Source organism: Lepus europaeus, chromosome 10 (assembly GCF_033115175.1).
Source record: "Lepus europaeus isolate LE1 chromosome 10, mLepTim1.pri, whole genome shotgun sequence".
Taxonomy (NCBI): domain Eukaryota; kingdom Metazoa; phylum Chordata; class Mammalia; order Lagomorpha; family Leporidae; genus Lepus; species Lepus europaeus.
Window position 1 is genome coordinate 114,710,282 of NC_084836.1, and position 141,890 is coordinate 114,852,171.

At 55.9% G+C, this 141,890-nt stretch overlaps 1 protein-coding gene across 1 annotated transcript; it reads right to left on the reverse strand.

Annotated features, from left to right (window-relative positions):
* Positions 1 to 24,986: 24,986 nt before the first annotated feature.
* B4GALT5 (beta-1,4-galactosyltransferase 5) lies at positions 24,987 to 103,172 on the reverse strand. Its single transcript, XM_062204342.1, has 9 exons — positions 103,057 to 103,172; positions 50,230 to 50,364; positions 39,400 to 39,513; positions 37,393 to 37,517; positions 36,395 to 36,511; positions 33,963 to 34,150; positions 33,300 to 33,422; positions 28,460 to 28,561; positions 24,987 to 27,768 (listed from the first exon to the last, which is right to left on the reverse strand). Exons 1-9 carry the CDS (start codon positions 103,169 to 103,171, stop codon positions 27,621 to 27,623), a joined length of 1,167 nt encoding a protein of 388 aa, XP_062060326.1. The 5' UTR covers position 103,172; the 3' UTR covers positions 24,987 to 27,620.
* Between the last annotated feature and the right edge of the window lie 38,718 nt (positions 103,173 to 141,890).

Sequence of the window (141,890 nt, forward strand, 5' to 3'; positions counted from 1 at the left end):
GGCGTCGATCTTAACTCAATGACGCACAGACAGCTATGTTACCCTGCACCTGAGATGGCTTTGGCTGAGTTTCCTGGCGGCTAAGGTGAAAAAGGAAATGTGTTGAACTGCACCAACCTCTGTGCTTGATACTAAAGGATTAAAAAAAGGAACAGGAGGTGGCCGGTGCTGTGGCGTAGTGGGATAAGCTGCTCTCTGCAGCGCCAGTCTCCCATGTGGGCATCGGTTCAAGTCCCGGCTGTTCCACTTCCCATCCAGCTCCCTGCTAATGCGCCCAAGTGCTTGGGCCCCTGCACCCACGTGGGAGACCCAGAAGAAGATGCCGGCTCCAGCACTGGCCTTTGTAGCCATCTGGGTAGTGAACCAGCAGATGGAAAATCTCTCTCCCTCTCTCTCTCTCTCCCTCTCTCCCTCTCTCCCTCTCTCTCTCTTCCTGTAACTCTTTCAAAAGTAATAAAATAAATCTTAAAAAAAAGAAAGAGAGAGATGGGTTGCTGAGACGGGCTCCTCCACTCACTCCCCATGAACACTGAAGGCAGCCTACGGCCCCACAGGCGTTTCGGGAGGCGCTCAGATGATGAGGGCTGCTGCTTTTCCTTTCTTTGCTCCTCTGCCTGCTCTTCTCCTTTTTAAAGGACACGGAAGTTCACTGCAATCTAGAGACACCCGGTCCCGGGCTGGCGCGATGGTCAGTCATCCCAAACACGCAGCCTCAGTCTCGGGGCACAAGACAGCTGCTGCAGCTCCTGCCTCCAGATCTGCCTCCCAGAAAGGAAAAAAACAAATGAGAAAGAGCAAAAGTTTGCATTCAAGGGATCCTGCCTCATTCCTGAAGGACGAGGGCTGACAGAGGCCACGGAACAGAGTGCATCACGATGGTGAGGCTGACAATGGGAAGGCGGCCGGGACCCAAACCTTGGCACGGCCGATTTCTCGCTGTGTTACTTCCTGTGCTGCTGTCACAACTTGCCACACGCTGAGTGGCTTCAAACAACGGAAAGCCACTCTCCCGCGATTCTGCAGGGCAGCGTCAGTGTCACTGGGCTCACTCCCCACCTCCTGGGGGCGGGGAGGGGGTGCTGCCAGCATTCCTTAGCTTGCAGCCGCATCCCGGTAGTCTCCGCAGGGTCCCCACCTGGGGTCCCCACCTGGCCTTGCCTCTGGGCGTCCCTCTGCCTGCCCTCCCTCTCCCAGGATAACAATACATTGTTGCCGCTCCTGCTTTCAAAGCTCTGGGTCTGACGGCATCCATGGAGACTTTCCCCATAGGCGACTCCCAGGCTGCAGGGTCAGGAGCGGATGTCTCGGAGGCCACCAGGCGGCCACGCCACCAGCCGTGCTGCCCTGGGCAAGTACCTTAACCCCACGTCCTTCCTTCTCTGTATGGCGGTAATAACCTCAAGGAGTTGTTGTGAAGATTACACACATGAATTGCAGGAAGCACCCAGAATAGAGGGCCTGGGGAGTGGGGGCCTTTCATAGGATCCAGAGCCGAGACTGTGCCTCGTCGGGGCTGTTTGTCCCTGTCTTCCCGGCACTGGCACGGGGACTTGCACACAGTAGGTGCTCAGCCGTGACTGAACGCACACCATGGCGCGGCTGTGTGGCTCCAGGCAAGCTGCTGCTCCTCTCTGGTCCTCCACGTCCCGCTCCCTTCCTGGGGAGCTGTAGGAGGGAGCGTCCATCCCTCCCTCCGCACGGGTGCGTCCCTGGCGAGGTCGAGAGCTCCGGGGTCAGGAGCAAGGCGGCTGCTTGGCCTCTGAGTCACAGATTTCCCGACTTCAGGCCAAGCTCCAAATGGCATGAGCGAGCCAGCTGGAGATAAGGTGGGGACGCTGATTTGGCCAAAGCAACCGTAGCCGAGGCTCGGGGTGGACTCCTGGGACGTCTCAGCAGCGTGAGTTGGCGCTCAGCACCTGCCAGGAACACAGGCTGCTGACCCGAGTCCAGATGGCGCCGTCCGCACCGCCCGGCCTGGACAGCTGCAGCCTGCTCCGGCCGACCCTGTCCACCGAGCCAGCCCCTACTCAAATCCTCCTGGTTCAGGTGGAGAAGCTGAGCCCAGGGTAGAGCGTATGTCCAAGGTCACATGGGAGACCACTGTCCAGTGAGGCTGACCCCCGAGGCCAGGTTCCAGGCCAGCACCTGTGGGTGCCAGCCAGGCCAGAGAAAGGGAAGACATGTTGGGTGCCATAGGCGGGGGGTACGGCACGTGCAAATGCCCGGGGGTGAGAGAGACTGCGCATGCTCAATACCTAGAGTGTGTGAGAGAATGGGGCTCCGAGCCAGGACTTCAGAGTCGAATCCAAGGGGAACAGGGACCCTCGGGTGGTTTTAGGAGAGGAACAAAGGCTCTGACGCTGTTCCTGGACCATCAGAGTGGCCACAGTGGGGGCCACCATTCCAACAGCCCCACTCCGAGGGCTTCTGAGCCACACCTGCTGTTTTAGGGACCCCAGAGAGGCTGCTAACATTCCACTTACAGAGCCCGGGCTCCGCCACAACCTGCTTGCAATCCCCGGTGTGCCACTTTCTTGCCAGTCGGTACCCGTGCCTCTCTCATTCCCCCTCCCAAGAACTTGGACCATCTTGGTGTTCTAGGGATTATGCAAAAGGACACACAGGTCACATCCACAAAGCCCCAGGCCCTGCTCATGCGGGGGAGGAGCAAGAACAGAGGCAGGGAGACCCCCAGGGCCCACTGGCGGTGGGGGCGGGATGATGGGCATGCGCAGGGGGCCGCTGCAACAAGACCACACGTCCTGGCCTGGGCAGGAGAGGAGTGGGCAGGGTCCGTGGGAAGGGGCGCTGGGTCTGTGTCTGCTTGGCTGAGCGACTCCGCCCACCCGGCCCTGGGCCTTGGACCGGCTCCTTGGCCGGCCTCGTGCCCGCAGCAGCCCGTGGTGAGGGTGTTGCTCTGTCCCCAGGTGTCTCACCTTCCACACGACGGCGACTTGTGCTGGAGATTTCCTCCCTGTGCGCGTGCCCTGCAGCATCCCCGGCCTGTCCCTCTGTGTGCAGGGACAGTGTCCCCTTCAGGCCGTGACAGCTTCCGGGCCATTCTACAGGGGAGGGGTGGCGGCCGAGAGAGCTGGAGCGCCTTGCCCACCATTACCAGCTGAGGAGCGGCAGGACTGGGGCTCAGGTCCGACCCAGAGCCCTGGATGCGAACCTACGCGGCACGGGCAAACGTATCCACCGCCAGCTCCAAGCCTCCTCCAGGGCCACCGCCCACCGCCCTGGATGGTGGAGCCAAGCAGGGACACGGGCTTCTTAACAGTGTTGTAAATGTGTTTATTTTCAAGGCAGAGAGACAGTGTGGGAGAGACAGGGACCTTCCACCTGCTGGTTCACCCCCCAAATGTCTGAAACAACCAAGGCTTGGCCAGGCCGAAGTCAGGGGCCCAGAACTCAATCGAGGTCTCCCGTTTGCGTGGAAGGAACCCAGGTGTGGATCCATCAGTGTCGCCTCACGGGGAGCGTATTGGCAGGAGCTGGAGTCGGAGGCAGAGCTGGGACTTGAACCCGGGCACGCAGATACGCGACACTGGAGTCCGAGTCATAGCCCAACCCCTGGACCAGATGGCCCCAGGCACAGGGACTCCTGTGGGTAGGGCGGGATGACCAAGATGGCGCCATGGGAGAAGCCGCATGAGGTCAGCCAGGCCCGGATCCCGCGCCAGGAGCTTCTGCAGAACACTCCACGAGCCCGCAGGCTAAATATTTATGCTGTGAGCGCTCTTCCTCCTGCGAGGCCAGATGGAGGCTCAGAGAGGGATCCAAGAATCCGGGAGATTAAATGCAAGGACAGGGAGGGGGCGAGGCCAGGGCTCAGAGGCCAGGGGACAGTCCTTGGGGGCCAGAAACAAACCTCCATGCTCTCCGCTCGCCGGCGAGGCCTTCCAGGGTGGGGCTTAAGGCCCTCAGCCCCTTCAGGGAGGCGTGGAGTCCGAAGTGTGTCTTGTTTTCCTAAGAGACAGGCCAAATAAAATGATATGTTTCTGTTGTCCAGTCTTGATCACTTTAAGCAAGGGAGCTGGAGGTGAGTGGGCAATTAAGTCAAAAAGCTTTGCCCAGAGACGGAACCAGTATTCTGGACCCCCAAATACTCTGTTTATACAAATGGTTGCTGTGAAAGGCCTGACTCTGACCTGAGGACGATGGAGGGTTGATGAGGGAGGGGTCAAAATGGAGGTCCTCCAGGCTGCATGGCAGTGGTGTGCACCGCCCTGCAGGGGGCGCCCCTCCCAGCCGGCCAGAAGTGAGAGGGGCCTCACTAAGCTCTCGGCCAGGACGATGTCCCCCGCGCTTGCCAGTCCCGGTGGGGGGACCACAGGGAATGCTGGGCTTGTCTGGGGAGGGAGTGACGCTGGTGAGAACAGGACGTGCCTGGGAGCCGGCCCGCGGATCGCCGGCGACATCACCCTGCTGTGCGTGCCTGGGCACCTGCTCACCTACTAACGCTGTGTCCCCGTCTCCTTCCCGTCCCTGGCCGGACGGCGCCCAGAGGTGGAATCAGCAGACACCAGCAGCTGGGTTCACTCCTCGCCTGTGGGCTGAACACGCACCTCTGGGTGATTCCACACTGAAACTGCTGCTTCTTAGTCCTCCAACACCTGAGGCTCTCGCTGAGAGCAGGCTCCACGCAGCAGGTCTGGGGCCGGCTTCTCTGTACACTCCCAGGCACTGCTGGCCCGGGGACCACACGTGGAGAGGCGAGACCACGGAGCGTCTTGTCCCAGGACACAGGGCCTCTTCTCCCCCTGCACCCCGCCCACCTCTCCTCCTGCTCTGAGCATACCCTGGGAGCCAGAACAGAGGGGAAGTGGCATTCATCGGCCTGGACGACTCTAAGATCAGTATCCTAAGGGCCCAGTAAGAGTCCTCCAAACTCAGCATTCTCAGGATTAAACTCTAACCATTAATCTAGCATCCACCAATCCATCCATCCATCCATCCATCCATCCACTCTCCCATTCATCACTCCTCCATTCACCCAGCCATCCATCTGGTGTGGGCCTGTTGTGCACCTGCTCCCGGGGCGGGGGGAGGGCCAGAGTGGGGACTAGACAGGCCTCTCCTAGCCGCCGCCCTCTCTCCTTCCTGCCTCATCCTTCTCCTGACCCAGGAGCTCCATGGCGAGGGGCAGTGGCAGGCTGCGGTGAGGGATGGAAGAGTCGGGGCCTCCGTGACTGCTCTCTGCTGTGGCCGTGGCTCCTCCCACGTGGAAAAAGTGAAAAGCTGTGGTTTCCCTTCCAGGACTGCGGCCAGGGTGCCTGCGGCTGGGGCTGGGTTCCTGGAGCCTTAAGAAGCAGTTGCTGGGAAAAACATTGCCTCTGAGCGCTCGTGCCAGGGAGGCGTGGGGCTGGCAGGCGTGGGGGCAGCAGGCATGGGGGGCGGCAGGGCGTGGGGGTCTCTGTCAGGCACACAGAGAATTCCAGCCATTTGTCAGAGACCAAGGATGCTTGCTCAGAACCGGCCAGGAACCGCCGCTCCTCCTGGGCTCCAGGCCCTGCTGTCTCTGCCTCCCTTCCCATCGTCCTGGAACACTCGCCCTGGGACCCTCGGCCCGTTGGGTTCAGCCAGGGGCCAGAGGGCCCACACTGGTCCCAGCCTCCTCGTTCCAAGAGTTCGCCTGGGCTCCTCTGCGGAGGTGGAAAATCCCCGCAGGCAGAGTCAGTCATGAGTTCAAAACCCACACCGGGTGGGTCCCGTGTCTCCCCTCTGCTGGTCTTCTGATCCGGCCCCCGGGAACGGACGCTCCGCGGGCCACGCCGCCACGCTGCTCCTCCCCGTCGGTAGAGCTCCCCTCTGATCCCAGCCTGCAGGCGCTCCCGCGTGTCTCGGCAGACTCACTCTGCCTCCTGATTCTCTTCCGCCCACCACCAGGGCCCCCGTGTGCTGGACTCGCATGTGGAAACTGACTCACGGCTGTCCAAGGTCACGCATGGGTGGCTCCCTGCATGTCACCGCCTCCTTCATGGAGAATCAGCCACAAGAATTGGGTCCCCCTCCCCGCCCCTGCTGGCCCTGCTGTGGCCTCCGCCCTGCAGTGGGGGCCCTGACTTGGCCTGGGCTCCAGGACCGCACCAGCCCCCCGAGCAGGACCTTGTCAGTGTGGTTAGAGGCCACAGCCAGCCCTGGGCACAGGGGATTCAGTTACTTGGTTTCTTTTTCAAAAACTTATTTGAGAGGCAGAGAGAGAGAGAGGAAGAGAGAGAGGGAGAGAGAGAGAGGCAGAGAGAGAGAGAGCGAGAGAGAGAGAGAGAGCACACTCCCATCTCTTCCTCTCCCTTCCTCCTGCTGAGCCGAGGCTGGGCAGGAGGCAGGGCCAGGAGCCAGGAACTCAGTCCAGGGCTCCCATGTGGATGGCAGGACCGCAACCACTTCAGCCGTCACCACTGCCTCCCAGGATCTGTTTTGGTAGAAAGATGGGGTCAGAGCAGGCGCTGGAAACTGAACCCAGGCACTCCCATGTGCGACACCGGCCTCTTAAGCAGCATCTGACATATGAGGCCAAGTGCTTGCCCCAGTACATTTTCATCCAGGAACTTTTGCATGGATTGTCAGTCATTGCAGCTCAGGTGCAACCCCCACCACTGACGTTGTGCCCCTGGCCCGGCCCGGCCCGGCCCTGAGCCCTCCTTCCAACATCCGTGCAATGGGCATCGTCCGCTTATCTCCCAGGTCCTACGTGTGTCACACACACGAGGGATTTCTGCCACGGACAGGCGTGACCACATGACATCAGCTGGAAGCTTGCGAGCTCACGCAGCCCAGAGCCAGGCGGGCGTTGGGAGCGACCCCGTGGGCTGGGTGGGGTCTGCGGCGGCCGCCCACTCTCAGCTTGGTCACCAGCATGGCCCTATCTCCCAGTTTCCCAACAAGAGCTGGAAGTCTGGCGTCCTACCAGAACTTTCTCCATTTCCAGGCTTTGGCAGCGAATTTAAAACATTCCATCGCGCCTGTGGGCAGGATGTGGCTGTAGGCCGTCTGACACCCTGCTTGTTCTAACCGCTTTGGACACAGGTGGGGAGGCTGAGCCACCAGCCCTGGGTGACAGGGCACAGGAAGTGGAAAGGAGACCTCCAGCTCTGGGCAGATCTGGGTCTGCTTGATGCTCCCAGCCCGGCAGCTCTGGGGTGAGAGAGCGGGCACAGGGCAGCCTCTCGCTGCCTGGACCAGGCCGTATCAGGCACTGAGATCACCAGGCTGATGCCAAGCCCCGGGCGGGCCTCAGACGTGGGGCACAGCACCTCCTCCCCGGGCAGAGCTGGGAAAGAGCCTGTTCCAGGCCTGCTCCCCCGAGGCTGGGACCACCGCCCCAGCAGGCCCACCTCATTGGAGCTCATCCAAGGAGCTTGGTGACCAAGCGGAAGAGTGGGCAGACACTGCAGACCCCACCCAGCCCACAGGGGGATGTCATAGCCCGAACCCCATCTCCCTCCAGGCGCCCTCCCTCCAGGCGTCACACCAGCCCTGCTCCCACCTCGGGCCCTTTGTCCGGCTCTTCCTTCTGCCAGGTTTTACTCCCCCTGGTGATGCACAAGCCTCGTACCCTCCCTCGCTGGGGCCTGTGCTCACATGTCACCTCCTCCCTGAGGTCCGCCCTGCTTGCTCACCCTGTTACAAATCCCAGGCACCCCCACCCCGCACCACTCCTGTCCCCCGCAGCACGCACCACGCAGGGTGTCACGCTGGCCGAGCAGCTTCCTGTGGGGGCTGCAGCACGCAGTGTGGACGGATCGGCTTTCGTTTCTGGAGGGCAGAAGTCCCAAGTGGGTCTCCCGGCACTCATGCCTGGGAGGGCGGGGCTGTGCTCCTTCCTGCAGCCTGCGAGGGAGAAGCTGCTTTCTTGCCTGTGTAGGTTCTAGAAGCTTCCAGCTTGCTCTCTGGCGCGTGGCTCCTGTCCCGTCGGCAGAGGCAGCCGTGGCGAGTGGAGTCTCTCACTCCTGGCTCTGACTTCCTGTTCCCTGCCCGTGCTCCTGAGGACCCAGGCCGTGACCTTGGGTCCCCCCAGGGTGGTCCAGGGGCTCAGCAACCTGAATTCCACCTGCAGCCTCGGAGGCGGCCCGCCGGCTTCACGGTGTCACGGATTGGGGGACCCTGAGTGGGGGCGCTAGTCTGCCCCGCCCTGGGTCCAGACTGTCCCAGGAGGGCACTGCTTTCTGCTTGGGGCCTGGCGCCTGGTGCGCTGGGGGCTCGGTGTGCGGTGGCTGCCGGGGCCGTACTGCCTGACGGGAGGCAGGGTCCGTGGCTCGCACTCCCACCAGGCCTCCCCTCCCCCGTCATCTTGACGGTGAGACAGGGCCTCGGAGAGACCACCCCCCTCCCCGCCACTGTGCCACTGCCGCCCACTTCCTGCCGGTCACCCTGCGCCCGCACGCAGACAGTGGCCAGGGCACACCACTCAGCGCATCCCTGCAAGGCACCAAGCTTCTCACGTCTCCCACAGGCCCTGGGCTGTGTCATAGAGACCCAGAGAGCAGGCCCGCGGTCAGGGTCTTCAAAGGGGGTCGTCCTGGTCCCCCCTCTCTCTGAGTACCCCCAGGCCACAGACAGCCGCCCAGGCCAGGCCCACCTTGGCAGGGGCTGCACAGGCAGGCAGGCGCGCCAGCAGGGCGGGCATTCGTCATGGAGCAGCTGTGCTGTCTCCCTCCAGCCCTCGCGGCTCCCGCTCCAAGGCAGACAGGCTCAGCGGCCAGGTTTTCTCACGGCTGAACAATGTCCTCCCCCAAAATATCGGAGCCAGTGGCGGCCGCCAAGGAGCTGAAAACGAACGCCCTCCGGTGTGGGAAGGAGGCCCGGCCGAGCCCAGCAGCTCACAGAGGTCTTGGGAGCGGGCGATCAGGGGAACAGAGCGAGCGCTGGCTGTCAGTGAGAACAGCCGTGCAGCCCCGTGTTTGCGGGGACACGTGCGCCCCCAGGGACCCACGGCAGAGGAGAAAATAAAACAAAATGTGCGGGTGGGGGGTTAGCACACTGCTCAGGACGCCTGCACCCCAGGTCAGAAGCCTACATTCAAGCCCCACCTCGGCTCGGACCCCATCTTCCTGCTGATGCACACCCTGGCCGGCAGCCGTGGTGATCAAGCACTCGGGTCCCTGCCAGCCACAGGGGAGACCCTGACGGAGCTCCTGGCTCCTGGCTCAGCCTGGCCCAACTCAGCTCTCGTGGGCATCTGAGGAGTGAGCCAGCGGACGCAGGATCTCTCTATCTTTGTCTTTCAAGAATTAGATTTTTTAAAAAGGTTTTATTTATTTATTTATTTGAGAGGTAGAGTTACAGACAGTGAGAGGCAGGAGACGGGTTTCTTTTTTTGTTTGTTTGTTTATTTATTTGAAAGAGTTACACGGAGAGGCAGAGAAAGAGCGAGAGACAGAGAGAGGTCTCCCATCCGCCAGCCCACCCCCTAATCGGCCACAATGGCCGGAGCTGCACCAGTCCGAAGCCAGGAGCCAGGAGCTTCTTCCAGGTCTCCCAGCGGGTGCAGGGGCCCGAGGTCGTGGCCCATCTTCCACTGCTGTCCCAGGCCATAGCAGAGAGCTGGATCGGAAGAGGAGCAGCCAGGACTAGAACTGGTGCCCATACGGGATGCTGGCACTGCAGGTGGCGACCTTACCTGCTACACCACAGTGCCAGCCCTTTGACTTCTTCTAAAACATTATGTCTAACTTTAAAAACTGCTGCTATGTATTTGAAGGGTGGCGCAACAGAGATAGACGGGGGCTTGGCCAGATCAAAACTGAGACCTGGGAGCTCAGACCGGGTCTCCCAGGTGGGTGGCCGGGACCCAAGGACCTGTGCCCTCATCCTCGGCCTCTTAGGGTGCGCATCAACAGGAAGCTGACTCAGGAGCGGAGCCAGGACCCGAACCCGGGCCCTCCCACAGCGAAGTGAGCGTCCCCAACAGCATCTCAACAGCTGCACCGAACGCTCGTCCCGCAACAACTTTTGCACGGAAATAACGGTGTCGTTTGATTCCATTTCTCATGAGCTTCTTGAAGTTCTCCCGAACAAGGCTGCCTGCACGGCGTCCTGGCCGGGGGCGGGGTGGGGAGGGCTGGGGGTCCCGGGCCTCGCGGCTGCCCCGACTGCTATGTGCCCAGCCCCTGCCCAGACTCGGGGCTGGGCAACACTTGCCCAATGCCCAAACAGCTGCGGGTTAAAGGCCGGGTTCCGATCCCGCTCTCCACTCACCCCCACGGAAGAATCACTTCCACCCTCCAGGCCCCGCCTCCTTCCTCCACGTGCAGATATTCCTTCTTGTTTTTTTTTTTAAAAAAACAACCTTTTATTATTATATTAACAAATAAAACAGATACAGAAATAAACGCACAAATAAATGTCTTAATGACTTTATTCTAAGGCAACTAACCAGCCTGTGACACCCCCAAGTCAGCAACCCCACTTTGCCCCCCGCTCCCCGCTAGCCCCACGGGAGTCCTCTCCTCTCACAGCCCCTCCCTCCTTCCAGAACGTACCGCGACTTCGCTCCTGTGAGCTTCATCCCTGCTCCTCGTCGCTCCGTCCCCGCTGTATTTTGTCTTGCCCACTTTTCAAAAACGTGATATCTTTAGAGCCACCTTTTACATTTCTATTTGTCCTCCATTTCTTTCTACTTTTAAGAGTTTTAAAAATTTATTTATTTGAGAGGGAGAGGGAGAGAGAGAGAGGCGAGAGGAAGAGAGAGAGAGAGAGAGAGAATGCGCGTCCATCTGCTGTTCATTTGCCAGAGAGCTGCGATGGCCATGGCTGGGTCTGGGCTGGGCCAGGCCAAATCCAGGAGCCAAGAGCGCAGGGTTTCCCACCTGGGAGGCAGGGGCGCAGTCACTTGAGCCATCAGTGCTGCCTCCCAGGCTCTGCACCTGCGGGAAGCTGGAGTTAGGAGCTCTGCAGAGCAGGAAACTGAGACCCTGGCCTCTAAACCTAACCCTAACCCTAACCCTAACCCTAACCCCAACCCCAACCCTAACCCTAACCCTAACCCCAACCCTAACCCTAACCCCAACCCTAACCCTAACCCTAGCATGTGCAGACTCTCCCGTGGCCTGGGTGTGCTGAGTGGAGCGAGACGTGGCATTGGCCCACCCGCTCTGTCCTTGGGATTGGATCCAGCAGGGGGGCAGCTGGATCCAGAGGCCCCGTCGGGCTGCTCTGAGCGCCCAGCCTCACGGCTACAGCGAGACAGGCTGGGCGAGGAGTGTTCGACCCCGGCGTGGGGCAGCCCCTGCCCAACAGCCCAGCCTGTGGGTTGCTGCTGCCCACGTGGCCCAGCCATGCCGGCTCAGGGAGGCCTACAGGGACACCGATCCATCCCTCCCGTCTCCTCTCCACCACTCAGACCCCACACCCAGGCTCCGAAAAGTGCGCGGGCCGCAGCGGCTTGTCCCGGGGGGAGCTGGCAGCAGGATGGCCTGTAATTTTAGCTGCGCCTCTGCCCTAAAATGATTCCCGTCTGGAAACGGTTTCCAAGCCCTGCCCAGGAAAGAGTTGGTGGCGCAGGGAACATTCTGCTACTAAAAACAAAACTAAACAGAACTCCAAAAAATAGAAGCAACCACCAAACGCCCAATTTCTGCGCCCCAGCCTCTGGAGCTCTGAATGAGCGCCGACTGTATACCCTGCCTGGGACGAGCAGAGGGTGACATGGACCAGTCGGGGCTCTGTTCCTGGCATCCTCTATGCCACACTGTACGTGGCCGAGGGGTCTGGATGCAGGCCCTGGGAGGGGCTGGCCAGGCGGGGAGCAGTGGACGGCCTGGCACGCAGGCACCTGCTCAGCCACTGGCGCGTGGGGACCGGGGTGGTGGAGGTGGCGCACATGTCGCATTGCAGAGGGAGGGCCTTCCTCCAGGGGCCCTGTTGCAGCTGCTCTGAGCGTCAGGGACAGACGCTCCCTCGCTGCCTGCACCTCTCGGCCACCTGCCGGCTGTCACTCATCTCCCCTGGGGCGAGCCTCTGCCTTGGCAGGCGTTCAGTGTGTTTATTTCCCTAATTGTCTGTGATAACTGGTATCGATTTTCCATGCTGGCTTATGATGGAACATTTCCCCAAGTCGGAAACAGATTTAGTTTAAGGAAGAAAAAAAAAGATGGACGAGACGAGTCCGCCTACAAAATCCACCTGCTTGGGGAAGCTCAGAGCTGTGCAGCCCCAGGTGCCAGGCCCGAGGGCCCAACTTGAACTCTGAATCTGCCGCGCGTGGGCTGTGTGGTTTGGGCGAGTAGCTTGCCCTCTCTGAGCGTTCCCTCTCGCTCTGTAAAACAACAGCAAGTGAATCACACAGCGCCCTCCTGGCCTATCTCAGGGGTCACTCCGACACCCCGGGAAAACACGCAGCCCAGCACGCCCCCTTCACAGAGGCCTCCCCGGCCTCACGCACCCGGCCAGGGGCCCGGACGTCTTCCCCACAGGCAGACAACAGAGTGGGTGCCCAGGGTGCGCGTCAAGCCCAGCCCAGCGTCACTGGCTGTCGCTCAAGTCCTCGGCGTCTCCACCAGTGAAGGGGGACGCTGACCGCCCGCGGAAGTCCCCACACAGGGGGCATCTCCTGGGACCCCACGGCACCCGTGTGGCCTGGTCATCCCCCTGCCGTCTCGCTGGCCCGTCCTGCCTTCCCCACCCCCTGCCCGTCACTTTAGCCACACTCAGCTACTGGGGTTCCTCCCCCAGGGAACGCCCTCCTGCTCCCCTGGGCCAGCTGGGGGCAGGCCTTGTGCAGTGGGGAGACGCCCACCTCCCTCAGCAGCGCGCAGGGCCGGGGAGGGGGGGACTCCAGCTCTGCTTCCCACCCCAGATTCCTGCTAACGCACTTGGAGGTGGCAGGTGACGGCTCAAGTCCTGGGGTCCCTGCCCCGGAGCCTCTGGTGCCCGACCTCCACCTGGCCCAGCCCTGGCTGTTGGGAGCACTTGGGGAGTGAACCAGCGATGGAAGATCTCTCTCTTTCTCTCTCTCTTTCTCTCTCTCTCTCTCCCTCTCTCTCTCTCTCTCTGCCTTTCAAATACCTTTTTTAGAAAAGGAAAACAGGGTGGGTTCCCCGCTCCCCGCTCCTGCAGGCGAGCTCAAGGTTGAGCACGGGTGTCCTCTCCAGCACCCCCGGCTCCCTGATTCTTGGACATTCTCTGGATGTCACACTCGGGGAGCTGTGAGGGTTGTGACGTAAACAGGACCAGATGGCCACGGACTTCCGTTTCCCTGTCTTCGGCCCGCAGCTGCACCCAGTGTCCTGGGATGATGAGACACACACACTCCCCACCCCCTGGCCCCGTGCCTGGCGCCCTCCCAGCACACAACCCCGAAGGGGTGAGCTCCACCTGCAGACGCCCAGCCCCCAAAGGTGGGCAGCGCTGCCTCTGGCTCGTGATTGCACCTGTCCAACCTCAGTTATCACTTCTGAGTAATGGGGGCAACCGCGGGCCTGCCCGGTTCTCACGGTGGAGAAACCACGTGAGCTAACACAAGCAGGAAGCCGGGGCTGTCGTAAGTACTCGAGGTAAGGCAGAAGCAAGGTGCTGTGTGTCCGACGGGCCCTCCACACCAGGCCTGGACTCCGGCGAGACAAGCCAGATGCTGAAGGTGCAAATTCTGAGAGCCAGAGAGACCCAGGCTCCGCTCGCCCCCTGCTGGTCACCCTGCAGGATGACAGCGAGCGGGCCGGGGCTCTGAGGACGCCTCTGCCCGTCTGGGCTCCTGGGTTTTCGTGCCTGTGAGCCGGCCCGGAGTGAACGCCTTTCGGTCTGCAGAGCACAAGGGAGGCGCCCTCAGCGGCCGCCCCTCAATGCCACCACTTACTGAGCACCTACGACGTGCAAAGGACTGAAGATGTCAGAGGGGCAGACAGTGGAGGGGGAGGCTGGGATGGTGATGGGGTTAGATATTCACTTTCAGGTGCTCGCTGTTTGTCCCCAGAGCAGTCAGAACAACTGCCTGTGCTCCATCGCATTCACTTGCTGAGTTCCCACAGTGCGGGGGCCTGGGCTGAGCTTCGGGTCACGTGGGTGATGCGACCCACCTGTCAGAACACGAGGAGAGCACTGTTTCTGCTCCTGTTAGGACACTGAGGCCCAGAGAGGTTGACCAGCTTGTAGGTGGGCAGGTGGGCCTGGGACCCACAGAGCTCTAGTGTGAGGCTGGGTTTGTCCTCTCGAAGCATTGTGCTGTTGCTGTGCCTGCCATCCTTCCACACGTCCATCCGTCCATCGGTCCGTTCATCTGTCCATCCATCCACACATCCATCCATTCATTACCAGTCTCTCTGTCCACCCATCTGTCCGTCCATCCAACCGTCCATCCATCCATCTGTGCATGCATGCATCCATCTAACAAACATTTGTTGGGCACCTACTGTGTGCCGGGTGCAGGGCTGGGTGGGAAGCTATCAGTGCCTGGCAGGCTCTGCCCCACCCCCACACACTCCAGGAGCTGTTCACACGGAGGAGATGGGCGCTAAGCTGGGAGGGTAAAGCATCGGTCCTGGGTTCTTGCTGCGTATAAAACCAGAGCCCAGACGGGGGCTGGAGTGTGTTTCAGTGTTGAGCAGTGGGCCATTTGGGGACCTCCCCTGCGGATGAGATAGGAGCCATGAGGGTTCTGAGCTGAGCAGGGACAAGCCTGACTCGGATTCTCTTGGATGCCGTGGGCGCCATGAGGAAGGCAGCCTGTTAGGGACAGGTGGGGGCTGGGAGCCCAGGGAGGAGGTGGCCAAGGCGGTGGAGATGGTGGGGCCTGGTGGGGCGATGGGGCCTGATCCTCGATGTATCCTGAAGGTGGAGCTGATGGGTTCACTGGAGGGGGACACGGGGTGACAGGGCAGGGAGGTAGGGGCGACTCCTGGGGCATGGGGTGGGTGGAGCTGCCGGGAGCCGGGGAAGCAGGTTTCTGGAAAAACACACTGTGACTGTGACTACAAGGGTGTCACCGCTACACCACCCACTGACTGTGACTGCAGGTGTCACCACTACAACACCCTGTGACTGTGAACACACAGGAGTCACCACTACAACACCCTGTGACTGTGAACACACAGGAGTCACCTCTACAACACCCTGTGACTGTGAACACACAGGTGTCACTGCTACAACACCCTGTGACTGTGAACACGCAGGTGTCACCTCTACAACACCCTGTGACTGTGAACACACAGGAGTCACCACGACAACACCCTGTGACTGTGAACACACAGGTGTCACCTCTACAACACCCTGTGACTGTGAACACACAGGTGTCACCGCTACACCACCCACTGACTGTGACTGCAGGTGTCACCACTACAACACCCTGTGACTGTGAACACACAGGAGTCACCACTACAACACCCTGTGACTGTGAACACGCTGGTGTCACCTCTACAACACCCTGTGACTGTGAACACACAGGTGTCACCTCTACAACACCCTGTGACTGTGAACACACAGGAGTCACCACTACAACACCCTGTGACTGTGAACACACAGGAGTCACCACTACAACACCCTGTGACTGTGAACACGCAGGTGTCACCTCTACAACACCCTGTGACTGTGAACACACAGGAGTCACCACGACAACACCCTGTGACTGTGAACACACAGGTGTCACCTCTACAACACCCTGTGACTGTGAACACACAGGTGTCACCGCTACACCACCCACTGACTGTGACTGCAGGTGTCACCACTACAACACCCTGTGACTGTGAACACACAGGAGTCACCACTACAACACCCTGTGACTGTGAACACGCTGGTGTCACCTCTACAACACCCTGTGACTGTGAACACACAGGTGTCACCTCTACAACACCCTGTGACTGTGAACACACAGGTGTCACCACTACAACACCCTGTGACTGTGAACACACAGGAGTCACCACTACAACACCCTGTGACTGTGAACACGCAAGAGTCACCACTACAACACCCTGTGACTGTGAACACACAGGTGTCACTGCTATAACACCCTGTGACTGTGAACACACAGGAGTCACCACTACAACACCCTGTGACTGTGAACACACAGGTGTCACCACTACAACACCCTGTGACTGTGAACACACAGTGTCACCACTACAACACCCTGTGACTGTGAACACGCAGGTGTCACCACTACAACACCCTGACTGTGAACACACAGGAGTCACCACTACAACACCCTGTGACTGTGAACACGCAGGTGTCACCACTACAACACCCTGTGATTATGAACACAGGTGTCACCACTACAACACCCTGTGATGGTGAACACACAGGAGTCACTGCTACAACACCCTGTGACTGTGAGCACACAGGTGTCACCGCTACAACACCCTGTGGTTATGAACACACAGGAGTCACCACTACAACACCCTGGGGTTATGAACACACAGGAGTCACCACTACAACACCCTGTGATGGTGAACACACAGGAGTCACCACTACAGCACCCTGTGATGGTGAACACACAGGAGTCACCACTACAACACCCTGGGGTTATGAACACACAGGAGTCACAACTACAACACCTGGCGACTGTGACCATCACTGCTAGTACATGCTGGAGGGATCATCTAACTCCCTGCTCCCCTGGGGGCTGCTGCCATGTCCTGTGCAGCCACCAGGTGGCGCCAGCTCACACCAGCAGCCCTCCGCTCCGGCTCTCAGGACAGGGTCCTTCCTGGTGGCTGGACCGCGCCGGGCAGACACCTGGTACTGGCAGCAGCCCTGGCCACCCCTCTCCTTATGTCAGTAGCAGCTTTCTTCAACCTTGCCGAGTATCCCCATGGGAGCCACGTTCGTTTCCTGAGCACCCACGTATGGGGCCGTGGTGCCCCGGGGGACTCCCCTCCACAAGAGCCACAGGGACCACTCGCCAGGCAAGGCTGGCTCCAGGTGGCCGCCAGCAGCCCTCGGAGCAGCAGGGCACCAAGGGTCCAGCCCATCTGCCCAAGGGGGCACAGTGCTCGTGGGCAGGTGGCCGTGGCTCCCGGGTCCTGGGGTCTCCCACGTTAGAGTGAGGAAGGGGTCTGGGACCTGTGACCACGAGGCCACTGTCCCCCTCCAGCCACTCACAGGCCTGCACTAGTGACTGGGTTCCCAGCTGCCCACTGGGTGCTGCTGGCCCAGAGTCCTTGGGCTGTCAGGAAGCCTTGTGGTCTGGCGGGGCTGGGCGAGACAAAGGCCCATTGATGGCCACATGGGAAGGGCCCGAGGCAGCCAGAGCACGGGACTCCCTCCTGTCTGTTCCCAGGAAGCGCTGGGTGGGAACCACAGGAGGGCTGGAGCCTCCCAGGGGACTCAGGTTTCCTGGGTGGGGGAGAGACGCGAAGGGCAGCCGGGAGAGGCCTCTGAGGCCCCACTGCCCAGTTCTAAATGCAGCCCCTCACACCCCCTCTCCGACCCTTGGGCCCCTCTTCTCCAACAGGGGGCAGAAACAAAACCAACCTCGCAGGGGTGCTGGGAGACTGCATGGACAGCGCCACCAGCAGGTGTGCAGTGGCTCAGCAGCCCCAGACTCAAACCCAGAGATCTTGAAAGCCCTAAAACGACGTCTGATTGTCCCAGCGATGTCACCCAGCAGCTCGGGCCCCAGAGTCCAGACCGTCCTCCATTCCTCCATCTCAACACCGCCTCCTGAGTTGGTCCGAGCCATCCACCGCCGTCCCGCCCCCAGGCTGTGCTTCCAAAGCTCCAGAGCTCTCCTCGTGGCCCCCGAGGCCACGTCCACCTCTCCAGTGGTCCCTCTGCCCTCGCTCTCCAGCTGCACGCCTTGCTCTGGTTCTCCAACAAGCAGGGTTCTTCCTTGCCCCAGGGCCTTTGCACTGGCTGTTTCTTGTATCTGTAACTCCCTGCCCCCCTTATTCCTTAGATAACTGGGTCTCTCTTCTTCATATTTATTTATTTATTTGAAAGGCAGAGTTACCAAGAGGCAGAGGCAGAGAGAGAGAGAGAGAGAGGTCTTCCATCTGCTGGCTCACTCCCTAATTGACCACCATGGCTGGAGCTGAGCTGATCTGAAGCCAGGAGCTTCTTCCGGGTCTTCCTTGTGGGTCTAGGGGCCCAAGGACTTGGGCCAACTTCTACTGCTTTCCCAGGCCATAGCAGAGAGCTGGATCAGAAGTAGAGCAGCTGGGATTTGAACCGGCACCCCTATGGGATGCTGGGGTCGCAGGATGTTTACCTGCTACACTACAGCACCAGCAGAGCTGCTGTGTGTCAGCTTGTAAGTGTCGTACAAGAACCGGAAGTTGGAGAGAGAGGTAAATGTGCCCTGTGTGGCAGAGGGATGTTCTCTTAGCGGGGTAACTGGAATTTGGGAAAGTTTCAGTATCAAGGTTAATACTAACCAACGACATAATTTATATCTGAATTAGATCCCTGTAAACAGGCCAAGACCGGTTAGTCCAGGGCTACGCCACAGCGCTGCCTCTCTCTCTGCTCTTCTAAACCCCGGCTTAATCAGCACCTCCTCAAAGACAGCTTTTCTAAGCACCAGGTGAAGGCTGCTCTCCCCTGGGCCTTCCCCACACCACTTCTTAGGAACCTCCAGTGCCGTCGGGGACTCCTCTGCCTGCTGGTTTATGTCTACTCACTGCCCCTCCCCCGAAGGCTGGGTCCATGAAGACGGGCACCTGTGTCTGATTCACAGCCGTGGAGGAGGTCAGGGGCACAGCACAGTGCCTGCCACAGAGTAAACATCGGATGGACACTTGCATGGGTGGGTGGGTGATGGATGGGTGGATGGATGGGCAGATGGACAGATGGGTGGGTGGGTGGGTGGATGGGTGATGGATGGATGGACGGACAGACGACAGATGGATTGATTGATGGGTGGATGTCCAGCCAGAGAAATGCACCTTGAACCACGCCGTCCTCCCCCTCGAGCCCTGCTTGGAGAATGGACAGTGAGTTTTCTTTGGGTCATTTCCCAGGCTTCCTAAACTGAGTGCAAACGCCACTCAGTGTCCCTGCAGAGGGGCACTGGAAGCAGGAGGAAGTGGCGCCCCCCAGCCCGGCCCTGAGCAGTCTGAGGGCGGGGCCACAGTCGCCGCTGGCCGGGAACCCCAGGTGGGGAGGGTGAAGGTGGCCCTGCTGTGACCCAGGAAGCTGGCAGCTGAGGAGCCTGGGAAGGAGGAAGCTTCGCCAGGAGAGTTGAACTTGGAGGACGAGGGTCACGGTGGGAGCTGGGAGGAGCAGATCTGAATGACTATGGTGCAATCCTGCAATTGTAAGACACTCCCACCAAAGCCACCACAGCCACCTGGGCCACCACAGCCCTGCCTGGGAGTCCCAGCCCTGCCAGCTCCCAGCTCTGTGCCCTTTCAAACTCTGTTTGCAGATGGGGCCGGAACAGAGCCTGGGGAAAAGCCCGGGTCACCTCGGCTCTGCCTGCGGCTCTGTGACCTTGGGCGGGCCCAATGCTGAGTCATCGTTTCTGGGGCAAGGACGTCCTATTTGTACAGCACCAGGGTTGGGTTCTCGGGACAGTGAGCTGTGTGTGCAGGGGAGCACTGGGTGGGGGAGGGGCGCCCAGTGTCTCTGCAGGTTAGGGCTATGCGGGGTGCGAGAGGCCTCTGTGGAGCTCATTGCCACGGGGACTTGAGGGTCCTGTGTCAAGGGGCCACCGGCTGGGGGCTACCCCTGCAGAGGGGCCCGGTCCTCGGCGGGGCGGTTCCTGGGGCAGAGGGGTGACTCCCTGGCACCACCGGGAGCCTGCGGCTCTTCCTGGGTGTGTCCGCTGCCACACCTGACCCTCTCCCAACCCAGGGGCCAGCGTCCCTCCAGCAGCCCGAGGACAGAGTGGCTCCTGCAGTCCGTGCGTTCCATCACTGCGCTCCACAGCCAAAACCCCGCACGGCCTCCCATAACAGACAGTCTCAGAAGAAGATGCCCACTCTCCACCGCGGCCCGCAGGCCCTGCGGGGGAGCCCCGCCTCCATCCATGGGGGAGCCCCGCCTCCATCCACCGCCTCTTCCTCTACCATACAGCAACCTTTTCTTTTCTCTCTCTTTTTCTTTTAAGAAAAATAGTTATTTATTTGAGGGAGGGGGAGAGTGAGAGATCTTCCAGCTGTTAGTTCACCGCGACAGTTGGGGCTGGTTTAGGTGGAAACCAGGAGCCGGGAACTCCATCCTGGTCTCCCACGTGGGTGGCAAGGACTCTAGCTCCTGGGCCGTGCTCTGCCGGACGGGAAATGGAGCAGCGGGGACTCAAACAGGCGCTCAGATATGGGACGCAGGTGTCCCAAGCTTTGGCTTCACCTCTGCACCCAGCACCCTCCAGGATTTATCTTAGCGTTCCCTTCTTCATTGTCTTTGTTATTTCTACTAAATTGTTTTCATTGCACTAATTGCAGCATTTTTTTACCCTTTTCATTTTTAAACTATGTTTTCTATTGACTTAAATACTTAATCCATTAAAATGATAAATGTTTTTAAGACTATGAATTTTCCTCTGTGGGCAGCATTAGCTGTGTCTCATGCTTTGGTGTGAACAGTATTTGCTTCCTATTACTCTCTAGATAATTTGTCACTTCAGTTTGATTTTCCTCTGAGTCAGGGACTATTTGAAGGGCAGAGTTACAGAGAGGCAGAGGCAGAGAGACAGATAGAGGAAGAGAAGTCTTCCAGCTGTTGGTTCACTCCCCAAACGGCCGCAGTGGTTGAAGCTGCGCCGACCCAAAGTCAGCAGCCAGGAGCTTCTTCCTGGTCTCCCACGCAGGTGCAGGGGCCCAAGGACTTGGGCTGTCCCAGGCCATAGCAGAGAGCTGGATGGGAAGTGGAGCAGCCGGGACTAGAACTGGCGCCCATATGGGATGCAGATGCTGCAGGTGGTGGCTTTACCTGCTACGCCACAGCGCCGGCCCCCTCTACCATGAATTTTCATTTTGCCATGTAACCGTCTCTGCTTAGACTGAGTTACTTTGCCTCTTGGGGCCTTGGCTCACCTGTAAGGTGGGCACAGTCAACAGACTGTGCTTCTGTGTAAGAGGGGTATGGCCACCTGCTCCGAGGTAGGAGCCCGGGAACCTGTCTTGATGCCACCTGTTATGTTTACTGGGAGGCTCCGGGTGTATTCAAGTTATGGAGACGTAGCCAAGGGCGCCTCCCAGAGCTGAGGAAGCACAGCTCAAAGTCCTCTGCTCATTGCCCCAAGGCGAACCTTGTTGCACCTGCCCACCTCCCTAGTTCTGCCAGACTCAGGACCGACAGACACAGCTGATGCCTAGGACGTGGTGGGCAGGGGGGCTCGGGGAAGTAGCCTATGGGAAAAAAGCCCCCCCTTGGAGGGGAGGCTGGGGGTAAGGAATATATAGGAGGAGCTCGCAAATCTGCCCTAAAGGGCAGGAAGGTGCTCTGTCGCCAGGTTCCATTTCCAAAGCTAAACCCCTGGCCTGGTGATCAAGACGCTGGTGCAGGCGCCCAGGCCCCAGGTCAGAGCACCTAGATGCAGGCTCGAGCCCTGGTTCCACTCCTGACGCCAGCTTTGCGCTGACGGCACAGCCTGGGAGGTGGCTGGGTAGCTCTGCCATCCATGTGGGAGACCTGGGCGGAGTTTCTAGCTCCTGACTCAGCCCTGATGGTTGTGGGCATTTGGAGAGCGGACCAGTGATGCAAACTGGTTTTTATGTATGAACACATCAAAACTAGGGGGGAATCCTTGGCGAGTGGTTGCGGAACCACTCGGGACGGCCACATCCCATCCTAGGGCACCTGCGTTCAAGTCTTGGTTCTGCTTCCGATTCTGGCTTCCTGCTGGTGCACACCGGGAGACGGCGGCCAGTGGCTCCAAGAGTTGAGACCCTGACACCCACGTGGGAGACCTGGACTGAACTCTGGGCTCCCGGCTTTGGCCCGGGCCGGTCCTGGCTGTTGTGGGCATTTGGGGAGTGAACCAGTGGGCGGAGATCTCGCTCCATCTGTTTCTGTCTCTGCCTTTCAAGTCAACCGGAACTCCATGGCTCGGGAAAGCCGCGCCACCTCCCCGGGGCCTCTGTGCGTCCCTGCGGTCCCGTGGGGAACACTCAGCCAAAACCAGGCTCCATCTCAGGACAAACTGAGAAGCGAAGAAACCTGGGGAGCTCGTTCCTTTCACTCAATCATTCGAGATCTTTCAGCACAGTCTACCAGCTCTGGTTCGCAGGGAGATTCCCGCGAATCTTTGTGGTTCCGAGGGAAGACAGGAGCCCTGGGCAAATGGCTGAGTGGGCAGGTGTGCCCGGCGGGGAAGGGGGGGAAGATCAGCTACGCAGGGGGGTGGCGGGGCTGGCCGGATGCTTCAGACTGGCTGTTCTGGAAGCAGCGCTCTGAGCTTCTGAAAGCAACGGTGCGTTCCCAACAGAGGGGGGGCAGGGACAGTCCCCCAAAGCCAAGGTCCCCAGTGGTGACTCCCTGCCCTACACACAAGCTAACGCCTGCGCTTGCGAGTGCGTGTGTCTGGCAAGGAGCCCGCGCACGTGGGGGCCTGGGTGTCACACGCGGTCTCTGTTACTGCTCAGCTCCCAGTCCCCGGGCACAGCCCAAGCGGTCACGGACAGCCCGGAAACCGACGGGCAGGGCTGTGTTCCGCCAACGCTGCTTCCCAGATCACAGCTCTGTGACCCCGAGTCCGGCTCAGAATCGAGAGAGGCAGGAGTGGGTTAGGACGGAGGCAGGGAGCGAGGCTCCACAGGCGCCCAACACGGAGCGGGCAGGCGTGCCAGGGCATCGTGCCGCCTGGCAGCGGCAGGCTGGCTGCGAGGCCGGGAAGGGACCCAGTGGATGGTCACACAGGAACAGGGGGCAGTGAGCTGGCCAGCGAGGGGAGGACGCACCCCGGGAGGCCCATGCTGCACGCACTGGGAGGCGGTCCCCCTCTGCTGCGGGGACAGAGGCAGCTGGAGACTCAGGGCGATGGGGGACTTCCACTTTGGTGTCTGCCACTCGGTGAACAGCTGACCCAAACCAGACCGGAAGCAGCTGAAAGGACCCTCCCTGCACACCGTGCGGCCTGCTCAGGGCCCCTCGTCCTCGCCCTGTGCTGTGTCTTCCTGCCCCGCCGCTCACCGCTCGACCCCAGCACCTCGTCCAGGCCTGGGCGCCGTGAACCCTCTCAGTCAGGCAGGTGAAGAACAGGAGATGACGGATGTAGAAAGAGGCCCAAAGCCCGCATGGCAGCCGCTGCCCTTGGCCAAGTCTCACTTTGACTATTAGGTGAGACTCCTTCCCGCATGAGGTCATGGGCATGCATAAATGCCGCGTGGTGGGAATTACAGGGCCAGGCCGGGGAGGCCCGGGGTCACAGCAGCTCACTGTATACACATCCAGGGCACTCACTACCAAAGCCACCTTCTGCCTCTCCTTTAAGATTTGTTTGAAAGGCAGAGTTACACAGAGAGAGACAGAGACAGAGAGAGAATCTTCCATCTGCTGGTTCACTCCCCCAAAGGCGGCAATGGCCCAGGCTGGGCCAGGCGGAAACCAGGAGTCTGGAACTCCATCCATGTGTCCCACACGGGTCAGGGGTCCTAGCACTAGGAGCTGCCACAGCTCAACAGGTGCTCCCAGGAGATGCTGGTATCGCAGGTGGTGGCGTGACCTGCTACCATACTGCCCACAATTCTGGGCCCCCAGAGCCTTGTCTTGAAGACCAACTCCCAAGAAAAGAAACTCAGAGCCACACGGGAGGCCTGGGTTGAGTTCTGGGTCTCTGACTTTGGCCTGGCCCAGCCCTGGTTGTTGCAGGCATCTGGCAAGTGAACCAGCAGAGGGAATCTGTCTTCCAAATAAAAAATGAAAATAAACACACATTTTAAAATGCTGAGTAGGACGCGCCCACACCAGGAACCAACTCCGCTGAACCCCAGGGCGGGAGAGTCACAGATGGGATCGCCGACCTCACAGTAACCCTGGCTCCACACCTGTCTGCCCAGGAGCAGGCACACCCAGAGCACCTGCCTCCTCCTGTTTTTCTTTTTAAATCTCATCACCTGCTGGGACTTCTGGAATATTCCCTGGTCCCTTGTGCATATTCACGATCGATCTCCCTCTGCTGGGTGCTTTCCTGCTGCTCACACACACACACAGGCTTCTCTTGCAGGAAAACCCAGAGCCTACCTGCGCCTCCCCTGCTTCCTCCGGGCCCCACCTCCCCTCACCCCTACATATAAACTTCGAGATGCCCCTCGCTGAGGCTTTTTGGGCCCATTCTGCAGTGGCTCCCGCCCCACTGGGCAGCAAAACTGCTCTTGCCCCGCGCCCAGCACCATCCCCACCCCGGGGAAACTCATCCCTGCCTGGGTCTGCACTCACCTCCCACACCTGGGGCCCCGGGAGAGGACACGGGCAACTGCTTGTCCACCACCTTCACTACGGTCAGCTCGGTCTGATTCCAGCGCCCCCAGCTCAGAGCAGCCAGCGTTGGAGGTGGAACTGCCCAGGCCTGGGGTGTGGTCCCCACAGGGCCCATCTCTCCTCCAGCCGCGCCCCGCGCTCAGCTGCCCCCCACCCTTACTTCTTTTACAAATGCTGTCTGGTCTGTACGGCAGCCCCACCTGCTCCAAGGTCTCCATCCGTTGCTCCACTCAAGACTCACACTCCTCCCCTGGGCCCTCAGGGCCCCGCCCCGCTCTGCCAGCCCCTTGGCACTCAGCCCCATCACCCACCCCGGGTACCTTCCCTCATGCCCGCTCCCGCCTGCCGCCAGTGGGCATCATGAGGCCACCAGCCTGGCTCCCTTGGCCCATCATCTTGTCCCCAGCATCTGGACACTTTGGCTGCACCAGCAAACAGTGTGCAAGGCGAAAGTTCTGGTCTTGGAGCAAATTGGGAACCTGGCCCCCCGCAGAGCCTCCCCACCCCCATGCATCTTATCAGACCTTCACGGGTGAGTGGTGAGCAGCTTGGACAGCACAGTGGGGTGGGGCAGTACTCATGTCCGGGACCCCGGGGGTCAGCTGAGCTACTAGGATCTGGACTCCCAGGAGACAGGAAAGGCCGGGGAAGCCACACTGCCCTAGACAAAGAGAGCCGACCACCGAGGCTTGGTTCTTGAGTATGTATTTTTTACTGAAAAAATCATTCATAAATTAACATACAAAAATGTACAAACACATGGGTAAATAAATGTAATGACAAAGGACTATTTTTGTGAAAAGTGTTTTTTTTAAAACATCTTTAGATTTCAGTGCAAAAATGTACCCCTGGCACCTCTTAAAACGCGAGAGCAAGCTCAGAACAACGCAGCGACAGGAGCGCTCGGCTCGCCTGCTCCCCCTGCCCGACAGAAACCGGCCTGCGAGGGGGAGCCCCTGCCCACACACAGCGACCAGACTGACCAGGGCCGCCCAGCGGTAGCCTTGAGGGGCTGCTGCTTTTTCGGGTGAGAAGTGCGGGCTCCGGGCAGCACACGGCGCCTGACTGCGTGCCCTTCCCTCCCACGATCCACGCAGCCTTCAGCGTGGGGACGCAGGACTCACGGGGCACACGGAGACACGCCACCCCGGTGAAGCCAACGGGGCCCCTCCTGCTGCCCTCACACCAGCGTGGCTTGTACGCCGTGGGGGCTGTGCTGCCACGGAGCTCCAGACAAGGTCACTCTGGAAGACCCTGCTCTACACACACACACACACACAGAGAGAGAAGTGCACACATGCATTCACACACGCCTGCGTGCATATACTTGCACATTCACACACGTGCATGGACAAATGCACACACACGTGCACATATGCACACACGTGCAAGCACACAGCCACACGCACGTGCACACACACGCACATTCACACACACAGCAGCCCAGACCAGACCGGGGCTGTGCGGGCTGATCCTTCCCAGTGACCTGGCTGCGAGCGCCTCGCGGCCATCAGCAACCCAAGCGGCGAGTGAGCAGGACAGGCAGTGCCACGGCTAGCAGAGGGTGGGGGCGGGGGCCTTTATTGCTCTATGCACCGTAAGACAGGAATACCGACTAGACTTGCGCGCGTCACGTCCCCTCGCCAGGGCTTTATAGCCTGAAGTGCTTCAGCCACTTTTCAACGTAGGCTCCGACTTACCAGCGCGCTCAAGGGCAGGCGCCTGCTCTCTCATCCGAGCCGGTAAGAGCGTGACAGAGCAGCTCATTTTCTACACGCCACTCTACTCTTCAGAACAACGAGAACGTGAGCGAAAACAAAACCAAGGCCTGGCCAATCACTCCCACAGCGTGTGGGGATCATATGTCCACGGTCCCGACACATGCAACGGAGAAAACTCCAGCGCACACGCACACACACACGCACACGCACAGGAGCCCTGCACACACACCTATGTAAACCATGAAAAGTAAGGAAGTTGAAGGCAAACAAGGCAATTAAAAAAAACAGGCAGTCCTCTTGAGAAACCGCTCCGGATCATAGAATCTACACACGCTTTATGGGGGAGGAGACTGGCATGTCCCAAAATTCTGCAGAGTTCCTTGGGGACTATGATTTTAAGGGCTTTGGCTCAGGACAAAACAGAGGCACAAATTCAAATACAATTTAGAATCTGACTTCCAGAAGCCCGCCCTAGGCAGGGGTGGGGCTGTGGGCTGTGTGTTTTGGGGCTTTGTTGGTCTAATAGCTTTGATTCAGGCTCACCTGAGTCCCACGTGACCCGCGACACACAGGCGGCACCTGCTCCCTGGACGAATCCTCCTGGGTTTACCTGCTCCGCAGTTAACAATGGGGACAAAGGGACGCCCCAGAAACCAGTGCGAGAAGAGCAGCTGGTGACCCAGGCACAGCCCTCGGGAGACCGTGGCCAAGTTCCCCACGAGGAAGGGCAGAATCGCAGTCCTGAGCCAGGGCCGTGTGCAGCGAGCCCCTGGGGGAGCGGCAGGCTGGGGGGCTGGGGTGAGAGCACGCGGGGGCAGAGCCAGCCAGGGCTGGGGCCACCCCCGCTGCCTTCTGGCCCGGAGTCTGGAAGGTGACATCCTTCAGCTGTGTCTCAGCCGAGTTCCTGCACCTGCCAACCAAAGACGTGACCTCGTGTATAAATCCTCACTTTTTCAATGGGAGCCAGCTATAAAATTAAATTTTAAAAAGGCATTTTACATGGCTTATATACAATTACACTTCTTCAAGAAGTGATTGTTATATATTTATGTCTATTTATCTTCCCCAGACCCCTCCCCTCCACCCTCAACCCCCACCCAAAGCAGGTAATTTAAAAAAACAAACAGAAAAAACTGAACCCAAAGAGAAGACCAGAGACGTGGAGGCTGCTGTGCGGGTTCCGCCAGCCCCTCCTGACCCGCGCCTGCCCTGTGCGGGGCTACCCCTTTGCTCCCAAGGCCGAGCGGCTCTGAAGGTCCCTTGTGAGACAGGCTGCAGGGCGGGCAGGACCCGGCAGCTCTCCGGTCGTGGTCGACACGGGCTCTGCAGGCCGTGGCTGAGACAGGACGCAGGGGGAGGAGACAGTGGGGGCGGGGAGCAGCAGGACACATGCCCATCGTCCATTGGGCGGGGACAGGAAGCCGGTGCTGACGAGGGGTCTCCGTCCCAGCGGGTCAGGACACGGAAGGCGTTTGTGTGCTCGGTCACGCGCTCTCCTGGACCCCGTGAGCCCGCGTGATGCACGGCTTCTGCTCTCTTCCTGGGCAGACCCCGGAATGTGCCATCAGGCGGCTACCGTGGTGGCGGTGGGGGCAAACGTGTCTCCTCCTCTCAGTACTCGTTCACCTGAGCCAGCTCGGGTGTCAAGTTGACGGTTATGTTCTTATACAAGGCGTCGTACGTGATGTTCGCAAAGTAGTTCAGGTTGTTGAGGCCGTCCAGCCCCTGCCGTTCTTTGGACTTCCTCAGCAGCGCGTACCTGGGTGGGCGGAGAACAGGGAGGCGGCTGGCAGCGAGCAGCTGGAGGGCGCCGCAGGGCAGCCCCCAGGACCGGGCACAGGCAGGTGTCGGGCCGTCCACGGCTCCAGGCCACACAGGGTTGCCACGACCAGAGACACCTGCTGCGTGCCAGGCGCTTTGTTTGCTACGCTCTTTAATGCTCACCCAGCCCCCAAGCAAATGAGGGAACCAAGGCTTGGGAATGCTGGGTGACTCTCGCCCAGCGTCAGAGTGGGGAAGTGGGAGGCGAGATGGGAAAAACCCATCAGAGGAGACGGTCACAGCCTCGGCCAGGGCCTCCGGCTTCCTAGGAAACAGAGCCCGAGCAGTGAGGACTGGCGACCCAGGCACAGTCCTCCCCATGACTCACGGGAGCCAGACATAAAGCCACTCCCGAGCACGCAGACGGCCCTCTGCCCCATGGCGGATTTACTGAGAGGCTGGGACAGCACCTGCCCAGGTCGGCAGCTGGGGCCCTCGGCCTCGCCGGGCGCAGCTTCACTAACTGCCGGGAGCTGTGGCGGAGGCCACGAACACTCAGGATTTCCTGGAAAGATGTGGCCACGGAAATCCCCAGGGCCTCACCACCGCCCCCCCACAGCTGCCGCCCAGCTCCAGGAGGGGACGCGGGGCAGGAGGCCGAGCAGCAGGACGGGCTCGACCACACGCACCTTCCCAGAAACTGGACTTCTCCGCGGTGGTGGTGTGGAATGGACTTGTACTTGCCCGTGTCCCCTTCCGGCCGGCTCACGGAGTAGCCTGCGTTCTGTACCCTGTGCAGGAGCAAGAGATGCAACCGTCACATCCTGGCGGCACCCACAGCCTCCCGGACGCGAGCCAGGCCCGCCCTGGCCACAGAGTGCAGCGAGGGCTCGCACTCACCCCCATGGGACCGACCCACTGGGTCAATTTTCAAAGCTGAGTTAGAACTCATGCCGTTTCTGAGGGTTTCAAGCCCCTACAAACCAGGCTGACAGAGACCACAGCTCTCCCAGCGGGCGTGCTAGCTATCCCCTGGGCACGTCTGCCCAAACTCCGCCAGGACAGCCAGGAGCTCGCCCAGGGCCGGCGGTGCCCAATGCCGACGCTGCACACTAGCGGCACTAACAGTGCACGCAGGCACCCTAACGAAACCATACACAAATGCACAGAGCAGCGGGAAGGGTTCTTTCCGTGAAAAATACGGTGGCTGCTTTAGAAAGACTTGGTAGAGGCCATTCGATTTCTTTAAGGAAAATTCTGGTGGGTGGGGCCAGTGTTGTGGCGAAATCACCAGCTGTAGCGCCGAAACCCCACGTGAGCACTGGTTCGAGTCTCAGCTGCTCTGCTTTCTATCCAGCTCCCTGCTAATGCTCCCGGGAAGGCAGTAGACGATGGCCCAAGTGCTTGGACCCCTGCACCTGCATGGGAGACCCGGATGGAGCTCCTGGCTCCTGGCTTCAGCCTGAGACAGTCCTGGCTGTTGTGGCCATTTGGAGAGAGAATCAGCAGATGGGATCTCTCTCCCTCTCCCTCTCCCTGTCTCCCTTCCTCTCTCACTCTTTCAAATAAATATTTCTATAAAAATGCTGGTGGATGAATTAGGTACGGGTGAAAGGCTATAAAAGGCAACAGGGAAAATCAAATGTTGAGAGGGACTTGACACTGGCTCTTCTATAGGTGTTCTCTCTCTCTGAGGAGCCCTCAGCTGGACGCTGGGTGCGGAGCTGGACGTCCACAGCAGAGACCAGCGACGCTCAGTCCCTGGGGCTGTGACCAAGGAAGGGCTGGAGCCACCGAGCACCGGGCAGAAACCTGAAGCGGAATCGACACACTGTTTCCCTGTAGTTTCTTTTCTTAATTAACTCAGTGCTGGAACCAGTGGTCCCAGTGAGGGCAGGGACGAGGCCATCTGCCTGCAGAGCCGGACATGGTCTCCTGTGTCTCATGGGCAGGACCCAGGAGCCCTGCTCAGCGCCCTGCGAGGCACAGGACCACGGCCCCACGCAGCGACCGCAAAGAGGCTCAACAAGACTGCCGCACCTGCACCTCCAAACTGCCTGCCCCTCGCCGGGGTGAGGCCAGAGTTTGAGAAAAGGGAGCCACGATACCCAGTTTTGGAGGAGGAACAAAACTCGGCAGTGAGGCTGGCCTCCGGGTCTCAGGAGGTCGGTGAGTGTGGCGGGCAGCGGCGGGCACACGCGCCCTGGGGCCGGCTCACTGATTCCCACCGCTGTGTGCACCCTTCTCTGCTGCAGCCCACGAGAGTGAGTTAGCACTGTCAGGCGGGGTCTCCCGACTGGGGCCGGACTCGTGTCTCCGCCCCGCCCCGGCCTGGGGAGGGGGGCGGGGGGGAGGGGCTGACTTACACTGCGTGCCCTGCTCTGTACACACAACCTTTACCAGGCACGAAGTCCCCGTGCAGGAAATGGAAGGGAGAGGAGGGAGAGATGGCCACTGACTCTTCAAATAGGACGGAAGTTTCAACAGGTGCTTTACGGGGCGGTGTGTGTGTGTGTGCACGCGCGGCACGACTCCAAGACACAGCTGATACAGGAGTGGAGGCGGGATATGCGTGTGAGATTCACGGTCATTTTCTTACATCTGTGGGGGGCCGTCCCCCTGATGCCACTCTCGTTTTTGACATAGGACGATGTGTTTTCTCTCAACTCGGACAAAACAGATACGGAACGCCTCCTGTGTGCCCAGAGCTGTGCAGGACGCTGGGCAGACCCAGCCACAGGCTCCGTATCTGAGCCGGAGTGCTGACCCAGAGGGCAGGACGAGAGCCAGCCTGGGCCAGTGCAACTGCACCCAAGGACCAGTCAAACCAGTTCACTGGTCATGAAAACAGGATCATTCTCACTGGGTTTCTGTGGAGCCCAAGTGAAAAGGCTGAGACGTCACTATCACGGGTTAGATTGGCCACAGTGTCCAAGGCTGTTCACCGGTCACACACGGTGTCCAAGGCTGTTCACCGGTCACACACGGTGCCCAAGGCTGTTCACCGGTCACACACGGTGTCCAAGGCTGTTCACCGGTCACACACGGTGTCCAAGGCTGTTCACCGGTCACACACGGTGTCCAAGGCTGTTCACCGGTCACACACAGCGCCCAAGGCTGTTCACCGGTCACACACAGTGTCCAAGGCTGTTCACTGGTCACACACGGTGCCCAAGGCTGTTCACCGGTCACACACGGTGCCCAAGGCTGTTCACCGGTCACACACAGCGCCCAAGGCTGTTCACCGGTCACACACGGCATCCAAGGCTGTTCACCGGTCACACACAGCGCCCAAGGCTGTTCACCGGTCACACACAGTGTCCAAGGCTGTTCACTGGTCACACACGGTGCCCAAGGCTGTTCACCGGTCACACAGGTGGGGAAAAGGGCAGTGCCGATGCACCGCTGCTCAGCTACTTTTGTGGGGGGAAATTCGTCAAAAACAATCCGAATTTTAAAAGTATACACGGTCCTTGACTTTGCCTAAAGACTTGCACATGTGAACAAAAGATGTTCGAATTATAGGGGCCAGCACTGTGGCGTAGCGGCTAAAGCCACCACCACCTGAAGCGCCAGCATCCCATATGGGCGCCGGTCGAGTCCCAGCTGCTCCATTTCCGATCCGGCTCTCTGCTGTGGCCTGGGAAAGCAGTAGAAGATGGCCCAAGTCCTTGGGCCCCTGCACCCACGTGGGAGACCCGGAAGAAGCTCCTGGCTCTGGATTGACTGTGGCCACTGGAGGAGTGAACCAGCGGATGGAAGACCTCTCTCTGCCTCTCCCTCTCTCTGTAACACTGCCTCTCAAATAAATAAATAAATAAATAAATAGTGGGAAAATCAAAAAGACTTCTAATACACAGTAGGGAATAGTTACACAATTTATAGTGCATCTATGGCATGGAATTAAATGCAGCCTTCCCATTTTCAAAAAGAGTGGCATGTTGCTGTACTAAACAAACATTTATTGAGAATTTTCACATATCAGACACTATGAAAAGAGCTTTATATACATTATCTCATTCATTCTCACAACTTTGAGATTGGTTATATTGAAATTTTATAGATTTAGGGGATGGCTCTGTAGCATAGAGGGTAAAGCCACTACCTGCAGTGCCGGCATCCCATATGGGCGCCGGTTTAAGTCCCGGCTGCTCCGCTCCCGATCCAGCTCTCTGCTGCGGCCTGGGAAAGCAGTGGAAGATGGCCCAAATCTTTGGGCCCCTGCACCCACATGGGAGACCTGGAAGAAGCTCCTGGCTTTGGATCAGTGCAGCTCCAGCTGTTGCAGCTAATTTGGGAGTGAACCAGTGGATGGAAGACCTCTCTCTCTGCCTCTCCTCTGTGGAACTCTTTCAAATACATAAATAAATCTTTATAAAAAGAAATTTTATAGATTGAAAAACTTGATTCATATTCATCACTCATTACTTTTTAAAAACAAAACAAGCTCACTAAAATGGTAATGGATATTGCTTCTGGGTGTTCAGAGAATAGGTAATTCATTTTTATATTCATTTATGTTTTTCAATGAGTATATTCTTTATTATAGGAAAAAGTATTAAATTATCACTTAAGTTTCTTTTGCATGCAAAGGAGTAAAAATGAAAAGATCTGCTCTGGTGGGCTAGAGAAGCTTGTTTTAAACATTAACCTATTTTCACCGATGGGAAAGGCAGAGAGACCGCTTCCAGCGCTGATTCACCCCCCAAGTGCCCACAGCAGCCAGGGCTGGGCCAGGCCAAAGCAGACCTGTTCCGGTCTCCCGCACAGGTGGCAGGGACCCAGTGCCTGGGCCTTTGTCTGCTGCCTCCCAGAACACACCAGCAGGAAGCTGGAGTAGAAGCAGAGCCAGCAGAACATGAACCAGAGCTCCAGCGTGGCAGAGAGAGCTGCAGCGTGGCACACGGAGCTATAGCGTAGCATTCCAGCATGGCACAGAGAGCTGCACCGTGGCACAGAGAGCTGCAGTGTGGCACACAGAGCTATAGCGTAGTACTCCAGCATGGCACACAGAGCTGCAGCACGGCACGCAGACAGCCCAAGCAGAGGCTTAAGCCCCGTGCCGTGATGCCTGCCCCTAACTACACTTCTGAAGATGACCAGACAGTCCAGTGACTCTAAACAGTCTCATTTGTGTCACAAAAGAAAACTACTCAGCTGCTCTTAAAAATCAATCAGAGAGAGAACCGTGGGGCCACAGACCACAGCCGGTGGCGAACTTGTGAAACGCGGCCACCTGATGTGACGTGGCTTTGGGTACAAATCAGACACACCTTGACTTCCAAGGTTTCAAAGGAAGAGAGGACCATGAAGCACCTCAGCAGCATCTCACAGGGATCCACTGTGTGACAAACATTATCAGAGCTACTAAAACCACCTCACCTCTTGTTTCCTTTGAACCTTTCCCAGTGTGGGTGCAGTGGCTTGCACTGTGCCCCTCGGGTCAGTGTGGGGGGCGGGGGGAATAAGCTGGGGACTCTGACGGTGGGAGAGAGGGGGTAGGGGTGGGAGTGTGGGGGGAGGGGGTACCTGTTCCAGAGGTCGTCGTCCTCTCCACCCCAGCCCCAGAACGCGTTGGGGAAGCCGTTGATTTTCCGGAACTGGTCCACTGTTAAGCCACTCACTCCGCCAAAAAACTCGGTATAAGGAAGCCTAAAACAAGACAGGGAGCGTGGATCACCGACGTGGGCACGGGCGGCTGTATCCTGGAACAGGAACTCACCGGCCGTGCTGCCGACTCGCTCCTGACCGACTCCCGACACCCAGTGCTGGGTAACTAGCCCATTTCTGATGCACAACCATCATCAACGTTAGGACGCTTCTTAGCGCCCCTAAAAGCCCGTCGCCACTCCCCCAGCCAGCGCCCCTTCCCCCCAGTCCCTGGCCCTAAGCAGCCACTGATCTACTCTTTCTGTAGACACGTCACACACACGGATCACGTGTGACCATCCATGCCAGCTTCCTGCTCAGTGCACCGTGTTTCTCAGGGTCCACGTGTGCTGTGGGATGTGCGTGTCCTTTCTAACTCCGTGGCACCATGTGGCTCCCACTATACGGACCGGCTACGTTTTGTGCGTCTCTTCCCCCCAGCCGTGGACACGGCGTGGCCACTGAACGTCACCAGCTCTGCACCCTTCATTCTTCCTCTAGATTTGACCTCTCATTAAGGAGAGGAGAGGAGAGGACACTCACAGGTACATGTACTTATCCAGTTTGGTCGCAAAGTGCCTCGGCATCTGGCCGCATCCGTAGTAGTTGCGATCGCTCTCTGGTATGTGATCCACGTCGTGAAAAATCAGACAGTCCCAGTCCATGTCCTTCATTGCTTCTTGAAACCCGACGTTGAAAAGCATGGCTCGGTTAAAGGGCTGGGTGCCAGCCTAAAAGAAATAGACGTTTATTTGTTGGAAAGGCAGAGCTACTGGGCTGGCAGAGGATGGAGTGGGGCGGGGGGGGATCTTCCATCTGCTGGTTCACAAATGGCCGCAATAGCTGGGGCTGGGCCAGGCCAAAGCCAGGAGCTTCATCCGGGTCTTGAACGTAGGAGGTAGGGGCCCAACTACTTGAGCCATCCCCTGCTGCCTTCCCAGGCACATTAACAGGAAGCTGGATCAGACGTGGAGCAGCCTGGACTTGAACTTGGGCCCATATGGGATGCCAGTGTCAGAGGCGGCCGCTTAACATGCTGCGTCAGCTCCAGAGCCTAGAACTTTATTTTTAAAAGGACTGGAAGCAAAATCTTCGGCGCCTTTGACCTGCCTAAAGAGCTTACCAGAACCTACGGAGATCCCTGGGTTTAACCACGTGACCAGGTGCAGCAGCGCTCATCAGGCACATGGTGACCCGAGCAGTCACCCGACCTCTGGCCTTGACCGCTCTAGAACTAAGCATGATCATGCCCAAGCTCCTCTCTCCCAAGGCTCTGAAAGCACAGAGTCAACCAAACAACAGACGAGAACCCAGGGGCAGGCATTCGGCCTGGTGTTAGGATGCCCACTTCCCACATCAGTGCCTGGGCTCGACTCCAGGTTCCTGACGCCACGTTCCTGCTAACGCAGATCCTGGGAGGCAGCAGAGATGGCTCATGTAGCCGGGTGCCGGGACTGAGGCATTTGGGGAGTGCGCCAGCAGACGGAAGCACTGTCCCTTTTCTCCATCCTCTCTGCTTCTCAAATAAATGAATGTTATGGGGCTGGCGTTGTAGCGCAGTGGGTTAAGCTGCCATCTGCAATGCAGGCATCCCATATGGGCACTGGTGTGAGTTCTGGCTGTCCCACTTCCCATCCAGCTCCCTGCTAATGCACCTGGGAAAGCAGTGGAAGACGGCCCAGGTCCCTGGGCCCCTGCCACGCATGTGGGAGACCCGCATGGAGTTCCAGGCTAGTGGCTTCTGTCTGCCCAGCCCTGGCTATTGTGGTCATCTGAGGAGTGAACCTGCTCTCCCCCCTGCTCTGTAACTCTGTCTTTCAGATAAATAAAACAGATCTTTAAAAAATGTAAATTTTGGAAGTAAAAGGTAAGCACACCCAGCTCCACCAGGTACAGGCGGCAGCACCACAGTCATCTGCTTGTCGCCACGCTGCAGGCGCCGCTGAGCACTCTCTCCCAGATCTCGATTCTGTTTCCAAACCAAGCAAGCAGAGAGGTTTCTGTTCCCTTTGAAGGAGCAACTAAGACACAGGAACGCGTGCCCACCGGCAGGGAATCGGGCAACCATGGGGACACCAGCTCCAATCCGTCACAGCCAAGCTAACGTGAATGCTGGCGCCGACACCCTCCCAACCTGGGTCAACCCACGCAACCGAAGGGAGCCGCTGGCTCTGCTATGTCACCAATCGGAAAGACGTGTTAGCACACATTTCAGTAAGACAGAAACAGAAGACGCTGTGTGGGATCCCAGATCCCAGATCCCAGATCCCAGATCCCTTCTGAGACAGGGGTGCTGAGCCCTTGCCCGCAGTCCTGCAGAAGGGGAACCACGCTGTGCCCACGGGGGCGGCTCAGACAGCGAGTCTCGGGGCTCACAGGCAGGGCTGTTGGCCAGAGTCCTCAAGGCTGAGAACCAAAGCACCCAGGGGACTCGGCCACAGGGCCCTGGTTCCAGGATGGGGCACTGAGAGCCAGGCCAACTGCACACTCATGTTCCATCCAAAGGCAAATGAAAAAGTTCTATGTGGAACCAAAAAAAAGCGACATTCTGAATTTGCCACGTGCGTTCCATTTCCAACCTGATACTTGCAGGATGAAAACAAAGCCCAACTCCGAGGTTTAACGGAAGCCTGCGAACACCCCAGGCCCAGGGTTAATCAATGGCAGATGAGAGCCCCTGGCGCCAAGGGCACGTCCTATGACCTGATCGTGTCTCCTTATCTCCAGGGGTATTTCCAGGGTCTGGAGCCTGAAGACACCACCGAGGCGGCCACCAGAGAAAGCCGCACGCATCGGTAAACACAGCTCCACTCTGGGCTCAGATCTGCTGGTGCTGGGCAAACTCCGGCCCCAGGTGCGCAGAGCTGGGGGATTCCAGCTCTCCTGGCTCCTCGCGCTGAGAACGGATTTGTTTGCAAGCTCCCAACTGCTGTCTCAGAGGAAAAAGAAGAGAGAAACCAGGGCGGACCACTCACTTGCTCGACCACGTAAAACGCAAACTGCAGGCGCTGGCGCTGAAGCATGGGGATGAGGTGTCGCAGCAGGACGGGGAGGTGCTCGTGGCGGTTCCGGAAGGGGATGAGGATCGCCACCTGCAGCGGCCACAGCAAAAGAAGCCATCGATGGGCTTGGTCCTAGAACTCGGGCTCGACAGCAAAACCCCCTGCCGTCAGGGCCCAACCCCCCGGGGACCTGTGGGAGCCTGCTGCCGCTTCTCAACTTCTTCTGTGTAAAGACGGTTGGCAAGTCACCGCTGGGGACCAAACGGATCCCATGCAACATGCACCATTCCTGTGCCCGGTGGGGCTGCTGCGTGGGTGCAGCCTAGACCACACCCACGGGAGGACACACACGCTACGCTGTGACCACCACTGCAGATATGCCAACACGAGTGGAACAAGCGTTCTGCTCTGTGCGCCTGCGTGTAGCATAATACCACGCAGTTACACTCACACCCATCCTCCACACGGCTAACGCTGGTCACGAAGCCGACCGTCCACGCCTGTGAGGCACAGGAAGCCCTGACGTGCCGCTCTAGTTGATCACGGCAGAGCCAGCACTTTAATAAACACCTGCCGAGAGGACGGCCGGATCGCTCTCCTCTCCTGGTTACAGCCACGAAAAAAAACACCAAACCCACCTCTGCCATCAGCCCGCCGCCTGCGCCTTTTATTGCAGCAGACTGGAGAGGAGGCGTGCACTGGCGCTCGGGCCACGGTGTCGCCAGAGAGCCCGCGCCCGCCATGCCCCGGCTTTGCTGCCACTCCTGGTAGGCAGAAACCAGGGTCTGGCTCAGTCATCAGAACGCCACGTATTTCTGTGGCTATGACACAACAGTTTTCTCCAAAATGCGTCCATCAAATGCAAACGCCTTCCGAGGGGTGGTGGGTGACTCTCTGACCGTCATGGGGAGCAGGTCCCGGGGGGCTGCCCCACAAGCGGCTGGGTGGGGTGGGGGGGCGTCAGGCCCTACCTTCCACCGAGGCATGCAGTCAGACGGCTTCCAGTGGCCCCCGAGCTTGATGGCTGGGTCCCTGGAGAAGATCTCATGGATGTCGTCCATCCCAATTTCACTCATGTTTATGTCTATCGGGCCCTCTGAACAGAGAGGGGAAGGAAATGGATTAAGAGCCAGAAAATGACCGACCAGACTTCCCCACGTCCGCTTCCGTTCTCCGGGGAGGTCCGGTGCTCTTTCAGCGGACTGTGACGGCGACGCACACCTCTTCCTCTGCTCTCCACTTCCCTGCACCTAAGTTCGTCACTATGATTTGGCTAAAGGAGCAAACCAAGGAAGGTTGATTTCAAGGTCTGTTTCAGCCAAGGCTGTAGAAGAAAATTAAAGAGTTCAAGTAAAACAGCAGGTGAATTTCTCAAAGGAGAAGGTGCCAAGCGTCTGAACTTGGAGCCGTGTCAGCTCGCTCCTGAAGCCAAGCACAGACCCCCACTGTCTCAACTCCTTCACGACTGAGTGGGGGCCCTGGCTGCTCAGAGCCAGAGTCAGAAGTCGGACTTAAGTCAAGAAGCAGATGGGGCCGGTGCTGTGGCTTAGTAGGTTAAGCCACTGCTTGCAATGCCAGCATCCCACATTGGAGCGCTGGTTCGAGTCTGGGCTGCTCCACTTCTGATCCAATTCCCTGCTAGTGGCCTGGGAAGGCAGCAGACGATAGTCCATGTGTTTGGGCCCCTGCCACCCACATGGGAGACCTGGATGGAGTTTCTGGTTCCTGGCTTCAGCCTGACCCAGCCCTGACTACTGCAGGCATTAGGGGAATGAGCCAACAGATGGCAGAGCTCTCGCTCTCTCTCTCCCTTTCTCTGATACTCTGCTTTCAAATAAAGAAACCTTTGAAAAATAAAAATAAATGACTTCATTAGCTAAGTCACCGTTTCAGTGTAAGCAGTGAAGGTGATTTTCTTTATAGATTTATTTTGAAAGAGTTACAGAACAGGACAGGACAGACAGAGAAAGCTCTTCCATCCACTGCTTCACTCCTCAGATGGCCACACAGCCAGCACTGGGCCAGGCCGAAGCCAGGTCTCCCCCGTGAGTGCAGGGGCCCAAACACTTGGGCCACTCTCCACTGCTTTCCCAGACACATTAGAAGGGAGCTGAATTGGAAAAGAAGCAGCCTGGACACGAACCGGTGCCCTTCTGGGATGCCAGTGTTGCAGGTGGCGGCTCTACCCCGCTGTACCACAACACCAGCCCCAGATAATTTTCCTAAAAATATTAAAAAAAAAAAAAATCAGCAGACCATGAGCAACCAACCAGTAAATGCTGGTCCAAGAATGACTGGACAACATTAGGGTTATGTCTGTCAAAGGCCTCGTTCTAATCTACAACCCTTGGCTTTCCCATAAGCTTGAGTGTAGACGCAGGCACACAGATTTAAAGGAATGACCCGCGTACATGTGGTGAGACACGCACACCAGAAGGCAAGGCTTCCCACACAATCTATGCAGCCATAACTAATTATTCATGTATGGGTGAAAGCAGGCTTAGACGCCGTGCCTATTTCCAACATGTCCTCTGTGTCTCAGCATAAGTTGTGTCTGCAAAGCTAAGGTTTCCTTTTGCCTAAAAAAAAAAAAAAAAAAAAAAAAAACCCACCACCCAGGAAGCCCCAAAGTACAGAAGAAGGTGTCTAAGAATCGCATCGTTATTTTAACTCACACATGAGATTCTGAAAGGTGAGCCCAGATTTTTACTTTAAGCTGGACTTTGTTAGGAAAGCAGGTTCGCCAGCATCAAGCGACAGTCGGAGGGGGATTTGTACTAACGACAAGACTGGCTGCCGACACGGCCTGGGGACATTTTAACAGACCCCAGGTTAGAAGGAGGGGCGTGCGCCAAGGGAAGGAGAGCCAAGGTAGGAGGTGACGCCGGCAGCACAGGCCGGCGGGCTGGGGACAGGGGCTCCCCTCCAGAGGCGGGGCTGTTACGACACACAGGGAGGGCGGCGGGGGCTCTACTCACTCATGGAAGGGAGCCTCTCGGGGCAGGTGTGGTTTGCAAAGTAGGTGAAGTCCTCGGGAAGAAACGTGGTGGTCTGCAGGAAGGTTTCGCTGTGGTTCAAGTCCAGAGGATAATCTGGAGGGGAAGGAAGACGGCAGCTGAGACGGGGACACACCCGCAGCCCGGGACTCGGGGTCGCTGGCCTCAGACGCCCCCTTCTGCGCTGTCGTCCGGATGGCGCCAGGGCTCCTGGACCAGCTCTGACCACAGCGAAAACCCTGAGCCCGTGGGGGGCGCACGTGGGGCTGCGGGGATGCCACTGCTGGCCGTGTCGGAGGGCCTGAATTCGAGTCCTGCCCCTGCCTCTGGTCCAGACGGAGGCTTGAGTACTTGGGCCACCGCCACCCACACGCGAGACCAAGATGGGATTCCTGGGTCCTGGCTTCAGCCTGGCCCAGTGCAGCTGCTGCAGGCATCTGGGGAGTGAACCAGTGGGTGGAAGACCCCTCTCCCCACCCCCGCCACCCCCAGCACCCCACTGCTCTGCCTTTCAAATAAAAAAAGTTTTAAAAATAACTTTTAAAAATTGAAGATTAAAAAAACCGACTCATCAATGAAACATTAACCGATGGTGCGGCTTGAACGCAGTCTCACAGTCAAGTGCAATGAACGTCAGCGAGAGCCTCATTCACTAAAGGACTCTTCAGTATCGGCCGCTGTTTCCACTTCAGGTCTGACCTCCCGCCACAGGAGCCGGGGCGGCGGCGACGGGGGTCACTGTTCCCCTTCCTCTCCCCGCCCCCGGCACAGCTGTGCAGTCACAGCACAGATTACAGCGGCTCAGGGTGCTCGCTGGTGTTTCCGTGCCGCTGCTCCGAGTGTCAGTGCTAGCTGAGACGTGGGAAGACACAGACATGGGAAGTCGCGTTTTCCTGCCGGCTCAGCCGCGCCCGCCCGCCGGGAAGGGTTGCTGAGGCAACCCCACGCCCTCCCCGCCACGCTTCCTCCCAGACACTCAGGCGCTGTCCCCACAGGGTACTGGGCCCCAGTCCTCCTGAACCCACCCTCCAGCCAGTCCAAGAAAGAGGACCGCAAGTACACGATTTCAAAACCTTAAGGTGCTATCAGCTTGAAATATTTTTTATTTACTTGCTTTCATTTTATTTGAAAGATAGAGGCAGAGCAGATAAAGCCTGCAGTGCTGGCAACCCATATGGGCGCCAGTTTGAGTCCCGGCTGCTCCACTTCTGATCCAGCTCTCTGCTGTGGCCTGGGAAAGCAGTGGAAGATGGCCCAGGTCCTTGGGCCCCTGCACCCGTGTAGGAGACCTGGAAGAAGCTCCTGGCTCCGGATCGGCACAGTTCCAGCCGTTGAGGCCAATTGGGGAGTGAACCAGCAGATGGAAGACCTCTCTCTCTCTCTGCCTCTCCTTTTCTCTCTGTGTAACTATTTCAAATAAATAAACAAATATTTAAAAAAGAGAACATTAAAAAAAATACAGAGCACTTCCATCTGCTGGCTCATTCCACAAAAGGCTGCTGTGACCGGGGCTGGGTCAGCCTGAAGCCAGGAGGACCAGGAACTCCATCTGAGTCTCCCACGTGGGGACAATGCCTCCTCCCCCTGGAGAGCAGAGTGCACGAGTGAACCTGGCCTCCCGGCCCCGTCCTCGCCTCATTTTTCTATCCCGTTTTCCAAGAGAGTTTCTCAACTTCACCCAACCCATCTTTTAATCATTTCTGCTAACATCATTTTTAATTTTGAAGCATTCCTTTTATTTTCTGAATATTCACTGCTTAGAATATTTATTTTAAAGGCAGAGTTACCAAGGTAGATAACTAGATAGATAGAGAGAGAGATTGATCTTCCAGCTGCTGGTTCACTTATCAAATGACTGTAATGGCCTGGGGTGGGCCGGGCTGAAGCCAGGAGCCAGGAGCTTCTTCTAGGTCTCCCACATGGGTGCGGGGGCCCGGGCACGTGGGCCATCTCCCACTGCTTTCCCAGGTGCATTAGCAGGGAGTTGGATCAGAAGTGGAATGGCTGGGTCTTGAACTGGTGCCCGTATGGGATGCTGGTGCTAGAGGTGGCAGCTTTACCCGCTACACCACAGCGCCGGTCCCGGATGCTAACCCTAAGAGTGGGACACCAAACAGCCCAATGGGAGGCTTTGGACTGAGGCTCTGCCCAGGGTTTGGTTTGGAGACCCCCAGTGTCACTCTCTGGGGTCTTCCCTCTTGGTCCGCTCAGACTCCTCAGAGGAATCCACGCTCCTCTCCTGCCCAAACAGCACAGGCCTGAAAAAGCACCGGAGCTGAGGAGGAGGAAGGGGCGTGCTCACAGAGGCTGTGATCCTGCTGAGGGGCCTCTGTGTTGCCGCCTCGGGGTGGTTACCAGGCCAGGGAAGGCGGGCTGAGCCCGGCGCTGTGTTTGCCACCTTCAGCCTGCTCCCTCCGAGCTGCCTGCTTTACGCCTACTTCCTACTGCACTGCGAACCCCACGCTCCTGGGGACCCAGGGACAGCCCTGGGCCGGTCACTGGCTTCCCCGTCTGTTAGGTCCCTATCACAGGCCCCTCTGCTTCCAACTTTCCAAATGGCCGGCTGTGGTCTGCTTTGCAGTTCTCGCCATCCTGAAGGGTTTACGCCCTTGCAAACACAACACCTCTGTGTACCGCTGCGTGGTCATTTCCGTGGGATTTCAACAGTGTGAATGCAGGGGCTGGCGCTGTGGGGCAGCAGGTTCAAGCCCGGCCTGCAGCACTGGCGACCCACATGAGCGCTGGTTCCAGCCCCGGCTGCTCCACTTCCGACCCAGCTCCCTGATGATGGACCTGGGAAAGCAGCAGAGGATGGCCCAGATCCTCGGGTCCCTGCAGTCACCCACACAGGAGACCCAGAAGTAGCTCCTGGCTCCTGGCTTCCGACTGGCTCAGCTCCGGCCATTGCAGCCATCTCTCTCTTTCAGATAAACACAATAAATCTTAAAAAAAAAAAAAAAAAAAAAAAAAGAGTGTGAAGGAGATGCCTATTCCCGGGGGACTGTAACGGCGAGGCAGGACAACAAAGGCCCTCTGACCTCCAGGCACTGAAGCACCAGGCACGCGATGTGGCCGGCGTGTGGCAGGGCCCACACGGAGCTCGGGCTGGGGACCGTCCGTTTTGCTGCACTGTTTTTTCATAGAGCATTAAGGTCTCTCTCACCAATTCTTTCACATGGCTGCTGATTCTATGAAAATCAAAACTGCCTGTTCAAATTCATGTTCACCCAAGAATTCTAGAATCTTCAACTCAGGCACCCCCTCCCTTTTTTAGCATCATGAGAAGGTTTCCAAGAATCAAATGACTGTAATACTCCGATCCCTCTTCTACAGCAGGCACACGGCTGCCTACTCTGTAAGCACTCAGGGGACAAAATTCAGCCAGAGGCCACTTGGAGGGGACGGGAAGTCCCTCTGACAAGGGAAGAATGGAGCAGAATAGTTTCTGAACTTCTGGTTGTGGTCTCCTGGAAACACTAAGTCCATTCACAGAGACCAGCGGGGATGGCTTTTCATTCTTTTTTTATTTGACAGGTAGAGTTACAGACAGTGAGAGAGAGAGACAGAGAGAAAGGTCTTCCTTCCATTGGTTCACCCCCCAAATGGCTGCTACGGCTGGATCTGAAGCTAGGAACCAGGTGCCTCCTCCTGGTCTCCCATGCGGGGGCAGGGCCCAAGCACTTGGGCCACCGAAGTGAGGTATTTTTTTTGTTCTTGTTTTTGTTTTTTACAGGCAGAATTAGACAGTGAGAGAGAGAGAGAGAGAGAGAAAAAGGTCTTCCTTCCATTGGTTCACTCCCCAAATGGCCGCTATGGCCAGCACTGTGCCGATCCGAAGCCAGGAGCCAGGTGCTTCTCCTGGTCTCCCATGTGCGTGCAGGGCCCAAGCACTTGGCCCATCCTCCACTGCACTCCCGGGCCACAGCAGAGAGCTGGACTGGAAGAGGAGCAACTGGGACAGAATCCGGCACCCATATGGGATGGCAGCACCGCAGGTGGAGGATTAACCAAGTGAGCCACAGCGCCGGCCCGGGGGTGGCTTTATAGAAAGACAGAAACCAAGCCGGCGAACTCAGAACCGACCATCACCCCTGCAGAAAGGAGCGCAGGGCTCTCCGCTCACGCCCGCACAGCTGACCCCGCAGCTGAAAGCATTCAACTTCGAAACTCTGTGAAGCAGCTCCAGAGCTCACTGCTACTCCGGATGAAGCCTGCACACAATACACCAAATGACTGTCTTTGCGGAGACAGAGTAAAGACCTCACCGGCACGAGCACACGTGTCTGCGCCTGCGATCTGCCCGTGTGTGGAGAGAGCAGCCGCTCAGCCACGCGCGGTGATTACACGGCCTGGGCGGTGAGCGGTCGGCACAGCGCGCGTGCTAAGCTGCAGACCAACAAAGAGGAGACGGATTCCGGCCCCGAAGGACCTGAGCCTTGGAGCTGCAACCCAAGTAGGAAACAAGAAGCTTAGAAATTAAAAAACGAAACAGAGAATTGTGGGACAGGACCTTCCCGACCTTCCTGACCGACCCTGGGGGCTTGTCTGAAGACCAGACAAACCCCTGGCTGCTTCCTGCAAGTGCGGAGATAGCAAGCCCCTGGAGGCCTGGCCAGCGGCAAACAACAGAGGCCACTTCTGTCCTCTGATTGCGGATCAGTAACAACACCCGCAAGGACCCAGCTCTGAGTCCCCTACAGCCTCACCTGCACCTCGGAGGGACAAAACCCCTGGTTTCCTCATTTCTAATTTTACATTCTTTAAATAGCGATTTAGGTTAAATGAAACCTACTTTCTCAGCAGCAGCAGAAACCTTTTAAAGAAGTGAAAGAGGCAGAGGACAGCCACCGTCCAGGCCCTGGTGGAAGCCGGCACGCTGCCTCGGAGCCCAGGTCCTGCCGCTGCTCCAGCCGCCCGGGGACGGCCGGGCCCCGCGTCGCCGTCTCCCGGTCACGTCTGCCTACTGAGGCAGGGGCTGCTGGGAGAGAACCTCACCGACGGTCTAAGGCCACATCTGTCTCAAATCAGGACCTGGTCCAGCCAGGGACACAGAAGGGCAGAGGTGGCGGCCACCTGCATCCCTGTAGGGGCAAACAGCAGACACCCTGACCTCAGGGGCTCAGGGCAGCGCCTCTGTCGGCCAGCCCCAGCTACTGCAGGCGTGCGGGGAGGGAACCGGTGGACGGGAATGTGCGCTCTCTCTCAAAAAAAAAAAAAAGGAAGAAAACCGACATTACTTAAATGTCACACTGAGCTTTTTAGGTATACTTGGCCCAGGGAAGGCATCGCTTCTGGACAGAGGTGGGCAGGCACCAGGCAGGTGTCCTGTGTAGCCGATGCTGTCCTGAGGGACCGCCAGTCCTGTCTCTGAGGGCAGTCTCGGCCTCCTGAGCCCAGGACGTCCTCTCTGACTGTGCTGGGCTCTGACGCCCAGGTGAACGGTGGGGCTTCATTGGCCACACTTCCAGTGAAATGGTATTTCCTTTTCTAAACAGTCTCCAAGAGGGGGGAGCAGGCACTGCGGGACGGGGGCTGGGCTGCCTCTTGGGACATCCCTCTCCACGTCAGAGTGCCAGTCTGGGTCCCGGCTGCTCTGTTTCTGATCCAGCTCCCTGCTAACGTGCCCGGGAAGCAACGGACAATGGCTCCAAGCGCTTGGGCTCCTGTCGCCCACGTGGAGACTCCTGTGAGGTTCCTGACTCCTGTCTCCAGCCCGGCCCAGCCCCGTGTATTTCAGCCATTTGGGGAGTGAACCAGCAGATGGAGGATCAGTCTTTCTCTCTGCCACTCTGCCTTGCAAACAAATAAATCTTAACAAGAGAGAGAGAGAGAGAGAGGGAGGGAGGGAGGGAGGGAGGGAGGGAGGGAGGGGACGACCGTGCCAGTAAAACAAAAGTCAATCGAGACAGCTTCTTCAGCAATGGAGCACAACGTAACAAAAGCGCTGCCTTTATAAATCTCATCAAATCACTCAAAACTGATTGACCAAGTGGCTCCTATGTGACAGGTGGTAGTCACGGTACTAGAGACATAACAAGGGCAAAGGTAGCAATGGCACTGCTGGGACCCAGAGGACGGCACTGGGGTTGGGCAGCAAATGCTAACCCCACCGGTGCATCAGTTCTGTGTGTGCCTCGGGGCCTCCATCTGCACAGGGGCACACGGAGCATCCGTGGGACCATGCAGGCGCCCGGGACTCAGCCACGCAGTCCCTGACGGCAGAGATCACCAATCTGCGGTGTCTGGGGGTGCACACGGGAAATGCAAAATAAGTGACGAACTCTTCCCACCAGAGGTATGTGAGGGAGAGGGACCTGGGATTATTCGATTACTCAGTGATCTGAGAATTCAATTATTCACTGGCTGGAGGATAAAAGGATGCAAAGCCCAGTGAAGATGGCACTGGGTGTGCAGCTTTCAAAGCCGGCCCCTCAGGAAGCAGTGAAAGGCCAGCAGTGGTGCGGGGATGGGGTCCTACTCTGTGCCCCCTCCAACTTCCCAGAGAACCGACCGTTTCTCCGCGTGCCCGGAGAGCCCTGCTAGCTTCCTCTGACACCTGGCACACACGCTCCCCTATTCAGCGTGACGCAGGGAAGGAGCCCTGGGATGAAGCTTGAGGGGGCCCGGCTTCATCACTTCTCAAGAAGCAGCTCTGGGGTGGGATGTGGGAGGCGTCACGTGATCAAGCCACTCTACCGTCCCCACCAAGAAGACTGGCTGACACAAAACCCTCCCCTCCCGGACAGAGCCAGATCGGCACTGAGCGAGCCCAAGTGTGCGGGTGCCTCGTGCAAAACCTCCCTGTGAGCTGAGACAGCAAAACGCGCCGGCCAGCTCCTGACTTCAGGAGCTGCCCTCGCCCCAGGTGGGGTGCAGAGCTCGGGCAATCTGTCCCGGCACGAGCACAGCACGGCCGAGGCCCTCCAGGCACTCAGGAAGAAAGGACGCCTGGAAAGCACTCCTCAGCTTGCTCGTGCCGGGCGGCAGTACGGACTGCCCAGCCAGGCCGGCGGCTGCACCGAGGGGGCGACATCCTTCAGAGGCAACGCTTTCTCTCCATCTCTCAAGCACCACGGACGAATTCTCATTTGCCACATTTTACACGTGAAACAGTTTTACAATCCACAATGCACTCTGGAAGAGGACCAGAGGCTTGAGTTGGTGGGAAGCAGCTTGTTTGCTTATAAAAATTTATTATTTGAAAGGCAGAGAAGCCGGCGCCGCGGCTCACTAGGCTAAAACTCTGCCTTGCGGCGCTGGCACACTGGGTTCTAGTCCCGGTCAGGGCACCGGATTCTGTCCCAGTTGCCCCTCTTCCAGGCCAGCTCTCTGCTGTGGCCAGGGAGGGCAGTGGAGGATGGCCCAAGTGCTTGGGCCCTGCACCCCATGGGAGACCAGGAGAAGCACCTGGCTCCTGGCTCCTGGCTTCGGATCAGCGTGGTGCGCCGGTCGCAGCGCGCCAGCCGCAGTGGCCATTGGAGGGTGAACCAATGGCAAAAGGAAGACCTTTCTCTCTGTTTCTCTCTCTCTCACTGTCCACTCTGCCTGTAAAAAAAAAAAAAAAAAAAAGGCAGAGAAGTGGAAGTGAGAGAAAGAGATGAGAAGAGGAGAGAGAGAGAGAGAATCTTCCATCCACTAATTCACTCCCCAAATGCCCACAATAGCTGGGGCTGGGCCAGGCCAAAGCCAGGAACAAAGCCCCATGGGTAGGAGGAACCCAAGACCTTGGGCAGGCATCCACTGCTCTCAGGTGCCTGAGCAGGAAGTTGGACTGGAAACAGAGCCGGAACTCAATTCCAGGCCCTCCAATAAGGGACACAGGCCTCCTCAGCAAAGGCTTCACCAGCTACGTCACAATGTAAATTTTTTTTATTATTTTATTTTATAGAGGCATAAAGACGTGCGCGCACACACACACACACACACACTGAGAGGAAGAGAAAGCAAGCTCCCATTCTCTGGTTCACTTCCCAAAAGCTGGCGATAGCTGGGACCAGGTAGGCTAGGTTGGCCGAGCTGGGTTGGGCTGAAGCCAGGGGCAGGGCCTGGGAACTCAATCCAGATCTTCCATATGGGGGCCAGGAACCCACCTCCCTGAACCATCACCACTGCCTCCCAGGGTCCACAGTAGCAGAAAGCTGGAGTTGGGAGCCATGGAGTCAGGAGACCTTGACCCCAAGCACGCTGACGTTGGACATGGCATTTTAACTGGAGTCTTAATTGCTAGGCCAAATGCACGTTCCAGTGTACGTATTTTGTAACCTGGGCTTGGAAGAAAGGAGTAAGAAGCCACAGAAAAGCCCACAATCCCCAGTTAAAGAAATCAGCAGCCAATCATGAATGCTTAGCAAAATGAAACTTCAGAATCTGCAACCAAAAATAAATCACCCATTGAGTCAAGTAGTCGGACCCCGACTCCCATGTGGAAGACCAGAGTGGAGTGCGCAGCCCTGGCTTTGCCCTGGCCCAGCCCTGGCTGCTGCAAACATTTGGGGAGTGGGTGGGAGCCGTCTCTCTCTGTCTCTGTCTCTGTCTCTGTCTCCCTGGTTGGGAAGGAAAAGCCTCACGGCTGTCCCGCTGAGCCACGTGGAAACATCTGTATTCCAGCAGGAGTGAGAAAGAGGAAAAAGCTTCACCTTGCAGGTGAACTTGTCACCCAAAGTCTTTTCTAAAAATAGCTGAGGGCAGTGTGGTGCAGGAACAAGCCCTCGGAACACAGTGTGGGGCGGGCGTCCCCCTGTGTCCCTTCTCCTCTCTGCACAGTCAGGGCAGGAGACAAGCCAAGCCACAGGTCGCAGCTGCAAAGACGGAAACCTCTGCTCTCGAGGGTGCCGTCGCTGGGCCTGGCGGGGCGGCCCGGGAAGCTCTCTCGCCACCGGGCTCAACCCCAGCGCTGGGATTGGGGCACAGGACGGATGCCCTGATGACTGAGATGGCGAAGCAGGTACTTGCTAACCTCTTCCTCCAGAAGTCTCTTCACTAGCCACGATAACTCGGGAACGCTGTTCCCAGGTGACGTGATCACGGTGACATGGAAATCTGTCAAGTTCAACAGAAGCAGGCATTGAGCCTGGAGCTGGGATGCCCATGCCCCACAGCGGAGAGGCTGGGTTAGTTCCTGGCCTCCCGCTGATACAGACCCTGGTAGGCAGCTGGGCGGCTCAATGGCGGCTCCTGCCACCCATGCGGGAGACTCGGATTGAGTTCCCAGTTTCTGGCTTTGGCCTTGGTTGTTGTGGGCATTCGGGGGAGTGAACCAGTGGACGGGAGCTTGCTGTCCGTCTGTCTGTCTCTAAAATACATTTTTAAAAATATAGGGGCCAGCACTGTGGCGTAGTGGGTAGAGCCACTGCCTGCAGTACTAGCATCCCACATGGGCACCAGTTTGAGTCCCGGATGCTCCTCTTCCGATCCAGCTCTCTGCTGTCGCCTGGGAAAGCAGAAGATGGCCCAAGTTCTTGGGCCCCTGCACCTGCGTGGGAGACCCAAAAGAAGCTCCTGGCTCCGGATGGGCACAGCTCCAGCCATTGCAGCCATTTGGGGAGTGAACCAGCAGATGGAAGCCCTCTCTCTCTGTGTCTCTACCTCTCCCTGTAACTCTTTCAAATAAATAAATAAATAAGTCTTTTTTTAAAAAAGGTAATGATATAAGCTTTGTCCAAAAAAGTTCTACTCGCCTATACACATTCAAGTGGGGCCCAACAGGAGGAAGCCCCTGGAGTAAGTCCTCTTATGTAGCAGCTGCCACCAGCTCCTGACTGGGTAAAACATCGTAACCATGACCACCACCCACTGGGCGTGACTCAGAAAGAACAAGGGGGCTGGTGCTACAGTGTAGCAGGTTAAAGAAGCCACCACCTGCAGTGCCAGCCTCTCATATGGGCGCCAATTTGAGTCCCCGCTGCTCCACTTCCAATCCAGCTCTCTGCTGTGGCCTGGGAAAGCAGCAGAAAATGGCCCAAGTGCTTGGGTCTTTGCACCCATGTGGGAGACCTGGAGGAAGCTCCTGGCTTCGGCCTGGCCAGTCTCAGCTGTTGTGGCCATCTGGGGAGTGAACCAGCAGATGAGAGATCTAACTCTGCCTTTCAAATAAATCTTTAAAAAAAGAAACCCACAATGGGAAGCCATAAAATAAGCAACGAGGAAGTGCGGCCAAGTTCTGCTTCTCCCTGCTGGCAGATGAATGTATTTCTTGAGATTAAATACCAAATTGTTTCCCAAGACGCCTCGTGGAGCTCCTGATCTGCCAGTGTCCTAAGCGTGTGCTTAATCTGCTCCTGGTGAGATCCTGGTGGCAGCTGGACCAAAGGGGGTCGTCTTGCTGGAGTACTTTCAAATACCTTCCAAATTACCTCCCCGAAAAGTATCAGGAGGGAAAGGCAGCTCCCCCGTCACCCCAAACAGGTCATGAGCAAGAGCAAACACAGGAGCGAGTGTTGTGGCACAGCGGGTGAAGCCACCGCCTGCTAAGCCGCTGGCATCCCATAGGAGTGACAGTTCAAGCCCCGTTAGCTCCACTTCCGGTCCAGCTCCCTGCTGATGCCCCTGAGAAAGCAGCAGCAGACGGCCCAAGTGCGTGAGCCCATGACATCCCCCAGGGGGACCAGGGTCGAGTTCCAGGCTCCTGGCTTTGGCCTGGCCCAGCCCCAGCCACGGCAGCCATTTGGGGAGTGGACCAGTGGACGGAAGCGCTCTCTCTCATCAGTCTCAAGTGAACGCAGAGGCACTGGCCTGAGCTTCTGCAGACCTCGACCCGTTCGCCCCTCCCCCTCTGAGAACACCCAAGCCAGACCTCCTCTTTCAGACACATACCTGAGTCATTCACGCTGCTGTTCCTCTTGGCGTAGGCGCTGCGGACCACCTGCTCGTACACCTGGGCTCCGATCGTCCTGACGTTGTCTCGCAGTAGGATGCCTTGCGCTTGCATCATGAAGAGGTAGGTGTTCACTGTGGACGACAGAGGGTGGGGCACAGAGGTGAGGCCAGAGGGCGGGGCACAGAGGTGAGGACAGCAAGGGGGGGGGGGGGCTCGCCCGTCCCTGGGGAGGTGTGTTTCCCTTTTCACCTTCACCCATTTCGGCTCTAATGCCATGAGAGCCTAGCTCTCCTCCAAGCTGCATCCCACCGTTCCGGGTTTCCTGGGCAGCTGGCAGGGCTCCAGGGAACATCTGCCAACACTGAGCAGTCTTAGAAAAACCGTCAACTTAGGGAAGGGCATTCCACCTCGGCTCTGAACGCCAGCACTGTGAAGAACGCAAAGGCTTCGACCCAAAACGTTTCTTAAAAGCTCTCTGCCCTCTTCCCGATCCCTCGTGGCCACACAGAGACACAGGAGAGGCCTGACTGCCAGGGCCACTCACGGCCGGGTCTGCTCTTGGCCACCACGCAAAGCGCCATGCAGAGGCTCCCATCACTGTCCTCAGGGAGATTTGGAGCAAAGGAGATAAGGAAGGAACGCCAACGCCGGCAGTTCTCACGACCACCCAGCCCCGGCGGCCACAGCAAGGGGGTGGCGCAGGCAGCTCAGCGCCCCTGGCTGTTAAAAGACTCTCAACAACACAAGTTTTCAGAACCACCAGGCCATGTCGGTCATCTCGGGGGAGTGGTCCCTGAAGTCCCCTCGACACAAGACTAGGGGATCATACCCTCCCCCCCCATCAGCCTCACTCATTCCTCTCCCTGCTCAAACACTATGCCACCTGTTTTCATGAACTTGGACAGCTTAACACAGTCCCAGCCAGCCAGTTACCACCCGCCGTGGTGGCGAAGACTTGACCCTTACAGGGCGGCAGATGTGCTCATCTGAGCTCCAAGCACCTGGCAGTGGGATCAGCTGAACGCCTGGCTGACCTCTGACCTGGCCCCAGGGCCTCGGGCCGGCCATTCTACAACCACAGTGCCCTGCCCAGGACGGCACCAAGTGGTGACCGCACGGATGAGGCATGGAAGTCAGTTTACTTTACACCAGGCTATCGTGTCTGGTGCTTCTTCGGATACCGGCACTGGGTGTGGCGCTGGGGACAGACAAGGTCGAAACCCCCAGGTGCTCCGCATTCAACAGGGACACAATCACCTCTGGGGCTTATATCATCACAGGCCATAAACAGATAAGCAAAAGAAATCAACGTCTGGAATGAGGCAGAGGACAGGTCAGGATGGTTGATCTTGTGGCTGGACAAAGTTGCTAAGGAAAAAAGACAGGTTCCAGTCCCCGGGGAGGTGTCGCTCTGCAAAGCCCATGGACAGGAGAGTATGTGATCTCCTACTTCCGGCACACAGCGCAGTGCCGGCTCACAGGAGGCAGGCAGGCCAGAGCACCTGCTGGACGGAGACTCAACCCTCACCTAATCTCAAGTTGCTAGGTTGGCTCCGTGGCGTCGTTATCCTTGGGGCTACACAAAACGTCCCCACTGCCCGGAAATCTTTCTTTTCTCTCCAGCATCCCACGGAACCAGCTGTCTTCCATAAACATAAGAACAAAGACGTCCTGGGCGCTGTGTGCACAGCTTCCGGTTAATTATGGCAAAGAATCCACCACCCCCTTTCTTCCGTGTTGCAAAGCACACAGCTGCCCCGTCCCTGCTTTAAATAGCTTCCTCTTCCCTTGTGGGAATCCCAGTGGAAGCCCAATCCAGAGGATTCCTGGGCCACGTGTTCTCCCCACCCCGAGGATCAGGACCGCGATGCTGCCTGCCTGAGGCAGGGCGAGGGTGTGGATCTGCGCCGTGACAAGCTCACAGGGGACCCCAAGGACCACACTGTGGAAACCACGGATCCAGCCATGCAGTGAGAGTAGTAAGCAACATTTATTGGGTACTAAACTGTGTGATTCTTTATCTCACTTAATCCTCATAATTATCTTCCGAGGCACGCACTATTACCTCATTCTCAGTGCCAGGCAGGTTTCAGTTTCCCCAGTGCCTTCACTGAGAGGTCTGTGAGCCCGGGGTCTGACCCAGGTAGGTGCACCGTGCTCTCTCCCTGGGTTGGAGACCCCTGCTCGACACCTCGTACCCACAGGACCTGCAGGATCACTCCTAAGGAGGCAGCTCTCAGATCTTTCTCTCCTGCACAGAGCTGTTCAGACGGATCGTTCCTAATTACAGATTTAGCCACCCTGCCTCTGCCTTCATCCCGGGGCAGCTACCGGCCTCCAGTGGGTCCCTGCTTCGCCACACTCTCCCCAGGGAGTAAGTACCACGCTGGTCTTCCTCCGAGCCCCGTGACTCTCGTTCCTGTTCTGTCTTGGTTTGCCAACACTGTCTGGTGTGTCAGTCCTGTCACTCAACTAACACGTTCACGCAGGCCACATACTCCGAATGCTTTTCTAATCGCCCAGAGACGAACACGATGCTGAAGACATAACAGAGGGGGGAGCAAACACTGCCCGACGCAAGGAAAGATCACAAATGGGCAGACTCAGGACCGGACGGCGTGTGAAGAGAGCGCACTCCAGCATCACCCAGTGCATCCACAGTGCCCAGAAACCTCAACTGCCGGAACACAGCCACCCACGAAGAAAACTCTACCTTGGTGGGAGGGTTCCAACATGTCCCCTAGTCACTGAGACTTGCTGGTCCTCATTCAGCCCCCTCCCCCCACTCCTGGGCGTGCCTCTCCTGTGGCACAGCCACTTGCCTCCCCGCCCTGCTCCTCTCTCTCACGGGGCTCGCTATCTACACTTGCCAGAGCCACACTGGCGCCCAGGCAGACAGAGTGGTGCAGGTGCGAGCTGGGGCGGAGGCCAGACACAAGCCATGGCAGCCCTGATCTATCTGCTAACCAAAGAGCTCTAATTCAAGGCCCAGAAAGTTCCAGAATGGAGAGGTTCCGCTATCTCACCTGCCACTTCTCAAACCAGCACTCTGTGCTGGCCCCCTCTCCCCCCCTCAATGACCACTACCATCAACTGCTTCTCTGTAGAAACTCAGTCTGGGAAATTATGTTCTGGCCCCTCCAGAAATGGACTTTCAAACTTTTATTACCTTCTTGGGTAATCAACTGATGATAATTGCTGGCAAACAGCAATAACATCATATTATTGATTGCTATCAAGCTTGCTGGAGGCAGCTCTCCTGAATCCTATTCGAGCTGCTGCCACTAAGCCCCTGGCTCTGTGCTCACACAGCTGGTTCTGCAGATCCCGCAGCAAGATCCCGAGTGCCCCGGCTGAAACTCGTCACTGACCGGAGCCCGAGGTTGGGCCTAAACCAGGAAGTGTGTATGTGCACACACTGGGTGGACTGCGTAGGGCACCCACACCCTCCCGAGGGCCTGGGTACCAGTCTCGGCCCTGCTTCCAAGTCCAGCTTCCTGCTAACGTGCATCCAGGTAGGCAACAGTGATGGCTCAAGTAGCTGGGTCCCCGTCACCCACGTGGGATGCAGACCAAGTTCCCCACTCGTGGCTTCGGCGTGGCCCACCCCCAGCTGTTGCAGGCATTCGAGTAGTAAACCAGAGGATGAAAGATTTCTGTCCTTAAAATCAACAGACACAATTTTACAGGCATACACGTGCTCCTTTGATCTGGCTCCTGTCCTGCCTACCCCGTCAAGTGGACGCCAACTCTCTACGGGACTTAAGGAGGGAATCTGCCCAGGCCAAACCTGGGAGGGAAGGAGCGGGGTGTTCGACAGTGCGCCGATGAGCCTCATCTTGAACCTCAGAGAAGCCGTACTTCCCACCCACACCATCCTGACCGACAGCGGCTGAACTGCACTTTGACAGCATCCATTCGAAAGTGGCGCACGGCTGTTTAAGAATTATTTATTCACTAAAAGGCAGAGTTACAGAGAGAAGGAGAGACAGAGACAGAGAGCGATCACCCATCCACTGGTCCACTCCCCAAACGGCCACAACAACTGGCCAGGAGCTTCCTCCAGGTCTCCCACGTGGGTGCAGGCGCCCAAGGACTTGGGCCATCTTCCACTGCTTTCCTAGGCACAGTAACAGGGAGCGGGATTGGAAGTGGAGCAGCTGGGACTGCATCCAGCGCCCACAGGGGATGCCGGTGCTGCAGGTGCAGGCCCTGGCCACTGTGTCAGCACAGGTCTGTTTAACACCCACTTCACTGTGTGCAGCACCAGGCCAGGGATGTGTAAAACAACTCAGAGCGAGGCAGACACACAACTACACAAGAGATCACGGTGTAGTGCGAGAAACGCTAAGCATCCTCTAGCACAAATCCAGGCGGGGGACTTTACTCACACTCCGTGAGACCTTGTGATGGTTATGCAGCCCAGTACCTCGGCCCAGGGATCTGGGGTGGCCATAATTCCCTTGAGGAAAATCAGCCTCGTGCAGATTCATACCTTCGGAAATTTCTACCCAGATCCAGCGTGGGTAGCCCGGGGCCGTGGCTTTCCCTGAGGGTCCCTGCTCAGCGGTTTCTTCCTCTCCATCCCTCACTCCAGCAGGGCCAGGCTGTCCTCCCTCCACGGGAATTCCATTCAGCCCCCGTGCCCCCGTCAGTAGGTGACCAGGTTCTCACATTAACAACGATCATGGCCATAAAAACTCCCCACAGGGCACCGAAGTCCGACTGGGGCCTGGGAAGCCGGTCCCCTCCAGGGTCCCCTCCCGGCCACTCCTGACTGACTGCCCATACATGCACAGATCCGCCCCACCTCACTGCTGTATTCAACAGACAGCATATTTCCAAATTTCTCTCGTTGTCCCCACCCCACCCCACCCCCCGCACTAGAACATGAGCTCTACAAGGGCAGGGACAGGGGTCTGCTTCCTTCAGTGCCCACCCCCGGCGGCTGGGACAGCGCGTCAGGGACACAGAAGATGTACAAAGCCCATCTGCAGAACCGAGCGCAAGGAGGCATGGATATGGGCTCTCAAGGCTTTCTCTGCCTCTGCATTTGCCCCCTGCTCCTTCCTCTCGGGCCCAGGGATGCTGCCGGTCACCGGCATTCACCTGTCCCCCCCGCAGCGCCCTCTCACCCAGGGACGGAGCTGCCCGGTACACGAGCCTTCTCCCAAACTGTGCGGGGTACGCTTCTTCCTCACAATGCCTGTTTTTGTTTTGCTTTGTTTTTAAGATTTATTTACTTGAAAGGCAGTTAGAGAGAGAGAGAGAGAATCTTCCATCTACTGATTCACTCCCCAGATGCCTGCCAACAGCCAGGGCCGAGTCAGGGCCAAAGCCAGGAGCCGAGAACTCCGTGCTGATCTCGCACGAGGTGCCCCCTGGTACTTGGCCATCACCTGCTGCCTCCCAGGGTGCTCTCACTCTCAGATAACGCATACTGGAGTATTGAGGGGCGAGGCATCACGATGCCGACAGCCCAGCTTTCAATTGGTCCCAAAAACGTGTGTGTGAGCACAGGCGTGTGGGCGTGTGTGTGTCAGCATGTGCGCATGCGAGGTTAAGGAAATGTGCCACAACGCCAGCAGTCAGAGCAGAGCTCAGCGCTCACGCACGCTCCTTGTTCTGTTTCCAACGTCACGCACGTGTGCAATTCCTTTCCAAAAGAAAGGAATTGTGTTGTGTTGGGGTCAGCGCTGTGGGGTAGCAGGTAAAGCCTGCAGCGCCGGCTGCTCCACTTCCAATCCAGCTCTCTGCTATGGCCTGGGAAAGCAGTAGAAGATGGCCTGAGTCCTTGGGCCCCTGCACCCATGTGGGAGACCTGGAAGAAGCTCCTGGCTCCTGGCTTCTGATCGGCTCAGTTCTGGCCATTGTGGCCATCTGGGGAGTGAACCATCAGATGGAAGACACCTCTCCTCCCTTCCGCTCCCCTCCCCTCCTTTCTTTTCTCTCTCTCTCTCTCCCCCTCCCTCCTTCTCCTTCTTTCTGTGTAACTGTGACTTTCAAATAAATAAAGAAATAAATCTTGAAAAAAGAAAAAAAGAAAAAGAGTTATGAATGAAATGTGTTGTAACGGCCAGGCTAAACGTGTCACCTGCCTGCTGGCTGCACTTTGGAAAGCAAAGATTCCCAAACTCTCCTAAGGACTTTTTTTTTTTTTTTTTTTTTTTACAGGCAGAGTGGACAGTGAGAGAGAGAGAGAGAGAGAGAGAGAGAGAGAGAGAAAGGTCTTCCTTTTGCCGTTGGTTCACCCTCCAATGGCCGCCGCGGTTGGCGCGCTGCAGCCGGCGCACCGCACTGATCCGATGGCAGGAGCCAGGTGCTTATCCTGGTTTCCCATGCGGGTGCAGGGCCCAAGCACTTTGGCCATCCTCCACTGCCTTCCCGGGCCATAGCAGAGAGCTGGCCTGGAAGAGGGGCAACCGGGACAGGATCGGTGCCCCGACCGAGACTAGAACCTGGTGTGCCGGCGCCGCTAGCTCTGCTAGGCGGAGGATTAACCTATTGAGCCGCGGCGCCGGCCTCCTAGGGACTTTTTACACTCAGTCTCTCACACGCTCGCACGCATGCATGGATACAGAACGCCAGCCACAGAGGCATGCACTCACTCACCATTCATTAAATTCGCATTCCGTGCAAAGACTGCTTTCGGCTCCGGGAACAAGAGATACAAAGAAGACACAGTTCCTGCCATCACCCAGTCACGTGTTCGGGGGGCACGGGAGAGGAGTGACACCAGGAGAACACTTGGGGGGGGGGACCCTGGAGCACAGGCCCGGGAGGAGGGAGGGCAGCTGAGGTGGGAGAGGGATCAGCAAGATCAGCACAAAGGGGCACAGAGGGGAAACACACTTGAAGAACTGACAGCGGCTGGGAAAGGCTGGAATGGGGGGTGTGGACGGCGAGACGGGCAGGGGAGGCCTGAAAGACACGGGGCGAGATCACGAAGGGCCTGATGTGTCACACACATGGGGGCCGAGCTCCACTCTGAAAGCCACGGCGCCGAGACTCCAGCCACAGCGCTGAGACTCCCAGCCACAGCACCAAGACCTCCAGCCACGATGCCGAGACTCCAGCCATGGCGCCAAGACCTCCGGCCACGGCGCCAAGACTTCCAGCCACATGCCAAGACTCCCAGCCACGGTGCCGAGACTCCAGCCACGGCACTGAGACTCCAGCCATGGCACCGACACTTCCAGCCACGCGCCGAGACCTCCAGCCATGGCACTGAGACTCCAGGCACAGCGCGGGACTTCCAGCCGTGGTGCAGCGACTCCAGCCACGGTGCCCAGACTTGCAGCCATGGCGCAGACTCCAGCCATGGTGCCCAGACTTGCAGCCATGGCGCAGACTCCAGCCACGGTGCCCAGACTTGCAGCCACGTGCCCAGACTTGCAGCCATGGCGCTAGATTTCCCAAGGTTCTGGAGGGCAGGAAGCAAAGCGAGTGAAGTCACTGCACTTAAGACCAGACTTCGGCACGTAGGTGTCCGTTCTCGGACAACTGAGAAGGTTCTGCAGGTGAAGGCCCTGTGGGGACCACACGCTGGGCGCCCACGTGTTCCCAGAGATGGTACTTTCTGCCCATGCAAAACAAGAGGAACCCATGTCTTCTGATTCCTGGGGAAGGAAGCAACTGGGGCGGAGCAGAGACCTCGGCGTACAGGTGTGGAGAGTTCTGCCCCCACCAGTGAGAACCGCGGGGGCGTGGGACTCCATGGCCGGCTAAGGCCCTGCCTGGTGGTCAGGATGGGCCTGGAGACCAGGTGTTCTCTCCTGGGGTTTGCCCACGGCATCTGTCTGTGTTCTCAACATGCCCTACAGACCACAGCGTGTGGGACTTAGGGGAGGGTCAGGTAGATCCCAGGAAAACCCTGGACCAGATCTGGGAGCAAGGGTTTTACCTCCCACCTGTGTAGGGAGAGGAGAGAAACAGGACCGAGGCAGAAGAAGAATAAATAGAAGAAAACGGGACGATGGCTCGCTCTGTCCCTCCTGTGGTATAGGACAGAATGAGAGCGAAGGGAATCAGAACAAAGGACCAGGTTTGCCACGCTATGATCTGCAGGACCTGCACCGCCTATTTTGACCAATCCTGAGACAAAAACAGAGCCTGCAAAAGGACTGAACCCCACCCCCCATCTCAGATCATCACCGGCCCGGTGTGCACGACAGGTGTTCTGTAACCAATCAACCTGCTCGTTCTGCTTAGAAAGACAGAATGCATTTAGGAGTGCGTACACCCACGGTCTTTCCAAACACTCGTGTGCAGTACTCTACTTCACCCCCGATAACTGAGAGGTAGCTCAGTCATTACCCTCGTTCCCTAGACAAGGGGACTGAGGTCCGACAGGGAGCTGACCACGTGGAGCCAAGATTTCACGAGAGGCCTTTGTCCCTACAGCCGGTGTTCTTAACAAACGTGCTCTCTCCTCCCAGGAGCTCAGTGGTCTGCATCCTCGACTGTGCCGACGGATTGCTTCTGCCTGGTTCATCACTGTCAGTATTTGTGTGTAACTGGCTTCCAAGTTGGCAGCAGCAGGTGCCAACATCTGTGACACAGCTAGGATTCTGTTTTATACAGCGTTGGCCCGGCAGTTGGGATGTCAGCACCCACACTGGAGCGCCAGGCTTTCAGTCCCAGCTCCGCTCCTGATTCCTGCAGCTTCCTGCCAATGCACACCTTGGGAGGCAGCAGGCGATGACGGCTCAGTAACTGGGTCCCTGTCCCACATGGGGAGGCCTGGACTGAGTTCTCGGCCACTGTGGGCATTTGGGGAGTGGGAGCTCTCAGTCTGTCTGCCTCTTTAATAAACTTTCTACAGTGTTGCTAAGTTTCATAATCCAGTGTGAATCAGGAACGTCTGCATTTCAAATCTACTTAAAGTAACATTGGAGACTCACATTATCCAATGTTCTTAAGTCATACGGAATGTTCTGGTTAACAAAATTTACACCCATTGCACATCTATTTTAATGTTTGGAGCACCTGTGTGACAACCTTCACACAAAAAGTGTTTAAGGGAAACTGGAGGGAAGGAACAGAAACATACCCACACTAACACAACACAGAATCCCAGAATTATTTTAGGCAAAAACCTCAATTTGGTGAATCTTTTTGCTTTTCTAGTCCTCCCTATGTGAGGCAGAAAACCACCCAGCTGACCACAGGTGATGTGTTCCACCCTCTCAGCTCTTTAAAAAAAAAAAATCTTAAGTGGTAAAAATTAACAGCTCTGAAGTATGCTGCAAACATTTGCCCTGACTTGCTAGTACGTTATCTGTTAAATTATTAAACCGTACGTGAGATTAGACATGAAAATGTTATCTTAACATATATTAACCAGCTGCGTGGACTGTGGCAATCACTTAGCTGATAAACACTCCAGCTTTCATCACCTATATAGACAACAAATAAATTCTTATTCATGATAAAAGTTTACTGTAAAACGTAAAAAAAAAAAGATTTATTTATTTGAAAGACAGAATTATAGGCAGAGAGGGAGAGACAGGGTGAAAGATCTTCCATCCACTGGTTCACTCCCCAAGTGGCTGCAATGGCCAGGGCTGGGTCAGGCAGAAGCCAGGAGCCTGGAACTCCATCCGGGTCTTCCCACATGGATGGCAGGGGCCCACACACTTGGACCATCAGCCACTTCCTTCCCAGGCACAAAAGCAGGAAGTAGGATAGGAAGTGGAGCAGCTGGGAGTCAAGCCGGCGCTCACGTGGGATGCAGGCATTGTAGGTGGTAGCTTAGCCCACTGTGCCGCAGCGCCAGCCACTATAAAACTCTTTTTTTTTTAAATTTTCTTTTTCTTTTTTTTCGACAGGCAGAGTGGACAGTGAGAGAGAGAGAGAAAGGTCTTCCTTTTGCCGTTGGTTCACCCTCCAATGGCCGCTGCGGTAGCGCGCTGCGGCCGGCGCACCGCGCTGATCCGATGGCAGGAGCCAGGTGCTTCTCCTGGTCTCTCATGGGGTGCAGGGCCCAAGCACTTGGGCCATCCTCCACTGCACTCCCTGGCCACAGCAGAGAGCTGGCCTGGAAGAGGGGCAACCGGGACAGGATCGGTGCCCCGACCGGGACTAGAACCCGGTGTGCCGGCGCAGCAAGGCGGAGGATTAGCCTAGTGAGCCGCGGCGCCGGCCTACTATAAAACTCTTAATAGCACAATCAACAGCAGACACCCAGACTAAGAGGGGCTCAGCAAGGACGGCACCCAAACTTTACACCTAGGTGGAACCCTGCTTCAGAGAAGTACCTACTCCCCACGGGGTAAGGTCAAGGTTTGAAGACGCTGAGATCAGCACAGCTCTCTGGAGCTAACACCAGGACATGGGCTCTGCTGCCGTGTGGGCATGGTCGCACCCTGACCTGGAAGGGGTCCCGGTCGCTGGCCCCGATCTGGCTCCTGCTGTTGCTGACATCGCTCCGGGGGAAAGAGTGCTGATGCTGCCCACACTGAACTCTCGTGCCACTTAGCATTTCCTGGTACCATCCCTCCTGTGCTAGCACCATCCAGTCCCGTCTTTGGGCTCTTTCCCGGCTGATGCCTAACCTTCCAGCCAGCTTGCTCTCCCTCCACTGGCTTTGAGTTCCCTGAGTAGAGATCGTGGCACAGTGAGCCAAGCAGCTGCCTGCGACGCTGGCATCCCACGTGGGCACCAGTTCACGTCCCGGCTGCTCCACTTCCAATCCAGCTCCCTGCTAGTGCACCTGGGAAAGCAGAAGACGGCCCACGTGCTTGGGCCTCTGCAGCCATGTGGGAGACCTGGATGAAGCTCCTGGCTCTTGGCTTTGGCCTGATCCAGGCCTGGCCATTGCAGCCATTTGGAGAGTGAACCAGTGGATGGAAGATGTCTGTCTGTCTCTCTCTGTCTCTCCTTCTATGTAATTAAAATAAATAATTTTTTTTTTTAAAAAAAGAAGCAAATTTACCAATAAGCTTAGATGGTGGGGGTCACAATGATGTGAACTGATTTTTTTCCTTCTTTCTTCTGTGGCTAACAATTTTTACTGTAATAGAATATTGTTGTTTCAAAATAGGTAACGGAGAGACCACTATATTCCTAAATGCTGTACATATGAAATATGGATTCATTAAACAAAAAACTTCTAAAAAATACACAAATAGGTAACGGGGGGGGGGGGGGGATAGATGAAGGACTCTCCTGGCCAGATTGGATTTATCGAATGTGATGGTCAATGAGACACTCAGCATGGCATTCTTGCCTGGCGCACTGGGGGCGAGAGCAAGTGCACCTGCCGCCCCGAGTCAGCTCCATAGGGTTCCATTCTGGATGTGTCGCCAGTAACGGCCGCAGCGTCACGGTCCTCGTGTCCACAAGGCCTGGAAAGAGCCACAGCCTCTCAGAGCCAGAACTGCAGAACAGACCCATGGACAAAGGGCTCTAGGATTCCGGCCCTTGGGAATGGCCCACGGCAACTAAGCATTTCAAGCAATCTTTGGAAAACTGAATTAAAATATGTGTAATTTTGGTGCAAAATTTTTCTCAAAGATTTTTATTTATTTATTTGAAAGGTAGAGTTACAGACAGAGAGAGGGAAAGCCAGAGAGAAATGTCTTCCATCTGCTGGTTCACTCCTCAAATGGCTGCAACGGCCACAGCGGGGCTGATCTGAAGCCAGGAGCTTCTAGGTCTCCCATGTGGGTGCAGGGACCCAAGCACTCGGGCCATCTTCTGCTGCTTTCTCAGGCCGTAGCAGAGAGCTGGATCAGAAGTGGAGCAGCCAGGACTCGAACAGGCGCCCATACGGGATGCCGGCACTGCAGGCGGAGGCTTAGTCTACTATACCACACTGTCAGTCCCCCAGATTTTTTTCGTTGAAAAGACAGAACAAGAGACAGAGAAATAGTGAGGAAGGGGAGGGGGGAGACAGAGAGATCTCACCCATCACTGGTTCACTGCCTCAAATGCCCACAGCTAGGACTGGGCCAGAAGGAATCCAGGTCTCCCATGTGGGTAGCAAGGGCCCAACAACTTGAGCTATCGCCTGCTGCTTGCCAGAGTGCACATTAGCAAGAAGCCAGAATTGGGAACGGAGCCAGAACCTGAACCCAGGCCCTCTGATATGGCACGCAGGCATCTATCTGCTGGACCAAAACCTCCACAAAGGAAAAAAAAAAAATGCCTGAAATACAAGCATAGTTTCCTCCATAGTAGGTGTTTTCTACTAACTCTTAAAGACCCTTCGCATACGACATGATAGTCATGACGGAAAGAGAGAGAATTCCTAGACTGGGAGGCCAAGGGCCCTGGCCTGAGTCTGTCGATCTCTGGACCAGGTTCCAGCCTGCACCGCGCCAGCGCTGACTGCTGAGAGGTTTCTTAACCTTTCAGCCAAGCCCTGACCCCACCACTGACAGCACAGGAGGCCTGTGGATACCGACCGACCTCACCTGTCACATCACAAAAATGCTTCCTAAGTAAAAATGCTATCAGTACACATTCACACGGAACGCTTCCCAAACGTAAAATCACATCATAGCGGACGGTGAATTCCACAAACCCCTGGGAACTTGAGGATCACTGGACGACCAAGCCTCTTGCAGCTCAAAAGCTCACAATTACGGCCGGCGCCGTGGCTTAACAGGCTAATCCTCCGCCTAGCGGCGCCGGCACACTGGGTTCTAGTCCCGGCTGGGGCGCCAGATTCTGTCCCAGTCGCTCCTCTTCCAGGCCAGCTCTCTGCTATGGCCCGGGAAGGCAGTGGAGAATGGCCCAAGTGCTTGGGCCCTGCACCCGCATGGGAGACCAGGAGAAGCACCTGGCTCCTGGCTTCGGATCAGCGAGAAGCGCTGGCCGCGGCGGCCATTGGAGGGTGAACCAACGGCAAAAAGGAAGACCTTTCTCTCTGTCTCTCTCACTATCCACTCTGCCTGTCCAAAAAAAAAAAAAAAAAAAAAAAAAAAAAAAAAAAAAGCAGCTCACAATTAGAATCTTGGTTTTGGCCTCTCTTCATTTTGGAAAAACCGGTCTACATGCACCCCAGGTTTGCCACCCCTGCCTCCTCCCTCTGCACGGCGGCTCTCCGTCCGGGGCCACTGACACGGGGGAGTGGAGCCTGAACTAGATGGACAAACACAGGCTGGGAGCCACCGCCTTCTCCTCGCACCCTGGCGCGCGAGCCGTGCTGGAGCTACGCAGGGTGACCGTGAGTCGTAAGAGTGCAGCGAATCCTCTGTTGTCTTTCCCTCCTCTCTCACCACACCAAGAACGTGCATTTCACGGTTTGCCCTCTCCCCCAAGAACTCCTGGTGGAGTTTAAGCCCCACTGCGAGTGCCCAGAGGGAGGGTGCACGTTTAACGTGACCGTGACCGACCATGGTGCTTAGCGGTGGGGCGTTGGCAGCGATTAGGGTTAGGGAAAGTCATCGGGGTGGAGGCCCCGGCACTGGACGCTGGTGGCTTTATAAGGAGAGAGGGACCAGAACACTCGCCCCACATACGCAGGAAGCCCGGCGTGGCCTCAGCACTCCGCCAGCCAGGAAGTCCTCGCCAGCTGCGGGCCCTCTACCTTGGAGCAGGACCGTGAGCCAAAATAAACCTTCTTTGTAAGTTACCCAGCCTGTGCCACCCTGTTATTAGCAACCAAAACGGACCACGGCAGCAGCTCTGGTCCCCTGGTAGCTTCCTCTTCATCAGGCAGCGTGTAGATTCTCCAGCTCGGAGATGCCGTCTGTGTACGGCTCAATCCCTTCTGACGCTTTGCAAACAGGCAACAGAAAATTCCAGAAGGCAGCCAGAAGCCGCCTGTCTATAAATGATTCAAATGACTGGTGGGGACAGGTGTCACACTTTGTTGACGGGGACGTAAATAAGTACAGCTTTTGGAGGGTGATTCATACTCTGCCCCAGGGCCGGGGAGCGTCCGGCCCGTGGCCGTCTAAGGCCCCCGGAATCCTTTGGTCTGGCCCTGGCAAGGCAACCGCAGGCAGGACTCAAAATTCAACAAATCGACAGCAGGCTAATTTGGTCCTTTGTGTGGCTTGTGAATGATGTTATTTTTATTGTATTATTTATATTATATCCAAATGGCCCTTGGCAGAAAAAACGCCTGCCACGCCTGATCTAACCCAACAGCTCCTACGTCCAGGTGTTCGGGAACGGGGTGCGTTCACAGATGTTTATCTCAGCACTACCTAGGAGAGCAGAACCGTAACGGCAACTGATCCAAATGTGCAGAGTCATGCTGTGGCAAACGAGCAACGGTTTAGAAGGTTACTGCTGTAGAAGTGCTGGCCTTTGGTCTGATTTTAAAAATTGTAACGCACGGCAATGTATGCATCGTGCCGTGTTAAGGAAAAAGAGGCACATCTATGCGCAGAGCAGCTCTGGACACACCCCGAGACGTTCGGAGACTGTACCCTGCGTGGCATGCCAGCTGCCTGTTCGCTCCATTCGGTTACGACGCGGCAGATCCATCATCACAGAAGCCCTTGTATGATGAGGCAGGGGCCGAATCTGTCCGAGCTGACCCAAAACTTCAGGCTCCAGCATTACTGAGAATGCCTGTGTACAGCATCTACGCGCACACTTCACGAATGATGCCTTAGCACACGGTGTTTCTTTCATATTTTAAAACAATGATCAGGGGCCGGCGTTGTGGCGTAGTGGGGAAAGCCGCCTCCTGCAGTGCCGGCGTCCCATATGGGCGCCAGTTTGAGTCCCGGCTGCTCCACTTGCGATCCAGCTCTCTGCTGTGGCCTGGGAAAGCAGCAGAAGATGGCCCAAGCTCCCGGCTCCTGGCTTCAGATCAGCACAGCTCCGGCCGTTGTGGCCAATAGGGGAGTGGACCAGCGGATGGAAGACCTCTCTCTTTCTGCCTCTCTTTCTCTGTGTAACTCTGACTTTCAAATAAATAAAATAATCATACATTTTCACATGGGGGGGCGTACAAAAACCTAGCCAAGCTTTCTGCATTATTAAGTCACGGCTCCGGAGCCAAGTCAGCCCCCTGGTCCCATCCCTTCCCCTAGCGCCACCCAGTGACCCATCAGCACCCTGGAGCTGCTGGAGCGTCCAGCTTCAGCTCTGCCCGGCCAGTCTCCTCGGTCTGGCCTCCAGAGAGCTCAGATATTCTGCTGCGGACCGTTCCCCCGTCTCCCTCCTGATCCTCTTTGGGAAAGGAGATTACTCTTCATGCTGCGTGGGGATAATATATTATAATCACATTATTGGTAGCCTGGAAGATTGTAGCACACTAATGAGGTTACCTACTTGCTGAGAATTTAAGTATTTCCAAGAAGGCATCGTTCCAGCTGATATTAATACCCAAACAACACATACGATCTTCTCGTGCTTTCCAGAGGTGCACATGAGACCCTGGAGAAAGCACTTGAAGTTGTCCAGGCTGGGAGGCGAAACCTCAGCAGGCCTTCTGCTGACCCCTGGGTGCAGGCCCCGCCCCTGGCGGGCGGCTTCTCTCCGGCACGTGCCAACCTGCTACCAGGTGGGATTCTCTGAGCCGGACAGAATGCTGGGCTGTTCTTCTGTCATCTACTCACACGGTCTCCGCTCAATACAGAAAGATCAGATGTTAGCTTTCCGTCCTGTAGCTGAGTGATGGCGTTAAACGTGTTAAAGCAAGCTAGGACCCACCAAGTCCCAGAAACAGAAGGGCCAATCCACTCTAGGAGGGAGACCCACACCCATGATGCCTCACAGTGCCCAAGACAGCACACCCTGCAATAGCAAAGACAAGTTCTTCCCACAGGTTACTTTTTTTAGAAGATTTATTTATTTATTTGAAGGTCAGAGTTACAGAGAGAGGGAGAGAGAGGACTTCCATCCTCTGGTTCACTCCCCAGATGGCCATAATGGCTGGGGCTAGGTCAGGCCAAAATCAGGAGCCAGGAGCCAGCAGCTTCTTCCAGACCTCCCATGTGGGTAGCAGGGGCCCAAGCACTTGTGCCATCTTCCACTGCTTTTCTCAGGCCATTAGCAGGGAGCTGGATCAAAGTGGAGCAGCTGGGACTCGAACCAGGGCTAATAAGGGATGCTGGTATGGTAGATATAACCTTGCCCACTTAGGCCACAAATCTGGCCCCTCCCACAGGGAGAGGAAACATGTGCATTTATAATGGAGAGATCAGATAGGTACTATTTAACCAAGGGAAGCAAGATGGATGTCACTCGCTGACACTGACAAGTTAATACTGCCTTTACAGTACTTGTGCCCGGAATTTAAAAAAAAAAATCTAACACAGCTTGCAGAACTATCTTATAGTTTATTACACAACTATATAAACTATATATATAAAAGTTATATATAGTTTATAAACCATATAAGCTATATATAGTGTACTACAGAACTACTGTATGATATAAAAATACAGCAGATTAAGGACATTAAAGTGACAGCAGGCAATCCCAGAACGTAGGGGTCAACACGCACGAAGCAAGAGCAGCCTGGCCTCTCCAGAAAGACTACTGCGGCCGGAGCGGGAGGGAAGGGCTGCTTTAGACTGGGCCAGAGAGACAGACCAAATGCCAGGTGAGATCCGGGGGGCAGCTGTATAACATCCCGGGCCCCGCTGTGCAATCCAGACACGGACGTGGGAAGGTACAGTTGACTTTCTGAGCTGCGGTAACAGAATTTACGTTACACAGGAGGCGCGCGCACTGCCGTGTAAGGGGTTAACGGTCTCCTCCGTCAGTAATTTAGCTTCACGTGGCTTGGGAGAGAAGTGGAGCCGCCGTGACAGCAACGAAAGGTGGCGATGCTGGATTGAGATGGGAAGTGGCGCGCTCACCGCGCCGTCCTTTAACCCCACCTGTGTGTCTGGATTTGTTCGTGATAAAAAGTTGGGGAAGTCTGATTTTGGATGACTTAAATCGCCAACCAAACCTAAATCCCGGCAGACTGGGAACCCTAAGAGCTGTAACATACGGAATAAAGACTGTGGGAACGCACACATAGGCAGTTAAAGCACTCAATGGCTGTTTTATGGTTGAAAAAATAATTCAGTGTTTGATTTCCACAGCCAAGAGTGACATTTACTCCTTACCTGTAAGTTCACAGGGGAAAAAGTTAATTACAAATAAACCCTCCCTTTGCTCCCTCACTAAAAGCCCTTGATCAGCTTTCCAAAGACTTCAAGGAGAAGTCCAAATTCCCCGTGTTTAGTGTGACTTGGAAGCGCTCATCAAGCCTGCGCCCTGCCCCACCCCAGCCGCCCTGCCCCACCCCAGCCGTCAGGGACTACTAGCTGCTCTCAGAACCAGCCAACGTCTCCGACTGCTTAATCCTAAGGACACAAAACCCAACATTTCAAAAGGAAAACCGTGGGCGGCTGTTGTGGTTCAGCTGCAGATTAAGCTGCCACATGGGACCCGGTACCGAGTGCCTGCTTCGAGTCCAGGCTACTCCCCTTCTAATGCCGCTTCCTGCTACTGTGTCTAGGAGGCGGCAGGTGATGGGTCAAGAATTTGAGTCCCTGCTACCCACACCTGGGAGACCCCGGCTGCAATTCCAGGCTCCTGCCTTCAGCCTGGCACAGCAGGGTTGTGGTGGGCATTTGGAGAATGACCCAGCAGATGCAAGATCTCTGTCTCTCTGCCTTTCAAATATTCTTTTTTTTCCCCTACAAAAAAGAGGAAAAAAATCATCTATCATAGCAAATGCGCAAGCTCAGGAGTAAAAAAGAGGGGAGGGAAGAGGGCCAGTGTAATGAAGACACACCCCGGTGGGCCTCTCTTCACAGCTGGTCTCTGCACGGCGGCTGCCAGGGCTCTCCGCACTCACGCCGCAGGCTCACCAAGGACAAGGGGCTGACTCCTGAGGCTGCTGCCCCTCGGGTCCTGGGCCCACGGATCCCACAGCGAGAAACAGAAAAACACGGGAGAGACTGAGAGTTCAAACTCCCGGGGCTGCAAGATTTTCTGACAGGATCCTGTACTGCGACTATGTCGCTCTGAAATGCAACAATTAAATTAGAGTGTTCTGTAATAGATTTAGTGCTTTATTTTTAAATATTAACAAGATTGCCGCAGGGAGTAAGTTTATCAAGGGATAAGAATCCTAACTGTACCTCCCCAGTTCTCTCGGAGGCCAATTAACATTTCCCGCCACGCCCAGCAGCCAGACTCTAGGGTGAACAAAGTGGCATATGACCCTGCGGATTTATCAGCAAATACCTCTGCCCCAGAGTGCTCAATGCCCAGGGGTTCGAATGTGCAGGAGCCACTGGGGCAGCTCTGTGCTCCGCAGGTTGTTTTGCTGTTTCCACCTAACGTGGCTATTTGATTTTTAGTTTCTCTTCTTACCTTGGTTTTCCCTTCTCGTGGTTATTTTTAAAACCAGCAAATTCCTAATATTTGAAAACTCTCAGTAGCCATCTGTGCTACAATTAGATCACGGTTAAAAAGGAGCCCTGTTGTCAGTTCTAGACTTTCCTTCAACAATCTGGCAAGTCATTAAGGGGCTGTGGGACTTCATGGCTGGAGCAGGGGGTGCTGTACCATGAGGCCACCCTAAAACACGTCTCAGCGTGGGGCTGAGACACAGGGGTCCTCCCTGGTGTGCAGGTGAGGGTTTCTATTACCATCTCTTCCCCAGTCCGGACCCCAAACACCCAGACACGGCCTGGCCTGACTCAGTCTCCTGATGCCATAACCAGGAAACACTTGCGGGATTAAAACTCCTTCAGGTAAAGAGAGACCTTCAAAGCACAGGTTCACATTGTTACAGGAATGCTCTTAGCGTATGCTAATCATAAAAGAAAAAAATGTACATAAGAGACAAGAAAGCCGATCAGCGTGCAGCCTTCCACCCTAACTGGCCCTCAAACGAAGCCCCAGAGCAGGCTTCCTGAAGATCTCTCCTGCTCATTCGTGGTTACCCACAACACACTCCAGAAAATGACGCTCACAGCAGGACACTGATGCTAAGTAATTGTATGAGATTGTGTCTGCATTCGTGAATAATTTATGCTGGGTGCAGCAATAAAAGCAGAGATGAACTTAAGCTATCAATGGAAGACCCAAATAACCCCGCGTGGGGGTGTCTGTGAGCACCGCCAAGACCCTGCCCTCACGCACCTGCCAACGGGGCACTTCCTTCTCACCAAGCCCTGCGGCTCTTGGCTGGGGCGGGGGGTTGGACGGTGAGGGCCTGTCCTAGCAGAGAGCAGGTGAAGCCAGGCTGGAGGGACCCCAGTGAGCTGCCTGTGTGCCCCACTGGGGGAAGGGGGTGTAGACAGCAGAAGCTGACATTCAGCCTGTGTTGAGTGTCCAGTACCTGCCGTTTTCTGTCTGGTAATGAAGGGGAGTCGAGCTGAAAAGCAGACGACCACTTCTGTACTCCCCTGCCGATATAATCACCCCCAAATTACAGGCTTGGACATTCCGATACCACCCGAGGCCGAGTGTGCTTATACTTGTGTGTGTGGGTGCGTGTGTACGTGCGTGTGTGCACACGTGTGTGCATGTGCACGCGCGCGTGTGTGTGTGCACTTCTCTTGTTAATGGCATCATGCTTCTGCTGCCTTCTTGCTCTTGGGCGTATTTTCGGCAGCCTTCTTAAAAAACTTTAAGTCTCTTTAGTCATTCAGCGCTTCACCTTTTTGATGGTATCTGGTGAGCACGGGCTGGAAGGGGGACCACAGAGGGTCAGAGCCTCTGTGTCCACACCACCCAGCACGCAAGGACAGCTCACCTGCGGTCAGAAGCACACAGGCTCGCGCTAAATATGAAGTCCTGAAGTATCCCCCACCCAGAGCCAGCCCTAACATACACCACGTGCACTGAGCCAGATAAGGTGCTTGTAACTCCTGCTACCCACCCCGTCCAGCCGCAGCGCCCCCGGGCCCCACCCTGCCAGCTCCCTCCCAGCAGCACCGCCACTACTCCTGAACCCACTGACACCACTGGCCTCGGAGCCAAGGCGTACCGCTCTATGATTTTCTATCCTCTTTCGCACAGTGTAGACTGCAAACACGCCAACCTCTGAGCCCAAGTGCTAGGTGCAAACATTTGTGGGTGATTGTGTTAAACAAAGGCTTCTTAAGAACAAGCCTCGGCTTTCACTTGGTCTATTTCTGAAGTGTGATTCTCTGCACGTGGAAGGGGTAGAAACTGCTTCTTCCTATGCAGAATAGGCAAGAATCATAGTTAATCCGACCGCCATGTAAAATAAGGGTCCTACTCTCCACGTTACGCTTGTATTTGGCTAACGCGACGGATGCAATCTGGTCAACAGCTCCATTTCCCCAGAGCAGAGGAGACTGGGAAGGGGGCTACATCTCAACCCCCACACCAGCTATGCCAATCAGACACAGCATACGGGTCAAGGGCTAAGTGCGAAGATGAATGTCAACTTCATTACTTAGTCCCCAGAGACAGTCCAGTGACGTCCGAACAGAAAAGCAAAACCGACCCCGGAAACCTAGACTCATGGCATTATCTGTGGCTGAGACAGGAGAATAGTAATTTGGCCGGACGAGAGCTTAGGTCTTCCCGAGTTTCCTCACCACCTACTGCACCGAGAACAGGCATGCCTGCCCGTGGGAGCCCCAGGACAGGGCCCGGGCACTGGGCTGGGTGCTGCCTTGAAGGGCAGGCCCCCTAATCAGCCAGGCACGAGCTCCTGAGGGGAGCCAAGCTGAGCTGAGCCGGGCAGGGCACGCCCGATAAGACACAGTCCCCCGCGCCCTGGGCTCACAGGGGCTCCCGAAGGACAAAGTGAGGCCCACGATAAGAATGCGCTTGTCTCAATCTTCCCCGTGCACACGCCTCAATCGAGAAGAAAATGAAGACTTCAGAGGTCTCATTAATGCTGACAAAGGAGGCGTTATTATCGTTCGTTCCCATTTTGTAGAAAAACACGCAGCGACTCAGTCATGGCTGTGATGCGGCCCCAGAGCTCACCACGAGGACGGTGCAGAACCCTGGCCTCCAACCACTGCTGCTGCTACGGGCCAGGCTTCCTGGAGCCCAGGGCAAGGCTTCTCCAGCCTCCTGCACACATTAAGTTAATTCTCTGCCCACTCAATGATCACATGCAGGGGGCGGGGTAAGGCTGACACCCAGAGCTAACCACACACAAAAGGGGAGAACAATGGATATGTCCGTCTTCCCCCTCAGCTCTCTTCACCGCTGTGGTCAGAACTGCTGGGATGGCTCGAAGCACCCTGGGAACTGGCCTGCAAGTCCACTGCGGCTCCACCTTAAAGGCAGCTCTGACCTCTGAGTTTCTCCTCCCAGCTGTCTTTGACCATTGCTAGCCCTGAAGTGAAGGTAAAACGTTGACTCCGTCCTTGGCCACTCTCTGCCACCGCGGAGCCCTGCCTGTGACACTGACAGTGACCGTGCAAGCTGTGCCTGCTCACGTCAGCCCGGCATGCAGTGGACTTGACTCCTGAACCGCAAAGGAGGGCAGGTTTTACAACGCGTGTCACTGCCGTAAATACTGCCCTTATCGGGCAAAGGATGCACAGGTCATGGGGGAGACCAAGCCGATAACGCACTTTTCCACTGCAGCAACCTTGAAGTCGCAGGGAATCATTAGCTAACCTGCCCCCGGCTCAGCACTGTCAGGTGCACGAGCGGTAAAACGCGTTCTCCAAGACACCTCCGCTCACGACGTGGATTTCTCCCACTTCCGGATAGGAGACCTACTCCAGGGTGATGGCTGCCCTGAAGCAGTCACTCCGGAAGGCTTTCTATGTCAAGTGAGACCAGCTTATCCCTTGACTAAAAACACCATGTAGTTCACATTAAATCTGCCCAATTGTGTGGGCCAGAAACTAAGCCACTGGCTACGTCCTATCACGGTCGGGAGTGTACTGGTGGCAGCGGCAGGTGAGAGGGCCACGTGAACAAACTCACGGTTTCCTGCCATGCCTATCCGGGAACACAGGCTGAATTAAAGAGCAAAAAGACTCAATACATGGAGATCTTCAAAGGAGTTTTTTTTTTAAAACACATTTTATTTATTTGAAAGGCAGAGTTACAGACACAGAGAGAGAGGGAAATTGTCTATCCCCTGGTTCACTTCCCAAATGGCTGTAACAGCCAAGGCTGGGCCCAGGCTGAAGCCAGGAGCCAAGAGCTTCTTCTGGGTCTCCCATTGGGTGCAGGGGCCCATGCATTTGGGCCATTCTCTGCTGCTTTCCCAGGCCATAGCAGAGAGCTGGATTGGAAGTGGAGCAGCCGGGACTTGAATGGGCGCCCATATGGGATGCCGGCGCCACAGGCAGAGGCTTAACCCACTACGCCACATGCCAGCCCCCAAAGGAGTTCTTAAAATAGTAAAAGTGGGGGCCAGTGCTGTGGCCTGCAGTGCTGGCACCCCATATGGGCAGTGGTTCGAGTCCCACCTGCTCCACTTCCAATCCAGCTCTCTGCTATGGCCTGGGAAAGCAGTAGAAGATGGCCCAGGTGCTTGGGCCCCTACACCCACATGGGAGACCCAGAAGAAGCTCTTGGCTCCTGGCTTCAGCCTGGCCCAGCTCTTGCTGTTACAGCCATTTGCGTAGTGAACCCGTGGATGGAAGACCTCTCTCTCTGCCTCTGCCTCTCTGCAACCCTGCTTTTCACATAAATAAATCATTTTTTAAAAATAATAACAGAAGTGCTGAGACATGCTGTAACAGAGACTAACCTTGGAAACCTGTCTGTGAAGCCAGTGCCCGCACTGTGTGATTCCACCCAAATGGGACAGCGGAACCGGCACAGCCAGGGACGGACTGCAGAGCGAGGGGCGCGGGGATCACTGCACGCTGGATGTCGCGTTCCGGAAACGGACAGTGGTGAGGGCTTCGCGATCTGAATACACTAATGCCACTGACCCACATGCTTGTCTGGTCACAATGGCAAACCTGATGCTGTGTGCATTCTATCACAGTTTTCTTAAAGACTTATTTTCGAAAGGCAGAGTTACAGAGGTCTTCCATCTGCCGGGTCACTCTCCAGGTGGCTGCACTGGTCCGGGCATACATGTCTGTATGGCCACAGATGCTCTAGCATCGCTGGGGCAGACACTGTAAAACCCAGAACATTTACATTTCACTCTTTACAGAGCCAAGTCTGTCTACGCCAGCCTTTCAAGGACGGGTGGTTCCCTGCCCCCACCCTGTCTCTTACCTCTGCCTCACTCACCCTACCCCAGCCACAGTGGACCCCTGTAGTCCTGCAGACCCCCATGCGAGCCCTCAGGCCACTGTCTATCCTGTTTCCTGGCCAGGTTGCTCTCTCTCCCCCAAGACACCTGTTGGACCTGCCACACACCTCCCCAAGGTCCTCCTTTATTGTCACTTCAGTGAGACCCTCCCTAACCACACACTATTTAGAATTGCAAACTGTCTTCCTGCCCCCACCAAAAGCCACACTGCTCCCCCTCTCTTTTTTTTTTTATTTTTTTTTTAAATTTATTTTTTGACAGGCAGAGTGGACAGTGAGAGAGAGAGAGAGAGAGAAAGGTCTTCCTTTTGCCTTTGGTTCACCCTCTAATGGCAGCCGTGGTAGGCGCGCTGCGGCCAGCGCACCGCGCTTGATCCGATGGCAGGAGCCAGGTGCTTCTCCTGGTCTCCCATGGGGTGCAGGGCCCAAGCACTTGGGCCATCCTCCACTGCACTCCCTGGCCACAGCAGAGAGCTGGCCTGGAAGAGGGGCAACCGGAACAGGATCGGTGCCCCGATCGGGACTAGAACTCAGTGTGCCGGCGCCGCAAGGCGGAGGATTAGCCTATTGAGCCGCAGCGCCGGTGCTCCCCCTCTCTTACGTTTATCCACGGCATTAACCACCTAATATGAGACACAGTATTTTATTTTTATTTTTTTATTTTATTATTTTATAAAATCCATGACAACAGGGAGCCTGCACCGGAGCCAGGGCTCAATTCCCGGTTGCCAACGCAGACCTTAGGAGGCAGCAGGTGGTGGCCTAGGTAACTGAGCCCCTGCCACGGCCGTGAGAGTCCCGGACTGCATCCCCGTCTCCTGGCTCTGGTCCTGTCCAGCCCCAGAGGCTGCAGGCATTTGGAGGAGGTAATGTGATCTCTCTCTCTGCCCCTCCAATAAGTATGAATTTTCCAGCGATGCATGATGACAATGAATAGTCCTTCTAGAAAAGTCCTGAATTAAGTGCCTGAAACACTTGAAACAGACTCCCCACGTCAGGCGAGGTAAATGAACAATTCAGTGTCAATGCGTCATAGCTCAGAGGCAGACAGGAGTAAAAGGCTAAGACACTCACCGCAGACCGAAGAACCCGACTCTTGTCACCACCTCCAAAAGGAACTTCAGCAGGTGTGGGGGGCACCTCCCAACACAGGCCACAAAGGCCCCCCGACCCCACCAGGGCCCCCACAGGCAGTATTTCTTACCACGAGGAGACAGAAACCTCTGCAGCAGACAGACCTGCGCTGGAAGGCAGCAGGGGGGCAGCTGCTGGGTGCTGGGAGCTGGGTGGCCGTCCAGGAGGCTGCGGGCCCCAGACCTGTGCCCAGTGCTCACTGGACAAGTAATTACTTGTCGCGTTCCCTCACCTATGTCTCCTACAGACGTCTGTCACAAGAGCAATGTGAAAATGTCGCTTTTAAAATTTTACAAAATAGAAACCAGGGACTTGGAAGAGACAATGTCCAGATGATGGCTGGAAGGGTGAGAAAGCTGGGGCCGGCGCTGCGGCATAGCAGGTAAAAAAAAAGCCACAGCCTGCAGGGCTGGCATCCCACATGGGCGCCAGTTCAAGTCCTGGCTGCTCCACTTCCGATCCAGCTCTCTGCTATGGCCTGGGAAAGCAGTAGAAGATGGCCCAAGTGCTTGGGCCCCTGCACCCACGTGGGAGACCCGGAAGAAGCTCCTGGCTCCTGGCTTTGAATCAGCACAGCTCTGGCCATTGTGGTCAATTGTGGAGTGAACCAGCAGATGGGAGACCTCTCTCTCTGTAACTCTTTCAAGTAAATAAATAAATCTTAAAAAAAAAAAAAAAAAAGTGAGAAAGTGCCACAGTCCCAGAAATCGGGCGCAGGGTCAGGCCCAGTTTGAGAGTCGCCCGAGCCTCTGCTGTGCGATGGGCTTGTTCTTCAAAGTGCGAGGAAAAGGCATGCTCTGAGTGGCAGCTCTGTGGCTCTCCAGGAGCAGAGCTGGCCACGGGGCAAGAGTGCAGGAGGCACGGCGGGGCCTGAGCTCTGAGAGGCTGTCTGCTCCCACAACCTCCTGACTCAGCACCAAGGACAGGACCAAGGAGAACCAGAAAAAGCCAGGCGTGAATAAGAGCTCCGGCACCAGAGCAGAGTGCCCGGGAAAGCCGGCAAAGGTCTGCAGAATAGGAGCAGGAGCAGCTCACAGCTTGACCCGCCTGGCAGTGCCTTCCCGCTTAACGATGTCCACACTTCGGTGCTCCTCCAAGCCCCTTCTGTTGTAAGCCTTGCTGTTAGCCCATACTCTGATCTGGGTCCTTCCTACCCTAAATTCCAAATGGTCATTGGCATCTCTGAGTGGACTTCTGCGTTGATTTGCTCCTGTGTTAGGTGACAGTCCAGGCAGACTGCAACCCCCACTCGCAGAATCCCAGGAAAGGCCACACATTGGCTGTGACAGTCACTGTCACCGTGAAATCACCAGACTCGGGAAGATCTCAACCCTGGAGTAAGAGAACAAGTGACCTACGACCCCACTCCACCGAAAGCACCATCAAAAATTCTCAGGCAAGAATGAAGCTTCGGGGCCGGCGCTGTGGCTCAGCAGGTTAACACCCTGGCCTGAAGCACTAGCATCCCATAAGGGCGCCGGTTCGAGTCCCGGCTGCTCCACTTCCGATCCAGCTCTCTGCTATGGCCTGGGAAAGCAGTAGAAGATGGGCCAAATGCTTGGGCCCCTGCACCCACATGGGAGACCCGGAAGAAGCTTCTGGCTCCTGGCTTTGGATCAGCCCAGCTCCGGCCACTGAGGCCATTTGGGGAGTGAACCAGCGGATGGAAGACTTCTCTTTCTCTGCCTCTGTAACTCTGCCTTTCAAATAAATAAATAAATCCTTAAAAAAAAAAAAAAAAAAAAAAAGGCAGCAGCAGCTTGAAGCTGGAACGGGGCTGATGCTGTGGGGCAATGGGTTAAGCCAGGGCTTGGGACGGCAGCTTCCCATATTAGAGCAGCAGTTGGAGATCCGGTTGTTCTACTTGCAATCCCGCTCCCTGCTAAGTCAGCAGACGGGGGCCCAGCACTTGGGTCCCTTCCACTTCAGAGGTCAGGACGGGGCTCCTGGCTTCAGCCAGATCAGGCTGTTGCAGCCAGCCGGGAAGTGAACCAGCAGATGGAAGACAGATCAGTATCACCCCTCACCTCCCATCTCTGACACTCGGCCTTTCAAATAAATAAATAGATCTTTTAAAAAACAGAATGAAGCTATTATAATCCAGTGGTCAAAGACAGTGACCTGAGCAACTCAAAATTCAATACCAGTTCTCCAGTCACACGCGGCTTAATGACAGAGACACAGCAGATGGCGGTCCCAGTGCTTGGGCCCTTGCCATCTACGTGGGAGACTGGGATGGAGTCCCTGGCTCCTGGTTTCAACCTGGTTCAGACATGGCTGTTGCTGGCATTTGGGGAGTGAACCAGTGGATGGAAGAACCATCGATCAATTGTCTATCTCTCTCTCTCCCTCCCTCCCGGCCCCCAACCCCATCACTACTACCTTTTGAATAAACAGATACATCTTTTAAATCGGGAACACATTCTGAGAAATGTGTCACTAGGTGATTTTGTGTGTATGAGCCTCACGATACACCCACACAAATGAAGACAGCTATGGCGCTGCTTGGTAATATCTTCTTACGGGGCCAGAGCTGTAGACGTGGGCCACTGCTGGCCGAAATCCTGCACGCAGAACGTGACCGTGTATCGGATGAGGACCAGCAGGGCTCAACCAAAGGTGGGTTTGCTCCCCGGGGACAGTGCTGTTTGTCACAGCCAGGGGAGGGCATCCAGAGGGCACGGCTCGGGGGTGCTGCTCCACATCCTACAACACCCAGGACGGCGCAGCAACAAGGAACCATCCAGCCCCCAACGCTAACAGTGCTGCCTCACACCCCTCATCCGACGTCCTTGTGCCGACACTGACGCTGTTAGGTAAGAAGTACAGCAGTGATGCGTGAAGTTTACGTTAGCTGTCTCACCTTGATAGTAAAAAACACCATATTTCTTTTCAATTCTCTGCAAGTGATTTTCACAAACATAACCTTTTCTGCAGTATAAGGAAATACAGTTACAAGATCTGTGCAAGATTTGCATGAAGTGGTTTCAGTTTGGGGCTACGACGGAGGACAGCTGGTGGCAGACCAGAGATCCTCCTGGGAGCAGCTAGAAAAGATGGATTAAAAAAACAGTAAAACCTGGAGACTCCGCAGAGCTGCTGAGCCAGCCATGACCTGAGAAGACAGAGTCCTGGACAAGGCTAAACCTCTTAGGGATGTGCCAACACACTGCAGCCGCTCTGGCCCCACACCTGCCAGTCCTGGGCTCCAGGAAGGCGGCTGGAGGAGTAGATAAGGATCAGGGCCACGACTGTCGACTGTCGGGCAGAGAAAGCAGCAGAGTCTATGGCAGGGCCCCAGGTCTGAAGAAACCAGAAACAGGGATGGGGGGCGGCGCCTTCAGGTACCTGCGGAATCTCAAGGCTGCCTGGGCCAGGAGGCTCGGAAACCAAGCAGAGACCTGAGGAACACAGCAGAGTTTTCAGTCTCACACGCTGGAGAGACCAGAGTTCCAGACACACGAGCGGGGAAGGGGCCGGAATGCCAGGCCCGAGGGTGGAGCTCCTGCAGGGTCCTGTTTAACAGCACAGGCAAACCAGGAGCAGGTGGAGCCTGGGCCGCGCTCAGCTTGGTGGCCAGGAGGAGAACCGGGCTCAGTCTCCGCCCTGTTTCCCCAGCCAATGGAGTGAGCGCTCTCCAGAGGAAGGCGAATCACCACGGGCTGCCACATCTTCTTTCCGCCGAAATGGCCACCCGTGCCAAGAGACAAGAGGCTGAGTACGAGAAACAAACCTTCCACAGGGGACACGGCGCCCGGGGAGACAGCAGTCATGGGTCTCTAAGACAATTACGCTCAAGAAAACAGAGGGAGGAAGCAGTGAAGGAGAAGACGGGAAAAGAGAATTTCACCAGAAACTCGGGATCTATTTTAAAAGGCATCAAATAGAAATTCCAGAACAGAAATGCGGTGAGGAAGAGGAAGCACTGAAGAGGTGGGCTTGATACGGGATGAGACAGCAGAGGGAGGGAGGACTCCGTGAGCCAGAAGCCAACAGAACACATCCAGACGGGAGTCTGGGGTTGGTGGGGTGGGCAGGCCGCAGATCTGTAGCCAGTGCTGGCCCTGGGGCAGTGTGCTTACGCACCCCTCGGCTTGGATGTGTAGACATGAACACAGGTGCTGTCTCCTTGACAAGCACACAGGGCTGCCGTCACTGCCTCATTTGCAGGACAGTAACCAGAAGAATGACCTTCAGACCCAGTGAGAAAGAGACTGGGAGATCCCGGACACGGTGAAGATGCAGAACCTGACACGTTTTAGCTCCTGCTCTGTCAGTCTCGGAGTTAAAATGATCAGAGCAGTGTCAGGTTCAGGTGTGTCCACTTCGGCCCTACGGTCACTGCAACCTTAACATACACGCAACATTCTAAACAGAATGTTACCACGAAACTTCTCTAACATAAAGTTGAAAGAATTTTACAGTGAACTATCATATACCCACTATCTGGATACTAGTTGCTCCCTTATCACAAATATATATTTTTGCAGATTTAGTTATTTGTTTGAAAGGCAGAGTTGCAGAGGTGGGGGGGGGGGGAGAGAGGGAGGGAGGGAGGGAGGGAGGCAGGCCTTCCATCCACTGGTTCACTCCCCAAATGGCCGCTATAGCCAGAGCTATGCCGATCCAAAGCCAGGAGCCAGGAGCTTCTTCCAGGTCTCCCACACAGGTACAGGGGCCCAAGGACTTGAGCCATCTTCTGCTGCTTTCCCAGGCCATAGCAGAGAGCTGGATTGGAAGTGGAGCAACTGAGACTCGAACAGGCGCCCACATAGGATGCCAGTGATGCAGGCCAGGGCTTTACACCACTGTGCCATAGCCCCAGCCCCCTTAATTGCTATTTTTTTGAATTTGTGGAGGCACAAACTATTCTACGGAAGAATCACAGCCCCGAGATTTCAATTTATCAATGATTTATATTCCTTGAATACTTGGCTTTCCCTCTGCAGACAGCCAAGTTGAATTCTTCCTTGGCAAACCCGGACTGCTGTGTCCGCTGTGAACTGTAGGTATCAGGCTTTATCTGGCAACCATTCATTGAACAGGTATTAGTGGATCGAGTCTGTGCTCCGCTCCTAGGATGTTGTTTACACACAGGAGATAAGGGCTGAAAATGATCAGCATATTGTTTGTTGGAGCAGGAAAAACTTCCTTGAGGATTATGTAACTTCTTACAATTTCAATTTCTGAGACTACCCGTGGACGGGACGGGATGAATCACTGTGTAACAGTGAGAGTGTGGCCGGTCGGCTCGCTTCAGATACTGCCGCGTCATACCACACGTATCAGAGCACACGCTCCAGGGCGCCTGGGAGAGTCCGCATTCCCTCACAACACGGAAAACCGCAGCCGCTGCTTCTGCCGTACCCTTGTAACCCTTTTAGTTGGCATAGGATACTAAAGCCATTGTATTTTTGAAAACTTACACAAGGAGGGGGGCAGGGAGAAATAGTACCAAACAGTAACAGTGTATCTGGGGTCCTGAGATTTATACATATTTACACACACACACACACACATTTATTTATTTGAAAGTCTGAGAGAGAGAGAAGAGACAGAGACAGAGATCTTTCATTTGCTGGTTCACTCCCCAAATGGCTGCAACAGCCGGGGCTGGGCCAGGAGCCAGAAGCTTCTTCCAGGTTTCCCCCATGGGTGCAGGGTCCCCAGCACTCAGACCATCTTCCGCTGCTTTCCCAGGTGCATTATCAGGGAGCTGGGTTGGAAGAGCAGCTGGTACTCAAACTGGTGCCCACATGGGATGCTGGTGTTGCAGGCAGAGGCTTTTTGCTTATGCCACAGCACCAGCCCCCTGAATGTATTATTTTTATAATGTAAAATAAACAAACAATATTGGGGAAGAAACAAAACCCTCGCCAGGAGCTGACCTATAATGAGGCCTGAATGACTATGTTTATTGCACTGATCGCACGTTTATTGCACTAATTACGCAGTGCCCTTCGTACCTGCTTCATCCATGCTGCCACTCCAAAGCTACATCACCCGGCTCTCCCGGCAGCCAAACCCCTTGCCATGCCACAGTAACTCATCTGTCTTCAAACTGCCCCCAACCACACGCCTCCTCACTCTCCGCCGTGCATTCTCACCTGGCAAGCTTTTTTTATTTTTTATTTATTTGACAGATAGAGTTAGAGAGAGAGAGAGAGAGAGAGAGAGAGAAAGAGAGAGACAGAGAGAAAGGTCTTCCTTCCGTTGGCTCACCCCCCAAATGGCCACTATGGCCGGAGCTACGCCGATCAGAAGCCAGGAGCCAGGTGCTCCCTCCTGGTCTCCCATGAGGGTGCAGGGCCCAAGCACTTGGGCCATCCTCCACTGCCCTCCCGGGCCACAGCTGAGAGCTGGCCTGGAAGAGGAGCAACCGGGACTAGAAGCTGGCACCCATATGGATGCTGGCACCGCAGGCGGAGGATTAACCAAGTGAGCCACAGCGCCAGGCCCCCCTCTTTTTTTTTTAACTTACTCATTGTAGCCTGCAATATAAAAACAATACATCTGTTGAATGTGCTGCTTCTGTTCATATATAAGCCTCTCTCCGCCTCATGCCCAACCCCCCCACACATACACACAGAATCCTGGTATCACCATCTCATCACCAAACCCAATGCCAAGTGTATGAAGATCTCTGCTACAACTGGGGAAAATCCTCAGGGCGCCAACTGCACTGGGGCTCTGAGCTGCAGCTGGGTGCTCCCCGGGAGGCTGAGGGAACCTTCACTGCCTCTGTGATTCCACGGCCACCGCTGAGGACACAGGGGCAGGGGCAGGGGATCCTCCATATCCCTCCACCAAGAACGCCGTCATCCCTCAGCCCGCCAGGCCGCACGCGTGCGGATGTGCCCTGAGCACACACCTAGGCCTGCCACCCTGCAACAGGCAGAATACCGGCCAGCTGCCATCCGTGGGCCTGCCTGCCGCTGCGGGGGCCTCGCCAACCCCCCTCATTAGCTGGAAACTGTTCTGTTCCCAGGAGGAAAGTGAAGCAGAGGCGGCGTGGCTCAGCGACTTGCCCGCGCCACAGAACAGCCCCTGGGCCCCGCGCCCCGCAGCTCGCTGTGCCTGCTGTCTCCGGGTGGGGCAAGTCCTTCGTCCCGAGAGGGCACAGCTCAGGACCCTGTGACTTGCTAAGCGTTTCTAGGAGCCTGTGAGCCCGACGACGCTGCCTGCAGCTCTGACTCCTCGATGCCTGGGTTCCCAGCGTGTCCTTGGACACTCAAGAAGCAGGCTTGCTTGCCTCATCACTTCTTAGGGGACTTTCAAAAAGCCGGCACTCAGGCTTGGATCTGATGAGCTGGGCTCCCCGGTTACAGGCTGCAAATGAGGTCAAGATGCCAGTCTGACAGCACAGCAGGCCTGCGGCTTTGCATGAAGAACAACCGTCTGCTGGAGGAACAGGCCCTGGGGACACCCCCTAATCCCAGCAGCGAGGGAGACGGGGACACAGAACTGTTCCTTGCTGCACCTGGAAAACAACTCAAAACCCTCTGTGGGCACTGCACTCCCAACAACTAGCCGCACCATTCACTCACACACACACACATCCACTCGCAACAGCCGCACCACTCATACACACACACTCCACTCGCAACAGCCACACCACTCCCACACACACACACTCCACTCACAACAGCCATACCACTCACACACACACACACTCCACTCACAACAGCCACACCACACACTCCACTCGCAACAGCTGCACCACTCATACACACACACTCCACTCACAACAGCCACACCACATACTCCACTCGCAACAGCCACACCACTCCCACACACACACTCCACTCACAACAGCCACACCACTCGCTCCCACACACACACTCACACACACAGTGACTGCGGTGACTACCACTTACAAGGCAGGGGACTTCCAACAAACTCCTTGGCCTCTGCAAACCTGGGTCAGCTCATCTGAAAAACGACATCTCCAAGGGCTCAGTGACACAGCAGATCACTGACAGGAAGGGCCCACAAAGGGCCCTGCACCTGCTGCTGCTGCCCCATTGGGAGACAGGAAGACGAGCTGGGAGGGGGTGCATCGCGAACTGCTGGCCAGAATCCCCAGAAATGGGGTCTCTCCAACCACGGTCCTCATCTCTGTCACAGGGAAGGCTGAAGGGGAGGGGTGACTCGTGGCGATTCTGTGGGCTCAGTGTCTCACGCTGCCACTCTCTGTGGGAGGAAATCGGGGCTACCCTATCAATCAGGAGACACAGCGAGGACTCTCAGGAGTCTCTCAGACAGGCGTGGTGACTACAATGTTTTCAGGATGCAAAACCAGGTGACGCGGTCAAGGCCGCTTTCTTCTCCCTAAAATGTTAATGTGTTTATCCAGAAGTATTAGACACCTCTCCCCCTTTCCTTCTGAAATAACCTAGTCCTGCAGCCTCTGAGGCAGGGAGTGGGGACCAAGCCAGCCAGGGAGGTGTTCGTGTCAGGGGAGACGAGGGGGACGTGAGGGGGACGTGAGGAGGGAGTCTGGCACGGAGGGGAGTGCCTGAGTGGGGTGTGCGAGCCCAGTGGGTGAGGAGGGCGCTCGAGCTGCTGAGCGCTCTGGTCTGAGTGTTGGACACAGCAGGGTGAGGAGGGAGCACAGCCTAGCAGAGGAGGAGGCTAGGCGCTGGGATTCCTGCTGGCAGACAAAGGATGCAAATACAGAACCAGAGGAAACTGCGGAACACGATGAGGTGTTGCAGGAAAACCAGACACGGTGGTGTGGAGTCATGGTTTTCAACACACAGGGAAATAAATTCAGAAGAGTGTGTGTGTGTGTGTGTGTGTGTGCGTACATACATTCCACACTCCACAGTGAAAAAGGCCAAGAGGCCAAAGCACCCTAATAGTGATGAGCACACCCAGCACTCAAATCCTGGCTTCTAAATACCCATTCTCAGAGTCCCTCCGAGAAACAGCCACCTCCAAGTGTGGGGGAGGGGAAGTATGAAGTGTGCCTGGAACACTCTGCTATGCCAGAAAATAGAGCAGCCAAGAAGGACGGGGAGGTGGCAACAGGACAGCAGCCGGGCCAAGGGGGTTCCCATTGGCCCAACCAGACAACTGGGCATGCAAATTACTGAGACTGATTAAAACTGCAAGTCTGTGCTCATAAAAACATAGATGGGGCCGGCTCTGTGGCGTAGTAGGTTAAGCCTCCGCCGGGAGCGCCGGCATCCCATGTGGGCACCAGTTCGAGTCCTGGCTGCTCCACTTATGATCCAGCTCCCTGCCAACGCTCCTGGGATGGCAGCAGAAAATGTCGCAAGTGCTTGGGCCCCTGCACCTGCGTGGGAGACCTGGAAGAAGCTCCTGGCTTCGGATCGCCCAGCTCTGGCCATTGCAGCCATTCGGGGAGTGAGCCAGGGGATGGACGATCTCTCTAATTCTGCCTCTCAAATAAATAAATCTTTAAAACAAATAAATAATGAAGACTGATAAAAATGAAAAACTGTAAGTTCATATTTGATAGGAAAAAAAACTACAAATTTTTAAAATTACTGAGAGGGAAAAAACTAAACAGAAACCTCCGTAATCAAGTGAGCGAAGCGAGCATCATCGGCAATGGAACCAATCAGAGTCCTGTGTCACTGGGGCACCAAGAATGACACATCACGCCTGGGACAACGGCAGGTGCACCCAGAGTGAGGGACATGCGCGGAATCAGACGGCCCCCGACCCTCGAAAGTCAAGGACAGATTGAGGAACTTTTCTAGGAGACCAAAGAAAGGGGATGACATTTTGATCTAAAAGGACACTACCCGGGCAATTGGCAGGACTTCAGCAGGACGCGAGGCTGGAAGGCAGTGCAGTATTCACAAAACAAATGCTGTTTGTTTGACGTGCAGAACCACAGGGAGAGAAAGGAGAAAGAGACAGAGATATTTTCCATCTACTGGTTCACTCCCCAAATGGCTCCAATGGCCACCAAGAGCCTGGAACTCCACCCACTAACCACTCGGACCATGCTCCACCGCCTTACCAGGCACATTAACAGGGAGCTGGATTGGAAGTGGAGCAGCCAGGACTTGAACAGGCACTTGCATGGGATGCCAGCGTCTCAGGTGGCGAGTTAACCTGGTGCACCTCAAAACCTGTCCCTCTGTTACTTTGACGTTAATCGCTGCTTGTCTTGAAGGTCTTGTTTGTTGTGGAAACACACTGTAGTGTTTGGGGAAGAGGGTGGTACAAGGAGAGGCTGCTGGGCTGTACTCACAGCTTCAGCCATGGGAGTTCGAGATTTCCATGCCATAAAGCATTTTGTAAATTTTCACACCTGTATTCAAATTAGATCACATTTTGTCATACACAGGCCCCCGGAACTACTTGTACTGAAGCCACACATTTGTTCCAATACGATTGACATATCTGAGAGTGACACAGACATAACTGGAATTTTGTGTCTGCTTATGTAGCGTTTCATCCACCACGGGACACCTAGACTACCCCCGGCTGGGCACACACACACAAACCAAACACTCACCAGCCACTTAGCTCTGCGGGGGGGGATCCCACCCCCACGTGCACTTTCCCATGACCCTTGTGCCACCACCTCACAGTCACTCATGGGCTGCAGCTGACATCCACAGGCAAACTCCGGGTCCTTCTCAAAGGAACATGCCGTATTTACAGTATTTCTGACGCATTTAACATGTGGAAAACTGTATCACTGGTTTCATTTGGTCATGTAGTTCCCCTTTGTAAAATAAAGTGTCCCTGACGAGGTTTCTGAGTGCTACGTGTCTAGCTGCTGTCTTCCAGAGTTCTCTGGCTTTTACTGAATGACTGCACGGCACGGCGATGCCGCGCTAGGCCAGAACTGACGGCGCTGAACGCAGTCCCCTTCATAGAAAAGAAGGACTGGCACGCCGACGACGCCGGCCCTGTCCTGTACACAAGGGAGGGCGATGAAACCTGCAGTTCCAACCTGATCACTTCCCACCGCTCAGAGGCTAAGAATTCCCCGTTTTTGTCTGATATGACCAGGTGGGCTCCTCCCAAGGGCTGGACGATCCAGGTCTCCCTACAGGAGGCCACAAGGGTTATCTTCAAGGACACACCTGCCTCCCCTGAAAGGCCCAGTGTCCTCACTGGCGTCACCCAGTGATGCAGGAAGAGACCCAGGAATGGGGGCAGCACCGGGCACGTTCACGTGGCCCTACAGTGCAGTCCTGGGGCTTCTCTCCAGAGGAACGGGAGGCCGGCGGATGATCTGACTCATCTCTGAGCCACGTCCTGAGCGGTCAGAGTTTTCCTTACTCTCGACAAACTAGAGGAACAGCACCAGTCTGGGGGAGACAGTCATGGACTCCGCATAGATTTCCAAGGCTTCATCTCCACTCTGTCTACTGCAATCAAAGGAAGAAACTGACTGTTCCACTGTCCACTCAGCCAGCCACAGGGACACAGCATTTACTGAAACCTGAAATTCTGCTCTGTAATTTTATCAATACTATTTAGGAATGAGATATAGGAGACTGGACACCAAAGCGGCCAGAATTTCCCATCGAGTTTTTCACAGGTCAGTAAACAGCCGAGTATGTTTCCTTTACAGCCTCTCTTTCAAGAATCTCACCAGAAATTGTCTCACAACAAGACACTATGTTGGGGCCGGCACTGTGGCGCAGCAGGTTAATGCCCTGGCCTGAAGTGCCAGCATCCCATATGGAAGCTGGTTCGAGACCCAGCTGTTCTACTTCCAATCCAGCTCTCTGCTGTAGACTGGGAAAGCAGTAGAAGAAGATGGTCCACATGTTTTGGCCCCTGCACCCACGTGGGAGACCTGGAAGAAGCTCTTGACCCTTGGCTTCGCATCGGTGCAGCTCCAGCCATTGCAGCCAATTGGGGAGCAAACCATCAGATGGAAGACCTCTCTCTCTCTGCCTCTTTTCTCTCTGTGTAGCTGACTTTCGAATAAATAAAATCTTAAAAAAAAAAAGAAAGAAAGAAAGAAAAAGACACTATATTGATGGGCCGGCGCTGTGGCATAGAGGGTAAAGCCTGTCTGCGGTGCAGGCATCCCATATGGGTGCCAGTTCAAGTGCCGGCTGCTCCACTTCTGATCCAGCTCTCTGCTATGGCCTGGGAAAGCCCAAGTCCTTGGACCTCTGTATCCATGTGCGAGACCTAGAAGAAGCTCCTGGCCCCTGGCTCCTGATCAGCCCAGCTCCAGCCATTGCAACCACTTGAGGAGTGAAACAGCAGATGGAAGTCTCTCTCTCTCTCTCTCTCTCTCTCTCTCTCTCTCTGCCCCTCCATAACTCTGCCTTCCAAATAAATAAATAAATCTTAAAAAAACAAAAAAAAACTACTATATTGAGTTACAGTGGGGGAAAAACAGAACTATCCAGGAAAAGACTGTGGCACAGAGATGTAAAAGGCCAGCATAAACGCGGCGCAGACTAAACTGCTCCCATCCTTTTTCTCCAGCAAGTCCTAAGGTGCAAATGTTTCAAATATCTAAGTGCAAAGATGAGACGAAAACAAAGAAGTGAAAGCGCTGTGATGAGAGATGACTGAGTAAGTTACTGTCACTTCTCTTTGTCAGCCCTCAAGGTGATTTAGTAGTTTAACAATGTTGTTCAACAGAACAAGGGTGGGTAACATTTCTTAGATCCTAATTACATATGATTCACTCGGGGATGTTGCTAAGGACCCAGCTTACATAAACAACTGACCAGTAAGTCCTTAAAATTCAGAAGGGAGCTGGGTCTATTTGTCACACAGACAATACAACCTGAGACTGCAGCTGCAATCTTTTTTAAGATTTATTTTATTTATTTGAAAGACAGACTTACAGAGAGAGGCAGAGACAGAGACACAGAGAGGGAGGGGTCTTCCACCCACTGGTTCACTCCCCAGATGACCACTAACGACCAGAGCTGCATCAATCCGAAGCCAGGAGCCAGGAGCTTCTTCCAGGTCTCCCACATGGGTGCAGGAGCCCAAGGACCCGGGCCATCTTCTACTGCTTTCCCAGGCCACAGCAGAGAGCTGGATCGGAAGTGGAGCAGCCGGGTCTCGAACCGGCGCCCATATGGGATGCCGGCGCTTCAGGCCAGGGCTTTAACATCCTGCGCCACAGCGCCGGCCCCATGCAGCCGCAATCTTTGCAGACTGTTTTTGGTCTTTTAATTACAGAAATAATACATTAATAAAACTGATAATACTTAGACTGGTGGTGGTGTTTAATTCGTGGCCACTGGAGAATGTTACTAAACACAAACCACAAAATCCATGCCAACACCAAGTCCTAAAAAGATATTTTTTCCTTTCTTTCCCATGCAAGCTCTGTACTTAGCTTTGGTCAGAGCAGGCATAGACAGCTACAGAATTAGCGACAAGACTCTCAGAGTGGAAACACCCAGGGAGTGAGGAGGACACAGGTGCTACGCACGAGCGGCAGTCGGCTGCTCCCACGACGCCTCAGAGTCTGATGGCGGCAGCCGCTGCACCTGCTCCCGCAGCGCCTCCCAGGCAGCAGGAGGGTGAGCGTGGGGAGCCTTGCCCTCCTCAATTGCTGACTCTGGGGCTTCCAACTCCACGTCGAGGAGGCTCAAGTGGAGGACGGGGTAACAGAAAAAAGGAAACGCGCTGGAAGCTTCCCTAGAATCAACCACTTCGACCCCCCACCATGTACCAGTTCCTGGGGCCAAGTTTCCTTCTGCACACGCCTGTCTCTATTCCAAGTGAACAGTGTGACTCAGGGATGAGCAAGGGGACAGAGACGGTCGTCGTGGATACCAAACTGCTACAAGTCTTGCGAACACGTGACAAGTCCTCTCTCCTCTCCTCCTCACAGTGATCTGTGAGTCTATTTACTACTTTCCACAAATAAGACATCGGAACAAAAATGAAACCCAAGTATCCAAAGCTCTAATAATCCAGGTTAGAAATGAGCCTAAACCTGTGCTTATATTCTGTTTGGTGTTGGGGAGGGGACACACTCAGACTTTTGGCTCTCTCGTCTTCCTAACTTTCACATTAAATCCTTGGTCACGTCAAAACACAACTTCTGTTCACGGGGGTCGACTACACATTCACTTTACTTTTGTGTGCTCGAAGTGTTCTATAATAAAACAATTATTATGGAAAACATTACCTTAAACATAAAGTCAACCAAAACGGTAGCTATTAACACAGAGTGAAATGAAATTCAGATACATCCGATGCTTCTGATTCATGCGAACCTTGCGATTTTTAATACTTTAACCCAGAAGGAAAAGCCAGATTCACCAAGTCAGGAAGGAGACAGGAAATCAACGAATGCCACGGCTGGAACGTCTCAAGTCCCCCTGCTCACATTCACACACACAAGGCACCTGCATGGGGAGGGCCGGCCGCCCCTTCCAGACAAGGCCGCCACTGGGCGCTGGGCGCTGGGCGCTGGCCTCTCTTTTATTAAAAGATGTCAGCCGCAGACACAGAGCTATTTCCTCTTTCCATCCAGTGCTGCGGATCGCAAGAAATCAGCTGACTGCGAGTGACGGACTCACTCCCTGTGTCACCCACACGGACTTCAGACTCACTCCCTGTGTCACCCACACGGACTTCAGACTCACTCCCTGTGTCACCCACACGGACTTCCCGCTCCACGGAGCGCTCTTCCTCAGCCCCCGTCAGTGGGAGTAAAAGATGAACCAATTTCTCATATCCCAAGCCAAACCTACCTCTCACAGGGAAGACTGGCAAGCAGAGTCAGACACACAGAGCTGTGAGGCTGCTGTTTTGCATAGCAGGTTAAACCACCACCTGTATCGCCAGCATCCCAGATGGGCACAGGTTCGTATCCCGGCTGCTCCACTTCCAACCCAGCTCCCTGCTAATGTTTTTAGGAAAGCAGTGGAGGATGGTCCAAGTGCTTGGGCCCCTGCCACCCACTTGGAAGACCAGAATGAAGCTTCTGGCTTTGGCCTGGCCTACCCCCAGCCATTGTAGCCATTTGGGGAGTGAACCAGCAGATGAAGATTCTATCACTTTGCCTTTTAAATAAATAAATCTTCAAAAAAATTAAAAATTACAAAAAATCTTCATAGTAATATATAAGAATTACTATATCAGCCCTATCGTAAATCACTGCTGATTGTTAGGTTTATCAATTTATTTTCATCTAGGTTTCAAGTTTAGGGACAAGACAAACAATTGATACATTGATTTATGATTTGCAGTTTCATTGTCATATACATACCTCATAGGATACTATGAATTTTTATTGTGACTTAAAAGTAAGGTTAAGATCCATCTTCTTGGGGCCGGTGCTGTGGCACAGCAGGTTAAAGCCCTGGCCTGAAGCGCCGACATCCCACATAGGCACTGGTTCTAGTCCTGGCTGCTCCTCTCTGATCCAGCTCTCTGCTATGGCCTGGGAAAGCAGCAGAGGATGGCCCAAGTCCTTGGGCCCCTGCATCCACGTGGGAGACCCAGAAGAAGCTCCTGGGTCCTGGCTTCAGATCGGCACAGCTCCGGTCATTGTGGCCATCTGGGGAGTGAACCAGTGGAGGAAGACCTCTCTCCGTGTCTCTACCTCTCTCTGTAACTCTATCTTTCAAATAAATCAAATAAATCTTTCAAAAAAAAAATCCATTTTCTTAAGTCCCTCCTAAGTGGGCAGAAAAACCTCCCCCTTGTCATCCACCCACAAACCCAGTTCCCGCCTAGCCATCCAGCATCTGACGGCGGCAGACACGACTGATCTGAAATCATGCTGGGAACCACACTTCCAACTACAGTCCACAGTTCTACAAATCCATAGTCTTTATTTGATTGCTTCAATTCCTCGCCTTGGAGCCACACTCGCACAGAGACTCTCAACGTTGGCACACGAGCCGGAAGCAGCAGCACTCTGTGTGTTTCAGGGCCTCAGACCTGTGCACGCCCACTTTCCTTCCCTCAGTCAGCGTTGGGGCACGAGGACGACCACAAGGCGCACGCCTCTAAGACGGAATCAGGAGCTCTAGTCCAGGGAGCAGGTGGAGGCCTTTGTGGCTGGAGAGGAGGGCGGGGCCTGACCCTAACAGGCCTCATAAGCTACAGGAAGAAGCCTGCACGTGATCCTAAGAGTGATGGCAGCCACTCGGGGTTGGAGACCGATTCGTCGTGTCTGCCAAGCGCCCACAGAGCACCTACTAAGCCCCCGACTTCTGCTCTGCCACTCTTCAGGGAGGAAGGGAGAGGCCTCGGTGCACAGAGACCGGGGTCCAGGGAGCGTGTAGGTCACTGCGCACGGCCATCAGCACGGACCTGCACAAAGACCGAACACAGAGGTGCTTCCAGTGTGCACGAACACCACCACCAGGGGACACAGCCAACGCACCCCACGAGAAGAATTTCTTTAAAATTCTTTTGCCATCTTATGACGTTTCCGACTAAAATAAACTCACCGGTGGTATTCCTGGCAATTAAGGAACACGGATTCCCACTGAACACCAGTGGATTTGACCCTCAATTAAACACAACCGTGCAGATGTGCAAAGTCCCTGTGAACTCTGGAAGCTTACTCGAGCCGCGCGGCTGGGCGAGCGATGCGGCGTCAGCTCATCACCACACCCCGCGCCCAGCGCCCAGAGAGGTGAAGTTCATGAACTTAGCTGAAAGAGAACAGCCGAATAGGCCATGCTGACATTTTTTTTCTTTTACCATAGGTCACAACAGAGAACTCTTCTAAGTACCTGTGTGCCTACAATCACTACTGCTTTTACGCACACAGATACACACTTCTGCAGCTCTACCGCTCCCACGGAAGAAGCCACCAAAGTGGCACGTTGCACCGTCCGTTGACGGAGGGAGTCCGGCGGGTTCTGCGTGTCGGATCTGTTCTACGCCCTCATTCTTCAGCGCCCTCTTCATTTTCTGACGATGCTATGACGGAACCAGTGGGGGGAAAGCCCTGTGCTCACATCACAAGCCCTCCAGCCACCTAGGGCCACCGTGGCAGGCTGCGTGTCATCCCCACGGCCACCCTGTGCCTGTGTCATGGAAATAGGGAGGTGTGGGGGAACAGAAGGTTCTTGTGAATGAAGAATTAGCAAATTCCAAAGAATCAGAAAGTGGGAAACCACATTTAAGTCCAAAATCAGACCTCAGGCTCTTTACTATAACCAACCACTGACTATTAAATAGCAAAATATAGAAGGTGCCGGTTCATGGAGATCTGAGGCCAACAAAACACCAAAAATAACTTCTCCCTGTCTTCAAACCCATCAGTCCTTTCCTGGTGCATGGGGAAAGGGGAGCCCAGGCTTTCATCCACCGTGCCCCCCAAGCTGTACTCCCCAAAAATCTCTATCAACTGCTTAATCAGCAGCTGAACTGCCCTTCACAACAAAAATCTGTGTCCCAACATCTGACCTTGTCTTATACTTTTAGAAAACTGCAATTAGAAACTGAAAGCATAAAAGCCTAACTTACGGGCTGGCGCTGTGGCGCAGCCGGCAACGCTGCCGCCTGCGGTGCCGGCATCCCGTATGGGCGCCAGTTGGAGTCCCGGCTGCTCCACTTTCGATCCAGCTTCCTGCTACTGCACCTCGGAAAGCAGCGGAAGTCTCTGAGCCCCTGCACCCACGCAGGAGACAGATGAATCTCCTAGCTCCTGGCTTCAGTCTGACCCAGCCCTGGCCATTATGGCCACTGGGGGATTGAATCAGTGGATGGAAGATTCTCTCTCTCTCTCTCTCTCTCGTCTCTTCCTAATTCTGCTTTTCAAATAAAATAAAATAAATCTTAAAAAATAAAAAAAAAACACACCTAGGTTATGGGGCCACTGTTATGGCAAAGGAGGTTAGACCCCCAATTGCAACATGCATCCCACATCAGAGCACCAGTTCAGTTCCTGGCTGCTCCACTTCAGATCCAGCTCCCTGCTAACGTGCCAGGAAAGGCAGCAGGAAATGGCCCAAATGCTTGGGGCCCTGCTACCCACGTGGGAGACCAGAACAAAGTTCCTGGCTCCTGGCTTTAGCCTGGCTCAGGCCTGGCTGTCGCGGCCATTTAGAGATTGAACCAAGCAGGTGGGAGATCTCTCCCCATTCCTCCATTCTTCTGTCCCTCTCCCCCACCCCCATCATTCTGCCTTTCAAATAAAGAAATAAATCTTTAAAAAAATGACATAAAATACAGATGGACAGGCCCTCTCTCTCACCTGCACCTGCAGAGTTTTTGAAGTCTGACAAATACAGTAACGGTTTTAAAGCAGAAATTAGAAACAAAACCAGTGTCAAAAGTTAAGTTGGTGCATCACACTTAAACCAGCACCAAACTTAAACAAGTTGGGGCAGGAGAAACAAAGCAAAACTCCTGCTTTCTCCAAAAAATCAGAGCAGCAACTCCCAGTGCCTGCATGGGCAGGAAGGAGGGTGGGCGCACTGCAGGCAGTGACACCGCGTGAGGGGACTCCTGGAGCAGTGTACAAAGGCACAAACTAAAGACAACACAGACACTTTGTGCATCAGAGGACGCTGTTAAGAAAGTGAGGGTGAGCTGCCCGTGGGATGCTCACGTCCCTTTCCAGAGCGCGTGGGCTCGAGCCCCACTCTGCTTCCTGCGGGCAGGGAGACTTGCCAGCAGTGGGTGACGGCCCCGGCTCTGCTCCCTGTGGGCACACGGCCTCACCAGCGGTGGGTGACGGCCCCGGCTCTGCTCCCTGTGGGCACACGGCCTCACCAGCGGTGGGTGACGGCCCCGGCTCTGCTCCCTGTGGGCACACGGCCTCACCAGCGGTGGGTGACGGCCCCGGCTCTGCTCCCTGTGGGCACACGGCCTCACCAGCGGAGGGTGACGGCCCCGGCTCTGCTCCCTGTGGGCACACGGCCTCACCAGCGGAGGGTGACGGCCCCGGCTCTGCTCCCTGTGGGCACACGGCCTCACCAGCGGTGGGTGACGGCCCCGGCTCTGCTCCCTGTGGGCACAAGGCCTCACCAGCGGTGGGTGACGGCCCCGGCTCTGCTCCCTGTGGGCACACGGCCTCACCAGCGGTGGGTGACGGCCCCGGCTCTGCTCCCTGTGGGCACACGGCCTCACCAGCGGAGGGTGACGGCCCCGGCTCTGCTCCCTGTGGGCACACGGCCTCACCAGCGGTGGCTGACGGCCCCGGCTCTGCTCCCTGTGGGCACACGGCCTCACCAGCGGTGGGTGACGGCCCCGGCTCTGCTCCCTGTGGGCACACGGCCTCACCAGCGGTGGGTGACGGCCCCGGCTCTGCTCCCTGTGGGCACACGGCCTCACCAGCGGTGGGTGACGGCCCCGGCTCTGCTCCCTGTGGGCACACGGCCTCACCAGCGGTGGGTGATGGCCCCAGCTCTGCTCTCTGTGGGCACGCGGCCTCACTGGAAGGGGGTGATGGCCCCAGCAGCAGGGGGAGACCTGGGTTGAGTCCCCCTGGCTTCCAGGCCTTTGTGGGGTGAACCAACGAATAGGAGCCGTTTCTCAAGTAAATGAAATAAATGAGAATTTTTAAAAGTACTAAGGAAAAATTATCTTACCAAAAAAAGAAAAAAAAGAGTGAAAAGACAACACACAGAATGGTGAAAACCCTATGTGATAAGGATTTATTATTCAGCATATAGAAAGAACTCCGGACAACTCAGTAACAAAAAGACAATCAACTCAATTTAAAAATGGGCAAAGGACCCACTCAGGTTTTCTCCAAACTCGCTATATGATTGGCCAAGCACAGAAATGATGCTCGGCGTTACTCGGTACCAGGGAAATGGGCCCTCAAACGCAGTGAGATACCAGCTCAGGTCTACCAGATGTCTGCTATCAGGAGAAAGTAAGTTACCAGTGCGAGGAGTTGCTGCTTAGTGGGAACAAAGTTTCTGTGTGGAGCAGGGAAGAACTGTGTGAAAAAGAAACATTGGAAAACAGAGTGAAGAAGAAAACACCCTAAAAAAACAAGAGAAATTCTCGAACTAGTGAGGAGGACGGGTAACACTGTGGATGGTCAGTAACGCCGCTAACCTGGTCAATGAAATGACTGAGGCTCCGTGGCAAGCGCTAGCTTTATACCACTAAAATAAATAAATAATGAAAGAGAAAAAATACAAAGCTGACTTGCACGACATGAACTCAGTCATCTCAAAAATCAGGACTAGTTCATCCCTCCCTCCAGAGTAAACGCAAGGCGCAGTGGGGAGCCCGGTCTACCCGACGGCAGCCTTCACTCACTCACTAACACGTGAGTGCGTCCCACGTGCTGGCACAAGAAAGTGACAAACTCTGTCATTATTCAAACAGCTTATGATTCTACAGATAGAGGGAGTTTTTCTGAAAAAAAGTTAAAACATCAATAATTGCTTTTATTTAAAAATAAAACAGTTCCAAAATATCCATCCCATGAATCCTAAAGCCAATCTTCCATATTTTTGGGCCGTCAGGTTTGACTTCCTTAAGGAAGCAATTTTCTGATTTGCTTGAACAGGAACATAGGATGTTTCCCTTTGTTTAATTACACGAACATGACCATGATACAGTATGGAAAAGGCTACTTTCTGGGCCGGCACCGTGGCTCAATAGGCTAATCCTCCGCCTTGCGGCGCCGGCACACCGGATTCTGTCCCGGTTGCCCCTCTTTCAGGCCAGCTCTCTGCTATGGCCCGGGAGTGCAGTGGAGGATGGCCCAAGTGCTTGGGCCCTGCACCCCATGGGAGACCACGATAAGCACCTGGCTCCTGCCTTTGGATCGGCGCGGTGCGCCAGCCGTGGCAGCCATTAGAGGGTGAACCAATGGCAAAGGAAGACCTTTCTCTCTGTCTCTCTCTCTCACTGTCCACTCTGCCTGTCAAAAAAATTTTTTTAAAAAGAAAAAAAAAAAGGCTACTTTCTGAACTTCACAGTAACGGTCTACCCATGGGCATGCATGTGTACACACACACATCTCACGACATGTACTACATAGATACACGTCTCCCAGTGATGGATATAACTTAGACTTGAAAACTAAAAGTAGAGCTCCTCAAAATGAGGCAATCAGCAGGTCTGTGAGAGAAAAAAAAAAAAAAAAAAAAACTCCTGTTTTCGCCTCCTTCTACGTTTATGGTAAACACATTAAAAGCTCACAAATCCATTATTCATACTTTGAGGACAACGCACAAGGTGGAAAAAAGTTCTCTCTTCCTGAATTTGGCTCCACAAAAGCCCACGGAAACCCCGGTCAACTTCCGTGTGGGCACAGAGCGGCGCGCTTCGGCGCGCTTTCTCACAAGCCACACGCCCGTGCCTGCCCCCCCAGCCCATTTCTCATCGTCATCGGGAGGTCACCCCCTGCCTGGGACAGCGGCCCGTAACTGGACCCTCCGAGGCAATGGCCTGGCTCCTCCGGCGGCTGCACAGTGCCTGGGTATCTGTGTCACCTGGAGAGGAGGAGGAACACGACCCAGGGCCTGGTCACCACGGCCTTGGACCAACGAAAGCACGGGGAAAGTGGGGAACATGAGAAGACGGCGCTCTAAATTATTCAGTGTGAATCCCACGCTTGGGAAGACACCGAACGCCGTGACCGGCTGGAGGCTCCCGCACGCCGGAGGAACCGCAGCTCGCTCAGAACCTCAGCTCGCGTTCAGCCAGCATCCAGCTGCCCAGAGGCGGCAGGCAGTGAGGCCAGGGCTCCTACAAGCTGAGTGCGAGGCTGGAGGAAGGCCGGATTTGGCAGATCACACCTTACAGGGATCACCCTGAGGTCAAAAACAGCCCAAACACAGAGGAGGGAAAAGAAAATGATCTTAACATCCCAAAGATATTCCCATAAAATGCTTTTGGTTCTGCCTTCGATCAAGACAACCCAAATTTCTTCTGATTCCTTTTCTTTGTCACAATGTTTTCAAAGAGGCTTCAGTGTAGGAATCGCAGGTCTCAAGTTCCCAGGCAGATGTCCCAACACATGGGCATTGCACAGTGGGGACTGCCCCCTGCACCGCAGAGCGGCCTGTGATGTCTGGGGCTCAGGACTTCATTAAAGCGAGGAGGAGCCAATGAGAAGCCCCAGCTTCAGAAACCACAGCATCTGAGTGGCCAGCGGTTAGGATGCCGCTTAGAGCCCACATCCCACATGGCAGCGCCTGGGCTCAAGCCCCTGCTCTGCTTCCTGCCCAGTGCCCCGCTAAAGTGCACCCTGGAACGTAGCAGGTGATGGCTCCAGTACTCAGGTCCCTGCCACCCCCATGGAAGACCCTGATTCAGTTCTGGGCTCCCATCTTCAGCCTTGCCCAGCCCCAGTATTGTGGGCATTTGGGAGTGAACCAGTGGAAGACCTGTTTCTGTCTCTCCCTGCCTTTCAAACAGATTTTTAAAATAATAATAAGCTCTTTTAATAACTGGAGTACCTACTTGACAAAAGTCACTATTCCTTTTGTGTTAAGGCTCAGCTCACATCTGCTCAGAACCAGGTTCCTATGGATCTGAAAGAGGCCCTGGAACTGCACTAGGCACAGCCGGCTCAGTCCCCAGACACACAACTGGCAGGGACAGTCCCCTACCCAAGTGCTGGTGCGGCTGGATGGGAGCCCACCCCCAACCCTCCCCTCAACACGCGCATTACACCGAGAGCTCTGTCCATGTGGAACTTTCTATCAAGCTCTGTGCCGTAAGCCCTTCTATCTGAACATTCTACTGCACTCCACCAAGCCCGAGAAAAGCAGCGTTTTCTATCTGATGCGTAAGAACACTGAAAACAGTTTGCCCACACAGCCAGGGCTGGTTCCAACCAAGGTCTGGCAGACTTCCAACCCAAGTGTCCCAGGGCCTGCTGGGAACACCTTTGCCTGACCCCTCCTTACCTTCCTGAACTGCTCTCCCACCACTCCCCTCACTCACAAAAACCCAGCCCATGCTCACCCTTTCACAAGTGCTGGGCAACCCCCACCTGTGATTGACAGGCCCTTGAGCCAAATATTCTCTCTCCAATGGGGCTTTTCCCAACCAGCCAAACTCTAACAGGTGCACCACCTGGAATTCTCTCGTACGTGGATGTCTTGCCATGGAATAAAAGCCCAAGAGCAAGTCCTCCTCCCCACCACAGTGGCAGGACGATGTGCCCCAGTCACTTGTAGATTACCCAAAACCCAACAGTGATCTGACCAGGTCTCCCCAAGAGACACTTGCTGAATACACATTCCTCTCCCTGATCCAAACCCCTCCCACCAAGAGTCGGTATCACACAATCCAGCCAGCGACCACATACTTTCACTTTTCTCAAACTGCATCTTGTGACCAAGCTCCTCTCTGGAAGGATGCGCTACGTGCCTGAGGGTGTCCTAATTTTTCGACTTCAGATGAGTCAATGACTCAACCTGGGCTGATAGGATCACACACAATCAAAGAGTTCATCGAAAGCTTGGAATTCAAAGATTTCACAAGGGCGGTAGCCTGACAGTCCCGCCGAAGGTGAATTCCTCCAATCTCTAGTTCTACAACAGCACACGCCGCGGGCGCAGGTGTGAGTACCGTTATTCGGCTAATTCCAGAGCCTGGAGAGCCGTGTGATCACGGGCGGGACACGCAGACCTGCCTCTGCTGCCCAAGCCCACACGCGACCGGCTGGCTTCTGCTTCCCCTTTAGCTGCAGCGAGGTTAACCTCCACTTGTCCCTATTTGACAGGTCCCCCCAGCGTGACATCCCTCACTCCTGGCTTGCTGCATGTACCCAACACACCGTCCTTGACCTAAAAACCTGCAGCACTGAGCAAGCCGGGCTCCCACTGCTCTGGAACTCCTCCTGCTCTCTAGGAGCTGGGAGAGGCCCGGCCCACCAGGCTCCCACTGGCCCGCCCAGCTCAGGGGGCGAAATGTCAGGATGGGAGCAGAGCCATCCCTGGCTAGGGTATCCGTGTCCGAACACAGTAACTGATACTGTTGGAGCAGCTGCATCCAGAAATGGTCCAGGTCTAGCATATTTTCACAACTAAAAAAAAAAAAAAAAAAAAAGTTCAACTCCAAACCCAAGACTCTGTGTCCAGTACAGCAAAACCTCTGCCGAGAGGACATAAACCACCGGCGAGGCCCTGTCACACGCGGTGCTGTCCGGCTCTAAATCCCCAACCTGCTGCTCTCCAAATAAGGACTCGTTCTAAGGAGGAATGCACAACGCTCGAAGAAATACAGGAGCGAGAATGTGGGTGGGTGGGGAGGGAAGGAAGGTATCTTTAACAGGAGTCTTTCATTTTCTAAAATGAAATAACCCACATCTTGCCATGTAAGCTCAGATGTGGGGCCAGCATTGGGGCACCGGGGCTTAAGCCGCCTCCTGCACCTCCGGCATCCCACAGGAGCACCAGCTCCAGTCCCGGCTGCTCCACTTCTGACCCAAATCCCTGGCAGCACACCCAGCAAAGCAGCGGAATATGGGATCCTGACACCCGCGTGGGAGCTGCAGGCAGAGTTGGGCCCCAGTTGTTGCGGCCATTTGGGAAGTGAACCAGAGGATGGAAGCTCTCCCTCTCTGTAACTCTGTCTTTCCAATAAGTGAATAAATGTAAGAGGAGCTCAGACACTAAGTGCACAGAAGACACGCCCACGAAAGAGCCACACAGCGGCCATGGCTGCCTTCATCGTGGCTGCCTTCATACTTTTTTTTTTTTTAAAGAGAGAGGCAGAGACAGAGGGAGGGAGATCTTCCATCCGCTGGTTCACTCCCCCAGAGGCCACAATGGCTGGGCCCAGGTGCATTAGCAGGGAGTTGATAGTAAGTGGATCAGCTGGGACTTGAACCAGCGCCCAAATGGAATGCAGCCGCGGCAGGCGGGAACTTAACCCACTGTGCCACGACGCTGGCCCCTTCATACTGTTCTTGTTGGGAGGGCATCTGAAAATTACTTGTGGTGATTAAGTAAAATATGCACCTCCCCTAAACCCTGGGTCCGATGTTTGTAAAGGACGCGCCTCCCCACATACCTCACGAGCTTTATTGAGGTGTAACCGATTTTTTAAAAACTCACTACAAGTTTAAGGTGCAGTTCCACTTTGTTCAAACAGCTTTGTTCTCTGCAAGTCTCAGATCAGAAAAGGCAGGGGACTTGTCAAGGTCATTTGGCCAAATCAGGCGGGGTTAGAATCACTGGCTCCGGCCTTCCAAGAGGCAACCATGAATCACTTCTCCTGCATCTAAGCAGGCCAAAATGGAAAAATCACTCATTTCCTCCTCTCAGTAACCAGCGGGCAAGAGAAATCAATTTAAATGGTAGGGCAGAACTTCACTAAGATGCCATGCATGCATCGTTATTGCCCTAACCACGCACAGACACCTGTCTCAAAACGTGCAGCTGTTTTTAACAACTGGCCAAGGTCAGCCGCTGCTACACAACCTTGCCATCTGATAGCGCCATAAAGTTAAGATGTTTCAAATCAGCACTTCATGGGCACAGGAGCATTTATAAATAGTTCACCTGTTACCTTGTAAAATACCTGATCAGACTGAAATATCATAAGCAGTCTGAGCTCTCAGATTTCTCTTTCAAGTTAAAGGGTCATAAAGAAGGTCAAAGTTCTCTCAGAGCCCTGCGTAGGGACACCCCAGCACTGCAGGTCAAAGGGACTCAATGACAGTCGCACAGGCGGGGCAAGAGGGCAGCCGGAGCTTCGCCCACCGTCACCACCATCTTCTTCATCCCTTTTAAATTGCTGATTAAACACTACTTCTGAATTAATGGCTAAAACATAACACCCAATGTAGCCATATTTTTATTTTCTTTTATTTATTGGAGAGACAGACAGACATCCACTGGTTCATTCTCGCAAATGTCTGCCACAGCCTGGGCTGGGCCGGACAGAAGCCAGGAACAAGGACTCAGTCCGGGTCTCCCACAGGAGACAGCGACCCGACGACTTGAGTCATTGCCACTACCTCTCAGGGTGCACATTCGCAGGCAGCTGGGACGGGAGCAGTGTGGGACTGAAACCCAGGCACTCCACTGTGGGGTTTAGGCAACACAAGCGGCAATTACACTCCTAGGGCAGACACCTGTCCCCAGCCGTATCTAAAATACTAAGTGTGGGGATGGCGACATGCCAGCAGCAAAGTGCATCCTGTATTCACTGCAAACACAACACACTCTCCTAGGTCAGGTGGTGCCATGATCCCCAGCTCACAGATGAGCCTCGGGTCCAGGAACATTTCCCTTGGATGACAGGCCACTACCATGAAGAACCACATTAGCTCTCAAGATACGAGGTTAATGGCTAAGCTCAGCTTGTGACTTGTTTATACAAGCATACCTCAAAAGGTCAAGGAAAAACAGAATGAAGAGATAAGTTGCTTTGGGTGCCTAAAGATAAAGGCTTACTAATTGGATGGGGCAAGGCTACCTTGAGCATCCCTGAACACTGATTCCTGGGGTCATCTAGGTAGAAATCGCACATGTGTTATGGGCAGCATAACCAAATGGGATTCCAATCATGATTTTTCTCTTATTTCGAACGCTAGTCTACTATTTCTGAATACAGCTGTAATACACTCTGGGAGTGATGGTTTCTCTTAGCTCCTGAAAACAACATGGCCACAGGACATACAAAGCAATCAAAAGCCAGGCGTGGAAACCATTAAACCTAGAAGGAAACACAAGCCCAACATTTCCCACTGCGCCAGGCAGCACACCTGTCATTATTTAGAGATGGCAGACTGAACCCTAGGAAAGTCTCCATGTACAACCACTTCTGACCTACGAAGCAGAAATTTCATACGGTTCACCTGCTACTATTTTCTCAACTCATTTCAAGGAAGGTCTTCACACGCCAAGCCGCGGAGAACCTCACTCGTCTTGAGATGGCTCTAGTCTTTGGGGAAGAGCTGCCGCCCTTCAGTCCAAAGCCAGACACTTGAAAAATTAAATTGGCTAAGTCAAACTGCCCCAGAGCTCAACGCAACCCTGGTTGTGTGATCCCTGAGCCGGTTCCGCATCTTTTTGAAGGCTCCCTGTCGCCAGAACAGAATTCGAATCCCAAGCAGGTGTGCCCTTTAGAAGGCTTCCACCCAGGGAGATGCTAACGAAAATGAAACCACACAGCGTGTGTCTCAGCTCTCGGTGATACAGGGAACTATAACCTCGCCTTCCTCCAGGGCTCCACCGACCACAAACCTACCAGAGAAATGCTCCAGGCAGCCAGGAGGTCCAACCCATCCTTCCACACCCAGTCTAATATCTGTGATGCTAATGGACTCTTCAATTAGTTCCACTAATTAGTGATCTATTCTTGGCCTGCCACAATTGCTAACCTTCCAGCACCTACTCACCAAAGCCGGCGGGCCACGCCCCAGGGCTTTCCCCTGGGACACTGGAAACTTCGGGCAGCCCGAGCTGCCTGCTCCACCTCCCGCGACCCCGGCACAGCACCCAGCGTCCGCGTCAACCACCAGGGAAATGTGCTTACAGAAACGTCCGGAGGCAGTGCCCTGCGCTGTCCGGAAACTTCTCCGTCCAGCTAGCTCAGTGTTGACGGGCAACAGAAACCCGGCGATTACCAGCCAGGGCGGCCAGGGCAGAATCCCCCTCCCTGCCGGCCCCCTGGTGATGTGATTCCCTTCCGCCCCGCGCCTCCCAGCTGTCACTTCCTGAAAACTCTATGCATCAGGTATCGGCGCCAGTGGGCATCTCTCCCTCCGTCCTCACGGCCTGAGGCCCACGCTGCAGAGAGGGAAAGCCGAGGCTCGGGAACCTGCCCAAGGTCATACAGGGCACCACCTGGGATTCCAGTCTGACCCAGACGTCCTCTGCCTTCAGCCCTCGGCCTGCCACTTCTTCCCATCTCTCCGCGTCCCAGACGCCTGCTTCGTGGTCTCAGGACCTCGAACAGGGGGAGACTGGGTGCAGCATTCGGGTGCTCCCGCGGCCGCCTTTCCGGCTAAGCCCCGGGGAGGAACCAGTCCCCTTCCCAAGGCCCCGGTCACGGTCCCTCCTCCGGGGCCAAACTTCCCCTCCGTCCTCGGAGCCGCCGCTACCCAGGGCCGAGCGGCCACCCCCTGCCCTCGGGCCCGGCCGGAGGAGGAGGAAGGAAGGGTCCTCCGCCGGGAGGAAGCCGCGGCTGCGCCCGGGGGCTGGGAGGCAGGGGGCGGGGCGGACCAGGGGTGCCCTTGAGGGGCGGCGGGGGCGCGGGGCGGCGGAGAGCGGGCGAGGGGGCCTCCGTCCGGGGAGGGGGTGCCACCCGGCCACCTGCCGGCGAGAAGCTGGAGTGGACGCGCGCGGGCAGCGGGGGGCGGGGGGGCTCGGGCTGCAGGGGAAGGGGAGGGGGATGCCCGGCACCGCGCGCAGGGGCTCGGCGGGGGCGGGGAACGCGGGAGACCCCGGGGGAGGAGACGCGGGAGTTCTCCGCCGAGGAGCGGGAAGAGCGGGAAACGGGGGGTGGGGCGGCTCCCGGAGGGTCCGGGCTGCGGGGGCCCAGGTGTCCTCGGGGTGCAGGGGGCGGGCACGTCCGGCGGCCGCGCGGGGGCTGCCCGCAGCCTCCCACGGGCCACGCTCGGCGGCCTCCGGGCTGGGGGGGGGGGTCTCCGCAGGGCCGGGGCCGCCCAGGGCGGGGCGGGGGCTCCCGCGGGGGTCCCGGGCCCCCGTCCCTACCTATGCCGGGCGCCACATAGACGAAGTAGAGCAGCGAGGACGACAGCGAGAAGAAGAAGAGCGCGGCGAGCAGCGAGCGGCGCGGCAGCCGCAGCAGCCCCCGGCGGGCGCGCATGCTGCGGCCGGGCAGCCGCTCCAGGGCCGGGCCGGGCCTGCTCCCGCCGCCTCCCGGGCCTCGCGGGCCGCCGCTCGCCGCCGCCTCGCCGCTCCCAGCCGCCGGCCGCCGCGGGCCGGGCCACATGAAGCGGGCGGGGGCCGGAGCGGCCCCGAGCGGGCGCAGCGGCGGGGGCGGGGCGGGCCGGGGCGCGCGGGGCGGGGCCGGGCGGGGGCGGGGCCTGCGCCGCCGGGCACCGTCGCAAAAGACCCGCGTGCGTGCGCTGCGCGCCGACCCCCGCGGGCGCGGCGGGGCGGGGCGCGGGGAGTGCCGCCAAATGGCGACGCCCCCTGTGCCTGCGCGCGGCCGCCGCCCCGGCTCCCGGGGAGCGTCTCTCAAGTGCCGGTCGGCGCGGCGCTCCGGCGTGCCCCTCGCGGGGGCCCAGGGGCCGTCTGCAAAGTCTGAGCCGCGTCTGCTCACTGCGGCAGAAGAGCGGAAACCGCGGGGCTGGGGGCTCGGCCTGGTGTGCGCGCCCTCCCATCCCCTGCGCCGTGGGCGGACTGAACGCCGGGCAGGGCTGCTGGAGCTGGGGATGCGCCAGGAGACAAAGCCTCTGCCCTTTTGGCGCTCGCGTTCGCGGGGAAGGAGCGAGCAAGAACCCAGCCGGTTAATTGTGTCAGGTGCCAAGCAGGGCCCCGCCGCTGGACGGCTTCGGTGAGCTTAGACTCCGAAGGCCGAGGCGGCCGGCTCCCCCGCACCCCCAGGGGAACGGCAGGTGCAGAAGCCCGGAGTGGGGAGAGGTCTGGGCTGTGCCCAGGTTGTGCCCCAGGCCCGGGTGGATGCATTCGGGGCAGCAGGCAGCGGTGGGGGTGAGCTGCAGCCCCAGGCAGGGTGCGCCTCCCACCCAACAGACCCTGACACCCGTGTGGAAATCTGTGCGGAGCGACCCCAGGCTGCCCTGAGCCCTGTGTGCCTACCCTGGCTGTGGTGAGATTCGGCAGGGAGCAGCGGTTCCCGCCCGCCTGGCAGCAGGGGCCGCGGCCGGAGCTGGCCTCCTGTCTGGCATTCCCCATTCCCGTCCTGCAGGCAGGCTGGTGTTCCCCACCGCCCTAGACCACCCCCGGCCACATCCAAAACAGCGCTTGGAGAGCAGCCTGGGTCCGTCGGGGCCCCCTGAGGCCGTGAACCCTGACTTCCAGGGTTCCAGCAGTTGGAGGAGCGAGCAGCCAGCTAAGCTGGGGAGGCAGGGGCCCCCCCTCCGCAGACACCTAGAACCCGTGCACTGTCTCGGAATTCCAGCGTGGTGTGGAGGGGAGAGGACGTTGCAGGGGTTCCAGGACCCTGCTTTGTGTCCCTCAAGCGATTTGTACTTTTTTTTTTACAGTGCTTCTTTGACCAGAAGGCCCTAGAGCCCGACTGCCCAGGCTCTCCAACTCCCAACTCTTGCTTTCTTAGCTGTGTGACCTCAGGCAAGTTACCTAACCTCTCTGTTCCTCAGCACCACGACGATTGTATCAGGCCATTGTGAGGATCCGGGTGACATATACAAAGCCTGACACACGGTGAACGCCCGTGGCTCTCACGGACCCAACCCCCCTGGGAAATGGGGTGGAAGAGAAGAGACTGCAGCAACAGCTCAGGCGAGATGGGCTTTGACACAGGTGGTTGTGGGTTCAAACCTGGCGTGGCATCCCCGGCTGTGCCATCTCAGGCAAATCGGTCACCTGTCCTCACCTGTGAAATGGGCCCAAGGCTGCCTCTCCACAGGGGTGTGGTGCAGCGGACCGGGTGAGACAGCGCAGGGAGGCCCTGACCAGAAATCCCAAAGCAGCTGGAATCATCGGCCCCGCAGATCCTTTTTGTCAAGCTCACACAACGGCCTCTCCCAACCCGTGTTTAGGAAGCATTTTCTGTCATACAGAGAAGTTGCAAGAACCCTGCAAAAGTTATGGCCGGGTAGGTTAAGCCACCAGTGGCAATGCCAACATCTCATATTGAGAGCTGGTTCTGGTCCCGGCTGCTCCACTTCCGATCCAGCTCTCTGCTGTGGCCTGGGAAAGCAGCAGAAGATGGCCCAAGTCCTTGGGCCCCTGCACCCGCGTGGGAGACCCAGATGGAGTTCCAGGCCCCTGACCTCCACGTGGCCCAGCCCTGGAGGATGCTGGGAGTCCCTATCTCCAAGTCCTCCCTCCCTATTCCTTTTGCATCTCCAACTCTCAAAAGCATTCATTCATCCATTGGCCTTCCAGGCCCCCAGCTAAACACGCTCACCGCGTTCTGCACCTCGAATGTCATTCCCTCTGTGGCAGCTCCCCTCCTGCCCCAGGACCCCCCCCACTCCCCCACCCAGCTCCGTTTTGCTCCATTGCTCCTCCGTCTCCCAGATCCTGGGCACAGGCTCGTGTCCGTGTGTCCATTTTTGTCCCCTGTGTCAGAAGATTTGTCTCACGAGGGCAGAGACGTAGCTCCCTTCCCTGCAGCGTCCTCGCGGGTGGCACGGCGCCAGGGGGTGCTCAATAATTGCAGCAGGACCGCGGACAGAATAGCAGGTGCGCAGTGAACAGGTGCTGGGCAAGGCTGGGGCAGAGGTGACTAAGTGGACAGGAAGGTGAGTAACCGGGGGACGGCGTGAGCAGGCTGGCTGTGGGAAGGCCCTCTGGGAAATTCTAGATGGTTCTGTAGAGATACTGAGACACTGGTCTACGGCCACACCACCCCGAGCGTGCCCGGTCTCGTCTGATCTCAGAAGCTAAGCAGGTCTGGCCTGGTTAGGACCTGGATGGGAGACGCCTCTGCTCGAGGGGCAGTGCGCGGAGGCCTGACTGGCTGGAGCCGCTGGTCCCTGCAAAGAAAAAGAAGAGGTAAGGGTGACACTGGAGGGGCTGACGCGGTGGCTCTGCAGCAGCCTGGAGTCAGACGGAGCTGGCGGCCACTAGACCTGCCCCTCCGTGCCCTGCCCTGCCGTCTGCACCTGTCACTTCACCCTCTGACCTCTGTTTGCACCTCTGTGAAGTGGAGATCAGATAGGGCCTCCTTCCTGGGCCGCCAGGATTCCAGATAGAGTGTGTGCAGCGTACGGGGCCCTTGGCGGTTTTAGTGCAGGGGCGGCGGGGCCTGAAGAAAGGGAGGCGCCTGGACAGATGTCAGGGGCTGGGCAAGATCAAACACAGAATCCACAGCCTGAAGTTAAAAATCCCTGTAATCCCCGTGCTTCTGCTCACCCCTAAACCTCTGCTGGAGGAAGCTATTGTGCAACCCATAAACAGTAATCATCAGTGGCAAGATAGCATCCAGAGCAGCGACTGCCCCAGCTGGGACGCCAGAGGCAAGTGTGTGACTGCCTGCCAGGTCCCAGGAGCCGTGGCATCGAGTGCTTCCAGGGCCAGCAGATCCTGTTGACTGAACCTTGACCATGAGGTTTACCTTGGCAGTCCCCAGCTGAGCTGAGTTTAATCAACATCTTTCAGGCCCAACTGAGGCTGGGAGCAGAAGCTATAGGCATCGCCTCCTGCCAGCAGCTTTTTTTTTTTTTTAAGATTTATTTATTTATTTGAAGGCAGAGTTAGAGGCAGAGAGAGAGAAAGACAGAGAGAAATCTTCCACCCACTGGTTCACTCTCCCAGATGGCCACAATGGCTCTAGCTGCGCTGATCCAAAGCCAGGAGCTTCTTCCGGGTCTCCCACGTGGGTGCAGGGTCCCAAGGACCTGGGCCATCTTCCACTGCTTTCCCCAGGCCACAGCAGAGAGCTGGATCGGAAGTGGAGCAGCCGGGACTTGAACCGGCGCCCATATGGGATGCCGGCACTGGAGGCGGCAGCTTTACCTGCTACGCCACAGCGCTGGCCCCATCAGCAGCTTTAAGAGCTCGCATCCTTCAGCCCTCTTTTCCCTCCACCAATAACCATCAACATTGGGCAGAGCAGCTGCTACACCAGCTCAGGGACCCAACTACGGGAGCCATCACCTGCTGCCTCCTCAGGCACACACGCACGAGCCGGCAGCTGGAAGCAGGAGTGGAGTCCGGACACAAACTCAGTTCCAGGACGAGGAGGAAACTTCCCCAGCCTCACTGACTGCTGCTGAACACGTAGCGTGAACAAGAAGGAAAACTTCGCTTCAAGCCTCGGAGACGCAGCAGGGATCCCTTCCTACAGCACAACCTGGCCTGTCCCGGCTGATCAGAAATGTCTTGCAACTTACTTGCTCTCCTTAATCTCAGTGAATGCAACTTGCTTTCTCTTCACGTTGCTTCTGTGTTTCCGTAATGATCCACACCACTGCTGTGTATGCACTTTTGCTGTATCCAGTGTTCCATCAGATAACTAGTCCATACTTTTTAAAAATCCCTTTTCCTGATGTCTACGTTGTTTTCAGTTTTTTATTCTTACTGGCCCATAGATCCTTCGCCACAATGCAAAATCCAGAAAACCTAAAAACCAACAGCTTTTTAAAATAATTTATTTAGCAGCAAGACCTGACCTGACATGAATTTATTTAGTAGCAAAACCTGAAGAGATGGAAAGTTATTTATAACTTCTGTTCTCTTGAAGGCAAATATTCGTATGTTCCACTGAGGAAATCTACATGGCCAGCCAGGCCTCGAATATTCAGTGAATGCAACATATGGCTCCCAAAATTCTAAGAGTTTCTAAATTCTGAAACACATCCCGTCCCACGGAGTTAGGGTGACAGCTGGGAACCAGCCCAGACAGCTGCAGTGAGCATCTGGGGCAGGACACACTTTTCTTTCTTTTTTAGGAAAATGTTTTTTATTTGGGAAACAGAGACTGACAGACAGTGAGATCGCCCATCTGCTGGTTCACTCCCCAAATGCCTGAAACAGCCAGCAATGGACCAGGCAGAAGCTGCAAGCACGACGCTCAATCCAGGTCTCCCACATGGGCGGCGAGGCCCCCAACCACTCGAGCCAGTCCCTGCTGCCTCCCAGGGTACACAGCAGCGGAAGCCAGGACGCGAATCTGGGCGCTCGGCCACGGCGCAGACACCCCAGGCAGCGTCTTCACTACTGCCCACACACTGGTCCCAGAATGTGTTTCTACAAGGTGGCCGCCACAATGTCTCTCCTCTCCAGGCTCTTCTAGAACTTTCTCTACTTCCCTGCCCGTTTAATCTCGGTGGGGCTGTGAATCACTATGACCGATAAGAAGCGGGGTGACACTGTGCAGCCCCTGAGGTACTGCCAGAGCACCTGACTTGGGATGCTCACCTTTGGGGCTGGAGCCACCAGGCAGTGAGGAAGTTTGGACAGCAATGGAGAGGCATGGGTGCTCCGAGCAACTGCGGTCCCAGCCGACAGCCAACATGAAGCCCGAGGCGAGAGGACAAACCTTGAGATGTTCCAGCCGCCCGCGGTCAGTCTTCCTTCCCAGCTGAAGGCCCAGGCCGTCCCACTTCGCCCCTCCCACCCTGTGAGCTTAGCTGAAATGGCTGTCACCTGACAGCACCAAGCATGGGGGCTCTGGGAGGCGGCAGCAGCAGTCACGGCGACAGCATCCTTGTGCCCAGAGGCCAGGGCCTCTTCAGAGCGCGGACACACAAGAGGCGACTTGCTGAGCAGCAGAGACAGGTACCTCCACTGCGGAACTACTTCCAAAGCGTTCTCCAAGATAGTTTCCCCTGTTTAGGCTCCCAGCAGTGGGACCACTTCCTGCTGCTCTCACAGTTGCCGGTGGCAGCCCCCCTGAAGCCAGAGTAAGACACGAGGAACTGCGGTGGCCGGGTTAGCAAAAGTCGTGTCTTGGCGTGGAAGAGACTGACTCGGAGGCGTTGTCTGCGTTCTGCCCACTGCCCGCCCCTTCCTGGACAGCAAGGCCCACGCAGGACAGGACTGCTCCCAGAGACTGCGGCCTGATGGGCACAAGCCTCTTGGGGGAGGCACTGTGGCACAGCCGGTGAAGCCGCCTCGCGGGAAGCCCGCATCCCCTACTTCCGTTCCAGCTCCCTGCTAATGTACCAGAAGCCACAGACGACGGATGACAGCCAAGTATGTACATCCCTGTGATATGTGTGCGACACCTGGGTGAGTTCCAGGCTCCTGGCTCCAGCCATTGCAGGCATCTGGTGAACGAACCAATGGATGGAAGATCTCTCTCTCTCTCTCTCTCGCTCTCGCTCTCACTCTTGCTTTTTCTATTTCTCTGTGCGTGTGTGTCTCCCTTTCTCTGCGTTCACGCTACCTGGCAAATAAATAAATCTTTAAAAACTAAAATGAAGAAGTGATTCTGTCATTCAACAAATACTCATAAAGAACCAAACTAGGCAACGGGCATTTTTCCTAGGTGCTCAAGGGAAGTTACTATGGTGATGATGTCACCTGGGAACCAGGTCTTTCTAGAACGTTTTTGCTGCCCAGTCGGTCTCCACCGGATTTCTGCCACAGCCCCAATTTTTCTTTCTCCTCTTCCTCCCCAATCTGTGTGGCCCGTGAGGTTGCCGACTCCGGTTCCGCCTCCAGCCTAGCCTTAGGAACCAGCCCGGCCAGTGAGAACACCGTACTCTGGTGACAGTGACGGTTCCAGGATGGGCCGACCAGCCAGAGCCAGTGACGCCGACAAATCTGGGCGCCCCCGACCTGCCATGCGCCCTCTATACTCTAGAGGTGCTCATGCTTGTCCTCTGTGATAGGCGAGGCCGCTGGTGTCCCCCAGGGTGAAGGAACTTGTCCAGAGTCACACACAGGGACTTCCTTATCAATCATGGGAAGCTGGGACCAGGGCTCAGGTGTCCTCAATGGCCAGAACTGTCTGACTTCTGGTCTTGCACCATCTGTGTCCAAATAAGCGCCTGGCCTATGGCAGGTGTTCAGTAGCTGTTGGTTGAATGAGTGAATGAATGAAATATTTACGAATCCAACTGTGGGAAAACAAACAAACAAAAAAACTCCAAATCCAAACATTAAATAAGATGTTTCTATATTTCTGGTACTGCAACGTGGATAAGCAAACCTCTTTGATAAAGGGACAGAATTTGGGGTTTTGCAGCCATGCAGCGCCTGTTGCAACCACTTAATTCTGCTGTCGTAGACGAGAAGCAGCCACGGGCAATACGGAAAGAAGTGTATGTTTCTCCAGTCCAGCAAAGCTCCGTCTGTGAAGCTGGGAGCTCGGCCAGACGTGGCCCTGGGTTTGTGGTTCACTGGTCCCGGCACTAGAAGGTGAATCTTCATCTTGTCAGTTCCACCATGCGTAACTGCCCTCTGGAAGCTCAATCTTTTGCTTTGTTTGGAGAAAGAAACGTTTTTAAAGATTTGTTTTATTTATTTGAAAGTCAGATTACAGAGAGGGGGGGGGAGAGAGAGAGAGAGAGAGAGAGAGCTTCCATCCGCTGGTTCACTCCCTAAATGGCTGCAACAGTCAGGGCTGGGCCAGGCTGAAGCCAGAAGCCTGGAGCTTCTTCCGGGTCTCCCAAGTGATTCTGCGGACCACACAAAATTCAGGCCACAAGAAGGGGATCTGGAGACATCCCATGATTCCGCGTAAGCAAGGATGCTCTTCCAGAGCAGTCACGACCTCGTGCACCAGCAGGAAGAGTTGTTCCAGCAATGCAAAGTTCTATGCACAGGAAGTGCCCTGTCAGCATCTTGCCACTTCTTACTGCCATGGTTCGAATGGGGTTTGTCTCCCCAAGGGTTCCTGTGCCAGGAGCCTGGTCCCCAGGGGAGGAGGGGTGGCCTTTGAGAGGTTGGGCCCAGTGGGAGAGCCCCAGGTCGGTGGGGGAGGGGACGCCCTCAGAAGGGACTGCCAGTCGTTACAAAAGCCTGATCCTGGCCCACCAAGACCCTGTTTCCTACCTTGTCACTGACCACTTCCTCCTACACAGACTCCCGCCATCTGCCATGCACCACGCTGTTTGGACCTTCGGCCTCCAAAGCTGTGGGTGAAATAAGCTGCCTGCACCAGGCATTTTGTTATGGTAACAAAAAGCAGACTAACCCACATGTCGTTGAGGGGGCTTTCTAAGGATTGCATAATTCTACAGACAGAAATGGGCCGAGGAGACCGGCCTTGATTTTTACCATGGCCTTGGCACACAGTGGGTGATTCCATCACTGGAGATAGCTAGCGATTCTCCACCCAGGAGGGTGCTCTGCAGATTCCACCAGCAATGCCGGGCGCTCCACCTGCAGCTAGTGACCCCACGGACGGGAGGGGGTTCTCGAAGTAGTTCTTTTTTTTTTTTTTAAAGTATTCCCTTCCTTCCTTCCTTTCTTTCTTTCTTTCTTTCTTTCTTTCTTTCTTTCTTTCTCTCTTTTTCACAGGCAGAGTGGACAGTGAGAAAGAGAGACAGAGAGAAAGGTCTTCCTTTTTCTGTTGGTTCACCCTCCAATGGCCGCTGCGGCCGGCGCACCGCGCTGATCCGAAGCCAGGAGCCAGGTGCTTCTCCTGGTCTCCCATGCGGGTGCAGGGCCCAAGGACCTGGGCCATCCTCCACTGCCTTCCCGGGCCATAGCAGAGAGCTGGCCTGGAAGAGGGGCAACCGGGACAGAATCCGGCGCCCCAACCGGGACTAGAACCCAGTGTGCCAGCATCGCAGGCGGAGGATTAGCCTAGTGCCGGCCCCTAAGCAGTTCTTGATTGCACGCTGGCCACGACGGAATGCACAAGACGCAAATGCTGCAAATGCTCCAGGATCTTAGTTGTTTGCTGGGGGTTCTGACTGCACCCCAAGACTTCACACAAAGGCAGGAACCCGGAGAGCATTTTCCAGTTCCACCACGAGGACAAAGAGCCTCTGCAAATATCCCCGAATGCCTGCAGACGGGAGATTTGGAAGCGGTTTCTCAAGAAAGGAAAGTGCTTAGCAAGTGTGTAAGGGGTCTAGGTGCTCGAGAGGGCTGGGAAATCTGGTCTGCTGAAGGGAAGCCGGGGCCTGGCCAGGTTTAGCGGTGGACACTGCAGGCCAGAGCCCAGAGCCCCCAAAATGTGTCAAGTGCACCTAAGGATGTTTGAGACCTAGAAACCAGATCGACTCCAAAATATAAAAGGCAACTTCCCAACTGAGACTGATGGATTTTTTATTTATTTATTTTTTTGACAGGCAGAGTGGACAGTGAGAGAGAGACAGAGAGAAAGGTCTTCCCTTTTGCCGTTGGTTCACCCTCCAATGGCCGCTGCAGCCGGCGCATCTCACTGATCCAAAGCCAGGAGCCAGGTGCTTCTCCTGGTCTCCCATGTGGGTGCAGGGCCCAAGGACTTGGGCATCCTCCACTGCACTCCCTGGCCACAGCAGAGAGCTGGCCTGGAAGAGGGGCAACTGGGACAGGATCCGGCGCCCCGACTGGGACTAGAACCCGGTGTGCCAGCGCTGCAGGCGGAGGATTAGCCTGTTAAGCCACGGCGCCGGCCTGATGGATGTTTAATTAAAATGCCTACCGAACCTAATCTTGGGCCAACTGGTCAACCGCCTCTAGACTTTGATAAGCCCATCGCACAGGGTGTAGTGGGCCACCAGGGGTGATGTGGAAAAGGCCCTCAAAGTAATGATGTCAGGGACCCAGGAGGATCCTAAAATGGCCAGACCTAGAGGAAGTTTCTGGAAGGTTCCTACGGGAAGATCTGAGGACCCCTGCGTCCCGGGCGCCTGCGGTCCCTGTTCCAGCTCAGCCCCGAGCAGACTACCGACGCTCCAAGGCTGAGCTTAGCTTCTCCGCTTCTGGGTGAGAAATCTCCTGATTCACAAGAGATGCGCAGGACTGCAAATATCACCCCGACGAGAGGAGAAGCCATCCCTGTTGGCCACAGTGGAGGCCAATTAGCCCTGGACATGATGTGGTGGCAGGCGTCTGATGGAATCAGATATTGTCACAGGCTCAGGAAGGAACAACAGCTGTTTCTGCTCCTCCCCCTCCCTCCGTCCCCCACCCCACCCCAGGCATCCTCCAGGTCCCAGGGGAGGGCTTTGAGCCAGCCAGAGGGAGGAGCCGAGGCTACAGCTGAGCCGCAGGGTCACAGGCAGGGGTGTGGGATGCTGATCAAAGGCAGGGAGGGAAAGCCCGCGTCTGGGATCTTGTGCCTGAGCCACAATCAATCACCCCCACTTGACAGCAAATATTCTGGCCTTGGCCGAGAGCCTGGAGGGGAAGGAAAAAAAAAAAAAAAAAAAAACCTCTTCCTCGCCACACCTCAGCTTTCAGCTGGGGCTCTGTGAAGTGGACCTGCCAAAGACGGGCTGACAGGAGAAAAGCAAGCGGAAGTTTATGACATGCGCATTGTGCAAGCCTTTTACAAACGGAAAATTTCACTTTGAACATGAAAACATTTCTCCTGGCTCTCAACAGACTTTAGCTCAAACACTCCACATGTCAAAGAGGCACATCTGAGGGCAGCATGTCGAGAGAGAGAGAGAAAGAGAGGGAGGGAGAGAGATTGGTCTTCCATCCGCTGGTTCACTCCCTAAATGGTCCAAAAACGGCTGGGGCTGGGCCAAGCTGAAGCCAGGAGCCAGGAGCTTCCTCCAGGTCTCCCATGTGGGCTCAGGGGCCCAAGGACTTGGGCCATCTTCTATTGCTTTCCCAGGCCACAGCAGAGAGCTGGGTTGGAAGTGGAGCAGCCAGGACTCGAACCGGCACCCATATGGGATGCCGGCACTGCAGGCGGCGGCTTTACCCGCTACACCACAGCGCCAGCCCCCCGCCCCTCACTTTTATTTCTTTATTTTTTATTTATTTGAAAGGCAAAGGTGGAAGGAGATGACCCATCTGGAGGTTCACTCCCCAAATGTCCAGGCCAAAGCCGGGAGACCAGAGCCTAGTCAGGGTCTCGCTCGTGGGTGGCAGGGACCTACCTGAGCCATCACCGCTGCCTCCCAGAATCACCTTGGGAAGCTGGAGTCAGGAGTGCAGCTCAGTATCAACTCAGGTTCTGGGACGCGGGATGTGGGCATCTTCACGGCTGGGCAAACACCTGCTCCACACAAGGAGAGATTAGCACCGCCAGGAGCTACTTGGAGACAAAAGAAAAATGGACAAAGGTTGCAAGCAGGCAACCTTTGTCAGGGTTGCAGGGAAAAGGAAGTGCAAATGCTGTAAACCTAGCCTCCCTCAGCCTACGAAATGCAAATGCAAAGATGGGACAGTCAGGTTCCACCTGTCACACTGGCAGGGATCAAGCACCCCGGCAGGGGGGTGGGGGGGTGGGGGGGTGCAGGGGATTGGCGCCTTCAGGATTCCTGGGGGTGGGGGGGACCATTGGCCCCACCTCGTTGCAGGGTCTTTGGCAAACTATCAAAACGACAAGTGCATGTACACTCTCAACCCAGCACCTCCGCTTCTGGGAATTCACCCTACAGTAAGCCTGCATGTGCATAAGATGATATTGGTAAAAATTATGTATTGAAGTGTGGTTTGGGGCCGGCGCCACGGCTCACTTGGTTAATCCTCCGCCTGAGGCGCCGGCATCCCATATGGGCGCCGGGTTCTAGTCTCGGTTGCTCCTCTTCCAGTCCAGCTCTCTGTTGTGGCCCAGGAAGGCAGTGGAGGATGGACCAAGTCTTGGGCCCCTGCACCTGCATGGGAGACCAGGAGGAAGCACCTGGCTCCTGGCTTCGTCTCGGTGTAGCTCTGGCTGTGGCGGTCATTTGGGAGGTGAACCAACGGAAGGAAGACCTTTCTCTCTGTCTCTCTCTCTCACTGTCTAACTCTGCCTGTCAAAAAAAAAAAAAAAAAAAAAAAAAAAAAAAAAGAAAGAAAAGAAAGAAAAAATGCCCTCAAAAAAAAAAAAAAAAGAAAAAAAGAAAAAAGAAAGTGTGGTTTGTAATAAACAGTAAAAGAGAAAAAAATGGAAAACAACACCATTGTCCATTAGAGGTGGTAGATGCTATGCAGCAGCTTATATAAAAAAAAAAAAGCGATGAATCTCTTGGCGCACAGAAAGCCTCTGAGATACACTGCTAGTTCAAAAGCAAGTGCGACAGCACCTGCTGTCCGCGCAAAAACAGCAGGGGAACAAGACTCAGTGTCTGCATTTGCTGTTGATGCTACAGAGATTCTTAGGAATCAGAATAAAACAGAAGTTGCCCGTCGCAGAGGGAGGGGCCCATGCATTATGACCCACTTACGGATTCAGTGCGAAAGCAGTGAGAACACACACGTGCACTCGCACACGCAGATTCTGCTCTGAAAGCTTCCACTGAGGTCACAATAAAGCTCCACACCCCACGGAGGCCTGTGCGGCCCCACGTGGTCGTCACTGGCCTTCCTCGTCAATCCCACCCCTTCCCTCCTCCTATCTTGGCCTTTTTCTGGTGGTCTGTATGCCAATACAGCCAGGTAGCTGTGTCACAAAACACAAAAAGTACTAACAGGTGGCCAAGAACGGGACCCCTCAGGCGCTGCTCATGTGAAATAGGAAACTGCAGCCACTGTGGAAAAAACTCTTAGCGACGCTCAACAGTTGATAAACTCGAAGAATCACCATTCCGCTCCTAGGTAGATGCTCAAGAGAAATGGAAACGCATGGCCACAGAAGGCTCCCACGCCAGCGCTCACAGCAAGAAGTGGAAATGATCCCAAACAGTGCAAATTCCCAGCGAGGATGGACACTCGGGGAGTGAGGGGCAGGGATCCGCGCAATGGATATAAAAAGATGGATGAAAAAAGATGAGGTATTGGCACCTGCGTGAATCCTGAAAACGTGAAACTCCATGGAAGAAGCAGACACTTTTGTGTTGTAGGAGTCCATGTGTGTAGGATTCCACTGATAGGAAATGGACAGAAAAGGCAGGTTGGGCCGGCGCCGCGACTCAATAGGCTAATCCTCCGCCTGTGGTGCCAGCACACCGGGTTCTAGTCCCAGTCGGGGCGCTGGATTCTGTCCCGGTTGCCCCTCTTCCAGGCCAGCTCTCTGCTATGGCCCGGGAGTGCAGTGGAGATGGCCCAAGTCCTTGGGCCCTGCACCCGCATGGGAGACCAGGATAAGCACCTGGCTCCTGGCTTCGGATCAGCGTGGTGTGCCGGCCACAGCGCACTGGCCGTGGCAGCCATTGGAGGGTGAACCAACTGCAAAGGAACACCTTTCTCTCTGTCTCTCTCTCTCTCACTGTCCACTCTTCCTGTTAAAAAAAAAAAAAAAAAAGCAGGTAGTTGTAGATTAGTAGTTATCTAAAGCTGGGTGGAAGGTGGGAAGTGGCTACTCAGGGTATAGGATTTCGTACGGGGTCGTGAAATGTTCTAGGATGGAGTATGGTGATGGTTGTGCAACTGTGTGAATATGGTAAAGATCCTGAGTTGCACATTTAAGTCATATGGTATGTGACTTACCGTTCAATAAGACCATTTTTATTTATTTATTTGAAAGGCAAAATGACAGGGAGACAGAGAGGGGTGAGGGAGAGACAAGAGAAGGAGAGGGAGGAAGAGGGAGAGAAAGAGATCTTCCACACACTGGTTCACTCCCCAGATGGCTGCAACAGGCAGGCAGGGCTGGGCCAGGCTGAAGCCAGGAGCCAGGAACTCTATCCGGGACTCCCACGTGGGTGGCAAGAACCCAAGTGCTTGGTCATATGCTGCCTCCCAGGCGCCTTAGCACAGAGCCGATTGGAAGCAGAGGTGGAACTCGATCTCAGGCACTCCAAAACAGGTTGTAGGTGTCCCAACCCACTACATCCCAACGGCCATCCCTCCCTCCCTCTCCTATTCTTTATTAAACCAGACCCCATCACTACGTACCGCCCCATGAACACACACACACACACACACAGCTCACTGTCATGGTCAGTTTGTTGTGTTTTTCCAGTCTTTACGCTTTTAAAAGTAAATACGCAGATTCTTCCCCCACTCTTGCACAAGAACCACGCACCCCACTCCTGTCCTCTCTTCCCTTCCCACCTACACATGTGTCACTGCGTCCACACTCACTGTGGTGTGTTGTGGTGGAATGAGAAGGCCATGCCAAGATGGCCACTGGCAACAGAAACTGCCTGGCAACAGGCTGTGATTGGATGGCTTCAGAAACTGTCTGGCAACAGCCTGTGATTGGTTAGGGCATAGACCGCCCCTTGACCGGATTGGCTGCCTTGGATATATAAACTGCTGTACCAACTGAAATAAATGAGTCTGCAGGCTGCTCCCCTCTGGCCGGCTTCCACCCGGCTCCGGGGGGGTGTGTGGTGACTCTGCGCCTTTTGCCCCCACCGTGCTCCTCATCTCAGAACAGATCAGCCTCAACAGTGTGTCAGTGTGTCCACACTCGCCGTGGTGTGTCAGTGAGTCCACACTCACTGTGGTGTGTCAGTGCATCCACACTCGCCGTGGTGTGTCAGTGTGTCCACACTCACCGTGGTGTGTCACTGCGTCCACACTCGCCGTGGTGTGTCAGTTCGTCCACACTCGCCGTGGTGTGTCACTGCGTCCACATTCGCCGTGGTGTGTCAGTTCGTCCACACTCACCGTGGTGTGTCAGTGCGTCCACATTCGCCGTGGTGTGTCAGTTCGTCCACACTCACCGTGGTGTGTCAGTGTGTCCACACTCGCCGTGGTGTGTCAGTGTGTCCACATTCGCCGTGGTGTGTCAGTGCGTCCACACTCGCTGTGGTGTGTCAGTGCGTCCACACTCGCCGTGGTGTGTCAGTGTGTCCACACTCACCGTGGTGTGTCACTGCGTCCACACTCGCCGTGGTGTGTCAGTTCGTCCACACTCGCCGTGGTGTGTCACTGCGTCCACATTCGCCGTGGTGTGTCAGTTCGTCCACACTCGCCGTGGTGTGTCAGTGCGTCCACATTCGCCGTGGTGTGTCAGTTCGTCCACACTCACCGTGGTGTGTCAGTGTGTCCACACTCGCCGTGGTGTGTCAGTGTGTCCACATTCGCCGTGGTGTGTCAGTGCGTCCACACTCACTGTGGTGTGTCACTGCGTCCACATTCGCCGTGGTGTGTCAGTTTGTCCACATTCGCCGTGGTGTGTCAGTTCGTCCACACTCACCGTGGTGTGTCAGTGTGTCCACACTCGCTGTGGTGTGTCAGTGCGTCCACACTTGCTGTGGTGTGTCAGTTCGTCCACACCCGATTCTTCCTTAATAGCCACATGCCCTTCAGTTTTATGGCTAAACCATAATTAGTATAACTGGTCCACTGATAGAAATTCAGCCTGTTTCGAATCTTTCTCCTGTAACAAACAGTGCCACAGTGGGTTCCTATTTGTCTGCACATGAGCAGCTTGCCGGGGGGACAAATAACCAGAAGTCACCCTGTGTTGCTGCCCGAGGCTGCCAGTGTGGCCCGGGGCCTCGTGCCAGTTTCCATGCCCAGCAGCAACGTGTAACGGCGCTGGGCCTCTGCCAGGCCGGCAGAGCGGACGCTGGGCCTGTGTCGTTCAACCCCCGTTCCCCTCCTGAGAGATTCCAAGCATCTTGTAATATGTTTAAGAGCCACGTGTTTTGTGGCTGCTGAAGCGCCTTCTCTCCCGCTGCCTGGACCTGCCCCTCCACCCCGGCCTGCAGCCCCTCCCCGCTGTCTTGTCTCCAGTTGAATGACTTGTGAGCGATAGACCTTGACTTCTGCAAGGTCTCGGAAGTCCAAGATCACCGGGCCGGCAGGTGTCTGGTGAAGCCTCACCTTCTGGTTCCTAGGCGGTGTCTTCTGCTGTGCCCCACGCGGTGAGAGAGGACAAGGAAGCTTTCTGGGGCCTCTTAATCCTAGCCAGGTGGGCTCTGTCCCCGTGACCCAGTCACCTTCCAAGCCCCCCGCCTCCTAATGCCACCACCTCTGTCACTAGGTTTTGTTGGGGGCTCAGAAAACAATACGCCAAACCCCGAAGTATGACGGCTTTGAACTAAAGGAGCAAGCTCAAGGGTCCTGAGTCTCCCCCACCGTCCTCACCGCTGCCCTGTCTCGAATCCTTTCTGGCACAGAGTGTAGACAGGGGCTCCCTCTGCAGCATCCTGCCCAGTAGCGATGCGACAGTTAGGAAATATCCGTAACTGGGAACAACGAGCCAGAAAGTACCGTGCACCGGTCTCTGGACATCTTTTCGTTTCTCTTTTGGAAAAGTCAGCATGAGCTTTACCCACAGGCCGGAGTCCCCTCGCCCCTGCACGGCTTGGATCGGGCTGTGGAGCCTCTGGGAGACCCCAGGCTCTTTCTCTCCGTAGCTCAGGAAGTTGCTTAAGCCTCAGCCACCTGGCGCTTCGGGGAGGACCCCCACGCCGCGGTCCCCCAGGCGCGTTACCAAATGTGCCTGTCTGCTCTCCTGTTGGATCTGTTGTCAGTTCTTTCCCAGGGCAGAGGGAAGCTTCAGCATGGGGCTGGGGCGGGACGGGCACAAACATTCCTAACCTCCCCTCCAAACTCGTGTCCTGTCCTTCACAAACTTAAGTGCAAGTCCAAGGTCTCGTCCAAATGCCGTCCAGGTCAGCCATGGGTGAGCCCCGAGGCGTGACTCGTGCAGAGGCAAATGGCTCTCCAGAGACCAGTCTGGGCAGTCAGGACGATCGCCGGCTCCTAGGAGGCGGCAGCGGGATGGGATGGGGCCAGCTGCTTCCATTCCAACTGGGAGACAGAGGAAAGAAGGAAGGGGCCAACCACAGTCGCAAGGCTTGGGAACAACCCGACTCAAGGCTCTGTCTCCTGTACCCAACGTGACGCCAGGCCTGACCCCCCCAGTTTAGCGGGGAGCAGTTTGGCCCCCAAAGGCCCCTGCAACCCCAGTTCAGGGCTTTTGCGGGGTGCACCATTCTCACAGGTTGGAGTCATGAGCCTGGGCTGGAATCGTGGTTCTGGGGGTTCTGCTGGCCTAGGTTCTCGGGGAAGGTAGCCCGCGGCTCTATGGCATGTGTACCCACTGCGGCTCCCCACGGTGGCTGTGCCCCCGTAACAGGTCTCCATGTGGGCCCTGTAGCTTTGGGGCACCCTTTGACACCCACATTGAGCTTTTCACACTCCCACAGCTCTGCAGGGTGCAGGACACCCCAGCCTGGGGCCCCCAGACACTGATCTGGGGCACCCAAGAGGCAGGGCAGAGCCTGAGGCCACGCTGGCAGTCATGTCCAGGCGCACCCACTGCCCCTTCTTTGGAGTTGTTCTGGCCCTCCGGGCACTGGCCCTCGGAGCCCAGGACTCCTGGGATGTCCATCCCCTTGGGCGGCAGACCCTGGCTTCTTTGAGATGGCCAATCCACGCTGCCCGCCCCATTGGGTAGACACTTCGCTCCACCTTCGTTTTCTCCAGAATGTGCTTGCTCTCTCTCTCTCTCTCTCTCTCTCTCTTTCCCTCTCCCTCTCTCTCTTTCCAGTTTGGATCGGCTGTGAATTTTCCGTACGTTAAAACTCGGCTCCCCTTTCAATGAACAATTCTGCCTTTACGTCATTCCTGCCTTCCTCCGTTTTACCACAAGCACTCAAGAGAAACCCAGCCACGCCTTCAACGCTTTGCTAACGGTGGGTTCAGCTCGATATTCTGTTTTATCACTCACAGCTCCTGCCGTCCCCACAACAAACAGGATTCATTCCCTGCCTCTTGGTGACGACGATCGCCTTTCTGCCAGCTTCCAGTGGCGTGTTTCGTTTTCATGGGGACCTGACTAAATTTCCGCCAGCGTGCCACTCCCTGCCACGCACCTGTTCTCTTAGACATGAGGCTCTCTCAGAGCTTGGCTCTTCTCTCTCTGAGCTCCCCCCGAATCTCCCTTGGCCCTCTGTTCACGGCAGGGTAGACCTTCCTAGCCGGTGACTCAAAACTCTTGCAGCCGTTACCCTTTGCCTACTTCCAAAGCTTCTATTTTTAAAAATTGACTTGAAGAGGGGCTGATGCTGTGGAGTAGCAGGTTAAAACCCTGGCCTGTAGCACCAGCATCCCATATGGGTGCCGGTTCAAGCCCCAGATGCTCCACTTCCAATCCAACTCCCTGCTAATGCGTCTCAGAAAGCAATGGAAGACGGTCCGAGTGCGTGGGCCCCTTCCCCAAGTGGAAGACTCCTGGCTCCTGGCTCCGGATCAGTGCAGCTCCGGCCGTTGCAGCTATTTGGGGACTGAACCAGCAGATGGAAGACTCACTCTCTCTCTCTCTCTCTGTCTCTACCTCTGTCTGTCATTCTCTTTCAAATAAATAAAATAAATCTTTAAAAAATTTTATTTGAAAGAGTGACAGAGAAAGGGATACATACACACACACACACGCAGAGAGAGAGAGAGAGAGAGAGATCTTCCATCTGCAGGTTCACTCCCAAATGCCCCCAATAGTTAGGGCTGGGCCAGGCTGATACCTGGGGGTCATCAACTCCATCCAGGTCGTCCACGTGGGTGTCAGCAACTTAAGCCACCATCTTCTGCTGCCTCCCCGGACACGTTGGCAGCGGCTGGATCAGAAGGCGGATCCACACCAAGCATTCAGAGATGGGCAGCAGGCAACCCGTGCGAAAGCTCTGCCCGCTGCCCCACGCCGCGGGCCCCCTCCCACATTCTGGAGATCTGTTTCAGCGGCACCCCCACCTCCTGGTGCCAGGTTTCAGTCTTAGTCCCTGTGGAAGGCTAAGGTGGCTCATCAAAGCAGAAACGCACCCAGGCTCAAAGCAGCAACTCGGGCTCCATTAACCCCCAGGCTCTGCCCTGAAGGACGGGCGAGCTTCCCGCCCCTGGACTTTGGGCGGCAGGAGAGGCTCTGAGGACAGCACGTGTTCGCTGAGCACCTACTTGGCGCCAGACGCACCAGCCAATGCTGCACACGTTCATCTCCTTAATCCGCCCAACAGCCCCGTTCTCAGGCGATGTTTTTAAAATCCCCATTTTGCAGAAATAAGGGCTGCAGGCCAGGTTCACCCAAGCCACACAGCCAATGATTGGCAGCCTGGGGCTGTCCTGGGGAAACTGAGCAGTGTGCATGGAGGAGGCTCAACAGAGTGACTGAAGGAAGGCCAGGGAGCAGGCTGGGGTGGGCCTAGGACATCCCTCCAGGAGCTGCCCCGGGGAGCCAGGCTGGAGCAGAGGTGGGCGGGCACCTGTCTCCCAGCCACGCCACCGTCAGGAAGAAAGAGATCGGCCACGGCAGGGCCACCCAAACCCCTGCTCTCCACTGCTTACGCTCTCAAAATCCTTCCTGTATTGTTCAGAATAAAGTCCAGCTGCGCCTCGGTGCCCGTCCAGCCCCAGAGCAGCTGCGGCGGCCTCTCCTCTGCCACGTCCCCCCCTGCTCCACCTGCTCCAGCTCCACTGCCTCCCTGCTGTTGCTTGCACACTGCAAACTTTCTGCCACCCCTGGACCTTCGCACATGCTGCTCTCTGCCTGGGTGCTCCCGCCCACACCACAGCAGCCTGGCAGCTTCTCATCCCACAGGTCTCAGAGCAAACGTCACGTCCTCAGGGAGGCCCCCGCGGGTCCCCGGGGCTGGCACCCTCCTTGCCTGCTCCTCTCATGGCCCTGACTGCTCAAGTCTGCCATTACTTCTGTGCTTTGTCTCAAGGGTTGGTTGGCAAATGGCCACAAAGAGGCAGCTCTGGGAGACATGGACGTGCCCATCACACTCAGGCTGTGCCCGCTGTTCAGGTGGACGCTGGAGCCAGGAGGTGAGACCAGGAGTAACCCAGAGGCAGCCATATGTCAAGGCCAGGGCCGCTGCTGTGGCGGACGAGGTTAAGCCCCCACCTGCAGTGCCGGCATCCCATATGGGCACCGGTTTGGGTTCCGGCTGCTCCTCTTCCAATCCAGCTCCCTGATAGTGCACCTGCGAAAGCAGTGGAAGATGGTCCAAGTCCTCAGGCCCCCGCCAGCCAAGTGGGAGACCCAGAAGAAGCTGCTGGCTTCGGCCTGGCTCAGCCCTGGCCATTGTGGCCATTTGGGGAGAGAACCAGGGATGGAGAATCTCTCTCTCTCTCTCTCTCTCTCTCTCTCTCTCTCTCTCTCTGTGTGTGTGTATCTCCCACCCTCTGTAACTCTGCTTTTTAAATAAAATAAGCAAAGCTTGAGGGAAAAAAGACAAAAGAAAGAAAAGACAGAGGGCCCAGAGTGGGGAAGCCACCTGGCCCCGACACAGGCTGAGTTGGCAGCAGCAGTGGCACTGGGTAGGAACTCGGGTTTCCTCCCTCCAAGGGCGGACACTCGTGTTTTCTTTGACACACTGTAATCACGGGCAAGGAGGTCCCCTCATCTGAAGAAGCAGCCGAGGTGCGTGAGGAAGAAGTAGCTGGCAGGGCGGGCCGGAGCCGTCTCCCACCTCCGCCCATGCCCTTGCGCTGGCCATCACCAAGGGCTTGCTTCGTCTGCCACGGCTCCCAAGCACAGGGACTCTGTTTGTGCACCTCTGTGGCTCCAGTGCTGAAGTCAGTCCCTGGCCTGGGCTGGGCACTGCGGGTCAGGCTGCTGCCTGTGACCAGCCCCAGCCGTTGCAGCCATTGGGGGTGAATCAGAGGATGGAAGATTCTGTGTGTGTGTGTGTGTGTGCGCAACTCTGCATTTCAAGTAAATAAATCAATCTTAAATAAGAAAGGGCAGGTAGTCCACAAATATGTGTTAAAAGAAGAAAGGGACCATCGTTTGGCCCACCAATCGGGACACCTCTTGGGACTCTGGCCTCTGGTGTGGGAGTGCCTGGCTTGAGCCCCCGCTCTGCTTCCAATCCCGGCTTCCTGCAGACGTGGACCTGGGAGGAGCAGGCAATGGTCAAGTCCTGAGGTCCCTGCCACCCACGTGGGAGACCCAGAGGGCGTTTCCAGCTCCTGGCTTCAGCACAGCTACTGCAGGCATCTGGGGAGTGGACCAGCGGATGGAAGACCTGTCTGTCTCTGTACCTCTCTCTCTCTCTCTCTCCCTCTCTCCCTCTCTGCCTTTCAAATGAGAACAAATAATGTCCCATGAGCCTTCCTCTCCCCATTCCAAGGTCGCTGCTGGTCTCAACCTGACTTTTTTTTCACTCTCCTGGAAGGGTCCGAGTGCTGTGCCCGGTGGATCCGTCCGCCACCCGCACTCTCAGACCCACCCGCCACTGGCTGCGCCGCCAGGACAGCTGATGCCATGGAGGAAATGAACTTCAAATTGTGTTTCATTTTAATTACTTTGCATTTAAATGTAAATGGCCGCATGCTAGTGACAGCCGAATCAGATGGTGCAGGTGCCCGGTCTGGATTTTCTTCGTGCATTTACATATGTATGTATACTTGTGGTCTGCTTTGCGTTTTTGTGCTTTACATAAAGTTTTCTAAGGTGCCTCTATTAGGTATAGAGCTGCAATGACTAGTACTGTGTATACCTCCTTAGGCACATGCATGGCACTTAAAAAAAAAAAAAAAGATTTATGGGGCCAGCGCTGTGGCACAACAGGTAAAGCCGCCGCCTGCAGTGCCGGCATCCCATATGGGTGCCAGTTTAAGCCCCGGCTGCTCCACTTCCAATCCAGCTCTCTGCTATGGCCTGGGAAAGCAGTAGAAGATGGCCCAAGTCCTTGGGCCCCTGCACCCGTGTGGGAGACCCAGAAGAAGCTCCTGGCTCCTGGTTTCGGATCAGCGCAGCTCCAGCCGTTGCGGCCATCAGGGAAGTGAACCAGCAGATGGAAGACCTCTCTGGCTCTCTGCCTCTGCTTCTCTGTAACTCTGACTTTCAAGTAAAATAAATAAATATTTTTTAAAAAAAGATTTGTTTGTTTATCTATTTGAAAGGTAGTGTGAGAAAGAGAGAGAGAGAGCCCCTTCTATTTGCTGGTTCATTCCCCAAATGGCCACAATAGCTAGAACTGGGCCAGGCCAAAGCCAGGAACTGGGAACTCCACTGGGGTCTTCCACGTGGGTGGCAGGGGTCCAGCTCCTTGGGCCACCCCCACTGCCTCCCTAGGCACAGCAGCAGGGAACTGGATTGGAAGCAGAGCAGCCAGGATCTGGACCAGCGCTTCGTTGCAGGATGCTGGTGTTGCAAACAGCGGTTTGATCCATGGCGCCACAATGCCACCCCTTTGCATGATAGTTTTGATCTGGTGAATATTGGACAGTAGTAGCTGTTGTTTTAATAATAATAATAATAATAATTGCTTGCATTTGCTGAGCCTTCATTATGTTCCAGGCGTTTCTCCAAACATCAAACAATTTGTCCTCACTAGGGTCAGCTCAGAGAGGTTTCACTGTTATTATCTTCAGAGTACAGACGTGGAAACCCAGGCTCGGTTTCAGAAATTTGCCCAAAATTACTCAGCCAGTAAATGACGGAGCCAGGATTTGAATCCAGACATTTGCCTCTGTTTTCCCAGCTCCTGCCAAGCTGATCTGTAGTGGGGCTGTGCCAGTGTCACCCAGAGAGCTGCTGCCACCCCAGGGGTCAGAACCTGGGCTCTTGGTCTGGGCAAGCCCCGCATGGCGGGAGCCGTTGGCGCTGGGCAGAGCTGTGGCTCGGGTCCCTCCCGGAGGTGCTGAACCCTGTGGCGGGCCCTGGGTCCTCCTCGCTGGTGAGCCCAGCAGGCAGCTGGGCAGAGCTGTGGCTCGGGTCCCTCCCGGAGGTGCTGAACCCTGTGGCGGGCCCTGGGTCCTCCTCGCTGGTGAGCCCAGCAGGCAGCTGGGCAGAGCTGTGGCTCGGGTCCCTCCCGGAGGTGCTGAACCCTGTGGTGGGCCCTGGGTCCTCCTCGCTGGTGAGCCCAGCAGGCAGCTGGGCAGAGCTGTGGCTCGGGTCCCTCCTGGAGGTGCTGAACCCTGTGGACGGGCCCTGGGTCCTCCTCGCTGGTGAGCCCAGCAGGCAGTTGGGCAGAGCTGTGGCTCGGGTCCCTCCCGGAGGTGCTGAACCCTGTGGTGGGCCCTGGGTCCTCCTCGCTGGTGAGCCCAGCAGGCAGCTGGGCAGAGCTGTGGCTCGGGTCCCTCCCGGAGGTGCTGAACCCTGTGGACGGACCCTGGGTCCTCCTCGCTGGTGAGCCCAGCAGGCAGCTGGGCAGAGCTGTGGCTCGGGTCCCTCCCGGAGGTGCTGAACCCTGTGGACGGGCCCTGGGTCCTCCTCGCTGGTGAGCACAGCAGGCAGCCTGCACAGAGCGATGCAGGCAGATTCGCAGATTGGAAACAAACAGAAGAGGGTCAGGCGGAGCTTCCTGGAATCCAGGTCTGGGGCTTGCCAAAGACAGGGCCCCTCTCTCAGGAACAATTGAATGTCACTGGGGTAACCGAACACTGCTGGCCCGAGAGGCCGTCTGCCCACGGCCGCACAGAGCAGCCTGTGTGCGCCAGGCCAGGCTCCGGAGGAGAAAGGCCTGGCAGGGAGCCCTGCGGGGCCGTCTGAGGAGACGCCGCTGGCCCCCGGCTGCGGGCGGGCGGGGGGCTTCTCAGTGCACGGCCAGCGAGGGGGGCTCAGGCCTAAGCCCCAGACTGCGAAGCCAGGATGCCCAAACCCCCATCCCAGCCTTTCCTGCTGGGTGACCCTGGCCTTGGCAGAACCTCTCTGACCCGGCTGCTCGGTGGCAGAAGGGAATAACATGGGATAAGAATGGAATGAGACGGGGCTGGACGCCGTCAGCCACATAGTAAATATTTTACTCTTTATGGGCCGCAGCTATGCAACCCGCTGTGCAGAGCGAAGAAAGCAACCAGCGTGATTGTCGGCCGATAGAGCTTGATTTCTGAACTCCGAAACTTGAATTTCATGCGTCACAAAATGTTGTTCTTCTGATTTGTTAAACTACTTACAAATGGAGCCACGTCCTCGCTGTAGGGCTGTACACAAAGCAATGACAGGGGCCGGCGCCGTGAGTAGCAGGCAAACCCACCCCCTGCAGTGCCAGTATCCCATACGGGCACCGGTTCGAGTCCCGGCTGCTCCACTTCTGATCCAGCTCTCTGCTATGGCCTGGGAAAGCAGTAGAAGATGACCCAAGTCCTTGGGCCCCTGCACCCACGTGGGAGACCTGAAAGAAGCTCCTGGCTCCTGGCTTTGGATCGGCTCAGCTCCAGCTGTTGTGGCTATTTGGGGAGTGAACCAGCAGATCCAAGATCAATCTCTCTCTCTCTGCCTTTGCCTGTCTGTAACTCTGCCTTTCAAATAAATAAAATAAATCTTAAAAACAAAAACAAAAAAACAGGGCTGAGGCTGCTTATGGACCCAGCTGCTGGGGGAGGCACAGACTGGGCCAAGAGAGCCTGAGCCCAACAGGCCACGGGACTGCCCGAGGCACCAGCATCGCTACAGACACCTTCTCCGGGAGGCGGAGAGACAGACAGAGAGTGCCCACCCACCTGTTCACTCCTGCAGTGCCCACGACAGCTGGGGCTGAGCCTGGACAGGAGCCAGGAGCTCAGTCCAAGTCTCCCACGTTGGTGGCAGGGACCCAGCGACTTGAGCAGCATCCAGAGCTGGGAATTGAACCCAGGCACCCTCACCCCTGGGCTAAGCGCCCACCCCAACGCTCTACAAGCCCGGGCTGAACCCTCACAAAGATGCAATGAGATGGGTTCTTATTAGCCTCGTTTATCCAGCGTTTATGGAATGAATTAGCATGGACAGATCACATAGTCGCTCAATGAACAATCGATGACTGCCAGCTTGCTGATCAGACCCGGTGTGCGCTGTGTTGGAAGAAAAATGGTCCTGGCCTCATGGGGGCGGCAGCCAGATGTTGGCGGGAAGGAAGGACGAGCAGGCACTCACCTGTCGCAGGGAACAGCACGTGCGAAGGCCCTGTGGCAGGGAGGGTGACGGCCAGGTGAGCAGAGAGCCAAGTGACTGACAGTGCTGACTCACTGGCCCCTAATGGCTACTGCTGCTAGCACCACGGTACAGATGAGGAGACAAGCACAGAGAGGCTGAGTCACTTGCCCAAGGTCACACAGCACCAGCAGTGGTAATGGAGCTAGCGTCAGGACCCCGGCCTCTCGGCCTGGGAGCCTAAGCAGCTCCAGTCCTTGGGTAGAGGAAGGCAGGGGACGCTCATGCGCCGGGGCAGGCGTGCAGCCTGGGGGCTGTGCAGCATTGTTTTCACGTGCAGCTGCAGCCTCCGGCTTTGCGGCCCCCATGATGGAGGGGGAGGAGAGGGGCACGGCCTCTCCTGAGTCCAGGCAGGGCTTCCCGGCTCTCGCTGGTGCTCAGGCACGGGAGATGCCGCAGCCACACACACAGAGGAGCCAGCCCAGGCACAGGTGGGCCCGGGCGCACCGATCCCGGAGTGGCTCCCTCGCCTATGCAGCTCCTGGGAGCGAGAGTCTCAGAGCAGCAGGCCCCTGACCTCGGGGGCAGGGCCAACCTCACTGCAAGAGCTGGCCCTGGGACGGGCATTGTGGGGCAATGGGTTTTGCCACGGCTTGGGATGCCTGGATCCCACACCAGAGCGCCCGCGGTTGAATCCCACTTCCACTTCAGATCCAGCTTCCTGCTAACGGGACCGAGAGGCCGCTGGGCCCCTGCCACCCACGTGGGGGATCTGGATCGACCTCCCGGCTCTTGACTTCCGCCTGGCCCAGCCTCCGCTGCAGGCGTTTGGGGAGTGAACCAGCAGACAGGAGCTCTCACTCTCTCATTGTTTCTCCCTCCCTGTCACTCTACCTTTCAACTTAAATAAGTAAATAAAAACAAAACAAATGAAAAAAAAAAACCACCCCAAAAGCAACTCTGCCGCTCCCTGGCTGTGACCTCAGGCAAGCTGTCCTGAGCCTCCAGTTTCTTATTCAAGTAGAAAAAAAACATCGTGCAAACCGGAGCCTCCCAAGTCTCCCTCCTGGTCTCCCCATCTCCGGGGACATCCAGCACTGCTGGCGACAGGCGTCATCCTCCAGGTAGATTCTAGAAGGATGCACTGATAGATACAGGTCTATATGTGGTCTAAGATTGTTGTGACCGTCAGGACACTCTTGGCCACAGCACCAGAACAACCACCACCCACAAATGCCCGCTTTACGTATACAGGAGTGCGGAGCTGATGGACGCCTGCCTCTTTGTCTGTATCTAATAGGAATCTCACGTTTACCAAGGTCAAGATCCAACTCGTGAGTCCTGGCCTCACAGACCCACAGCCGTCGTACTCAGCAACCTGGTTGCTGAACCCAGAACCACATGAGGATCACCGTGGATTCTGCCTCCTGCTTACCTCTCACGTACTGATGACCCAGCTCCCGGTCCTGTCCGGCTTTTCCGGAGGTCCATCGCACAGCCCTGCGTGTGCTGGGAGCGTCAGGTGCTTCTGCAGCATCCCTGGGAGCGAGGCGTGTCCACGGCAGGCGGGCAGACGCTGCCTCTCCTACTCCCACCCGGCGCTGCAGGACCCATGGCAGAGGTCGGCCACGGGGAAGCCGGCTTGGAGAATCTCCTCTCCCGGGTCGTGGGAATGCGAGCAGGTAGCTCCCCAGCTCTGCCCTGCGTGGTTAAGCCACTGCTCGCTGTCCTGGTACCAGACGGCTTCCGGGACACTCCCACTGCGCATGCTCTGACATCTCCGGGGTGGAGACGTAAAGTCCCTCCCGCTAAGGACACCAGAGCTGGGGTCCATGGTGATGTCCTCGCTCCCTTAAATGAACCCACCTTTGAAACAGCTCTACACCAGAACTCTTTGCTAAAAAATTTTTCTAAAGATTTATTTATTTATTTGAAAGGCAGAGTTACAGAGAGGCAGAGGCAGAGAGAGAGAGAGGTCTTCTAGCCGCTGGTTCACTCCCCAAATGGCTGCAATGGCTGGAGCTGGGCCGTTCTGAAGCCAGGAGCAAGGAGCCTCTTCCAGGTCTCCCACGCAGGTGCAGGGTCCCAAGGACTTGGGCCATCTTCCACTGCTTTCTCAGGTCATAGCAGAGAGCTGGATCAGAAGTGGAGCAGCCGGGACTTGAACCAGCACCCACATGGGATGCCGGCACTGCAGGCGGTGGCTTTACGTGCTACATCACAGCGCCGGCCCCTGCCCAGAACTCTTACAAGGGAGTCGTACATTTGTAGGCCACGTGTGGTTTTGTCCTTGCAGACCAAAACGTCCCACCAGCTGCAAACACTGCCTGCCCACCTCCAGCCTGTCCAGGCGCCGGCGTTCGGCCCAGGTCCCCGTCACAGCGCTTGTGTTCCAGTCTCCACCTCCACTCCGCTCCAAATTCTAACTTCCTGCTAATGTGCACCCGGGAAGTAGCAGTGAGGGCTCGAGTAGTCGGGTCGCTGCCACCAAAGCAGGAGGCCCAGATTCAGTTCCTGGCTCTTAGCGGTGGCACCAGCCTATCCTTGGCCATTATAGGTATTTGGAGAGTGACCCAGCAGACGGATCTCTCTCTCAAATAGATTTTAAAAATAGATAGATAGATAGATAGATAGATAGATAGATGGATGAGGGTGCTGGAGGGAGCACTACAAGGCATCGAATGCCACGGGGCGGGAGACAGGAGGCAGTGGGAGGGGTCTGGGAGAGAGACTTAATTTTTCTAGGTGATTTTTACTGTGCTTCAATTTGCTTTATCTTGGGCCAGCTTTCATCATTTCAAAAACCAGCTAACGGAACTTCAAAATTCCGTGGAACAACCGAGCTCTACCGTTCTTTGAAGCGCACGGAAGACCCAAATTTACTCTGGCGGGGCCGCCCTTGGCAGTGGCCTCCGAGAAGCTGTTGGGAGAGGGAAGAAAGTGCATGTCGGCTTCCGTCACTGCAGGCTTGGAATCTTCTCTGGGGGTCGTGGGGCTCCAGGGACGTTCAGAACCCCCCTGCCTGCTTCCCTGCCTCCGAGCGGCTCGCCCAGCCCAGCCCAGGCTTCTAGCGATTTCCAGGATGCGGATCCTGGCATTGCTGAGCCACTTGAAGTTCTTTTGAACGTCTACTTCAAGGCGTCAGCTCGTCTCCTCTTCTTCCAAAGATGGTAGCGAAAAGGCACCGGCCAGCCAGGGCCCTCAAAGAGGGTTTTGTCCTTTGTTTTCACAAGTCAGGAGGCCACGGCTCTCAGAGGAGCAGGGGTATTTTTCAAGGTCACACAGTGTTATTTGGCAGCAGTGTGGGCGTCACCACGGACTCTCCACTGGGTCTGGCTCCTTGGTGCTTCTTCTGTCCTGCCCAGGGTCCTCAGCTCCTCCAAGTTGTCCTGCCCAAGCCTCCCTGCTTCTCAGAGTGTCAGCACTGGGAGAGTCCCTAAGAAAAATGACCTTGAAACCCGAGTCTGCAAACCCAGACAACGCTGCTTTCTATGGCCCAGCCGGAGATCCACAGAGCCTGTTGGCATTAAGGGCTCTGAGAAGTCCTGCAACTTCAAGCTGCTTTCCTGGTGCGGGCACTGTGGAGTAGCCGGTAAAGCCACGGCCTGCAGCACCAGCATCCCATATAGGCGCTGGTTCGAGTCCCAGCTGCTCCACTTCCAATCCAGCTCTCTGCTATAGCCTGGGAAAGCAGTAGAAGATGGCCCAAGTCCTTGGGCCCTTGCACCCATGTGGGAGACCCAGAAGAAGCTCCTGGCTTTGGATGGGCCCAGCTGTGGTCACCTGGTAGAGGCGTCAGATGGGCAGCCCAGGCTGATAATCTCCCTTTCAGAAATCAGTGTTTCAGAATTCAGAAATGTGTAGGTTTTACAAAGATGATGTGGGTTCTATGCTGTATATTCTATAGCATTCCGTAACCAAACACGTTGACGTGAGACAGATGCCTTGCACACGGAGTGGGTAAAACAAAGGAATGAATAATTGCAGGTCACGTCAGGATTTGCTCCTAAATTGGCACCAGACTTCTGGGAAACCGTCGGCCTCTGTGGCCTTTTCACTCCAGAGGCGGTGATAAAGGAATGAGAAGTTGTCATAAAAATGATCGCTGGGCTGGCGCTGTGACACAGGGGGGTAAGCTGCCACCTGCAGCACCGGCATCCCATACAGGTACCAGTTCCAGTCCCAGCTGTTCCACTTCCAATCCAGCTCCCTGCTAATGGCCAAGAAAAGCAGTGGGAGATGGCTCAAGTGCTTGGGCCCCTGCACCCGGCATGGGAGACCCGGATGAGGCTCCTGGACCCTGGCTGTGGCCTGGCCCAGTGCTGGCCATTGCAGCCTTCTGGGGATTGAACCAGCAGATGGAAGAAATCTTTCTCTGTCTCTCCCTCTCTTTCTGTAACTCTGACTTTCAAAGTGAACACATCTTTTAAAAAGTGATAACAATAGCTAATATTTAGTGTTCACCCAGAGGGCTAATCCACAAATCCCCAGAACAAGCCCGTGGAATAAGGCGCTGCTGCGACACCCACCGGGCAAAGGGGGAAAGCGAGGCACAGAGGGGCCCAGTAAGTTCTTTTTTTCTTTTTTTTTTAAGATTTATTTATTTATTTGAAAGTCAGAGTTACACAGAGAGAGGAGAGGCAGAGAGAGAGAGAGAGAGAGAGAGAAAGGTCTTCCATCTGCTGGTTCACTCCCCAGATGGCCACAATGGCTGAAGCTGGGCTGATCTGAAGCCAGGAGCTTCTTCCGGGCCTCCCACGCCAGTGCAGGGGCCCAAGGACCAGGGCCATCCTCCACTGCTTTCTCAGGCCACAGCAAAGAACTGGATCAGCAGTGGAGCAGCCGGGACCCGAACCGGCGCCCATATGGGATGCCAGCGCTCTAGGCCAGTGTGCTAACCCGCTGCGCCACAGCGCCAGCCCCAGGGCTCAGTAAGTCAGTCAAGCAGCAGAGCTGGAGTTCAGTGAGATGGAGTGCAGTGTCAGCACTCTATGATGCTGGCTGTGATCATCTTCATTAATATCCGCCCATCAGTGTTGGCTGTCAGCCTCTCTGTGCAGTGTATAATCTCACTGCACCGAAAACGTTCTATGTACAGGGAAAACGTCTCTCCGTGCACTGAGACCTTGGTCTGGAACGGAGCCTCCTCTCTGTATTGGCCCTGTGACTCTGTCTGTGGAGCCCGGTGCTGGCCGGGGCAAGGTGTTTTGTTATCAAAGATGCCGGCATTTCCTGTTTGTTTCAGCTGCTAGAAATCAGGCATGCCAGGGGCCAGCATTGTGGCACAGCAAGGGAAGCCATTGCTTGCGACACCAGCATCCCATAGGGGCGCCGGTTCAAGTCCGGGCAGCTCCTCTTCTGATCCAGCTCCCTGCTAATGGCCTGGGAAAAGCAGTAGAAGATGGCCCAAGTGTTTGGGCCCCTGATACCCAGGTGGGAGACCTAGAAGAAGCTCCTGGCTCTTGGCTTTGGTCTGGCCCAGCCCTGGCCAGGGAAGTGAACCTGTAGATGAAGACCTCTTTGTCTATTCCTCTCTCTCTGTAACTCTTTCAAATAAATAAATCTTTTTTTAAAAAAAGATGAAATTAAGGCTCAAAGAAGGGGTCTGACTTGCTCAGGGTCGCACAGCCTGGCTCTGTCAGAATCAACATCAGAGGCCAGGCGGAGACAGTGTCGGCTGGATCGGATCATGGAGGAACACTAGATAAACAGAGTGAGGCTTCCGGAAAGAACAGGCTGACAGGTGGGAAACAGTGTTCTCCAAAAATGTCAGCGTCGGAAAAGAAAGGCTGGCAAACGTCCAAAACGCAGTTTCCTTCCCCAGACTGGATCCTGCATGGAGGAAGAAAAACACCTTTAGGATATTACTGCATCCGTTAGCAACACTGGAACCCGAGCGGTGGCTTAGATAAAAGGTTGAAGCTAGTGTTAAAGATGGGTGGCTGATGGCTGTACTGAGGCTACGCAAGACGTGCACACTCTCAGCGAACACACAGTGGGAAGCGGCCAGAACGTGTGTGACTTACCCCGACACGGTGTGCGAACGTGTGCCTCTGCGCATGCACACGCGGGAGTAGGGGGCGCGTGATGAAGAACACGGAGCTTCGGGTGGACAACGGGCGGATCTGGGTGAGGGGTACGCAGGCCTTCTTCTATTTTTGTTTGTGCAACTTTTTTACTATCAGTTTGAAACCACTATCAAACAACAGTGTGAAAAATAAAAATGTTAGCGTTCAGACTCCTAGGACAGCCCACTCTTGCCATCTTGCAACTGTTGCAAATGCTTACAATTAAGTTGACAAAACTGAATCCAAATGGCAGGGGTCTTATTTTTAAAAAATTATTTATTAGTTTGAAAGGCAGAGCGACAGAGAAGGAGAGGGAGAGAGAGAGAGAAAGGTCTTGCATCTGTTGGTTCTCTCCCCAGTTGGCAGCAGTGGCCGGAGCTGCACTGATCTGAAGCCAGCAGCCAGGAGCTTCTTCCCGGTCTCCCACACAGGTGCAGGGGTCCAAGGACTTGGGCCATCTTCCATTGCTTTCCCAGGCCACAGCAGAGAGCTGGATTGGAAGTGGAGCAGCCGGGACTCAAACTGGCACCCATATGGGATGCCTGCACTGCAGGCAGTGGCTTTACCTGCTACGCCACAGTGCTGGTCCCTCTTCCTCTTTTTTTTTTTTTTTTTTTTTTTTTTTTTACAGGCAGAGTTAGGCAGTGAGAGAGAGAGACAGAGAGAAAGGTCTTCCTTTTTCAGTTGGTTCACCCCCCAGGTGGCCACTATGGCTGGTGTGTTATGGCCGGCGCACTGCGCCGATCTGAAGCCAAGAGCCAGGTGCTTCTCCTGGTCTCCCATGGGGTGCAGGGCCCAAGCACTTGGGCCATCCTCCACTGCCTTCCCGGGCCACAGCAGAGATGGACTGGAAGAGGAGCAACCAGGACAGAATCCTGCACCCCAACCGGGACTAGAACCCGGGGTGCTGGTGCCGCAGGCGGAGAGTTAGCCAGGTGAGCCATGGCGCTGGCCCCTTCTTCCTCTTTTAACATGGGGGAAAATCCTCCCAGAAGCCTCAGCAAACCTCCCCCTGAATCCTCAGTGGCCAGGACCAGGTCTCATGCCTTCCCCAAGACCAAGTCTAAGGGGTGCAAGATTTCCATGGCTGGCTTGGCCCCATGAGAATTCAATAGGGCTTGGCCTGTTGCTCATCACCCCGACAAAATTAGGTTCCAGTGGCAAGGGAGGCAGAAAACGAGTCAGTCAGCAAGATCTGCTCAAAGGGCTGAGCGACTTTCCTGAGTGTGCACTTTGGGTCTCCTTTCCTGATCCGTAGCAAAGCGCAACTTGGACCCACACAGGTGCCAAGAAGCTCAGAGCCCCCAGATGGGAGGGGGAGGTTTGTGGCCTAGGACGGGATTCTGCCCCAGACACAGCTCGCCCTTGTCTGTCTAGCATCCGTCCCCTCCCCCACCCACCCCGAGTCTACACCTGGCGCCCGGGATGGCTTTGAGGAGTTTTCCCTCCACTGCCTCCAGTCCCTGCAGGTCGGGGTGGGGTAGGGGTGGGGGCTGTGACTGAGCAGGCCTGGATGACCCAGGCATTGGTGGCCTCAGGTGACAGCGGTTCAGGGGCCGGCCAGGGCCACAGTCAGTCCACTCCTCGTAATGCAGGGGCTGCAGCCGCACTTGCAGGAAATGACCAGCTCTCCCACCAGACTTGTTCTTGGCACAGTGCGGGCCTGGGGCTGCCGCTTGCCATCTCGCTGTCAGGAGGAGACAGAATAGCGCCAAGTTCCTGCAGAAGGAAGCCGGGAGATGGCAAGACACAGCGTCTGCCCGCCTCGTTGGAGCGCCTGAATCCAGCCAGGCCTGACGCCAGCACTCTTCAGTTCCTTAAGCCAATAAATTGCCTTTTTTTTTTTTTTTTTTGGCAGAAACCCATTTTGAATGGGTTTTCCGCATTTTACAAAGAAAAGAATCTCACGCTTGTCCGTGATGTGATGGAGACACAGGTTTGGAAGGCCGAGTCTCAGGTCCTGTCCCCAGAGGCTGAGACGGAGTCACCGGGGTTGGGGCCTGAGACTCCGTCTTTGGATCAAGTTCCTCGGGACCCCCATCAAAGGTGACTCTGCCCGTCATAATCCGACGCTGTCCGGCCTTGACCCTGGGAAAGGATGGCCTGTCAATCACGCTTTGGGGGGGGGGGGGATAAAAGAAGCCCAAGAAACCTGCTTGGCAAACAGTAAAGGAAACAGGACGCATTCTCTCTCCCAGTGACCCGCAGTTGAGAAAACAAAAAGGCAGCTGATTTCTCACTCGGGCTCTTCCAACATCAAGCTTTGCAGATCTCTCCTTGGGCTGTCGCTGTGGCTAAGTGGCTCGCAGCACCCAGGTGAGAACGGCTTCCCAGCCAGATCCAGAGACGGCAAACCCACATGGCTTCAGGGGCCAGGGGAGGAAGGTGAGCCTGCGAGACAGGACACTCGCTCTGCCCACAGGGGACAGCCGGGCTCAGGACCCAGCCTCACAAGAGACTAAAAACTGCCTGTGCCCAGTGCTGCGGCGAGGGTGTGTGGACGCCTCGGGACCTGGCTGCTCCTTCCCCTCTCAGCGCTGCCCACTCTGATTCCGCTTGACGCTAAGAGAATTGATGAGCCCTCAACGCCCCAGTGGTCTAGGAGCCCTAGCGGTTCTATTTCAAAAGCAGAAATCCCACACGCAGTGGGTGGCGCCCGGTTTGGGCTCCTTGGCATCACTGGGGCATCACTTGGCATCACGGTCACTGGTGGGGGTGACCGGCAGACCCCGGAGGCGGGGGCCAGGCTCAGTCCTACTTGAGCCAGAGACATCGAGGCCGGGGAATGGGGGTGGGGAGGAGAAGCTGGGGACCAGGAATGGAGGTGTAGGTGGATCAGTGCGGAGATGGGAGACGATCCCTGGCCGCACCACTAGGGGACTGAGGGCATGAGGCAGGGCAGGGACGGAGAGGCAGCCGATGCAGGAAGGGTCACCGGGTCCGCGACCCCTGGGGACAACCAGGGCAAAAGCTGGACAGGGACCAGAGGACTCTCCTGCTTAGGGCTGAGGGAGCTGAGGTCTTTGCCCACCAACTCTGTCTGAGAGCTGCTCCCAGGAGCGTTAATCGCCCAGGACTTCCACTACGAGAGCAAAGCGACACCTGCTCACCCAGGAAAATCCGCAGACACCACGATGATGGCCAGGGCGGCGGGAGGAACCCCGGGGAGCTGTCGTCAGAAGAAAGAACTGACATGGGGCAGAGGTGTTCACCTAAGGAGCTCACCGGGAGCCCCCTCCATCTCCGGGTCCCCCAGCGAGCGGCGGCAGCCCCCTATTCAGCTTGCTTGGCCATGTCTAGCTTTGCAGGTGTGGCCTGGTCCCTTGCCCTCTCCTTTCTCATCTGTGAGATGGGAATAATAAATCCACCTGCCCCGGAGGTTGTGGAATTAGAGGAGCCGATGATGAGAAGTGTCTGGTGTGCAGGAGGAGCTCAGTAAGCGGCTGGCAGCACCTTCTGGCGTGCTCTCCCGATCCATGTCCTTTTGTTGACTCCAAGTTTAACCGGGCACTGGGCCACCTGGAATAGAGAGTGCATTTCTCAGCCCCCTTGACACTAGCTGTGACCATGTGACTACGGTCTGGCCAGAGGCACTGTAAGTGGAGACACTGGGTGTGGACATGTGACCCTTCTTCCAACTGTTGACGGGAAAGTAAGTGTTGATGGCAGGGGCTAAAGCAGACGTTTTGGGCCACGAGGTAACTACTTCATGCAGACCAGGAGAAAGAAGGGGGAAAGCCTACAGTGGTTTAAATAGCAAGTGTTTCCATTACTGCCAGGAGTGGGAGTGAGAGGGGAGTCAAGAACCCCATGGTTCTCCCATCGGTCTCTGTGCTTGCGCTTCCATGGCGTGAGCCCTGCAAATGTATCCAGTTCAGGACCTGCTCTTGCTCGGATGTATTCCAGGCTGGCGGCGGGGCAGGGCGGTCGGCAGCGTCTTCCGCATGGGGAGACGCTGTGGATACAAATCCTACTCCACTCTCTGAATTTTTAAGGGGCATTGGACGCGCCACACTTTGTAGCTGATGTCTCTCCCACAGCAGATGACAGTGGCTAAAACACAGGCTTGGCTCTGATACTAAAGAACAAAAATAACAACGACCTTAAAGACGGAGTTTGTTTCTCTCTTGCACAATCGCCTGCGCTAAGCACCCCAGGGCTTAAGGTGGCTCCAGCGCGTCAGGGTCTCAGGTTCTGCCTGGCAGTGGCTCTGCCATCTTTAACACACAACGTCAGACTTTGGATTTCTGATGGCTGCTCCAGCTCCCACCATCACATCCACATTCCGGCTGGCCAGAAGAAACAGGATACAGGTCCCACTTCAAGTTCATTGGCAGACCTTGAACCTAACACCACCTGCTACCATTGTGGCCTGCACAGCTGACAGCTGTTTCCTGGGGGTGGGGCAGGACCACACAGGAGCCCTCATCCCCACCAAGCCCGCTCCTGAGAAGTCTACCCAGAGCCACTGACCTGAGTGCCAGGAGGTGACCATCTGGTCAGCAGGGGACTCACCATCCACCCAGAACCCCGTGAGTCACTGTTCAAGGTTGCAAGGAAAAGGACTCCCAGATAAGGGACCCAGCCCAGAAGGAAGAAAAACCTTGGCCCCAGGCCCAGGCTCTCAGGGCAACCGGTCAGCCCGCTCGGGAGTGCAGGAGTCACCTTGAGCGGGGGACTCTGGACAGAACTGCTGTCTCCTTCCGTCACCCACCGCTATTTAGAGGTAATTATTCAGTCGTCCGACAGACGCCTGTCTGGATCCGTTGGGCAGTTCTCACTGGCAGCGGCAGCAGTGCCTCCCTTGTCTACGGCAGTCTTGTTCTGTTCGGCCAACTGTGCTGTGAAACCACGCAACGGAAAACTCCAGAAACAAGCATAATTCATAAATATTTTAAAAGATTTATTTGACTTATTTGAAAGGCAGAGTTACAGAGAGAGGTCTTCTATCTGCTGGTTCACTACTCAGATGGCCACAATGACATGAGCTGGGCCGATCTGAAGCCAGGAGCCAGGAGCTTTTTCTGGGTCTCCCACGCGGGTGCAAGGGCCCAAGGGCTTGGGCCATCTTCTGCTGCTTTCCCAGGCCACAGCAGAGAGCTGGATCGGAAGTGGAGCAGCCGGGACTTGAACAGCACCCATATGGGATGCCAGCACCACAGGTGGCGGCTTTACCCGCTACACCACGGTGCCGGCCCTCATAAATTTACATTGCATGCCATTCTGAGCAGATTGATGAAATCCCGCACTGTCTGGCTCTACCCTGCTTGGGATGTAATTTGTCCCCCGTCCGTGTATCCACACTGAGTTTGCTACCTGCCTGGTAGGTACTCAGCAGGCTCTGGGCTACCAAATCTACTGCTATGGTATCTGTATGTTGCTTTTTGATTTTGTTTTTTTAAATGTATTTTTATCTACTTGAAAGTCAGAATGATGAGAAAGAAAGGAAGAGAGAGAGAGAGAGAGAGAGAAAGAAAGGAAGGAAGGAAGGAAGGAAGGAAGGAAGGAAGAGAGAGAGAGAGAGAGAGAGAGAGAGAGAAAGAAAGGAAGGAAGGAAGGAAGGAAGGAAGGAAGGAAGGAAGGAAGGAAGGAAGGAAGGAAGAAAGATCTTTCTCCTGCTGGTTCACTCCCCAAATACCCACAACAGCCACATCTGGGGCAAGCTGAAGCCAGGAGCCAACAGCTCCATCTGGGTCTCCCACATGGGGGGGCAGGGCCTCCAAACACTTGAGCCATCGCCCCCTGCCTCTCAGAATGCATTAGCAGGAAGTGAGGTTGGAAGCAGAGCAACCGGGACTCGAACCAGACTCTCTGATATGGGACATGGGCATTGCAAGTGGCGGCCCAACCTGCTGAACCACAGCGCCCACCTTGGCGCAGTGTTACAATTGTTCTTTCTGCTGTTACTTATTGTTGCTACTCTCTCACTGTGTTTATAAGTCAAACCTCACCATAGGAAGGTGCAGGAAAGAGCATCATACATACAAGGTTTAATATCACCTTGGGTTTCACACGTCTACTGGGGGTCTTGGAGGCATCCCTCACAGATAAGCTCTCTCAACCTCATACAATTTGGCAGTGTCGGAGATGAATTCTCGTGGACTGGCGCTGTGGTACAGCGGGCTAATCCTTCACATATCAGAGTGCCAGCTGGAGCCCCAGCCACTTGGCTTCTGATCCAGCTTCCTGCTAATACGTCTGGAAAGTCAGCAGAAGGTGGCCCAACTACCTGGGGCCCTGTCACCCGCATGGGAGACCTGCATGGAAATCCAGGCTCCTGGCTTCGGCCTGGACCAGCCCCTGCTGTTGAGGCCATTTGGGGAGTGAACCAGCAGATAGATGATGTCTGTCCGTCTGTCTGTCTATCTGTCTCTCTCTCGCTGTCCCCACCCGCTCTGCAACTACCTTTCTTTTTTTTTTTAAGTTTTATTATATTTATTTGAAAGAGAGTTAGAGAGAGGCGGAGGGAGAGGCAAAGGGAAAAAGAGAGAGAAACATGCCATCCACTGGTTCATTCCCCAGATGGTCACAAGAGCTGGAGCAGCTGAGATGATCCGAAGCCAGGAGCCAGGAGCTTCCTCCGGGTCTCCCAGGTGGGTGCAGAGGCCCAAGCACCCAGGCCATCTTCTACCGCTTTCAGAGCCACAGCAGAGAGCTGGATCAGAAGTGGAGCAGCCAGGATTTGAACCAGCACCCGTATGGGATGCTGGCCGTGGAGGCCAGGGCTTTAAGCAGGGAGCTGGGGCTTAAAAAAAAAAAAAGACAAAAATAGAAAGACACGCAGTGCAGTGCTGTCCCAGACTGGACGCTGGAGACGCAGCAGTGAGCCAGGGAGCATGCGCCTCAAGCCTGGTGGGAGACATGACGACGGGACAGGAGACACATGCGGCCCAGCAGCCCCAGTGGGAGCCCAGGAGAAGCAGCCACGTGCGCGCCCCCGCCAGCCCGGGGGGCGTCCTGGGCCCGACAGCGTTGCTGGGGAGTGTCAGGGTCTAAGTGACAGAACACCAGCCAAACTCAAGAAATAAGTACAAGGGAAAGGAGACGAATGGGTTCATCTATGGAGAAATCGTGAAGACACACTGCCTTCAAGACCCAGAGGTTCAAATCACGCCCCCAAAAACCTCTCTCCAGGGAGGGAGAGGGAATGGCTTCCCAAAGGAGGAACAAAGATGCCAACTTCCGAGCCAGAGGAGAAAAACGCTGCCCAGCAAGGCAGATCCGCACCACAGACAGCTTCCTGGCTGAGCTGACCTTCAAGCTAACGCCTCAAGGGTAATGTGGACTCCGCCAGGTGACGAGGAGGAAATGACCAGAAAGGGTGCTCTGGGCAAAGATCACAGCAAGTACAAAGGTCTGAGGGCCACGTCTTGTTCCGGAAAATGCCAGTGACTCAGACCGACACCGTGGGAGGAGGGGAGGAAGTGTGAGAAAGGCTAGAACCAAGCAGGGTACGGCGACCTCAGCCAGCCCCTTCCCACACCTCCCCCACGCTCACCCCACTCCTGGCCCCGTGACTCAGTCATGCGGTTTTCGCACTTGACACCCTCAGGCCTGGCACAACCCTTGTAGTTTGGCCAATGTGTCACTCACCAGCAGATCCTGTCACCCTGGGCATACTCACCATGGTTCCGGACTGGCAGCTGATCCTCAACTGGACCACAGATCCTTTGCACAGGGCAAAGGAATGCTAACTTGAGCATCAAGGAAGCATTGATAAATACCGCTCGGCTTACAGCCCCCACATATTCTGGTCAATTCTGTTTAATGGGAAAGAAGAGACTGCATTAGAATTAAGTCTGGGGGCCGGCGCTGTGATGCAGCAGGTAAAGCCGCCACCTGCAGTGCCAGCATCCCATATGGGCACCGGTTCTAGTCCCGGCTCTCTGCTATGGCCTGGGATAGCAGTAGAAGATGGCCCAAGTCCTTGGGCCCCTGCACCTGCGTGGGAGACCCGGAGGAAGCTCCTGGCTCCTGGCTTCGGATCAGCGCAGCTCTGACCAACTGGGGAGTGAAGCAACGGATGGAAGACCTCTCCCTCTCTCACTCTCTCTCTCTGCCTTTCCTCTCTCTGTGTAACTCTGACTTTCAAATAAAATAATTAAATCTTTAAAAAAAAAAAAAAA

Coding starts and splice junctions, on each gene's coding strand:
- B4GALT5 (XM_062204342.1), bottom strand. CDS start 103,171: ATGCGCGCCCGCCGGGGGCTGCTGCGGCTGCCGCGCCGCTCGCTGCTC. Junction 28,562..33,299: donor GACGACGACCTCTGGAACAG/GTACCCCCTCCC, acceptor GCTCCTGCACAG/GGTACAGAACGCAGGCTACT. Junction 27,769..28,459: donor GAAGTCCAGTTTCTGGGAAG/GTGCGTGTGGTC, acceptor CCGCCCACCCAG/GTACGCGCTGCTGAGGAAGT.